General features: G+C 44.8%; 2 protein-coding genes across 4 annotated transcripts; one reads left to right on the top strand and one right to left on the bottom strand.

The window, feature by feature from the left end:
• Window positions 1–9,033: 9,033 nt before the first annotated feature.
• Window positions 9,034–78,023, bottom strand: LOC142589056 (uncharacterized). 3 transcript variants are annotated; one of them, XM_075700844.1, is made up of 6 exons: window positions 77,888–78,023; window positions 64,792–64,940; window positions 35,995–36,074; window positions 19,903–19,971; window positions 17,225–17,363; window positions 9,034–9,260 (listed from the first exon to the last, which is right to left on the bottom strand). In XM_075700844.1, exons 1-6 carry the CDS (start codon window positions 77,942–77,944, stop codon window positions 9,236–9,238), a joined length of 519 nt encoding a protein of 172 aa, XP_075556959.1. In that variant the 5' UTR covers window positions 77,945–78,023; the 3' UTR covers window positions 9,034–9,235. The 3 variants fall into 3 exon arrangements, with proteins under 3 accessions (XP_075556959.1, XP_075556961.1, XP_075556960.1); XM_075700846.1 differs by lacking the exon at window positions 17,225–17,363; XM_075700845.1 differs by lacking the exon at window positions 19,903–19,971.
• A 40,650-nt stretch (window positions 78,024–118,673) lies between these two features.
• On the top strand, window positions 118,674–127,241 carry LOC142588653 (epoxide hydrolase 4-like). Its single transcript, XM_075700479.1, has 6 exons — window positions 118,674–118,899; window positions 120,157–120,287; window positions 121,564–121,676; window positions 124,915–125,092; window positions 125,520–125,656; window positions 126,755–127,241. The coding sequence occupies exons 1-6, from the start codon at window positions 118,711–118,713 to the stop codon at window positions 127,171–127,173; spliced, it is 1,167 nt and encodes a 388-aa protein (XP_075556594.1). The 5' UTR covers window positions 118,674–118,710; the 3' UTR covers window positions 127,174–127,241.
• The last annotated feature ends 1,929 nt before the right edge of the window (window positions 127,242–129,170 follow it).

Raw genomic sequence — 129,170 nt, 5'->3', positions numbered from 1 at the left:
GACTAAAGACTACATGGCAATATAAATCAGTACCATTATTATGCTTCGTTATGTTACAGTATGATTAGCAGTTAGACAACCGTAATGGTCGCCAATGCCAGCAACAATACGTTTTGTTTCAAGACTGGTTCATGTGACACACAGTGTACTTATAACTGTAAAAGAAATGCGAGAATCCCAAACGATTCCTATAATACTAATTGCTGAAACAAAGATACCCGGCACGACTGTTCGCATTTTTCAGGCGTTAATGCAGTATACCCATGCCAAACGAACATGCTCAGCATAGTGAATGCAGTTTTGAACAATCACGTTAAAAATTGCAATTTATTTCCGCTTAGAACAGTCTGCAATGTTTCTTTTCTTATACTTCCACATGAATACATTTGCCACACTTTCAGTAGAATTTACATGAATGGGGGCGTATTGATAAGGTTACTTATCAACTAAATCATGTTACGATCTCTTTGGTGCCTTGATAAGGGTAAAAGAAGAGTAATGTCCACTAATCTGAATAATCTGACTTTAATAATCTGCGCGCTATCTGCTAAGAAAAGGCCACCAAATGGATAATCTGGCTTTTTTTTTGTACAGCGCATATAGTATATAGTCTGTCCAAGATGACGGCACTAAATGCGACAGTAATGAAAACCGGAACACTTGTTACGCACGACAAGGGCTTCATACCATGCACGATTGGCACAATGCGAATCTGTGCCAGAAGCTGCCTAGTGATTAACAGCACGTAAACTGCATAACGCCTAAGCATCGAAAGGTGCCTAACGCTTTTCAAATAGCCCGAAAGAAAACTTCTGCTTCTAAACTAAGAGACAAAAAAATCTTCCAACTACTGTCAAAGGCAATGCCTTCAGTTTCAAACGTGTAGAGATGCTTCCCCAAGGGACTAACTTATTGTTCTCTATTTTTTTCGCCTAAGTTGTGAAGCTAAGAGTGACTGAGCTTATCGCAGATTTCATGCTCCAAAAGCGTTTGTGGTGGCACATATTTAGATTGGGTTAACCTAGATATTTCTTCAAGTCTCGTGTTTTGCTTGCGGTAGCATCCAAAAATTATTTAGATTGGTTGTCAGAAACCTTAAAAATATTGCTACTTTTAAAGTGTACGAAAACGGCAGCGCACACATTGCTGATGCATGCCGCGCAAGCATTGCCTTCCATTCGAGTGCGCTAGCAGTTATTCAACTATACGTCTCTGTTTAAAAATTCCTCATGCTAACCCAATATCGAGAGACATACGTAAAGCATGTCACGAGAATTTCACTGCACATGCGACGCAGCATTCATCGCGGCCGGATCAAGCGCCACGCAATGAGATCTACCACACTGGTTGCTCAACACACATAATCCGCTTAGGGACAGCTCATTATCAAGTTAAAACACGGTGTACTTCCTTTGTTACGCACATCAACTATGACGCTACAATCAACAAGCGTGAGCAATCGCATGCCGTAAAACGTTCCGTATAGTAGAAGTGAGAACAAGAGCGCGTTATCAAATCATGAAAATGAGAAACCGATACTATGGCCGAGTGGCCTGCGCTACCTGCAGCCGGTTGACGCTATGAAATGCGCTTACCTAATCAGGAGCTTTCGACGCAAAACACCTTTGTAAACCTTACCGTTCAGTGTAGTTGACGTATGATGCCACAAAGAAGACACGCATACACAGACACCAACGTTCAGGCAGACACCGCACACCGCTAAAAGCGTTTACGTGCCTGGCGCAGTCATTGAGAATTCAAATTGACGCGGCCAGATGGCACTCATTGCGCAGGCGCAGGAGCTTCGCGCGCCGTGGCGCGTGTGCTCCAGGAAGTCTCAGCGCCTTTTTTTTTTGTCTCTTTCCATCTCTCTCTGCGCGCCAGGCGCGCTGGTATGGGTTGCTTTTCTTTTCCACTTTTCATCCTTTCTTCATGAACGAAGGAAATGTGCTGGCAGGTTGTATTGCGAATGCTGTGGGCTATCGTATGAGACTGGAACGCACACATGCATGAATGCGCTGTTTGTAAAAGCCGTAACAGGGCCCTTCAGGCGCTTGCATTATCGCCAGCGACGATGAGCAATACAGCGCATTTGTAGCATATCTGCTAGCGTACCGCCAAATGTGATGCCTGCACGTATGTTAGTGCAAATTTTCCGGTCAGATGATAGGTCAATGGAATCAGTACAGCAATGAGGTACTCATATGTGTGGCCGCGCAGGCATACCGCCTGTGAAATACTGGGTTGGCTCAGAGAATTTGGCACATATTTTAAGTGAATGAGACACTTTGATGAGTGTGTAGTGCAGGATATCAGTCAACGAAAAACCGCCTGATGTTAGTGACGCAGCCGAGATATGAAGACAATGTGAAAAGTATCTGAGAATCCGACGACACACAACGCGCACACCACATGCGCGACATCGGTTCATCGAAGACTCACAAAGTCCGCGTTGTCAGCTACAAAGAATACGAGTCTCGGCGCTGTTAGCTTGATGCCTGTTTGGAATCCATAATAATAATAATAATATTTGGGGTTTTACGTGCCAAAACCACTTTCTGATTATGAGGCACGCCGTAGTGGAGGACTCCGGAAATTTTGACCACCTGGGGTTCTTTAACGTGCACCTAAATCTAAGCACACGGGTGTTTTCGCATTTCGCCCCCATCGAAACGCGGCCGCCGTGGCCGGGATTCGACCCCGCGACCTCGTGCTCAGCAGCCCAACACTATAGCCACTGAGCAACCACGGCGGGTGGAATCCATCCGTAGCTGAAGTTGGCGTACATAACATCTATTATTATTACTGGATCGGCGTTTTGCTTTCTTTGTTCTACTGCCGCAAAAGCGTTGCTATGACAACTGTGAAAACTATCTTGGGATTGCCGAGAGCGACTACGTAGATCATATCACGTGGTCAACAAATGCGGATGTATACACTATGTGCATACTAAAGTCTACAAATAGGCTCTACAGCAATCTCAGCAGTATACAACTTCAGTGGCTTATATCAAACGCTGCTCCGTATTATCCACCGGTACCTGTGCTTGGTTACAGCGTAGAGACCAGATTAATGATTTTTGTCTATAGCCACTCTATAGACGGCATGGAAACATGAAGCAATAAGAATTTTACCGGGTCGGTTGTTTTCTACTTCATCTCACGCCTTACCAGAATCGGTATACGGGCTGTTCGCACAAGTTAACATGACCTTTGGTGACGTCCTACCCTATGGCCTTCACCAGCAGTGATATAGGAAACCGTGAAAATTAATTCGAATTGCAAAGTATACGGAGCGTTTCACTTAATTTGAGCCAGACTTTCACATATGCAAATGCTACGTAGCTGGAGAAACCAAGGTAATGTTGGTTGTCATCGCTTGAAGATGCTCAGATTATTTTTTGCATTCCCATGATTAGATAATTAGTGGTAATTTATTTCTCAATTGTTTTAATTAGACGAGAAGTCTCAATGATAAAATTATAGAGCAACAGTAGAAACTCCCGATACAGCTTTATACAGCCTTCTGTTGCTCAACACGTGCTCCATAGAAGTGTTTTTCCGAGCGTGAAGAAGCCCGCAATTACACGCAAGTTGACTGGAGCGTCTGGTACGCGCAGTAACCTATATATATATATATATATATATATATATATGTGTGTGTGTGTGCGTGTGTGTGTGTGTGTGTGTGTGTGTGTGTGTGTGTGTGTGTGTGTGTGTGTGTGTGTGTGTATACGTGAATGTGTGCGTGTGCGTGTTTGTGAAGAACAAAGTAGAGTGGAAATTGAGAAGAAATATATACCTTGTCGACTTTTTTTCTATAGACCATCTTTAGACAGCAAATAGACAAAAAGAAATAGAAATCTTATCGACTTTCGTCTATAAAAACATATAGGTAAACAGTAGACAAAAATAAATAGAGACGGTAGCGACATTCATCTGTAGGTTCCTGCTGTGAGGAAGTAGACAAAAAAGAAACTAACACCATATCGACTTTTTCCTATAGACCATCTATAGACTGCGAATAGACAAGAAGAAATAGAAACAATCGACTTTCGTCTATTGTCTTTCTATAGACTTTGTATCAACAAAGGTCCAAATCTATAGAAAGGCAAGATCGTCTATAAAATGTATATAGACTTTCTATAGACAGCTTAAAATGATTTTTGTAAAGGGTAGCCCTAATCTTAACCACAAGTTAGGAGATTCAAGGCTGCTACTTTCACAATATGACTAAATGCAACACTTAACAACGCATTTCGGTAGTTAACAACGGTTTGCTGTAAAAATATTTCTCATAATTGTTTGGCACTGGTCTGTACGAGAACCAGTTCCAGTGCTTCAAAAAGTCCCAGTGCTCTAAAAGGTGAATAGAAGCTTGCGAAATAAACTGGCAGAGAAAGCGTTTCATAAGCTCGGCACAGTTCAGCGAGTTCTGCTACGCAATTTGGCCAATGTCGCCGCGTGGTTAGCGGACTCGTAACAGAGCGCTGACACACCCCGCTTGCATGCGAAGTGGGAAACAGGGGATTCTGCGGTAACCCTCCTCCTCCCGGTTATGCACCCTCTCCCTTTACCTTCTGGTCACTTCAGTGACGTCATGAAGGCATTGTTTTACTTGTAATAATTTCGATTTGTATACCCGGCAGCCACCAGTGGGGGAAACGGCGCTGACACCACGTGTCGGCGTTGCACATAACGTCACAATAGAGGTCTGCACCATAATACAGCGAACACAAAATGCGCCGCCATACTGGAGAGAGCAGGCGTGCCAACTACCTCAAGCACCGCCAAATAATGAAACACCAAGACCTGATGCAAGTCCGCAGAAGTTAATACATCGGCTAAGTGCGCTACTACATTCGTAGAAAACGCCTGCTATATACTAAAACATTTGTGAGCTGTAATATCTCCGTATTTTTGGCCTGCAACCTGGGAAGGCATATACAGCATTGTGTCGAAACAATATGCCATTAAAGGTTGTTTGATAAAGCTTTGTGAAAAATTCTAATTTTCAACATGCAATCCCGCGGCAATATTCTGCTTGTGCATGTGTTTGGCTACGAGTTTCTCGGAATGTGGTTTTTCCTCTTAAGTGCACAGAAGCATGCAATTGCCGAGCATCACCTGTGATTTAGAGTTGAAATAAAAGTATATCGTTCATCAATCCCTTTCATAAGCTATATGTGCGATCCTAGTCCTGTGATAGTAATGCCCTAAAAGCAAATTAGCGCTACTATCTGGTGTTGTGAATGAGCAGAATGCCACCGTCCCACAGGATTACAGGTGTGCTGTGCTAGCACATGCTAATCAAGTGGCGGTTAGAGTTTGCGTGTTAAGGTGATATATATATATATATATATATATATATATATATATATATACATATATATAAGTCTGCGACGTAAAGGACATTGACGGGAGTACTGTTTCTTTATGGGTCAATCCAATGCATCCTGTGCAGATGCCTTGTGTCCGCCTGAATCACATGACATCAAGGGCTGGATTGAAGACATCGAGCTCTGGCCTCCTGTGCCGGAACGCCATTTCATTTACAACCTATGCAAGAAAAAAGCTTGCGGCCTTGAAGAATTGAATCTTATCAAGAACGCTGAAGCCTACAACTATGTTGAATGTGGCAAGGTTGGCTGCTTGCTTTAGCACAAGGACATGGCCAAGCACTGCCTTTATGTCAAAGGAGCTTAAGCTCAAACCTTGCAACAGTGTGCAACTTTTACTTTTTTTTACGTTCCAGCCTTGGTAGACATCTCTCTCGCTGAAAGCTCGGCTGCACCTAAACTATAAGCCGTGTTTTAGGTACTGCTTAATAAATAGTGACAGCATGACGAAAGTGTTAATTTGCAGCACACTGTTTATTTATTTTAAATAAGAGATCCTACATTGTTCTACAGCTCCGTAAACGAAGCAGCAAGACATAGTTTGCAAAAGCTCTTTTTTCTTTCAAGCTTGATGTTTGCCCTGACACAAAAAACAAGTGACACATCTTGCAGGTGCATACAAACCTTGTTCTCTTTACTAAATCTAGCATGAATATAGCCTAGCGACCATATATCCCGGCTACTGGTGTTGCAATTGCTGGCGTTACATTCAAAGCAGTCAATGTAACAGTATGTAGAAAATTTTTGAAGACAGAGAGAAATAAATTTGTCCACAGATGTCAACTTTGGAACCCAAATACCGGCTATTTATAATGATTCATCAATAAAACATGGTTTCAAGACCTCTAAGTGACGACTTCTGCTTTTATATACTGTGAATTTTTTTCGTGTAAAAGCAGAAAGTACTGTTTAGTGACATGCCCTGATTCCTCTTTTTTAAAATTTATGAGAACATCATGCAATATTCCTCCAAATCCCATGAGCGCTTGTTGGACGTGGCCTTGCATGTACACTAGAAGATTGCAGTGATTAAAACAAAGCTGTAATGTTATGTATAAAAAATTTCCATACAAATTAAGACAACTGGAAAATACAGCATCTTGCATGCTTTCCTCCTGGCATATCTTTGACTCAATCCACTAGAATACATCTTGGACTACAGAGTCAAATCTTCCGCAACGAGAAAAAAAAAAGGTTGCCAGGCTCTTTGTGAGAACATCATCATCATCATCATCATCATCAGCCTGGTTACGCCCACTGCAGGGCAAAGGCCTCTCCCATACTTCTCCAACAACCCCGGTCATGTACTAATTGTGGCCATGCCGTCCCTGCAAACTTCTTAATCTCATCCGCCCACCTGACTTTCTGCCGCCCCCTGCTACGCTTCCCTTCCCTTGGGATCCAGTCCGTAACCCTTAATGACCATCGGTTATCTTCCCTCCTCATTACATGTCCTGCCCATGCCCATTTCTTTTTCTTGATTTCAACTAAGATGTCATTAACTCGCGTTTGTTCCCTCACCCAATCTGCTGTTTTCTTATCCCTTAACGTTACACCTATCATTCTTCTTTCCATAGCTCGTTGTGTCGTCCTCAATTTGAGTAGAACCCTTTTCGTAAGCCTCCAGGTTTCTGCCCCGTAGGTGAGTACTGGTAAAACACAGCTATTATATACTTTTCTCTTGAGGGATAACGGCAACCTGCTGTTCATGATTTGGGAATGCCTGCCAAACGCACTCCAGCCCATTCTTATTCTTCTAAATATTTCCGTCTCATGATCCGGATCCGCCGTCACTACCTGCCCTAAGTAGATGTATTCCCTTACGACTTCCAGTGCCTCGCTGCCTATTGTAAATTGCTGTTCTCTCCCGAGACTGTTAAGCATTACTTTAGTTTTCTGCATATTAATCTTTAGACCCATTCTTCTGCTTTGCCTCTCCAGGTCAGTGAGCATGCATTGCAATTGGTCCCCTGAGTTACTAAGCAAGGCAATATCATCAGCGAATCGCAAGTTACTAAGGTATTCTCCATTAACTTTTATCCCCAATTCTTCCCAATCCAGGTCTCTGAATACCTCCTGTAAACACGCTGTGAATAGCATTGGAGATATCGTATCTCCCTGCCTGACGCCTTTCTTTGCACACATGCACACTTGCCAGAAAAGAAAACGTGCCCCTGGAAGCCATTAAGCCGTTATTTCTGATAATAATAATGCAACAAAGCTTTGTTTGTTTCTATACAGGAAGGAATGTTATGTAAATATGAATTCTTCGTACTCTCGCCACCGGATTACATAAGATTACATCAGATAACATAAGAAGCCAACAAACATTGACACCAAGGACAACATAGGGAAATTACTTCTGCCTAATAAATGAAATAAAGAAACGATGAGCAATGGAAATGAAAGTGGATGAAAAACGTATTCATGAAAAAACAACTTGACGCAGGTGGGGAACGATCCTACAACCTTCCCATTTCGCGTGCGATGCTCTACCAATTGAGCTACCGCTGCGCCGTTTCCCCGTCTAGTTTCTTTGGTATTTATGTTTCCTAATGGAACCCTGGGAGCCAGCGCCACTACTCACAGACCTTGGCGGCGGACGTGGAACGTCCTTTCTGCGGCAGGCATCCCGAGAACGTGATGTTTTTGGGGTGAAGGTGATTGGTCAATACACCCACACATGATGTGGGAAGGTTGTGGGATCGTTTCCCACCTGCGGCTAGTTGTTTTTTCATCAACTTTCATTTCCATTATTTATGATTTCTTTATTTCATTTATTAGGCACAAGTAATTTCGCCTATGTTGTCCTTGCTGTCAGTGTTCGCTGGCTTCTTATGACATGACAAATAAAATTCGGGTCCCTCAATTAATCCCCCTTCTTTTGTTTCAGATGGCATAATTCTTGCTATTGAGCTGGATTACACAGACAGGGGAATAGTATTTGCACGAGAAATCAAAATGCATATTATACGAATTCAGAAATCTAGCGCAAGTCGAACCTACTCGTTTCTTTCTATGTGTTTATTAGGACCATGCTGCAAACTTGAATGGGAATTCCAGCATGTACTTAGCCTGCCTCGTCGCAATGACAATTAAGGAAAGTTCGCTAAAACATTTCAGGCATCAACTTTACGGCATATATTGCAATTTACGCATGGTAGTCGTAGAATTCGCGAGGTGAACTCTCTGGAAAAAGGTTTCAGGATGACACCAGTTATGAGATAATCATTCTCAAATTATCTGACAAAATACACGCACATTTCATTACTTTAGCGCCTAAATGCATAAATGGTGGTTTAATAAAAAAAGATAGTCGAACAATATTGAACTTGGACAACAACATTCACGCATAATATCTGGAAAACCGTGATACTTTTAACTAGTGCGAAGTAGATATGCCTTGCAGTCTCACCGGCTACAATTGCAATTTCTGCCATAAAATAATTACCTAAAAAGGTAATACGGGAACTTTGTTGGATGAAGAATTTAGGATTTTGATTTCTACTGCAATTAATGAGTGTCGCTTCGAGTAATCTAGCTGAACGACTACGACTACGTAATCTGCCATAGTACATTTTTAACAATTCTATATGGTCGAAACGGAGCAGTCGGGAGAGCACTCATGAGCTTAGTGAAATTGTGTTTATTGAGGCGTAGAACAGGTTGGTTTGCTGGTTATAAGCAGCATACCTAAAATATAAGTTGACAACTATTGCACAGTTTTATTCAAGCAAAGCAATATATTTTCTTTGAACATGTCACTTTCATATGAATTATAATCCATTCATAAAAACCATTAAATAATTACAGCTTGTCCCTATTTAATTGAAGCTGTTAGGTTATGACGCCTTCTTCCGACCTGCAAAAAGCAAAAAATATTCATGTTGAACATAGCTTTATTCTGTATAATCAATGGTTTGGCAGTGGCTGTATTGTACTTTTGCTATTTATCTTGCAGCAGTACCATTACCGTCACTTCGTGGTAACATTTTTCTTACAACATAGTGGTGTTGTACGTATTGAGAGAACCATGCATGCTAGCTTTGATGACAATCTTGCGTTAATGTGTGAAATGAGAAATTCCTTTGATAGAAGACTCGTGAATATTTTATCGCGGAAAAATAATCATCACAGGATAAATTCTCGTGAATATTTTATCGCGGATAAATAATAATCACAGGATAAATTTACAAGGGAAGTCAACCGATGCTGTATAAATTGATTCCTTGCACATAAACACAAGTGATAACCACAGTGCCTTCGTCATGCTCGTCCAAGCTTCCACCTCAAATTTGTCCGCTTTCTCTTATAATAAATTAGGGCACAAAGACAATAACAGCTCCGAAAAGGCTTGAGAAGCCAGTCACTCCAAAAGCACTGTAAGCTTGTAAAGATAATATCGTGGACTTTCTTGAGCCCATGAATGCCGTATGCAATGTGAAGAATTTAGGAAACTGTATTCTACAACAGGCAAATAGGATCATCAGGATACATCTATTGGTTGTTGAACAAGTCAATTATGCGATTATGACCCTAATACTTGGGAGAAGACATTCGCTTTATCGTGCCTTAAAATTCGCATTAAAAAAGGAACACATATTTCTAAAACTTAGTCAACATACCTAAAACTACGTCCCAAATAAGGGCGGTAGTTTAGTACTGAGGTATGAACCGATTCATCCTTCGCGATTTCTTTCAAACGGCCAGGCTACGACGCGGTAATAGAGGAGAATTATGGTGGATCAATCTATTTCAATGGCGTTTTCTTCATTTTCATATAAATTACGTACCTTTATGTACAGGGCTACACCTACCTGTAATTTAAAGCGAAGCCTCCTTTGCGATTTTCCCTTCACATCTCTTGCTAAACCTGGCTGCTTCCTACTGCTGCTGTCTCGCCGGATAGCTTACACGTAGCTTCGGAACGGTGTCCCTATCAAGGAGCGGTGGCTCACACCACTTCACCTGCAGCTGTGGAAATTACCGGGGGGAAGCCGGCCTGCGAGGGGGCTACGACGCTGAGAGCCGCGATGAGACGGGAGTGATTCCGTTGCGCAGCCTGGCAACGGCGTGTACGTTCGTATGTGCGCCTCCAAGCGGAGATCGCGTACCCCTACAGGACGGCGCAGACAACCAGCTCGCCTTTTTCTGCCCCTCTAACGCGGCTTGTTTTCAAACGTGCATTGCATTGCAGAACACTTCATTCGGGTTATATATGAGCCGCATGAGAAGGTGCCCGTGAACACTGCTTCGTAAGATCCGCCCTATACATATTCCAGCGGGACACTTTGAAACTGCTGTATTTTATATCGGCTGACCTTCCTAATGATATATTGCTGTTAGGTTTTCTAATTCCCAGGAAGAAATGGAATTTAGGGGAAGAACTGGCTAAAAAACAAAACCAAATGAAACCGGGGAGCTGTGCTAACTCTGACAACCATCGCTTCTTGATCGTGATCAGTAGACGTACACTCACACATCTTTTCTTTTAATTTCAGTCCGCAACCATCTGAATGCCGCCACGGAGCAGAGAATATAACGCCGGAAGAAGTATTCAAAATAGGTTTGGAACTCATTAAGCAGGGCACTTTTTCCGCTCAGCCACCATTGCGGGCGCGGCTGAACTAGAGTAAATGATGAAGTCGAGAGTGTGACAGAAGCCCGTCTGATCGGAATGATGCATACTTAAAATAGAGAGGTCAGGACACCAACCAAAATGGTTTAAAATGAAATATATACGAAAAAGTTAATATATATTTTATTTTAAACCATTTTGGTCGGTGTCCTGACCTCTCCCTTTTTAGAGTAAATGATGTAAGAAACTACACAAAACTGCATACATAGGCTGCGGTCGAAGCAATATTATTTTACCTTACCAACCATAATTTCTTAAATAAGGCATAGAGCCGCTCGCTGATGCAAATAACAAAATTGGACGATATGTGTAAGGCAAGTGAATTAGAAAACAACCACCCCCTTTTAAGACTGACTATTTCAGATTGTTACACATAAGCAGCACCTAGCGCTGGACTGTATGGTTGAGCGTCATATACAAGGTCCGGACCAATGTTCTGAGATATACCTGGCAGGAACAAGTTATAATTTATCGCTGCATTTTTTATTCCATTCTAGATTACCAGAAAGAAAATGAACTTATGAATAGCGAACACGGCAGTTTTCAGGAAGTACACATGCACGAATGCGGTGCGAAGATTCAATAGTAATGCCAGCTGAAACTCTACTCAGCTGTATTTGATGTAGTTACGGAGCAACACCGTTTGTGCTGAGACATTTCTAAATATTGATACGCAACAAGCCGCACCACAGCGGGGCTACATTTAGAACGATGACAAGAACAAACTGGTGCCAATTCTAGTTGATCAATATCTTGGTCGCTTTCGCAGTACTGCGTAAATATGCCTTGTACATAATGTTGTATAAAACATACATAAAATTACTGGCGCAGGCGCCCGTTTCCTGTAGCCGCCATGGGGCTTCACAGCGGTCGCACGCCGACAATCGAGCTTGGCTCCTGGTAAACAGAGCTGAAGCTGATGCCTATGTCAGAATTTCACATAGTGCTTGTTCTGGTTTATTTTTCGGCATTCGCTACGGTGAGTGGGCCCTTCATAATAGTCTACGCAGTATTTTCACGCGCCTCTTCATTGGTGAATTCCGAGGGTCCCTGATGGGCACACAGTTTTCCTACTCACGGGATGGGGGAAGGGGGGGGGGGCAAGTGGGCGTCTCAGTGGTGTGCACAGTAACACTACAACGCATCATTGTTAACTGCTCCGCGGCCACTAAAGTGACGTCTACATAAGGCCCCCGTGCCCCTCTTCTTTGGCTATCCACGGGTCGCTTCGATACCGTTCATGGACGCAGACTTTATTGATAGTTTAGAGGATAACTATGTGTCCAAACCGTCCATTGCTTTACCTTCGAACGAATTACGATACTTTCGTCGTCACTGATTGTTTTGCTAGCGTCGCTTGCGTGATGTTCGGCCACAAAGCGCCTTCATATTCCGCTCTTTACGGGTCTCTGTAAATTGGTAGTGGGTTAGCGCTCGTGTGTCTCAGTTTTGGTTCACCCTCCTCGTCTGGTTGTGTCATGATTTTAAACCGTTCACACGCTTTCCAGAAATGAGGGTCATAGTGTGGTGCGCGCGAGAAAAGAACGTATGGCAAGTAGTTACTTGCCGTTATTAATTTTAGCAAGTGGCGACAAATACTAGGATATTTTCAGCCAGCCACAATGCAACCTTTAGGTGCCGAGAGCTTTGCCAGTGCTGCCATCAAGCGAACAGCACCTACTGGTACGCGTTCATTTATCTATAACTCAAGATATGCATGCTGCATATATTCACATCTACCTTGCAGTTAAACTCTTTGAAAAAAAGTTCCAGTAAAGCCTTTATTGCGACTACAACAGCTGCTCGTAAAAGTTCTCTGCATGTTTTCATACTGTCCTTAACGAACTTTATTTTTTATGGAGTGTATATGTTAGGAAATTATGGACATGTTGGAAGTTATGCCTTCAGATGAGTGAGATGGAAGTGAGACTACAAAAACTTGAGTTAGTTATTGAATAACAGAAAGTTACTAAAGCCTAGTTTCTTGAGTTATATGCGTTATATCAAACGCTTTCGATGTTCGCGTCGCTGCCTGATAGCACCAAAGGTGTTAGCAACTTTATATTTGTACATAATGAGCCGATGTTACCGGCGATATATTCTGACAGTTCAGTGAAGTTTGTCGGGGTAACCCTGCGCATTGGGGGGGGGGGGGGGGCAGGAGTCATTGAATATTATTTTTTATTGTGCGTTATATGTTGTCCATATTTGTTTTTTCCGGTCTCCTCTGGGAATTCACGAACGCATGTTATTTAGATTTCTGTGAAATATAAAACATTTTATCGCCAATGTATGACAAAACTTAAACCATTCTGGTGTTCCAGTGATTTATATGCGTAATTCAAAGGCCACGTAAGCAGCTTGCGTAATGTCATGGCAAAACTCAAATTTCAAGATAAAAGAGGATATCTCATAGCCATTCTGTGTGCAAAGTTTCGGAATAGTCACCTCCTAAGTAGGAGTTTCGACAAAAATTTCTTAATGAGGTGTTGCAGGGTCGTTATTAGCAGTCTATCATAGTCGTACTAGAACAGTTGAAGCTGCTGAGTTCACTCTTGCTGTAAACTGCTGCAATAAAAAGCAAAATGTGTTGAAAAAGTTTACTATTACGTGCCTAAATTTTTATATATTTAATGAAACCCTGACTTATTCCTATTTTTCAAGCGTTAAACGTTGTTTACACAAGGTTTCCCCACGGTGTTTGGCCGACTAAAGAAGCACATTGTTTAAATTGCTCCATAAATACCTCAATAACAATCTAGAGCGCAAATACGCTAGACAGAAATTTTTATATGCAGGTGAAGATCGAAGAATATGATTAAATTAAGGGCTGCCCAGTAAAATACGTATGCAAGAACTACGGAGCAATAGAAGAACGTTCCCATATCAGCGCAGTATTTGCCCCATTTTGCTAAAAAAATACATCTGTCATGGAGAACAAATTTAAATAATACCGGGAGAACAATATGGGAGCTCTGTATGGCAACTTAAAGAGCGAGAATAATTAAGAGCATTTGTAAAAATTTGCATCTTGAAGTACTCGAAAGTGTTGTATGGCCGCTATCTGCTGTGTATCCGATAGTACAGAATGAACTTTCGTCTCACCAAGTGCACATGTTTTGAGAATAGGCGGTATGTTAGGTCTATTGTTTGAGCAAAAATTAATGTTTCTAGCTTTTCTGTGCACTCTATAAATTTTGACTGTACTATCGTTTTCTTCATACATTTATGCATTGCACAACGTCCGTGGTAGCTTTCTCCATTGTTTTCTATGAACAACGCAGTGACCTTTATTTCTACTAGGTGAAAATCAGGCACAGGTTATGCGTGATTCGCGAGTAAAATTAGAAGTATGTGAAATATTCACCATATTGGCAGTAACAGTCCCGAGCATTTCAGCCTGTCTGGAGAATGGCGCAACATTTAGTCAGCTCCCCGAAAATAACTGCAATCGCCACCACTATGAAAACTAGTGACGATGACGGCAATAACATGGCCACAGTACCGGCGAAGTTATTGTATGTGAAAAAATGACATTGGTTGCAAAAGTTTTTTGCATCAAGTGGTTCAAAAGCTGATGTGCCAATATCCGTTCTATTTCCGATATACGTTGTCAATTGTGCGCCACAGCAAGTTGCCTTCGTTTCCCCGAAGTGGACGATTGCATGTGTTATGTGTGCCGAGATTTCTACATATCTCGCCTAAGTACTAGCAAGCGAAAAATTTATTGAATCCTCGCTTTCTCATCTTTAGACGTTTCAGGTGCAGTTGGTTTCTGAACTATTATCCTTCGGATTATCCTATTTACCCCATTACTTGTGATACAAAGGAAAACCTTAAACCATGTGGCCCAATTGCCTTACTTGCAGTAGATACCGTACTTAGGCGCTCCGAAACGTTTAAAAAGGCCGACAACCAATTTTCCGAACACCGATTTCTTTCTAATACAATGAAAAGCTTGTCGGTCAGAATGTCTAATCGTGAAGTTGTAACGCGCCAAGCGCTATGGATTCTTTTTTATCAGAGTTTTGGATTTGCATTGAGAATGTAACATCGAGAAGTAAGCGCGACAGCGATTATCCACCGGAATCAGTGGGAGGCAGACGACAAGTGTGGCCGTTACTGCCAGAAAGTATTACTTTATCAACTCGACGTTCCAGCGATTCATGTTTTACAAAGCGTTAAAGAATTTCTGCGATAATATCTCTGCGTTTTCGTGGTTTCCTACCGAACAGCTTTGGTGTTTAACCCGTCAAAACGAAAACAATCGAATATAAAACGGAACCAAGCTTATACATGGGATACGCAGTTCTGTTGCTGTAGCGACGCATGCACTTTTGATTTCCAAAGCCTAGAATAAAGCGCAAGGGCCTAATAATATAGCAACTGAAATATTCAGCAATAATTATGTTGCACTAAATAACAGCCAACTTATGTACAGTGATCTTATTGAGTACATTAAATACAGTTACTCGTTTTTGAGACTTTCTTCGCCAATTAGAAAATATAATTGTCACTTAGATCGTAAACAGCGTGCTGGGTTAAATCACTCTTAATCTCACAACACATTCTGACCAGTTGTCAGTCCCTCTAAGTGTGCTTTACGAATGACGCTAATGGTATCCTGCATTCCTGCTAACTGTGAACGGTGCCGAAGTGGAATTTACCGAAAATGGGAAAAGTATAATAGGCGATAAGCACGCGAAAGTAAGTCTGCGGGTCAAAAACAGCGTTTGAAAAAAATTCACTGGCCAAATTCTAGAAGGCGTTATACGAACGGTATTTCCAATAATTATCTTCGTAAGGAGAGAAGGGACAAAAGTCAATGGAGGAAGAGGGGAGCATTATCCATGCAGCACATGAGAAAGTTTGACGTCTCTTCTCGAATTATGAAAGTTGGAAATCAATGTGTTCTGCTCTCCTTCCCTCTTTATATGCGTTAAGCGGGGTGGCAGTGCTATCCTCGACCAACTGAATAGCTCTCACCTCGTACAAATCTCGTGGAAAAAGCGGTAGATTATAAGTGAATTAACGCCAAAATTGTAAAGTATTTGGGTTCTTTACGGCGTTTGAAGTACATCGCTATGGAAGAGTTTCAGAGCGCTAATATGCCTAAATAGTTGCGGCCGATTTATGAAGGTGCACAGGAAAAATTATAGCAGAAAGCGAAATCAGACTTGTTGAAAGCATAAGAACTTCGGGGCTGATATGTTATGGAAGTAATTGTTTATGGGCGACGTATGGCTTTTGACGAAAATTCTTAAACGAGTGATTAAAGTGGTTATATGCCTGCAACGCCATTAATACGTGCATTTTAACTATAGAGACTGGAAATGCTTTAAGGCTACTTGGATGGAAACAGCGTAGCTAGAAATTGCGCTTTGAATACGCCAGGCCGCACGAGTCTGCTGTTCTTTTTTTTTTGTTTGTTTCAGTACACCATCTCAACAAGATGCCCATCTTTGGATAGAAACGCGAAACAAAGCTTCGACGATAAATCTTGTCAGCTTGCGTTTGATGGAAACAGCGTTAGAGATCTGCTTCCACTAGGGCCTTCTGTTGATGGCTGAAGGTCGTAGAATGGATGCCATAATTCTGCCATCGCTTTTTGGTATTGTCCCGATTTACCTCCACAGAGCTGTCAGAATTTTTGAAGCATCCCGATAATGTAGCTCACGACAAAATTTTGTTGACTCAACAGTATATGTCCTCTCCAAAACATATTCCTTCATGTACCTGTCATAAATAGCCTGTTTCACATAATTATGGTTATACCGACAACGAGTTTGTGTTGCGTATCTACAGTGTTGCTATGCCTTTTGTGTCCATCAACAACTTCCTTCGTCGAATTCTATGGAACTATCTAAGTATTTCTTCGTCATATGATTGCTAGAACTGGCAAGCATCAAATAAATGTTTAGACGCAACCATGTAACCCAAATTGCAATGGGCAAATTCAACTTTCGTGCCTAGATGGCTTTCATAATTGGCATATTACTTGCAACTAGATGCCCAGCTGTACTTATAGACGATGCAATATTGTCAGATATATAGAGAAAATGTGAAAATAGATGGCCTGCTTTTTCAAGTCTGACATTTTAGTTTCGAAAAGTAGTGGGTCATCCCAACAACACCCCGCACCGTATGCGTACCCCAAATTCTAAGGTTAATCACCAAAAATAACTTACCTTTTCCATGCTGGGAGGCAGCTACGATTGTATATATCGTATTTTTTGTACCCACATAGCTTATCATAGGCCTTATCACAAGTGGGATTTTCTTTCTCAACACGATCGTCCCAAACAAACATATCACAAAAGGTCTGGTCTAGAAGAAATTGAAATTTGCTTTCGTAACAAACAACTGGCAAGCTTTCGCCATAAAGGCATTTTAGCTAGCTTTAGGGTATCGCATGTTCGCTGTTATCCGATGAGCAAACAGGTGATGTTTAGAGGAACATCAGTCTGAGTGTCACCACAATAGAAAAACACTTTGTCATTGAAGGAGGTATTTGGTTGTTGGCAAGTCTTGCATCGCTGCTGTCGGCTTCAACGCACAGTGCACACCCACCAACAGAGAACGAAGGAAAGCTCGTGTTCTTTATGCATATTGAATCAGCTTCTCAATGATGCGCGGTACGCCGGCACCACTCCGACGGCTCCCAATAAATGCAGCCACGACTGAAATTAGCGTGTATCTGCACATATAGGTGTCCTTGGACCTTAATCAACAAGGCTGTTGTAAATCGTTGCTACGGAGGCACCCCGTAAGTGACAATTCTGTCGTTACCAGCCCTCTAGAAGAAGAAACCCATCGTGGTTTGCTTCTTGCAGATGGAGCTGTATTTTGTCAATGTTCGCCTTACGCACCTGCTGGGTTTGACGGAGCCCAATGACGGGCCACATGGCCGGCTCGAGCTTTATTCTTAGTCAACAAATATGTAAGGGTGTGCCATTAGGCCACCAGCGCAAGAATCTCGCGCGCCGAAAGCATCGTCCCACGACGAAAGAAACTGTCATCGCCACTGTATTTTGTCGTCGCCTACACCGATGGGGTAAAAGAAAAAGAAGTTTTTCTTTAAAATCGTTGGTGTGCACTGGCTTAGGCTGGCCAAACATAACCACAGACCCACTGCCAACACAGACTCTATAAAGTCTTCTACTTTGTTACAGCACCTGTAGTATGACCGTGACACCGAAATACACATTAGAGAAACACTCAGCGCTAAGTTTCAACAAATGGTTCAGTTACAGTTTTCGCAGCAGCACTCACACGTCAAGCACCTAAAGGCATGCGCAGATACCTCTGTTGCCAGACTGATTGTTAGAAGGCTTACGTTACTGATATTACGGTACGTTACTGATGTTAGCTTAAGATGGCGTACTGACTCATCTATCACTAAGCAATTGAGTTTATCACCAATAATACAGCTGGAATATAGTTGTTCGTGTTGAAAAGATACCCTTCGAACAATTGCAGTGGTTACAAAGGTGTCTGCGTGTGGTTTCTCCAGTTTTGTATATGATTACAGAGCTATGCGCGTGTAAACATATGGCTGCATTTAGAGGAGTACAGTTGCCTGACGAGAACCATAAAGAAGCCTGTTGTTTTGTGCTATGTACTTGTGTAGTCTGCCTTTCTGTGTCCCTGTCCTTGTGCGAGCGCTACAGCAAAGTAGATAAGTAGACACATTGCAGTAATAATTCGCCTAATAATAAAATTGACAACCACGGTGTCATGCCCACAAAGGCAAGCGTGAACCATTCTCAGTCGTTGTCACAACTCTGTCGTGATGAAAAGCGCCTGCAGCGGCCAGCCAACGCATCGTGCAGCTTCGGGCTTCCCAGCATTTCCGAAACTTCAGAGTACGGGACCACCAGCACTGCGCTAGGCAGACGGCGCGCTATACGCCACCAGCCTTTTAGGCTCTGCTTTCTTTTTTAACCCGGTGCACATTAGGTCCAAAATACAAAGCCGGGGCTGCGCATGCGCCAGCTGCGCGGGTAGCCACGCCCAGCCGGTACCACGCTAGAGGAGTAGAAGGTTGTTTTCCTCCCCTAATGCGTGCTTAAAACAGTGAATTCCAACATGGAGCTCCCGGAAAACGACATGCATCAAGCTGCCATCTTCCCTGGCTCAACCGCACATAATTTACCCTGCATCTACACCATAACGCACGCGCAGCGCTATCCCATCGCATTTAGATAATAAGCAGAACATCACCGTGACAGCCCCGACGAGAGTGAAAATGTGCGTTGAGTGTTCATATGAACGGGTCTCACCAGAAAAGTTGGTTTCATTAAAATGTAACTGCCTATAAATTTCTCATACGATTACCTGCACTCAAGGCTGCTGCAAATTTTTGAAAATAAGCTTTATTTCTTAGTCTTACTTAATTGACATTATTAAAGGAAACGTATGAGCGCCTCACCTGGAAACTTCTATGCAAAAACGCCATTTTCGCTGAACTCAAAGCGTTTTATAGAAAGACACCCTGCACACTATGTCTACTGCAAACTGTTAATAAATCTCGCGGAACTCGAGTTCACAGATCTGTACAAAAGCAGTTCATTCTGGTGCCGTCTCAACTCCATCATTTTCTCGCGATAGCATAAGCACTGCCTCTATGTTCGAACAGACAAGTGTATTATGAGCTATAACACGGTGACCAAGGTGCTCCAACACGGTGCCCCAAGAATACGCTAAAAATTGTTTTATATATACCATTTCGCAAATAAAATTTTCCTACGGTAACACCGGTGTGTAGTATTCGGCGTTCTACAACCACGGCTACCGCGTTTCAACTCATTTAGGATGCGACTGCATATACAATCAATTAGAATCTTTATATCGCATAATATCTTACCGATAGTCATAATAGCGCAGTGCTCTGTAGGCTCCCAGAATATCAGTTCGTAGGCATAGTCTCGGAAAACTAGAAAAAAATTATTGTAAAGATTATTAGACTTTCTGCCTTCAGCTAGTGCAGCAAAGCTAGGAAGAAATGGCAATATTTCAGTAATGATCTCGTACGGGTGTATCTAACTGCTTCCAATGACTTTTACTTTTTTAGCGGTAGCAACTTACTGGCCTTAGGTACGCACGTATGCGATAAATAAATGAAGTATTTACAAAAAACGAAAGAAGGGAAACCAAGTGGCTGGAGTTTTGTTAATCGTGACCATGTAAGGCCAAAAAAAGCCAATAAAAGGATCGGTGAAATTATTTGAGACTGAAATTGAAAACTAAATAATACTAATACTAAGAACATAATATTATGAACAATAGGGAAAGGAAAGTGGACAAAAGGGTAATTTGTTACTAGGGCGAGTGGAAGAAACAACCTTCGCATTACATGTGTGTTGCACTGCAATTTCAGCTGCTGCAACGGCTATTGCTCCATCCCCCAACTTAGATGTTTATCTTTGCTAGGTCTTGAGAAGGTCTAGCGTTAGCCAGAACCATTCAGAGCAATGGTGGGCGGATGTCGAACATTCTTTTTTGCCCGATGGTGCCACGTAAGACATGAACTTAGTAGAGCACGCACGTGGATAAAAGCACCTTGCAGGCTACTTCAAAAGTGAGACGAAAACTTTGCATATGCCAAGGTATGATGTATGCTCTGAAGGACAAGCAGGGCAATGTAATCAGAAATTTTGATGATATAATAAAACCAGATGAACAATTTCATACTGACGTGTAAGGTACTCAGAGCAGCCACACTGTCTTCATTCGAAGTAGTGAGGAACATTGCATAGAGGCTCCTTCTTTAACTATCGATGGAGCTAGAAGGGCCTTGTAAGACGACACTCGGGTGAAAGTGCCAGAAGATGGAATAACACTCGATTTGGTCAACAATGGAGAAAATACACTGCTTGAAAAGCTTGCGGCCTTTTACAGGCAATGCCTCTACACATAAAGAGTCCCAGAGAGATGGAATAATGCCAACATTATACTAATACATAAGAAGACAGACCATAAAGAATTGAAGAATAATAAGCCTTTTTAGCTTGCTTGGAGTTTCGTATAAAATATTCACCAAGACATTTTCCAATAGAATGAAGACAACACTTGACTTCAATAAACCAAGGGTTTAGCTTCAGGAAGGAATATTCTACAACGGATCACATTCGTGTCACCGATCTTGTAATTGAGAAATTTGCGGAGCACAACCAAATACCTTATATGGCTTCTGTAGATTAGGAAAATGCATTTGATTCAGTAGAGATACCAGCAGTCATACCTTTGCAGATTGATAGAGAATCTTTGTACATATTTTCCAAGATATTTGCGTAAGCTGCGAATGTCTTGGGAAATATCTACAAAGATTACAAAGCAAGCCTACTTTTCCACAAAAGAAAAGGTAGGAAGTTACCTGTCACGATAAGCTCCAGAAAAGCAGACACAATTTCTACAATGCTATTCACTGCATGCTTAGAAGTATACGAGCTATTATATTGCGAAGGCTTGAGAGTGAGCATCAACGACGATTATCTAAGCAACATTTCGTTTGTAGATGATTGTGCTGTTCACCAATACTGGGAAAAATTACAGCAAACGGCTGAGGGTGCTAACGAAGAAATTATGAAAGTGCGGTCGAAGAATAATACGTACAAGGCAAAGGCAAGGTTAAACAGCCTTACAACACAACAACAATTCATGATCGCCAGTCAGCCTCTAGAGAGTGTGCAGGAGTACATTTATGCAAGTGAAATATTCACGTAGACTCAGATCATGAGGGAAATTTAGAAAGAATAAGGATGGTTCGGAGTGCATACGGCAGACATTACCAAATCTTCACTGCGAGAATAGCATTGTTGTTGAAGAGAAGAGTGCGCAATCATTGCATTCTACCGGTGCTCAGATATTGGGCAGAAACATCGACGTCAACACAGATTCTGGAAAGCAAGTTGAGAACAGCGCAAAGAGCCATGCAACGAGAAACGTTAAGGGTAACGCTAAAAGACGGGAAAAGAGCGATTTTAGATCAGGGAGCGAATGGGGATAGCTGATATTATATTTGACATTCAGATGAAAGAATGGAGCTCGGTGGGCCGAGTATGCTCAAAGTAGACAACCGCTGCACCATTTGAGTTACATGATTGGTGCCAGGGCAAGGAAAGCGCAGTCGAGGATAGTAAAAAATTTGGTTACATAAAGAAATTATAAAATTCCCAGGCACACGTTGGAATGAACTGGCGCAACAAAGGGGTAATTGCAGTTTGCAGGGAGAGGCTTTCGGCCTGCAGTGAACATAAAAATTGGTCGATGGTGGGGATTATACCCAATGATATCAAGGGTGCGAGGCTCGAGACCCTCGTGGTGAATGAAGGAGAAAAGAAGGAAAACTGATGGGATCAATTTTAGGTAATTGTTACCCTATAATGCCGATAGACAATGAAGAAAAGGAAGATATTGTACAAATTAGCTGGGAGTCTGAAATTTAACAGTGCAAAATCACAAAGAAAATGAAAATGAGAGTGCATTAAAGATTATGCGTCGTCGGTGGCAGCGCAATCCAAAACTTCCACATTACCCGGGCGTTGCTTTAACACTTGCGCTACGGCGACGCACATGAATCCGTCCACTAACTTGGCAATGTATTATTACTAGGTGTAACCCTGGGAGTGTTAACCAGCGCCACTCAGAGCCATGGTCGGAGGATGGGGAACATGCTTGTTCGCCTAATGGCATGATGTAACACGATCAGCAGGCACGTGGCTCAAAGACCTTCGTATGCTACCTAATGAAATAACAGCTACCAGATTAGAGACTATCACTATGAATGAACGAGAGAAGAAAGGAAACCGAGGGGCTCGGCTTTTGTAAATTACGACCAGATAAAGCCAACAGGAAATGAAGCCAAGGAAAGAGTAGGCTCAGCACTCTGTGGTTGAAGTTAAATTATGGAGGAAAAGTGAAAATGAAATTGGACGTAGATGTAATTCGTCAATGGTAGGACTCAAACTCTAAACGTTCCCATTGCGATTACGCGTGCCTTGCACTACCAAAAGTGCTACACAGGCTGCCATTGACTCCTTTACCAACTTTTGTATTTGTACTATGTCTAGGGCTGAGAGTGTACGCCAGCGCCAAGCAGAGCTTTGGCGGGCGGAAGTGGTACATGCTTTTTTTGCCATATGGTGTCGCTTATTGGGAAGCTTTAGATCCAGTGCTCCTATCTATATACATGTAAAATGAGAATTCGTTTTTCTCAGCAACCACTCCACCAAATTTGGCGAGATGTGTGGCATTTAAAAGAAAAATTTAAAATTCAGTGACTGCTGGTTTCTGATTTTTGATTTACGTTCTCAATTTGTATGCAAAAATTCTCAAAAATCTCAAATTCTCGGAAAACGAAACCATGAAGTCTGCAAATCTGTAACTCAGCAATGAAAAATTATGCCGCTGTTATATGAATTGCATGTTATAGTACAATATAACGGAATAAATAGATATGTTACACATGATCATAAAAAAGATGTAGTAATGTGGAACTGCATCTTTTGCAGAACCCTTGTACACAACGTTACAAACTCACGTAAAATATGGAATGACAAATAAAATTTGTGCGTTTCATTGATCTAGTGAATGCCGTTCACAAAACCACGATACCTGCTATTAACGCATAGATAATAATTTGTAACCTTCGTGCTTCCTTTTTTTTCAACCCTTAAATTTTTGAAAATCTTTTTAACAAAATCCAGGATTAAATAAAAATTGCGCTTTCGACAATCACTAGAATATAACTTGCTCTCTAAAATGCAAGACATTTTATTAAAACTGTTCAAGGGTTTATCTAATGAAAGCGTTTTTGCGCTTTAAATGTATGTGAATAAACCGCGTCAGAGTTGGCCCCGAGCTCAAGCTTCCTCTTAACATGTGAACTTGGTCAGCAGTCGCGTAGCTAATAAACCCTTATACGCTATGTATTTACATCAGATCTGCCAGATTCGAGACCCTATGTAAAAGATGAATGAGAACAAGGTTATAAGAGGGGCTCGATTTCTGTTAATCCCGAACAAGAGGACCGTGTCACCATAGGTGCGGAAACCATTCAGGAGTTAAAATGATTTTTTACATGTTATCGTTCGTCCTGTTAGAATAGCGAATATATATATATATATATATATATATATATATATATATATATATATATATATATATATATATATATATATATATATATATATATATATACATACACTGTGAACATAAATTATAATAATGTTGGCGATACATACGGCCACGCGTGTACCTTTTACATTTTGTCCTGTTTTGTGCGCTGCTTGTAGCAAACTATGCTGGCAACGTGTACATCACGTACACAGCGCGAGGAGAGGAACGACTGAGCGATATCTGCCGTCGTAAGAGCGTGAGTGCTCCCAAAAAAAGAAACAAATATGAGTACGCGGCCATAAGCTACGATTTCGGCGGCCGCTTTTGGTGGTGCTGTTCCGGATTGGACAGAGCCCATTGCGTCCTCTGAAGGCGTAGGCAGCCTACAGGCCTCGTTGTTTCCCTCGCACCAATTGTGGACTCCTAACCCTTGCCGCCCCGTTATCAAAGTTAACATGAATTTACTATCCCCATTTATTGCTATAAAGATATGGTTGTCGTCTAGCTACATTGACATCCGCTGTAAAGGAAAGCTTACTAGCAAGGCTGATGAGCGCAGAATCCATCAGTGTAGGTGCTAGCACGCTACTTTGGTGAACACAATGAGCAAGGTGATGATTGCTTGGGTCGCCATCACTCGCAGCCACGAAATATACATGGTCGTAGAGGTAGCTTACCCGCCATATAAAACACGGTGCCGATGCTCAAGAATTCAAGGGAGTTAAAGAGACACTAAAGAGAAAAATGATTTCTTCTACATCAGTAAATGACCTTTCTATGACACTAAAACACCACTCTTAGCACGATAAGGCGCTTAATTAATCAGAAAAAGCGCAAGAACGAAAGACGGGCGGCGACGCCTCCTTGAAGTTCCTACACCTCGTCGCTGTGACGTCATGGATTGCGATGGCATCGTCTAGGGCCTCCTTAACTATATAGTTGTACAGATCGACTACATTGTGTTCTAGAAAAACCAAATATTAAACATGGCAAGTTACGGGAACCTTTACTCAGCCAAGGCAGCCCTAGTGCGAAAACATACTTTGGAATTCCTAGCGTCACACTGACGTCCCGGCCTCGGGGTTTCATCGCGAATTCAAATACTGATACTTCGACCATCATTTACATATCTAATAAGCAAAGTATTATTTTGAAATCACTGCCTGCAGGGTTCTAAAGCAATGTTTTATTAGTCTCAACTGATTTATCGTTTCGCTTTAGTGTCCATTTAAATTTAGCTTCTTGGACAGGGTAATTACACTACACCACTCTTATAAGTAACAAGCACTTTATTTTCATGTCTAATGTTGGATGCCATATGATACAAATCTTGTTCGGATGCATATCTTCCTTCCTTAGAATCAACTAAAGTCACAATGCGGGGCATCCACTCCATCGACTTTCCCCTGCCTCTCGGTAAAGCAACTGCACCGTAGGAAAACAGCTGGTAGGTAGTCTTTTCAGACTTCAAGGTAACTATTAGGTCGTTCGTTTTCAAGAGTTGAACAGTGCCTGAGGTCCCCTCAGCATTAGAAAATGCCAATAATGTCTTCTGAGCTTTTGTGCAAATATGAGTGCATACGGCACAGGAGATTAACTCTGAGCCATGAGCGGATCATCGCTCTGAACTAGCGAGAACAGCTTCCAAGTCTCACATAGCGATAGGGAGATCTAGACGGTCATAGGTAAATTTATGTGCCTATCTTTCTTGTTTCAGAAATTCTGGAAGTTGACGTTGAGATCTCCTCATATGCGTTCAAATCTATCCGGCCGTGTAGAAGAGTTAGTGCTCGAAGAGCGTAGCTTTAGACTACACAAAGTGGTTTCTGTCAAACTGAAGTCGAACAACTCGTTGTACAGGATTCCCGCCCAAAGTTTTTTTGATGTCCTTTGACATGGCGTTTTTTATGGGCGGCAAACCGTAAAGTCTGTAAGCCTTGCTAAGGTAAGGTCTTGGACGAGAAAGTGATCCATGATAATAATAATAATTGGGGTTCTACGTGCCAAAAACACTTTCTGATTATGAGGCACGCTGTAGTGGAGGACTCCGGAAATTTTCACCACCTGGGGTTCTTTAACGTGCACCTAAATCTAAGCACACGGGTGTTTTCGCATTTCGCCCCCATCGAAATAAAGTGATCCATGATCTTCAATATGATAACGTACGGAAACACAAGGCGCAAAGAAAGAAGACCAGCCGTATACAGTGCTGATTCACAAAGCGTTGTCAGGCCTCGCTGCGCGTAGGATATCTGAATACCATTGATTTCTTACAGATTTCTTTCTAGGAGCTTCGGTGAATAGTTTGACACCTTTGATTGCGAGCGCCAGCGGGTGATTTCGAAATCGATATGTTTAGAAATGTCATGCGCCACAATGAAGAAGCCATAATGTCTTCCAGTTACTGATATTCCCGTAAATATGCTTGAAGGGTGCTTTTACAGTCGGAAAGTCAATATATTTTAGACTAGATGAAGCATAAAGGCGGTTAATTTCAGCTCTGGGTATGTAGAAAAATGGTCACCATCTTGAGTTTCAGCATCGGTGCACCAGCTCACGTAGACTAAAAGACTTTTGTGCATAAAATGAGATTCAAGCAGCTGCTATGAGATGTTTCCCAGGGCAAGGTTGCTGACAAATCGTTGATTAGGGGCCGTATTCTGAAACGATCGACTTCAGTGATAGTTTCGCCGTCAGGCGCGCGCTGATTGGATGGTTGAGCAAAATCGGATGACGTAGCTCCTCCAGTTGCCAATGAGTGCCCGCAGATGACTAAGGTGGGGCCGAGGCGATAGTATCGCCGAAGTTGGTCGTTTCAGCATACGGCACATGATGTGATTTTTGATTGCGCGTCAAAATTCCTGGCACATCGATTGTTTGCAGATGACCGGTGATATTATGGAGTTTGGCAATGTACTTAAATGTGAACGTGCAATTGTGATATTTTTTACGTTGTGATGACTGTCACGAATAGTAGCACGTATGCAAGGGCAATTATCTGGTGACCCAAATTGGCGTGAAAGGAGTTCATTGTAAAGAGGCACATACGCAGTTGCACCCATGTACCGCCATTCGTTTTCAGATGAAACCCAATAGTTCCCGATTGATGCTCCCCGAACAAAATTTAAGAAGTTTGGTGCACCACGAATGTCACCACGAAGTGTTCGTCTTTTTTAATTAGCCGTATTAAAGTAAATACTATACTGGCGCAATACATTGCATTTCCAGGACGTCGCTTAAGGTAAATCGTAGTTATTTGCTAGGAAACAAATTACCATAGCGGTAACGTTGCTGTGCATTATGAACGGTAAATGTGACGATCAGACGATGTTTCCCTAACTACTTGAATTTAAAAGAACTGTGACGGATTTGTGTAAATGACATTCCGTGAATTTTGTCCCAAGAGAGTGTACTGATACTCGGTATAATGACAACAAACAAGGGCGAAGGGACCGGCAGGTGCCCCTCCGCCTCCCTCTTTGCCAATACACGATCGTGCGCGTGAGTTTGCTTTTGTAATAGAACGTGTGTCAAAAAGAAAACTGTTATTTATAATTTTAACACCTAACCAGAAAAATCTCTACCTTTCCACTTCCGGGTAACAAACCTGCAATTTCGGTGGTTTTTTTGGCATACAGCAAGATACCCGATTTCTCCCTCTATTTCCCTCATTAACCCATTAGGGACAGGTTTCTTTTTTTTCTTGCTATCTTCAAATAAATATAATATATGAACTTGCCTTTGTACATATAACGCACATGCAAAAATTCTTACTCTTGCCTAATTAGTTTGTCAAAAAATAGCCCGTGACCATATGGTCACACTGAGACCTTACGCTACAACAAAATACGCGAAGTGACAAACATTTATTTCCAGCCATGAAACATCACAAAAAACATACATAGCGAATAGTCGAGCACTTATTTAGTGTGATATGGTTTAAATAATGGAATACACATGCCGTCGACTTGTACATTGTGTGTGTGCACTGCGCTGTTGCAATTCTCATGCGCATCTCCACCTCTTGCCATTAGGTATTGGTGCAACAAAGTGGGCCGCTCGGTCATACCGTGTACCAGTCAGGACATCACCAGTCTTTGGGATTCTGCGTTGCCCAGGTCCTCTATGTTTATTGTCCCATCGCATCAGGTAGTTTTGTGCAATTTGCCTGCGGAATTTCACCTGCTTGACGTTGAAACCTGGGCTACGAATTAGCGCCCAAGCGTTGCTGATAGATACATCACAAAGACAAGTGAAAATCCGCCACCACCACTATTTGCCACGGATTACAATCCTATGGGCGCCTGCATTTGCATCCATCTGGTCCGTACGTCCCATATAACTTCTACTGAGCAACAGTGTCTTTTGCGGGCCACCTTGATTTGCTCCTTCTGAACACTAGAGTACCTGTCTGCAGATGACATTGGCTCTACGCCGTGAATGGTGCTTACGATCATTACTACAGAATTGTTCATCCTGCGGACAACAATTATCCCAGTGTCGCTCAGCACGGGCTCATCGTGCCCGCGAGGTTGGCGCTTGATGAATTGTGGTCGAGCGATAGGGCACTCTTTGGGAACACGGTTCCGCTTCATTGTGCCCGTGCCTTCATAGCCCTATGCCTTGAGATGCCTGAGCAGCGGCATGCCTGTGAATAAATTATCAAAATAGAAAAAGAAAGGAAGGTCGTGCGTCTCTGCTGCGAGTTCATCCACCATTTGAAGAAGTGGCGCCGCTGCTTTTCCGAAGTCTTTTTCATATTTTTTAGATCTTCCGGGACCCCCTGCGTGCATTGATACACATTGAAGTTTACAAGGTATCCGTTCTTGGCATTTAGGCACCACACTTTATACCCGAAGCGGATAGGCTTTCCGTGAATAAACTGTTTACAGCCATGACGACCATAATACTCAATGATACTTTCATTATAGCTCAGGTGACGCACAGGTTGAAAGTGCTCCAGAAACCTTGCTTTCAATAGTGCCATCAATGGACGCAACTTTGCCAACTTGTCACTAAGCGTTAGGCTTGCATTTCGCACAGTGCAGGAATGGCATTATCCGTACGAAGCGATTTCTTCGCACAGCATTGTAGGACATCGTGTTGCGCATATCCAAGCCTCTGTCCCAATGGCACTTTTTCCCTGACAAGTGGTTTTAGCCGGACAAAACGAGCACTCCAAGAAAACCTAATTCTTCTTTGGTAACCTCCGGATCGGGCATATTGAAAAATAACGCATACTTTCTTGTTTGTTCGACTAGCAGATCCACGACGGCTTCGTCAAACAATATTTCGAACAACTCAACAGGTGAAAAGTCCCTGTAAGCTGCAAAGTTTCGGTAGGGAAATATGCCAAGGCTTTTCTGGAGATCACCGTTCGTCAACTTAGAAGCAGTGGATAATTTCGAAGGAATGGTCGCATCAACTACAGCAGAAGAAACCTCTCATGTTCCGTCACCTAGCCCACCGAGGTCTTCATCGTCCGAGTCGGATCCACCAATGCGGCGTCCGTCAGAGAAAACAGTTTCAGCGCCGGCTCTTAGCTGCCGCCCGATTAGATTGTCAGTGAGCCCGCCTGAGTCTTCATCCGCCGACTCTTCCTCCGACTAGGGGCTAGCCTCTCGCTGGTCGATATAGATCACTGACACGTCGTCATCGTATTCTTCGAGTATCTTCGCTATTTATTCCAACATCAACCTATTCAGACAATAAAATAAGAAATAACTACTGCGGAAACATGCCGGCAGCCGTGCAAGAGATGAGAATGCAGTTAAAAAAAAATAAAAAGTTAGGTAGCCTAAAGGCCCAGCGTGACCATATGGCAACGCGCAAGGTAACACGCTCGTTCATGGACAAATCAAACATTAATCTTTCACAAGTACTCATCGAAGGTCACATATTCAAAGAGCTATATTGAGGTAAGGATATCCGACTATTGTTAAAACAATTGGTGAAAAAAAAACATTACCCCTTGGAGTGATGCATGGCGATACTACTCGCACAGCAACACTTATTCCCGCCCTTGCGAGGGGCTCCCACAAAACGACTGACACCTGCTGCCACTTGATATCCATAAAGGAAACTCTCATCTGTCTAACGGCATGTGTAAAGGCTATTTTGGTGCCGTTTTGCTTAATTGGTGCCGTTTTGCTTAATTGAAATCCACTGTGCACACTAGCGTGACCATAAGGTCACGCTGGTTTTTAATGGGTTAATTAACTAAAGTAGCACCTTCTAATTAAAAAATGCCGGAAGATGCCACTCCTTGTGGAAACGGATATTATGCGAACCAGTGTGCGGGGTGCCTACCAAATTAACGAAACGACCACGAGAGCACCAATATGCAGACGCCTGTTTCATTACGTACATGGCACGCATGTCATGGCCTATTGTTTATGTTCTTTATAGACTCTTGTCGTATTATACCAATTTCGCTACACACGAAGTTAACGAAACGACCTTGAGAGCACCAGCACGTAGGCGGCTGTTTCATGACCTACATGACACACATATCACGACATTCACGTCAGGATCTATTACTTACGATGGTCATACACTTTCCTCATATTATGCAAACTGTGGTACATACCAAGTTGACGAAATGACCATGAGAGCACCAAGATCTAGGCGGATGGTTCATGACTTACATGACACACAATTGGTGATCACGTGAATGACCGATAACTTAGGGTCGGCATACACTCTTGTCATATTGTCCTAATTTTGGCACATACCGAGTTAACGAAAAGGCCCTGCGAGCACCAAGACGCAGGCCGCTAGGTAGACGCAGTCAAAGTGGGAAATGTTTGCCAAGAAATGTTTCGCCTTAAAAAAACATAAAACCCGAAAACAAAGGTACCTGCACATGTGCTTTATATAACCCAAGTAGCGTCCAAGTGATTTACTGAAGTGCGGTATAAAACTAAATGATCGAGGTTGGCATAAAAAATATTTAATGAAAAGGAGTTATACCAATGTGCGCAAAACCAGTGGCACATCACTAGTTGCACGTGAAAAGGAAAAAATTAAGTGCGGAAATAGTTTGGTAGGTACGGAAAAATATAAAAAAAATTTAACCGATTTAAAAGGAAGCTTTCGGTCTGGCCCAACTCCAATGTTCCCTATTCAGATACATGAAAAACGCAGAAGTGCTTTTACGAGAGAACCTAGGGACCGATTTCAATAAATATGTTGTACTTGAGATAAGAACTTAGATTATAGAGGCTACACCATGAGGAATTTCGATTTAGGGTATGATAATTGTATTCAATGTCGCCAAATAGTAGTAAGTTCAGAGAAATAGCAAGTAGAATTTTCCCAATCCGGGACTGCACCGATAAGAGATATCGCCATTCTCTAACGTGCATTGGCTAGGGCATCTAAGTAGACAAGTTTCATTCATCAAGTTACATTTTATGTCATTTTTTTACACTGTTTACGATGGAAATCAGATCTGGGAAAGCCCATAAGGCGGAAGAAAGTTGATAAGACAGAAAAATTCGTCCGGACAAATTTTCCTATTGCAAAAAAGTCAGTTGAACAAATTTGGTTGAACAATTTTTCAACTGCGAAGTTTTGTTTCAGAGGGATCCAAATGGGCTTAGTTTGTTGCTTCGTGCTACAGCCGGCTGGATTACATTTCCTTTTTCACATATGTACAAAGGTTCTCGAAAATCCCACTAACATAGAAATGGTAAATTTATGATCTGTGTATAATAAATTTATTAAATCTGATTCATATGCATTCATAGGTGCTGTTTACGAAATTGCGGTATAATTTCTGTTGCTGAGGTACATAGTTGTAAAGCAAATACTTTCGTTTTCTGAAGTTGCATTGTTTTGTACAAGATTTCAATACAATTCATGGCGTAAAAAAACAATCCGCTTCTTAAAGTCACTAGGTTTAACTTTTGGGGGCCTATGGGAATAAACCTTCCTGAATTTATTGCGGGGCTTCCCCACAAATACGATTTCTGTATTCCCGTGTATTTAGGTCGGAGCCCTCGAACTAGAGCTTCAACGCAAATCATGCCGCTTGTTTGCCACGACAGTCCAATGTAGCACTAGCACGCTGCGGTGGGGAGGCATTTAAGTCGCTAGCTATGATTCGAGATTCTCTGCCGGTGTTTTTGCTTGTTTCATTGATGTTTACTAGATTATAAATTCCGCGCTGAGACAAACCAACGCCCTCAACTACGATTTCTTGTATAGCTCCATGTAATTGCTCAGGCTGAATCCCGCCATTTTTCATTCACTATATGCCGTGTTTCCCAGCTAACGTTCGGAAGACTGCCCCAGTGACCATATTTACTTCTAAAAGCATGTGGCATCCTCGAATAGGGGTTTGCATTGATAAAGATTACGTATTCCATGTTCCTTTCATTACACGCACTGACTTGAAACAGCTAGCGTGCAAATAAAAATTGAAATCCCACTGGAAAAATGATAGAGATAACATTTTGTAGGCTACATCCTCCTAATAAATCGCCTAACAATGCCGGCCTTCCATCAGCTTGAGAGAAGGCAGAATGACTGCACACCAGTAAAATGCAAAAGTGGCGTGATAGAATATAACTCATGCATATTGTCTATTTCATTTGGGACGATTATTTTCACTCGTTCAAAGTGAGAGGCGAACATCCAGAGAAAAAATGACGAGGAGATAATGAATAATAACCTATGTCATAGAACCAACTTCTTTAAGCACACCAAGGGATCATTATGAGTGGACCAGCCTATTTAGATTTTAGAAAACATTAAACGGGGGCCTCACCCCGCAATAATAGTCTTAATTTACTTCGTGAAAAAAAATCTTTTTGACAGCAATAGAGGCGAGTGCTTCATCTGTGAAATTAACCAAATATGATCAAGTGACTCTACAGTGAAATACTAACCAAGAACTAGGTTATCCCAGTTGAAGCGCCTTGCTATAAGATCATATCAAGGCATACGAGTTCTCTTGTTGTGGTTCATTGCGCAGCGAAGAATCTGAGCAATAAGCGACCAAAGTTTCACTCACAGAAAGCTTCACTGAAAAAAAAAAACCATTGCTCTTGTTCGTGCATCGCGAAACTTCAAACAAATAGATGCTTTGAAACACTAAAGAACAAAATTTCACATAAACGCATCATGCACACAAGAAATGGAGGATAACTAAAATGCTTCATAATTGTAACTTGTCTCATTCTGACTCGTGTTCTTGTCTGTTTTTCTCTTTCTGCAGCGAGTCTTCTTTGCCAGTTTGTCTCGCAACCCTAAGTACCAAAATGCAACACCAGACCAAAAAGTGGCGGAGGAAGGCAGGAAAATAACTAGGATACGCCTAGCGACAAGGTGTACGCAGTAAAAGCTTACGTAGCAGCTGGAGAAGGAACGCTCAAAGGAGTTATACGCGGAGTGGAACCGAACACGGAGCCGGTTCTTAACAATAACAAACAACAAAAGAACTTAACAATAACAACACAAAGCGTAGAAATGATCTACAAAAGAATGCTGGCTGAATGGAAGACAGCCATTGTAACCTTTTGCTGTAAAATCCTTCCCAGGCAAGTATACAATAATGAGAATGACATGACCTGCTTTGCTTATAAAATACAATGGGAACGTGTCAAATTTGCTGCCGAATAAGACGTAGGACGGAGATCTGCCCGAACCCCAGCCTTCCCGTATGCCACAAATGCGGGATACATGATCGTGACCGCAACCAACAATGACCCGCAAAATCGCATCATGAGGATAAAATCTCACAGGTTCAAAATAATGCAATAAACAACTAAAGTCAATAAAGGTTGTCGGAATCAAACAAAAACAAGGGCAGTGAAATACCTGGTTCTCCAAAATGGCGCCGAGACCAGCACGGTTACCAATGGACGACTGCTACTGGTAGGACGAAATGCGGCCAAATTTGGCAAACAGAACACCAAGCCAGATCGAGTTCAAGATTGAGTTTGAGATCCATATCTAAGAGAAAGACCTCACAAAGGCTACAAGAATCAACCAACATCAAGACCCAAATTTAAATGAATACTGGGCACCACTGTGTCCCCACAAACATTTTCCTTTCATCAAACGAAGTTCCCAGGATCCCGAAGGCTATGGCCCCAGGGAGGCACACACCTGTGCAAGAAGAGAATGGCAATGGAAGTAGGCTAAGTTGGTTAGGGGTGGAAAAGCCGTATCCATTCATAACATGCAGCATAGCATACCAGAGAGTTATCACGTAAAACCGCACATTTAAAGAGAGCTTAGCTGAGTTCATGAAAGTGACGCCCTCTCCAAAACAACAGCCACTCGGTAAAACAGCAATCTCGAACTTTTCCACTGTGGCTAGCACGAAAAGTAAGATAACAGAGCAAAAATAAAATTTTACAAAGACAATCTTGCAATTACTAGTGCAATAGCGGCAGGGAGTGTAAAGCCCCAGACAACAGATGTCTAACGACTTCCAAAATCTTAAAACTTATGTAGACTAATCCATCAGCAATGTACAACAAGCGAATAGGTACAGAGCTGGGCATATCCAGGCCACTCCACAACTGCACAAAGCGAAAAACATAGTAGTGTCCTATCCAACCGATAGCGAATTGTCCACCCCACATTGTCAACAAAGCACGGACATCGGAGGAAAATATCAAATGTGGCACTGGAACTGCTGCGCCTTCAAAAATTGGGCAGCCACCCTACCAACAATTCACTGACACATAGTTAAGCCGGCAAGAGATAATCTACCACCAGCAGGTAGGAAGTAAACTTTCAAATATACGTGATTGCCATATATATCAGGTCCCCAAGAATTCCAATGTAGCGACGTTGGTGCGAGAGGCTATCGCATCAAATAGAGAGGAGCGCTTTGAAAGCTCAACTCATCAACATATCATGAAAGTTTACACGAATATGGGCACAAACCCTAAATGTTCATTTGAATATATACAGCCCCCACAAAAAACGAACTGAGGAGCCATTCCACTGCGTGACGGTGGATGACGGTGGTGAGTGATAATAGCTCTGTGATTACTGTGATATAAACTGATTGGTTCAGTTAAAATCTTAGACCGAATCTTGGTAAAAGTAAATCTCTACAGGACTGTTATTGAGCAGTGTAGAGACTTTGATTGGTTTGGCAGTTCAACGCAAGCTTTCCTAGCACGAACTCAGTGAACCAATTCTTCGCGGGATTTTAGATGGCAGCATTGAAGTCTCCAATCTATTTTCGGTCCCTGCTTATCCAAATTGAAACTACCGACAATAACTACAGGCGTAGTGTCATCGCAGTTAAGCCGCGCGAAGTGACTAGCCATGAACCTTACGGGCCTATGAGGTATTGCAGTGTTTGCTTCCTTACGGGGGTATAGGCCGTAGCTTCCGGGGATATAAGCCATTGATGATGAAAGATTTCGTCATGCTCTTCTGTTTCTTCAGTGTATTATTAGAGAGAACGTAAGCACCATTCCCTTCATTTGGATGAGAGCTTGTAGCGTCTGCCTTACGGGGCTATGAGCCATTGTTTTCTTGCTTGATTACGAAGGTATGAGTGCTTACGGAGGTATTCATTTATTCTTGGGCTTTCCTGCAGTATAACTATATTTTTGTACCATTCTACGCATTGTAACTACACTCAGCCTACATGCACTTTGTTGATAAGGTCTAACGTAGGGCAAATGCCAAATGTGCATATGTTTATTGGGAAGGCCCCGCCGGGTCGCGTGGTAGTTCTTGAAAACGAATGCATAGGCAACACTGATGATATTTTGTTACTTACGTTACTATGAGCTGGAAATGGCGTGATGAAGCAGAGTAATGGTCTCTTTGCCACCTACTTTAAGATAGAGTTTTGACTTACTGAATTTCTTCAAAACCCACGTAGGTCCTCTATATGGCTTTTCTGGAGCCGTCGCGTATGCTTCTCGAAATATCCTTCGCCTGAAATGAACAGGCCAAATAAGTATCTTAATAAAATATGTTTTATAAACAGTAGACCTTGTTCATATATAGTGCATTACATTGCTTACTGTTTACAGCACCCAAATGCGCAGTGCATACTGGCATGTGAACTTGTTTATCTTTTACGCGTGAGCGCTTTTCACCGTCTAACAAATCTTATCGCTAAGCGGAGGACGAGCCTGCATGTATCCGAAGTTTCTGGAATGTTATCGATGCTTATATCCGCTGTCTATTGTCGCCGAACCTTGTGTAGTCTGATTGCATGCATGCGCGATGGAACAACCACTGTTCCGGTAGAGCTGTAGAAATTCGTTGGGCCGTCCATGTTAATGTGTGTGCGGTCAAAAAAGACCCGTGTTGGAAAGGTAAGCAACTGCTTCAGGGCAAGCAATGCTAATCTATCTGCTTAGAAAGCCAAAGAACTGAGAGGTACAAGTGAATTAGCTGGGGACACCACAATACCGATATCGGGAGTTTTGCAAGCTTGGGGCCAGATAGTATTGAGTCATAGTGTCCGGTCATAGTACCACAGAATGTAGTCTGTGGTGTTCGCCCTGGCAACCCGGTTAAATTGTGGGATGGTAGCCGTGAGAGATTTCGAATGCGCGGTCTTAGCGTCTCATCAACGATATAAGTGGTGAGAGGATGCTCCTGTTCAATGACAGTTGTTGCAGCGGTCGAAGGTTCTCTAGGGAGGCCAAGACATGTCCACGTGCTTGGGTCTGTACGCTTGTAGTGGAAGAAAATTGGTCTTGCATGCATTGAACTAGATTGGAAGAATGATTCGATGAAATGTGAGAAAACATTCCCTGTATAGGTGTAACACATAGCGCATCGATGGTCGCACGGTTTTCTAAACATGAATTTAAACATATTCGCAATGCCAACAAGTTTTTCTTCATGTAGGGGACATCGGCAGTTTAGGTGAGCTCAATAGCCACAATAACATGTGATATTCTTTTAGTTTATTATACGTAATCGGCCGGCCCTCGATGCATAATGGATAGAAGGACGTCGCTTTTCGTGCGAATGCCACTAGTTCACATTGTCCAGTAGGTATTGTCAAACCCTCTCGATGGCGAAGGTATGCCGCAGTCAGAGTTGCCGCTTTCGGTATGGAGCGCACTATTGGCAGTGTAACGCCGGACGCCCAGATGCAAATATCATTGGCGTACAGCGAGACACTAGCTGGCTGTAGTAGCGTTTCGGTGAGCCTCACTAGAAAGAGATTGAAAACATAAGGAGTAAACAATCCGCCTTGTAGGACACCACGACTGGAAAGAAATTTAGCTGTGGGCCCACCTTCTCCAAAAACTAACACTGATATCCTCCAGAGAAAGCGGCTACTTCATCTAAAGACGTCGCCTCCAAGTTCTGCAGCCTCAAGAACTTGGAGAATGATTTCGTGGTTACGTTGTTGTAGGCACATTTTACGTATAAGAAGAATGCCACAGAGGGATGCTTCATAGCTTTTTGTTGCTACGGGGAAAACACAAGATGAATGACGCTGTGAATTGATAACAGTCCATGTCAAAAACCAGCCATAGAATCAGGGTAGATGTCGAGGTATTCAAGGTACCATTCCATACGTGTCAGCAACATCATCTCCATGACCTTACCAATGCAACTCGGATGCAGGATTTGTTGTTACGACGTAAGGTCCAGCGGACACTTTGTAGGCTTCAGTAGTGGTACCAGTCACCCACACTTCATCCTCGGGCACTGTTCCTCCATCTTAAGATTTATTGAAAACATCCAGAAAGCAGCATTGCGCCGTTGAACCTATGTGCCTTAGGGCAGCGTGGATCCCCCCATCGGGGCCAGGTGATGACCGCCGTCTGCACGCCTCCAAAGCCACTTTCATTTCTTCTACAGTGAAAGGCCCTTCCTTTGGTTTCTCGCGACGGCGACATCATCGAGAGGAGAATCAGTAGAACGACGTCGCCAGTAACCTTCACGCAAAATTCCCCAGCGACTTCAAGGTCTGGTGGATTTTTATGTAGATCAAGCGTTGTCAATGAACGACATTTTTGTGGAAGTGATCGAAGACCCTGAAGAGTTCTCCACACGGCGGATGACGGCTTGCGAGAATCCAGGGAATCGCAGAAGCCATTGCATTGATTGTCGTAACGCTTGTTTGTCATACGCTGAACTTTCTGGTGTATGTGTCGGGCTTCCCTAAGGTCATAGATGGACTTAATACACCTATATCATCTCTCGAGCGGTCGGCGCATCGCATGAAGCTTCTTGAATTCTTTGTCTAAACCTGTGTTGTAGATGTTGTATACGTGCGCGTAGTAGCCTTCAGCGCTTGTATGATCATGTCATCAAGGAGTTCGGGATGTTCATGTACGCACTTCTTCTCATCCAAATTCAGTAGGCTAGCCAGTCAATCTGTCTTGAGACCACAGCGGAAAGAGAACTGTCAAAGCCTATGATCAAAGCCAAAGTTCTACCGGCCAAAGGCGGGCAGCTACGCGATGAAATTCAGGCCGATTCGCAGAGCAAAAAGACGACGCTTTGTTTCCAGCTCGGAAATATATATAGAAAAGAAAAGAGAGAAAGAGGGAAAGAGGGATCATCGACGCATGCACGGAGAGGCGCACGTGGCTCCGAATAGGTTATCTGCAGCATTCCTTTCCCCTAGTAGCCGTAGCACACTACTGGCTTTCTGATTCTTGTGCAACGACGAAGGTCAAGAACAGGTCCTTCGGGAGGGTCTTGAGCCGCGTTTTTCGGTACCCCTAAGGTCGTCGGAGGCGATTCCTCAGGTCTTGATATGCTTCCGTCTGTGTCTGATGAACTTTTCCGGATCTGGTCGACATGGCATCGAACGACACCGTCCTCGGTAGCCACAGTGACTAAACGGGCACCACTCGTCGATTTTACTTTGCCTGGTGTCCACTTTTATCCTATGCCGTAGTTGCGCACATAGACGGCATATCCAGGGGCGAAGTACCAACTGGCGGAATCAGCCGCTGGATTCTTGGGCTTTTCACGGCTGCTGGGAGGAAGACACATATCTAGTCTTGTGCGCAAACGGTACCCAAGAAGAAGTTCAGACGGTGAAAACCCTGAAGCCTGTTGCGAATTTCGGTAGTTACAAAGAATTCTAGCCAAAGCAGTTTCCAACTCCACACCAGGCATTCTCTTCAAGCCCTCCTTGATAGTTCTCATGGCCCGTTCGGCGAGGCCATTGCTTTGAGCTTGATAAGGCGGGGTGCGAATATGCTCGATTCCATTTTTCTGCACAAATACAGCAAACTCTGAACCGGTAAAGGGCGCACCGTTATCCGTAACTATGGTGCGGGGCAACCCAAACCTGCCAAACAAGGTTCGCATGCAATCGGCAGTTGCATTAGCGGTTGCTCGAGATACTGGAATGGCTTCTATCCAATGGCTTTGTGCGTCGACGATTACCAAGAACATATTGTTTATAATGGGCCCTGCATAGTCGGCATGCAGCCGTGACCACCTCTCTCGCGAAATCGGCCAGCTAAGGGAGTTCCGTGCAGGTGGCATGGGGAGGGCCTGCACGCAGGTTAGACATTCTGAGACCATTCTACAAATGTCTCGATCCAGACCTGGCCACCAAAATGTAGCCCTCGCCCTTGTCTTCATGGCAGACGCCCCCTGATGAGACTCGTGCAGCATCTTCCACAGTTTCTTACGCGCCTCACTTGGTATCACCACAGGATGGCCCCAGTATACCAGTCCCTTCGCTACAGACAACTCATGTCGTCTTTTCCAGAATTCGGCCATTTCTCTGCGGTCATCTTCTACGACGGATGGCCACCCTTCAGTCACGTACATGCATATCGTTTGCAAAAAAACCGCCAGCTGCTGCGCGTGCTTGAATCTCCTGGTAGGAAACCGCTGACAGGTCCCATTCTTCTATGCTAAGCACCATTTCCGACAGATCTTCGGTTTCCGCTAGCGGCTCCTGCAGCGATTGAGGCGAACGGCTTAGAGCGTCAGAAATTAGCATCTGTTTGCCAGGTTTACAGATCAGCTTGTGCTGGTATGCGCCGAGCAAAAGCGCCCAGCGCTGAATTCGGGCGCCAGCCATGACAGAAGTTTGACGATCCTGTCTGAGAAGGCCCAACAAGGGGCGGTGGTCCATTACAAGCGTGAACTGCCGTCCCAACAGGTAATCGCGGAACCGTGTCACGCAAAATACCAGGGCTAAAGCCTCGCGCTCAATTTGGGAGTATTTTCTCTCTGATGAGGTGAGCGTTCGTGTTCGGAAACCATTTGGCCTGTCTTCACCGTTTATTCGATGGAAAAGGGCAGCACCGACACCGTAAAGTGACGCATCGTATTCCAACTTCAACTCCAGCAGCGGATTAAAGTACGTTAGCACTGGGGCTGAACACAAAGCATCCTTGGCCTTCTGAAATGCCGCGTCTTCTTTTTCGTGCCAAACCCATTTTGCACCTTTTTCAAAAAGGTTGTACAAGGGTGAAAGTATAGTGAAAAGATTTGGCAGAAACTTATTGTAAGATGTAACCATTCCCACAAAGGATCGCAACTCAGCAACATTTCGCGGTGACGGGGCTAGCCTGATTGCATCCACGTGCTTCTCGAGTGCGTGTAGCCCTTCAGCAAAGATACGATGGCCAAGATATGTTACTGATTTTTCACCAAACTTGCACTTGTAACACAGCTTGGTACCGTTCTCGCGGAAACGCAGTAGCACAGCTTGCATGTTTACGTTTTCAGCAACGCTGCTCTCGGCTGTCAGGACGTCGTCTAGATAAGTCTTGGGTCCCTTTTAGTCCTCGCAGCACAGATTCAATTTTCCGTTGGAATATCGCTGGAGCTGATGCGATGCCAAACGCTAACCTGTTGTAGCAAAAGAGCCTTTTTTGTGTGTTTAGCACTGCTAATTTCCGCGAGTCTTAATCAAGCTCGACCTGATTGTAAGCATCGCGAGTGCCTAAAATACTGAATTATTTTTCTCCACACAGGTTTGCAAAAATATTGTCTATGACAGACAAGGCTACTGCTCAGCATCGCACACAGGGTTTTGTGTAACCGCGAAGTGCCCGCAAATGCGCATTGTTCCGTCCTTCTTCAAAACTGGCACGATGGGCGTTGCCCATTCGGAATGAGGGACTGGAGATATTATACCACCTCAGACTAGTCTGTCAAGCTCCTTAGACACTTTATCACGAAGTACAAAAGGAATTTTCCTTGCCTTGAAGAACTTGGGGTTTTCTCCGGCCTTGATGGGCAGTCGGACTGGCGGGCCTATCATGAGAGCAGCGCCTTCAGTGAAAAGGTCAGAGTGTTGCTGGAGCAGCGTCGGCACGTCCTCCAAGGCTTGTTTTGCCACAGGAGCCGTCGAATACATGCTCATCACCTGAATGCGTTCATCTGTTAATTTTTTAAGCAGGTCCCGACCGCATAGACTGGGGCCATTGCAGTCTAAAACTGTCAGACTGCACTGCACTGTTGTACCTTCATAAGAAACTGGCATTTTCAGTGCACCCAGAAGCGGCAACTTTCCGAGATAGTATGAAAGCTGCACTTCCGCCTTTTGTAGCTGCGGCCATCGGTGAGAGTGCAATTTGTAAATGCTCTTGGGAATGACGCAAACAGGGGAGCCAGTATCGATGTCCATCATTATTTCGATGCCATTCCACGCAAACAATTTCCTGATGGGCGGTATGAGAGAGCGCGTGGTGGTCAAGGACCAGATTTGTGACGTGCTGCTATCACTCTCCTCGCTTTCCGTCGCCTGAGCAGTTGCTGCTCGCATTTTGCTTGTTCCATTTGCCGCCGACATTCTCGCTAAATGCCCTGGCAGTGCACACTTGTAACATTTGCGCTTGATTAGTCGACAAGCATTGGACTTGTGACCACGCTTACCGCAACATTTGCATTGTTGTACACCTTGTGACTTCGCACGCGATTCGTATTGACCAGAGAGCTTTAGCAATCTTGCTTGTTCTTGGTCTGTAAGAATACCTTGCGAATCGCGTTCAGCGCTCTCTGCGGCAAGGGCAAGAGCCTCGGTTTCTTCAAGATTCAGATCTTTCTTCGCTAGCAGCTGCTTCTGCACATTCTTGGATCTGAAGCCGCACACAATACGGTCCCTTATCATTCTGTCCAGCATAGTTCCAAAATTGCAGTTGTGTGCCGTCTGCTGTATTTCCACTATGAATGCATGTACAGATTCCCCTTCTTGCTGGCAGCGATGGAAGAACTTGAAGGTTTCAGAAATTTCATTCGGTATCGGGTTGTAGTAGCTGTTTAACGTCTGCACAACTTATTTGTAGGTCAGGGCGTTAGGCTTTCGCGGGGCTACCTTTCCGTTCAAAATTTCTATTGTCCTTGTTCGAAGCGCAGCTACCAGCAGGGCTCTTTGCTTAGCATCGTCCTTCACGTCATTCGCTTCGAAATAGGCTTCATCCTTGAATAGGTACTCCTGCCACTTGTCTTTTTCGTCTTCAAGTTCCCGTAGCCTGTGTGCCATGGTCTGTAGTGGGCTCCTTCTGCTGGCTTCCTTGCTGCAGCAGAGTCCTCGTCGCCCCTGTTACGTTGCGCCACTGTTACGCCACTGTACCGGCCAAAGGCCGGCAGCTACGCGATGAAATCCAGGCCGATTCGCCGAGCAAAAAGACGACGCTTTTTTCCAGCTCGGAAATACATATAGAAGAGAAAAGAGAGAAAGAAGGAAATAGGGACCATCGACGCATGCGCGGAGAGGCGCACGTGGCTCCGAATAGGTTATATGCAGCACGTACGTAGGCGTAAGGTAACTGCCGGGAATTTAAATATCTTTGAAGCATTGAACTTTGCATCTTAAACTATGCGACACTAATGTGAAGTCGAAACAGATGCTGTAAATCTCTCCTCGGACGTAAATCGGGCTGCAATCATTCAAACCTCTCAGTACATGCTCGGCAGCGTGGTAAGCTAGATTTTGCATCGTTTATTTTTCCTGAATCTTCCACAGAGTGGATGATGGGCGTCTAAATCACCCATGATTATGAATGAACCTGTAGTTGTCGTGAGTATGTCGTGTTGTCTATGTCGATCAATTGGGCGTGATGCTGATACCTAGGCGCCTATCAGTGTGAATGACACCTTCTTCTTTTTAAGACGGGGAGACACCAATTTCTTGACATCGGGAGGCTGCATTGCTTGATAAACATACATGAGCTGCTTGCGTTTGTGCACAACTTGACAAGGTTGAATACAACATGAAGAAATAAATGATTCGTAATTAGACAGTCGTACTGCCTTTGGAAAATGAGGCGCAAAAATGGCGATAATCGGTAACTTGTTCCCAAAAATGTGCCGAAATTGGGGCACCCGTGACTGCAGACCTGTGAAGTTTCACTGAAGTAAGGAATTGCACTTGACTTGCTTACGGAAAGGTAGCAGTGGTTCTGGATGTCAAGCCATTTACTTACTGTACACCAGCAAGTACAAGTTCAAAGGAGTTCATGATTTGCAGTGCGCATTTAGCGGATGCTCTTCATCATCATCATCATCAGCCTGGTTACGCCCACTGCAGGGCAAAGGCCTCTCCCATACTTCTCCAACAACCCCGGTCATGTACTAATTGTGGCCATGCCATCCCTGCAAACTTCTTAATCTCATCCGCCCACCTAACTTTCTGCCGCCCTCTGCTACGCTTCCCTTCCCTTGGTATCCAGTCCGTAACCCTTAATGACCATCGGTTATCTTCCCTCCTCATTACATGTCCTGCCCATGCCCATTTCTTTTTCTTGATTTCAACTAAGATGTCATTCACTCGCGTTTGTTCCCTCACCCAATCTGCAAACAGCGGATGCTGTTTGCCTATTATTCAGGAATGAGTCCATAGCATTCACCAACTACCTCAGAACACCCAATGAAATGGATGTCTTGGGTAGATTAATTATCTACTGTCGAACTTGCGCTGGGCGGTAGTCTATGCTGTCGCTGCTCGGAGAAGTGTACCTGTCTTAGTACAGCCCAAGCGGTCAGATTCTCTTTTCTGAGCCTACGTATTTTTCTGGTCATGTAGGTGTAGGGTACTTGGCGTTAGTGATGGTGGCAACGGCGTAAAGGAACGCTTCGGAGGCTAAACCACCTTTTTTTTCTTTCTTGGAAGATCACCGCCGACGGAAACGGCGTCTTTTACCAGTCGCTATCGCTCCCTTCCATGACGAGCCCTCTTTCATTTCTCTCAAGATTTTATTCTGCTTCTTGATTAAAGGGCAGCTTGATGAGACACTATGACTTCAACTGCCGTTTGACCATTTCAGTGTAGTCGTTTTTTAAGTCTTTACTATGTGACGTTCAGCGCAATACCGCAAGTTGGCTTGTTGTTACCCTCTACTCACGTGCCACATTCTCAGGCTTTTGTGGCAGTGAAGATGCTTCTGCATATCGGCTGGAAGGACATGAGGAAAATGACCAACCATCACATGTGAAGGAAGACAGCCGCTTTGGAGATCACCTTCACGCAACGGAAGTTGCCTATTTGCCTTACTTGCACTATAACCGTAGTGTGCGCAGCTGGCTTGACCAGGATAGGAAAGTCGGCTTTCTCAATGGAAACGTCGACATCACATATAAAACTCGTTGTCGTGCCTCTGGCCTTCGGCATGTAAGCACGTACTCTGATGTCGCCAACCTTCGTGACAGCTCGCAATGTATGTAAAGCGGGCGGGTACTTGACGTCTATGAACAGGACATTTTTTCGTGGATTTAGTCGAATGGCGTTTATTTGATTCGGCAAGAGAGCTTGAAAACATGCCCACATGACTTTCCAATTCATGCTCCGCAGGTAGCCTGAAGAATAAACGGGAATAAACAGCATAGTGTTGAAGGATGGCACACAGGAAGCCTTCACGGTTGGCGTACTTCCTGGCGCAGACACAACGAGGATGCTTCTCTTCGGCTTGCGCTTCGCCATAGAGATGAAGTCGGCGTCGCCGTCATCGCTACTCGCCAAAAACAGTTCAATGCTGCGACTGCTGGCGTCATCATCTGGGCTGGTACACTTCCTTGAGGCCGACGTCGGAGGCAATGCGATGTCGGGACTGCGTGCAATGGGGCATGACCCATGACCACCCGCAGGAGAGCGATGATTCCCGGAATGCACAAAAAAAATGCCAACAACTCAGGAGACAGAAATAGCAGCTTTTCGCAGAAAAAAGACCTCTCTTGCAACGGTACAAAGTGAAATAGATGCATGAGTAACCACAGTTGGTAGATATTGTTAATTTCTCTAAACATTAACAGGTCTACTTCCGCAAAAGATCAATCAAATAAGTGCTGCTGCCTTGAATAATTATATTTTCACATGTCACTATGAGCGACGTCATAGCACTGCCATGTACGTAGAAGAATGTATACATTACCCTCTACTATTAGCGCTGTCGAAGACGTGCATACGTTTTGAAGACTCCGGCATGTGCGCACTGAGAGTTGACCTGTATCGATGCAGATTTCGAAACGCAGCCTGCCTGATATCACTCGTAGTCATTTCCCGCCATTAGGTGCTCAGATGCGTCGACAGATAATTGTGTTGAGAGAATTGAGAACTTCACAAAATGGACAGCTTATTTTTGGAATGTGCTTCAAGTTGAAGGTGTCAGGGAGCGGAAAAGGAGGTCGAAGAGAGCAGAAATCCAGGGTTGGTGGTGCTGCTCAGTAGCAGTGATCTCAGTGTCAGAAGGCGATTCTGTTTACATAAGTGCAGATATGCTAGTAAACTCTGCAGTCACAGGCGAACGGTACATCTCCAGCGTTGACATGTTCCCGATAGGAACTGTTTTTCAAGTTGATCTCCAACTCCTTAAAGGGCCCCACATCAGGTGTGACCATTTTGAGCGGACTAGCGCGCTTCATATAATGCGCCCTAACGATCGTGTTTGCTAAGTACTACATAGCTACGCGCCGCGAAATGTTCAAACCAAACGATGCTTGCCCTTCTTTTCGCGGTCGCCGCTCTCCGAAGCGGAGAGTGGACGTACATCACGCAATTGCCCTTATATACACGATAGTGCCGTGACGTCGCTGATAGTGACAGGTGACATGAAAATTATTCAAGGATGTGAGAGTTATTTGTTCGACCTGTTGCTGAAAAATGAGTTAATGTTAAGAGCAATAATAAATCCTATAAAAGGAATGTATGCGCGCCTTTATTTTACTTCACACCGTAGCAACAAAGATGCACTATTGTTCTGTCTGCTTGTTTCCACGTTCTGAACTCGCGCGACCAGAAAACGAAACTGTCAATTTATACTGTGTCTCAGCCGCGATCATGCTGTGTGGTATGTTCGCGTCGGCCTCGGTGCCCGTGCACCAGCAACGCATACTTACTGTACCTAGCATTCGTATGCTTGTCTTACACATCCAACAAAATGGCGGAAACACGGAGATACTCAAGCAATTAGATAATCATGTACACCAAACCACTCGCCTCATAGCACGCATCGGAAATCGACATCACGGCATGCAAGAAAACCTTATACGCCTGGTAACCGCCTACGCCCTGAGCAGGATCAACTATGTCGCCCCGTGCCTTAGCCTCAATGCAACTGACAAGCTCAATCTCAATACCATGATCAAGAGAGCCTATAAACAAGCCCTACATCTTCCCATCACCACCTCTAACGCGAAACTGGACGCCCTAGGCATTCATAACACCATAGACGAGCTCATTGAAGCGCAACGTATTAGCCAATACGAACGACTCGCCAATTCCACCAGGGGCAGGCACGTTCTAGGCACCCTAGGCATAACCTACACTGCCCAATTCGGACCAAAAGTACCCATCCCCCCAAACATTCGTGCTCAGCTAGTTATCCCGCCCATACCTCGCAATATGCACCCTGAACACAATCCGGAGCGACGTGCAGAAAGAACTAAACCACAACAAAAACGCTATGACGCCATGGGTTTAGTCTCCCGACTCCCGCCACCCCTGAACCACATCAAGCACATACTACAGTTTTAGCTCTCTCTCGTGTAGCACTGGCATATACTACTAGTCATGTTTTCTCGTGCAAAGCGCACAAAATCGCGAGCTGCGCTAAACGAGACAAACGCAAAAGCTTACCCACGATACGGTGAGCGGAAGTGCACCACGCAGCAAGAGAGTGAGCGATAAAATAAAGGAAGGCGCGGCCCGTGATATATGCGTCCCACGATCCTCTAGCTCCGGCATTGGAGAGCGTCTTCAAGGAATTTAGCTAGCGAAGGCTAGTTTGGGCAGGTGGAGTGAGGGTCTATGTTCGCGGTGGCGCTCGCTTCCTGAAAACATGAGTCCGCGGCACTGAAATATTGCTGTCTCGGCTATTATTTAACGAATATAAAAAAACATTGTGGTAGAGCTCACCCTAGAACAACTTCTAACTTCAATACACAAACAACTTACAGGGTATAACCAAAATTTGTTATGTGGCCCGGTGAGGGGCTCTTTAGGACCATATGCCCATCGAGCACTGGGGCCCGATGGATATCTCAGCCGAGAGTTACGAAAGGATCTGTGACGACGTCGAGTGGGTAACTTTACAAATTCACAGAACTAGGTAGGGCGCCATGTGCTGGTTAGACATTCCTTTACAGTTGCCCTGTAGTTTGTCTGAGATTTAGTGAAAATACGGCTGGCATGCGCTACAAGATATTCCGGGTAGTTAGGTTTAGAGAGTTTGAACGGTTTTGAGGTCGATGCCACTGGCATTTGTGCCTAAAGACTACAGTTTCAAGGCGATCGAACATATGGAGACAAGGCTAAACGACGTCACAAAGTCCCGAAATATTCGTCGCATGCTGAAGTTCCCAAGGATAGGTCACTAGCAAAGTGTATAAGTACTGCCAGATGACATATAATAGACCCGAGCTTGTGAATAAAGGGTCGAAATATAAAAAAATAAGGCAGGCGAAACAATGACATTATTTATCAGTTGTCGGTTCTGGAATTAAAACAACGGCACAGTGTTCCACAGAGTTGGGCTCTGTTCCGTGCTTAGATAAGAGGTGGCCAACAATGGTTATTTCGAGAGCTTTTTCTTTAGATTCAATTGGAGGCCGCCGTTTGTTATACCATGCCAGTACAGGCTTGAAGCTGTTCAGATGGTAACAACATCTGCAGAAAAGATGACTGTATTGTCCAGCTAACACATACACGCACACACACGGCCCCCTTCAAATCACGCTGAACAGGTTACGGCATTCGCTAAAGTGTTTCGGGTGCATTGTAATGTCCAAACATGTTCAACTCGTAAGTCCATGAGGGGTAAGGAAAGCAGGTTTAGTCTGGATCCTTTTCAGGCATGGGCACCCGCCTTTATTCGAAGCTCAAGTCAAGTTACGAAAAGGATTCAGGGGCCCTATAACGTTAAACTATTCCAATGTGTTTTTATCCCAATCTCCGGACGTCAAATTTGCGTAACCACGGACGCAAGCATCGGGTGGTGACCCGCAGCGTTGTCTGAAGAGACCAATCAAACGCTCTCCTCACTTATAGGAGGTCACTATTGTTTGCCTTAAAAATGAATAGCATTGCCTACATTGAGCGGCTTGTCTTAGCTAATTGGCTGACAAGAGGCGATGAGCCCGCGCAAGTGGAGAGGGACTCGATGGGGCCGATCCAGTGCACTGAAAATCGATAACCGGATGAAGAGGGTTGTGCCGGTGTCTGTGATTGGTCCGCTTTCCCTCACTTAGCTTGCGGATGCTTGTCAGAGATAGCGGCAGCTTGCGACAGAAGGTAAGCAATGCTGCTAAAACGGATCCTCAGCAAAGAAGAGTTGGCAGAGCGAGGTTGTAAATGTGCCGAGGGTGCTTGAAAGCGTTACTCGGCCACGCAACAACTTTCGTTGTACGCAAATAAATCCATGCTCTTTAGCAGCTGCGAGTAACCAGTGCCTGAGTGATTGGCGGCAGCCATCTTTTATTGCTTTCGGAATGGGGAAGCGTGCGGCTATTCAGAAAAAAATTCTGTTTTGTGCGGCTTAATAAGGCATCTTTAACGCATACACGTCACTCGGACGCGGTGAGTTTTCGCGGTTTTGTGACGCTGCAAGGCAGGCAGGTGAAGTGGGTGCATCCTTAAAGCTTTTAACCGATAGCCGAGGTTATAGGCGAAAAGGCGTCGAATCAAAAGTGGCTGTTTTTCTTTTGTTCGGCCCCATCATGTATAATCAGTGTGTAACGTCATATGAGACGGGAAGCTATCGAAGTTTTTCGTGATGTCGTGTGACAGACAGGCGACGTTGAGGTGGTCTAAAAAAAAAAGTTTTTCACCAATGGCCGAGGGCTGATTGTAGAATTCGAACGGGAGAGTTTGGAACAGCCTTACGTTATAGCGCCCGAGATCTTTGTAAAATGTCGAAGGCTTCCTCAATTCGGGAGAGAGTACACGCCATTTCGCGTCATCATATAAGGTGGTGATAATCAACACAGCAGCAAATGAAACAATCAGTCTTTTGACCTAGAACCACTGAAGACGTCCACGGAATGTGCGAAGGCTTCATGATTTGGCGTGAAAGCATATCATCAACATGCTAAATAATTACACAATACTCAGTGGCGGAATCACGGTACGGTGCCTCTCGTAGTCTTTAATTGGATCCCGTGTCGATTGTCCAATTTCTGCGGTGAGGAGCCGAAGCATAAAAATTTGACCAAATGTGAGATTATGCTGCGCACGAGGCCTTGCAACGGCATCTGCGTATGTCAGATGTTTGACTACAAAATGAAGCTGACGGCGAAGCAATTCATGCTTAGCGATCTCTTCTTCAAGTACATGCGGAGGAGGAGAAGTCAGATACGAAGTACATCATTGCTGAAGCTGAGTAAATGGCTCAGGGTGGGCTTGCGAGCAATATCTTTCCGTACACATGCACTGACCTATGTTAGCAATGTTGATCAGTGAGAGAAGACAGTCAGGCTTACGAGAATATTACTCGAGGCAATGCAACAAGTATTTTTGCGGCGCTTGCAATGCTGTTTTCGAAGATCGTCATTATTCATACGTAGATCTATGACATCCGCTACAATGCGCAGGTTGCTTCCGGACAACATTTTATGAACTTAATGGTGAATGCCTTTCAAGATGCGCCTGAATTTTACGACTAAGGCGGAAAATTTTAACTGTTTTTTCAAGGTAGAGATTGTCCTCGATGTAAATAGTGAACGAGAAGCCTGGCTGCTGTGGACGCGCGCACAACTGTCATACTACAAGGCCTCCAAACACTTCTAGAAAGGCTGACTTGAATACCCGGATCAGGATTTAAAAAATCTCTATTTTGGGTTTCAAATCAAAGGTTAGCTGCGAAAAACAAGTAGAAAATGACACCGGTCAGTGAAGTGGCATTGTGCCAGTGTTGCGAGCGGTTACCCTTTTGTATCACGAAAACGAGTCGTCAGCGTCACTACAAACGTACCACAGAAGACCACTGGTCTGCACTGGCGCGGTAACCCTTAGTTGGCTACGGGTGGTGATGGACATGGGTGTGCGATTTCATCGTTGGGCATAGCGCACCGTAGTGTCTGGTTCTGGGGTGTCATGATGAGTTCTTGGAACAATACATTGCAGTTCGAAGAATGGTTGAGAGGCATATTTAAACGAATAGCAGAGCGGTAGTCTACGGCAGATTGCTGCCTTCTAGGTCCCATTCCAGTCTACCTTTTGTAGCGGTGGCAGTGCTACATGAAAGTTATCAATGCACCGTCGTGTGGCCAATCTACAAAGCAATTGAACGAAATAGAAAAAACGACGCTTATTTGACGCATGATGCGTGCATAAAATGTGTGATTTTAAACATAGGTATATATTGCAAGTGTCACGCTGTTCAAAAGCTGATCAATGTGGGCGAATGCAGAAGATAATGAGGTTCCATTGTTCAACCACAACTAGGGCGAATAGACAAACTAACGGACTACATTCGAAACAGGTGGTTCTATTTGTAACTACATAATTTGTCGAGACTCTTGTTCTTACATCTAAAATTTTCGGCAAATTCCAAAGTTATTGCCGCAGCGTTCTGTGTTAGAGTTAAAGAAAAAAAAAACTACCAGACATTATCGCACTCCGTAATGCAAAATTTAAACGCAGCTGTATACTTGTTTTCATTTCGCAGAACCTTGAGGTTTCGCACCGATCATCGCATTGAATGGCAGAGACACGACTCGTGACGCTACATGCAGGGTCTTTCAGCGAACACTTCCATATATCTTTAAAATTTGCCTGTGGAAGATGTCACAATTCTAGTTGATGAGCTGGTCTACTCAAAAAGGCGGACAATACTTGCACGATAAAGTGAGATGCAAAGTGGACTAATTAATAAAATTCATTAATTAAGTTTCTAACTAGTTACATTATGGCCAATGTCGCAAGTTACGAATTGTTCCCGTGGAGTTCGCAAGGTGTATCCACTTGGAACTAATCTTCAGGTTGACGCCAGTTTTAAGATATAAATTCCCGAACTTTACTGAGAAATGCATTGGTGTTCCAGTTAATTTGCTAGGGAAACATCGTTTCATGCACTGAAGCACACAAGTAACTTGAACCCCAATGCATTTCTCCGCAAAGTTCGGGAATTTATATTTCTAAACAGGTGCCGCGGATCCGCCTTGCGAACTCCACTGCTAGAATTTGTAAATTGCAATACGAGCCATAAGATAATTCCCTAAAAAGGTAATTATATATTTATTGTTAATTAGCGAATTTTGCATTTCAATTTTTTGTGCAAGTAGTGTGCGCCGCTTCGATAGACCGGCTCAAAAACAAGAATGGAGCTATCTGTCACAGGCAACCTCTACAAAAATTTTTAAAGTGTTTGCTCAAACAGCCCGCATAGACAGGCGATGCCATTGCCGCTTCCCAGCAACTGCAGCTTATGCTACTGTAATTTTTACCGGGACGCGCCTGTGTCGAACGCTATGCGCGAAGGCGAGCTTTCTGGTTAATCTTCTTTCTTCCGCACGGCCGCTGTCGCGGATGCGCGAATCTGAGTGCGATCCGGTGGTGCTTCAAGGTGGCTCCCTCCGCTTTCCTCCTCATGCTTCCCCTGCACCCTCCTCCACTTTGCTCGTCGCGCTCTCTTCGTGCTCACTGTATTTCATCCCCCGGCCCGCACCGCGTTCGCTGTTTCATGTTTCACAGTGCTCATTCACTCAAATACGCCGCCGTGGCACGCCGACGCTCAACGGAGGAACGGGGGCCTAAGAGCCGTGCTCTAGAGAGAGATGTGCAAACCCAACAAACGAGTTAGACATATTGTGAAGCAAACCTTTAGTCAAGTGCTTTGTAGAAATCTTATAAGACTAGCGGCGATGCACACGATTGTGTTCACCCGGATTCTATGTTGCGCGAAACCTACACAAGGAAAATGACCAAGTAAAGATCCATTTAAATATATGCCACCAGAATAACATCCTGTGGATTTTCCAGGCGCTGGTAAATAAATGTCCGCGGCATCCTCATTGATGTCCACCAATACAGCTTATGCTGTTGTATGTAAATACGCAGTTTAATTTGTCGAGCTCATTCTCTTCAAATAAATAGTTGCGTTCATTGCTGAAACAATACAAGTTTATATATTCTACAACTATAGTTTAATATGGTTGGATGAACGTTTACTCTCATAGAAAGGAACCTTTACAAATTGTTCGAAAACGCGTTAATGAACATTTTGCACTTAACAGGGAAACAGTGTATAGTAACCACTTGCTGCATTGTCACTCTGCACACTCAGCTATGCTGTGCGGCCTCTTTGCGAATATGTCTGTTCCGCTGCTGTAGTGAGTGGACCCAATAGCTAACAAGTTCTATATATTTCTTTGTCTTTTACTCTGCTATTTGTGGACAATGTGAATTTGACAAGTTGGGGAGAACGCAAAAGAGCTGAGCTGAGGTTAAGGACACACATATGATGCGGCTGCTAGTATCGTAAGAGAGAACTGATATTGCGAGTGTGTCCTCACACATAAAATAGTGCATACACCTCTCTCTTTGTGTCTTCAGTGTTGTGTTTTAGGTTTGGCGTTACGTCTACATGATCTATAGGAAAAGAACCACCACTTTCGTACTTAAAAAGAAAAAATATTTGCGACTTGTGTTAGTACCAAGACGTGTGTTTACGTGACACCAAAGTTATAAGATGACCAGGCACATTCATAGGGAGGCACATTTCGTAGAAGCCAATTTGCCACTTTCGCGTTGTGTTCAGTTGTTTCGCCACGCTTCTTTTCCGTTGTCGGAACACACAACGCAAGAAGTTGCTATAGCTTCTCGCAGATATTTTTCGCTCATTTTAACTCTAAGCATTGAACATTTACATCTAGCGCCGAGTTTTATAAAAGACGCACTATGACAGTTACAGCCTGGGCATTCGGTTCATTGCCTCAACTCTCGTTAGTGGTCTCCGCGGTTCAAAAAGCTACATTTGTTGTAATGTATTGCAATGCCACCTTCCCAGTTAATAGGTCACACATCACACATTACTTTTCGGCTACTTGGATTACATTGTCGCAAGTAGTACGATTGTACTCCACTCTTTCTGATGGTCCTGTTACGCAGAAATTTCACAAGAGCGACGCGTACGCCGCAAAGCACTGACGATGTATGGAGAGATTGAGCGTAAACTTTTGTACGAACTGGCGTGTCTCTTACTGCGGCTCAGTGTGTAGACAACAACGACTCTTGGTGCATGTATAATTCTCGAACTCCTTCTTTGTGTGACATTGTATATAGCAACTCCTGCGATTTTAGCGACAATGTTCTCGTGATGGTTATCTGCGAATCTAAAGTACCAATCGAAAGCGCGCAGACCAGTTAGCACTTAGCCATACCTGTGCAGCTTCGTGCCGTTCCATCTCTTTCGGCATAGTTGATTTCGCACATTGAATATATTGCTGCATTATATTGATCATGCGAAATCCTACAGTGACGCTCCCAACGAAGAAGAGCTTACTTGATGTTCACGTAGATGGCGACGGAGTTGATATTCGAGCCCACCTGTCCCTAAGAAGTACTAGCCTCCATCCCCAGCTCAACACGTTTCTCACGCCTGTTATTACACATGCCGTACGCGTAGCCGATAGCAGCACTGTTGCCGTCAATGGGATGTGTACGTTTATAATGCTGACCAATTCTCCGCATGACCTTATCTTTAGATTAGACTCTCTTACGGCGCATTCGGCACTGATCGACTGTCCTGCCTGTACCCTTTGCCTCGAACTTCCCCATCTACTGCACATTTGTGCCGAACGAGCATATACACAGGTTGCAATTTGCTTTGACGACCCACTTAGTCGAATGGTTGCTGCGCACCCATTGTATCAACGAACAGCAGCTCTATGCAACCTTTTGGTTTCCTTCCATGGTATCTTCCACCTCAACAATCGATATTTGCGTCAGATTTGACTTGTTAAGCATCACATAAATACTGGCGATGCTAGTCCCACTCTTCGCCGGTCATAATTGAGTTTCTGCGTTAGAGCGTAACGTCATTAAAGATGAAGTGAACATGATGCTTTTCCAAGGCATTGTTGAACTCTCGTGGAGACATTAGGTGTCGCCCGCTATGCTTGAGAAAAACAAAGACGACGCTAACGGTTTTTTTGTCGGCAAACTGTTGTCATCTGAGCAGAAGTAAAAGACGGACGTGTGGCCGTTGCGTCGCATTGAAGACGCCCTTGAATGTCTGCAGGGTGTCAGTTACTTTTCGTCAATAGACGTTCGGTCTGGTTATTGAGAGATTGCTATGGATAAAAAAGACTAAGAGAAAGTCGCGTTCGTCACCCCTCAGGGACTATATGAATTAAAAGTGAGGCCATTCGGTCTACGCAACGCCCCAGCCACGTTCGAACTTATGGCGGACTCTGCTTGAATGGTTGAAATGATCAACATGCCTTTGCTACCTAGACGAAATTCTCGGATTTTCCCCTACATTTTTGACAGACCTTGAGCGTTTCTCAGCTATTCTTCAAGTCCTGCGCAAGGCTGGGCTACAACTGCATTCATACAAGTGACACTTCGGTTGGTGGCAGAGAACAGTCCCTCAAGTAGCGACCCAGAGAAAATTCCTGCTGACAAGTCTTTTTGTATACTTCAGTCTGTAAAAGATGTTCGGAATTTTCTAGGACTATGCTCCTACTTATGAAGGCTTGCGAAAAATTTCCCAGCGACTGCCCGACCACTTACGGTTTACCAGAGGGCGGGAGCTACAGATGCGGCTTTTGCCCGCCTAAGCAACATTCTCACCACGCCATCTATAATGGACCACTTTGACCCATCCGCTTCTACAGAGGTCACGGGGTCAGCGTTCAACGCCAATGGCGACAAGATCGTGTTATCGCCTACGCTGCTTGCCTCTTCTAATCACAGGAGCGCAAATGTTCTATTACATAGCGCGAATGACTGGCTCTGGTCTGGGTGGATTATAAGTTCCTCCCGTCTTTGTATGGTACACACTGCTAGGCAGTCAATGACCATCACGCGCTCTGCTACCTTTTGTCGCTCAAGTATCCTACCACTCGGCTTGGTCGCTGGCCTCTGCGGCTACACGAATATTTCTACACAGTAGTGTACAAGTCAGGACGCCTACGTCAAGACGCAGCCTATATATCGCGTTATCCACTCGACGAACCACCCGCCATTATGGACAACGATACCGATGCCTCACCTTTTCTCCGTATTTCAACTTCTTCACGACGCCGACGAGCAACGCCGTCACTCCACCTTCCGCGCCATCATTCATGGCTTGGCATATTCGCCTTCCAATTCCTACCTTAACTTGTTTACCCTCCGGAATGGCGTATTGTGAGTATATCGCCACAAGGTTCGTCCCGATGGTCCTGCCCTAATCCTGGTCATTCCTAAGCATCTCCTCTCAAATGTTCTCAATGAATTTAATGACCTATTCACCACCGGTCACCTCGGCGTCTCCCGCACTTACGGCTGCGTTGGCCGACGCTTCTTTTGGCCAGGCCTTGCTCGCTCCAACTGGAAACACTGCATCGTGTGAGAAATTTCAGCACCGAAAAACCCCATCAACGCTCACTGCTGGGTGCCTTCAATCATTCGACATTCCGCCGGAGCCGTTCTTTCGCTTTGGCTTGAACTTAGTAGGTCATTTCCCGCTATCAGCATCTGGCAACAAGCGGGTCACTGTGACAACAGATTACACCACGCGCTGCACGCTCACCAGAGCGCTTGCAAGAATATGTGCCACAGATGTCGCTTATTTTTCTCTAGCATGAAGTATTTTGCATCGACGACAAGTCATCGACGACATCCTGCACTCCTGCTCAACCCAGCGCAAGCTGACACCGCGTTGCCGTTCGCAAACTAATGGCTTCGCGGAGAGCCTGAATTGAAGCCTGGCAGGCATGCTTGCAAAGTATGTCTCGTCCGACTATACTGACAGGGACCATGCTCCACCCTACGTAACATTTGCACATAATTCCTCGCGCCAGGACACTTACCGGTGCTTCCCCGTTTTTATGCCATGGGGCCTTTAACCAACATCGCCACTGCACACATTCATTCCATCCGCCACACAAGCCAGCGAATATTCACGTGATGTTATCGCCAGAGCAGCGCAAGCATGCGAAGTTTCCCACGCTCGCCTCCTTATTGTCCAAGTGATCCAACGGCGCTCATACCATCGACAACACAGATACGCGCACCTTTCGCCGGTATATCTGGTGCCGCTGTGGTCCCGTCAAGTTCGACTGTCAAATATTTGTTGTGGGTCCCCAGACGCTCTAAGGATGGGATCCAATTTTCGACGTCGTATTCATCTCACCCCCTGAATATTGCTGGATCCCGTTGGCGCAATGAGCCGCGGCATAGAACGGTGGGCATTGCCGGCCAAGGTGTTTGCCTTACATCGTCAGGCATGACAGGCGGCAACATATCACTGCGTAGTTTCAGTTGGGGGAAGCCTAGCAACCTCTACCTAATATGAAACGCGGTTTAATTACAATAACAGAAGGAAATTTGGAGGGCGCCTAAGCTTCGCCTTTAAGGGTGGAACGCGATAGCATTTAAAGACCCCTGACTGCTTTTAATTCTTCCCGTAAACTGCAGCTAATGTAACCGTAACGTTTACTAGGAAACGCTGCCGGCGAACTATATGTACGGAGGAATGGTTTTTGGTAGAAACGCGGCCTCTTCCGTTGTGTCGATGTCCTGTTAATATTTAACACTTTTACCTTTTAATATTTCACTCTAATAAGAGCTAATATAGAAGATATGCGGTGTCTGTGTTTTATTACATTGTTTTGTCGGCTGCTGTTCACAATATTCCGACGAATAACTTTTTGAACAGTGAAAGACAAGGTACGAGCAACATTGGTGGTAGAAGAGTGGTTGAGTATGTGGGTTGGAACGACAAAGCTGAGCTAGTTGGTAAGGACACTCTTGTGTCCTGTCTGCACGCCTCACCTCTTTTTGCATTATGAGTATGAGGGGTTCGGAATTTCGTTCGAAATTATTTTTGGCAATGCGACACCTGACTCTTGCGCCGGACGTGGTCACCTCATTTTCTGCGACATGGGGCCCCTCACGATAACTGCACCTGTCTCTGTGAGCAGGCCCACGCCATGTGCTTCGTTGCGTGGCTCAAGTTACGCAAGAAATTGCCCCAGTCTCTGCCAGTGCCTCATCTGCCCCGTGCTGTGCATTCTGCGGACGTTGTGTACGTCGCACGACTCAAGCCTCATTACTCCCCTGTTGACACCCATATTTAGACACGAGATGGTGTTTCTGCCACCGGAAATAATGCACATATATTGCACTGTTGATTTTCGACGATACTCGACGTTACCCCGACGGAGAGGACGAACTGCTCCTGAGTCGCGCGCTGACAGCTGAACTGGCCAGCGCTGCAGTTGTTTTTGTAAATATACGAGGGCGAATCATAATTTCCTTGCCCCTATTTTAGCCATATCAGGGCTGTAAAGGCGAAGTCAACATATCCATTGTCAGCGGTGGAATTTTCTTGGACCGACACGGCCTAATCTGCAGGTAGCCTCGCGGCACGGCGTTGCTGTCAGTTGTTAAAGATGACGGTTGTGCTTCACACGTCCATGGCGTGAGAGCAGCTAATTGTGATACGTTTTTACAGATCACGAGACTAACGGCCATCAAAATCCACAGTGAAATGCAGCCCGCATGTGGGGAAAAGTGTTTTGTTTTGAGGAGCATGAGTCACTTGCAACAATGAAGCCAAGACGGCTGTCGGGCGGTGTTCTACCGTCAGCCAGACGAATTCTACCAAAGGGCCATCTCCAATTTAGTGCTGAACCATTCAGGGTAATATGTTGGAAATTAGTGTAAGGATCTTCGCATAGTATGTAAACTTGTAAAACCTGTATGTACTTTATTTTGGCAAAAACTTTCTGATTCGCCATCGTACAATGTAGAGAGCTTCCATTGTTTCATTCCTCGTTCGCATAACATAATAAGCATCTATTAGACGTGATTATCATACTGCAAGTAAAACGCAGCATCAGTTGTGTCAATTTCGAATGTTTGTTGATGCTCTTAACCTTTCAAACTTGAATTTCTAAAATGGATATAAACAGATGCAGAACCTAATCAGCATGGTCGCGAATCTGTCAATAACAATAGCATGACGTAGGTCAAAACGCAGCTATAGGTAACGCACACGTGCATTTGGATAGTAAGATTCGCAACCGTTGAATGTTTATTTGTTCGTGGGAAATTTATGAACCTTGAGCATGGTCATGCACATGTAGAGAGCCGCTGAATTATCGAAACCCGTGAAGTGCCACTGTATTACCAATGGTGGAACATGAGTTGGAGTACAACTGTTGAAAAATATCCATCATGTCAATTTATATGTTACATTTGACTTATACCGGTATAGACAGTGTCCCTTCGTGGGCGCAATAACTCTATCCTACACATTAAGACAAAATGTAATGTGATGTAATTGTGACAAACTTAAAGACATTTATATGAATGAAACTATCGATATCCCTTACTTTACCCTGCCGCATTAACTTTTTGCATATATATACATATACATATATATATATATATATATATATATATATATATATATATATATATATATATATATATATATATATATATATTGTTACGCGCGAAGGAGACCGTTTTTAACGCTTACGGATGAAGGGGACCGTTTACTTTAGGTCGCGAAGGTGAGTGCAAGAGCGGCCAGCTGGTTAATCAACTCAGCGTCGTTCTCTTCTTCCTTCCTCCACTCGGGACCGCAAGCACGTTCACCGGTCTTCGTTTTCTTCATGCGTAACATTCCCCTCGTCACAGACGAAGCCCGCCGGGCGAGTTAATCCATCTGCCCTGGCGTGAACAATTTCAAGCGGGCGACATGGACCACTTGTGTCTTGGCATCTGTTCTACCACTCGCCGTGAGGCGAGCTTTGTTATACGTGACTTCCGTGAGTCTGTTAACAATAACAAACTCTCCATCGTAGGTGGCCAAAAGCTTTTGGCATAACCCGCGTTTCCGTACTGGAGTCCACAGCCATACTAAATCACCAGGGCGATAGGTTACCGGACGGTGGCGAATGTCGTAGCGTTCGTTTGATCTGTCCTGCGATGCCACAGTGCGCAAACCAGCAATACGACGAGCTTCTTCGACAAGGCACAGAGCCTCGGCGACAGTGGGATTTTTATGACTACAGAAAGGGAAAACAGTGTCGATTGTGTACCGGGGTGGCCGTGCGTACAGCAGGAAGAAAGGGCTATAGCCGGTAGTCTCGTGCTTGGCGGTGTTGAACGCTTACGTGATAAAAGACAGTACGTCATCCCAGTTCATGTGGTCGGATGAAACATACATGGATAGCATGTTTACAATTGTTCGGTTGGTGCGCTCCGTAAGCCCATTCGTTTGTGGATGGTATGGTGTCGAGTGACGCAAGTGGGATCCACGCAAACGAAGCAGCTCCTCTACGACGTCCGCTGTGAATTGTCGTCCACGGTCGCTGATGATCACGCGTGGCGGACCATGTCGCAGGATCACATATTGCAGCAGGAATGTTGAAACGTCAGTGGCAGTTGCGGACGGCACGGCCGCCGTCTCGCAGTAGCGCGTGAGGTAGTCGACGAAAACAACTATCCAACGATTTGCCTTGGCTGATTTTGGAAATGGACCTATGAAGTCAATGCCCACTTGCTGGAAAGGCGTGCTTGGAGGCGGGATCGGCTGCAGGAGACCAGCTGGAGCAGTAGATGGCCGTTTGTGGCGCTGACACTGCAAGCAGCTGGCCACATACGTCTCAGCAGACTGTCGCATTCCAGGCCAATAAAAGCGCTCCTGAATGCGGTAGAGCGTCCTCGCCGAACCTAAATGGCCAGACGTAGGGTCATCGTGCATAGCACTCAGAATCGCTGTGCAAAGGCTCTCCGGTACCACTAGGAGGAAACGTGCGCCAGTGCTGGAAAAGTTCTTCTTATACAGGAGTCCATCACGCACACAAAAATGGTTTGCTGCCGTCGAGGCGGTCGCAGCCGTGAAGAGCGGTGTTAATTTATCGTCTTTTCGCTGTTTGGCTTTGAAGCAGTCGAAGTCTGGAAAACGCGGCGACACAGAAGCCACGAGGTGATTGAAGTCGTCGGCGTCACAGTCCGTGATGCTAAGTGGCATCACGGACATCAGTGGCATCACGGCAGTCCGCGTCAGCGTGTCGTCGACCGCTCTTACAAGATACGGTGAAGCTGTATTCTTGCAGTCGGAGCGCCCAGCGCGCAAGGCGGCCACAAGGTCACGAAGATTCTCAAGCCAACACAATCAGTGGTGGTCGGTGACCACTGTAAAGGGGCGTCCATGCAGGTAAGAAGGAAACCGCTGAACCGCAAATATTACCGCGAGGCATTCTTGTTCCGTGACAGTCTAATTCTGCTCAGGCCTACTTAATGAGCGGCTTGCATATGCGATCACGTGTTCTCGGTCACCGTAGCGTTGAACTAGAACGGCACCAATACCTATGCCACTGGCATCCCGTACGGAGTTCCGTCGGAGCTGAAGGACTGAAGTGTTGAAGAACCGGTCGTGACGTCAGCAGAAACTTCAACTGACGAAAAGAAGAGTCGCATTCCGGAGTCCACTCAAAGGGGGTGTCCTTTCGTAGCAGGCATGTCAGCGGATACGCGACGTCGGCGAATTTAGGAATAAATCGGCGGAAATAGGAACAAAGCCCCAGAAAACTACGGAGCTCCTTGACAGAGCGCGGTGCACTGAACGCTTCAACGGCTGCTGTTTTCTGATGATCAGGGCGGATGCCATCCTTGTCGACAAGGTGCCCAAGCACAAGGGTTTGGCAATCACCGAAGTGGCATTTCTTAGAGTTTAAAACTAGACCAGCGTTTCTGATGCAGTTCAGGACAATATCCAGGCGCGAGTTGTGTTCGCTGGAGGTGCGGCCAAAGGTGACGACGTCGTCGAGGTAACACATGCAGATTTTCCACTTCAAGCCGCGCGGAACAGTGTCCATAAATCTCTCGAAAGTTGCCGGAGCGTTGCACAATCCAAATGGCATCACATCAAATTCGAAGAGCCCGTCAGGGGTTACAAAGGTAGTCTTCTCCTTGTCGTCAGGATGCATCGGAATTTGCCAATAGCAGGACCGTAAATCTACTGAGGAAAAGTAAGAGGCGGAATGAAGGCAGTCTATTGCGTCATCAATACGTGGGAGTGGGTACACGTCCTTCTTTGTTACAGCATTCAAACGGCGATAGTCGACGTAAAATCTCCAAGATCCATCTTTTTTTTTTAACAAGAATCACTAAAGCTGCCCACGGACATGCTGACTCTTGTACGACTCCCTTTTTCATCATTTCGTGCACTTGTTCGTTGATAATCTGGCGCTCTGATGGGGAAACAAGATATGGCTTTTGTCTAATCGGATTTGCCGAACCCGTGTTGATGGTATGGCGCGTTCGAGACGCAGGGATCGCAGGTATTTTGTCCTTCGGCGCAAAGTCGAATACTGAAACGTGCTTCGAAAGCACACGCACTAACGTTCGGCGTTCATTCGCGGTGAGCGATTTACTTACCATCGACATAAGGGCTGTTTCCGAACAGTGGCCATCAGGTTCTTCCGGCACATCTGTAAGTTCAGCCACTGATAAGGACGCGTGTTCCCTGGCGAAGGCTAATTTCATGCCATCTGGAAGTATAACAGGCTCCTTAGAACAGTTTACTGTCCATAAGCCAGTGCGTCCGCCTTTGATTGACACCACACAATGTGGCACCAACACATTCTTCTTCACACAGTTAAAGTGCATCGGTTCTACGGTAGCTTCGAAGCTGTCGGAATCTGCGCCGCAAGAGACAACGGGCACGCAAACTGTAGATGAAGCAGGTATGACCGTATCACCACAAACACACCACAAACACCACAAACACCACGTGTAGTTTCGCGATCTACGGGGTTCTCCAGGAGTCCTGATGGAATCGCACCACTTATGAATACTTTCTCTGTGCGGCAGTCGACAGTAGCACCACACTCGCGCAAGAAGTCCATGCCGAGAATAACATCATGGGTCGACCGAGGAATAATTACAAACTCTGTCGTAATAACATGGCCTCCCAAAAACACGTCAGCACTACACACCCCTATAGGTCGCAACGGCTCGCCACTCACTCCACAGAACTTTGAATCTTCGTCCCATTTAAACAAAACCTTTCGCCCTAACACGTGTTTAAAAGAGACACTCATAACAGAAATTGTTGCGCCTGTGTCCACCAGAGCCATCACAGGGACATTATCTACAAGAACGCGCACTTTGTTTTTAAGCATCAACACAGGAGGTATTTCTGTCAGTAGCATGTCTCCAGCGACCTCACCTCCATCGGCCGCGCTAGCTTGTTTTCCGGGGACGAAGGGGACGTGGTGCGATGCCGCGGTGAGGGAGAACGGGGAGCACGACGTTGCGGTGGGGGTGTCAAACTCCTGTCAGATGCCGGGGAGCGATTCCGGGAGCTGCTGAGCCAATACTGGTCGCCAGATGATACGTGTGCTGGCCACGGGGCACCGTGTGACCGTTCGGAGGGCCGAGAAAACTCTGAGGGATTGCCATACCAAGTGGTCATACGCTGGTTGCAAAACCGCGATATCTGACCCGGGACACCGCAGGAATAACACACCGGGAGAGGTCGAAACCTTGGTTGTTCGTCGATGAAGCGGATATTATCATTTCCCCGCGTGTAGTGGGTTGGTTCGTGGCGTGTGTCACGACGATACATCGGGCGTCCAGTAGGCGTGCGTTGCGCGCGTTGGTCATAACGCGGAGTCGGAGGGCGTGTTGTTATCCTCGACTGTGGGGCTGCGCTGTACTCTACGGACGCTGCGGTAACCATCGGTTGCCAAAGGGCCGAATGTGGCGTCGTCATAGCCTCACGTGACGTGTACACGCCATGGTGGTCAGCAGTTCAATGCAACTACTCGCGGCGGGAAAGTTCCTCGCGGACAATCTGTCGGATGGTGGAAGGAAGGTCGAGGCAAGGACTCGTGTCCACACTGGCAACCGTCGTAACGTTTGCCAATCGACCAAACTTTGGCGTGATCCGACGCATCTTGAGCGTTTCAAAAGTTCTGCAGTGCTGAATGATGTCAGACACAGAACTGAGGCTCTCCTTTCCAATTAGAAAATTGTACACATCCTCAGCCACTCCTTTCAGCAAATGTCCAACTTTATATTCTACCGACTTGCGACCACTGGCCACTTTGCACAGTTTTAATACCTCTTCGATATATGTTGTGCATGTCTCACCTGGTAGCTGCGCCCGTTGAGACAGTGTCTGCTCCGCACGCTTCTTTTTGGCGACTGAGTCCCCAAAACACGCCTTTAGCTCGTCAACAAAATGTTCCCACGTCGTAAGCGCGTCCTCGTGGTTCTCGCACCACACGAGGGCGGTATCGGCCAGGGAGAACACCACATTGGTGAGCTGAGCGGTTGCATCCCACCCGTTGGACTTGCTCACTCGTTTGTAGTGGACGAGCCACTCGTCGGCATCTTCCCCGCTTTGCCTCCGAAGGTGGGTGGAACTCGGTAGTATGGCAGTGGACTGCTTGGCGCTGCCCTCGGAGCGGCTCCTTCTGGCATCTCGAAGATGGTCACGGCTTATGGCGGGAGGCCGGCAAGTCGACGGCTTCTACGAAGCTGTGGCAGTGGCGGTTCCGTTGTTGTCAGCGGTACCCCGCACCTCCACCACTTTGTTACGTGCGAAGGAGGCCGTTTTTAACCCTTACGGATGAAGGGGACCGTTTACTTTAGGTCGCGAAGGTGAGCGCAAGAGCGGCCAGCTGGTTAATCAACTCAGCGTCGTTCTCTTCTTCCTTCCTCCTCTCGGGACCGCAAGCACATTCACCGGTCTTCGTTTTCTTCATGCGTAGCAATATATTAGGGAAGTGCACACCCTAAATACTCTGGGTCAATATTTAGGAATATTTTGTTAAATGAAAAAGTTGAAAACACCTGCGAAGTAATTTTTAAACCTAGTCTTTCATGTATGAATCTGTACGTTTTCGCAATATATATACAGCAGGATAAATATTGCACTATTTTTAGAAAATTTAACATGATGGCCATTTTATATATTGAGAGGTCAAGTACACTCCTTTCATTGAATAAGGACAAAAACTATTGGTGACTCATTAGACTAACAAAAGTGATCTCTTGAATAATGGCAAGTGCTAGAAGAGCCTCAATACTCACCATGTCCTGCCCACCTTGTAATGTTGAACAGTCACATATTTAGGAGGTTTTGGTCCTGCTATTTCAAAATATTCGCAGTAGTGCTGGCGTCCGATATGCTGGTCGTAATTTCTATGACGAATCCATATTACCTGATTTGCCTTCAGTACCTGCATAAACGTCCACAAATCTATATTTTCCACTTTGCGAAAATTCATATGCGCTAATAATCTTTGTAAGACATTGCAGTAGAGATTAGTAGACACGTAAGACGACAGTTATCAGCGTAGCTGCTTTTCAAGAGCCCGGCCAGTCTTTGAGAAATTTTAGTCACTACAGTTTGCCCTCTACACCATCGATATAAGCAGTGCACTCCTGACGGCCTAGGATCCGCAGCAGGCAAGTGATCCCCTTCAAGCGCCCAAGCAAACACGGTACACGAAACCAGCTTCGAGAGGGCCATCATCTGCTGCACTCCATGCAGCTCTCATCAAGGCTATAATAAGCAAGGACAGACTGGAGCTGTCCACAACTCCGCCATGTAAAGAAGAAAATTTGAAGAAATCACGACGCGATCAGGGGGACACAAACCTGTCGACAGAGATGCTGCCAATGACATAGACCAGGCAAGTTCTACAGCCGTCGCGTACGAGAAACAACGACCAGCTGGAATTTCGTCTATTTTCCAGCCAACGCAACCTATGTATAGGTTGTGGAAAGTAAACACGAACATTTTAGCATCATCGGTCATGTCGACAGCACCAATGAAAAGTCATCAATCATCGCTTCAATAACCACGGCAACCTCATGGTTAGAGTGACGACGCTCACCGCCACTAACCGCCTGCACACTGTCACTACATAAAGAGGGTCGCGCCATGCAAGCTCATGTCCCACCTTCGTACTTGGCCACTTATGGGCCTATTCAAGGAGTCCCTGTTGAGTACTCTGACAAAGTTACAGGAATACATCTCCTAACTAGGCGTCCTGTCAACTCGTAGGCAAGAATCCTACATACCTAGGGAGCAAGGAATCGTCACATAGGCACGTCGAAGATCTGTGATTCTAGAATTAAGCCAAGGATACGCCCATGCCAAACGTATGTTGCTTAGATTCAGCAGCTGCCCTGTGACTGAGTACATGGGATTTCCGACGCAATCTTACAACCGCCAAAGGCATGGTCATATTGCAAAATACTGCAAAGGTACTGAAACGGGAAACAGATTTATTTCAGACAACCAATATATGTAGTTGCCTAGGGAGTGGCGTAAATGCACAGAAAGCCTGACAGAGCGCCGATCACCCGCTTTCACACATATGAATAACCAGTCATGCATAAACACGAACATCTGTTGGAAAAGAAAACATATCGCGATTCTTAAACAAGTCATGCGATTAGACACAAAATATGCATATTGAGATGATGTGTACACGAAAACAAAAGAAACATACACAGCTATAGCTAAAAAAACGGACAAGTGTAGCATATGGAAGTTACATATGCTAAAAGAAGGAACTGAAAATGGGGCCCTATAACGTAAAACTATTCCAATATGTCTCTATTCCAAGCCAGTTCACTATTCCAATAAAGCGGGGAACACCCATTATTGTGGGGTATTCGCTAATAAACTCGGGCATTTTGTATGTTAATTTTTGCAAGCCACAGTTAATACGAAGCGTATCTTTCTTGAAAATGTGTCGGAAATTGTGGCTGTGATTTTTCTCAAGAAATTACTTCAACAGGTCAGATGGGTCAGATTTTACTTGGTGATGTTCAACCATATCTATTTTTATATCGGATATTATTAATTATTAGCACTCTATGCTTTTTAGGAAAGTGCCACTGTATGTGATACAAAGGGCAGCAATTCAATTAAATGCACAGCACTTCTTTGTAGCTAGTGTAAATAGCCGAGGCTAGTTTTTGTCGTTGTTCCACATTTAAGTTTTGTTAATCCACTGCAGGGCATATGCTGGGCCCCATTCACACAAAGGTTGCGCTTCTCGGGCTCAGCCACGATGTATTAACTGCGGTGGACTTCTTCCGGCGTCGTACGGACGATGCCCGAAGAAAGAGCAGCTACACTTGCACATGCAGTCGAACAAATACAAGAAAAACTCCCAATAACTCCCATCTCTGGGAGAGCCTCCACCGAATTCACAGCTGGTATTTACGAGCCTTACGTTTGTTGACCACAATGCGTCCCACCGCGGAGCGACATCGGAAGACTGCCTTGCTGATTTTGACACACCACAACGTGGACAAACTCCAAAAAAACCTCCGCTTCATCTGTTCGAGGAATCCCGAGAACTTACCAAGTCACTGCACAAGACCTCAAAAGACATAACATCTAATCAATCTACCACCACACTCCGGAATACCAGGCAAGTTCTTATACAAGCTACGCCTTCGACAAGTAGAATTAACATCTAAAACTGGATTGTACCTCCACTATACGGTGCAGGCAAAACTTCTCTTCGCGCTAGTGCGGCAGTTAGGAATCTCTCTAACATTGAGGCAGTCATGACTCTTGAGCCACAAGTGACAGCCTCTTACACGTCAAATCGCATTTCTTCATTAAACTTGCAATGGTTTCCTCCGGTTCCTCAAGGATAGCGTTTACCACAAACCATCATCTAAAATCGTGTACTATTTTAATGGAATCCCTGAAGTCTGCGTTCGAAACTTTCTGAATTTCAGCACCTTATGCGCACCTACAAATTTTCTTTTGTGGTAATATCCGTGTTCCGTGCAGACCAGACGTTCCGGATAAGCGGTTGTCATTTCCTCCGTTCGCAGCGGACGAATGGTGTCAGGCAGCTACTGGTTCGTTTGCGCAACGACGTTCCTGTAGCCGAGATGGTTGTCTCCCCACATAATTCGAATGAGTACATCTGCGCTAAGACAATCATTAGCAAGCCGACGATTACACTAATAGCTGGCTACTTCGAGCCAAGGGCAGTATTTGATGTGCCAAGATTGGGAAATTTTTTCTCAACAACAGCTCATCCACACATTATCTTCGACAATTTTAACGACCATAACATAATTTGCGGTCATATGCGCACCTGTGGACGAGAATATAGGCTGGCTCATTTACTCGCAAATCATCGAATTGAAACAGTGAATGGTGGTAGCTTTAGTTACCTGGAGGGGCCAGGAGCCACCAGCAGCATTAATCTATCCTTTGTGCCAAGATATTTCGCTCTAGCTTCTGCACTGACTTAGAGACAAGGGGCAGTGGCCACTACTCGCTTCTGATATCGCCTTCTGGTTTGTAAAAGCCTTCATTAAAAGTAAAAATGAAAAGCACAGACTGGAATGCTTTTAGAGATGCCTCTATCCGAGTTATTGCAGCTGCAACCCGAGAATACGAACTTGTGTCGACAAGAGCCCATTGTCTGAAGAAAACATCGCGCACTACATACATACATTTCGGCTCCCTGATATTGCTGCAAATGATGAAAAGTATGAGCACCTTCGCGCTATCGGAAGCCGTGCGCACCAAAAAATCACTGCGTATTAAGGATGTTGAATGTCTGCATGCTTCTCGACGAGCACAGCATCTAATACGACGCTATCTCACGAAATTGTGTCGACATGGGTGGAGAGATTTCTGGCCGATGCTGAATGTACGTAAGCCTGTAGCTACTATCTGGCTTCTCATCAGACGATTGGGCTTGCCCGCGCAGAAGTTATAACATTTCATTGCGCCCTGATTACACGAATGACTAACTGTGAAACAAACCGCAGAAAAGCACTATAAGCTTATTTCTGTAGCTAAGCATCGCGGTACATGCAGTGTGTCTTCGCCTGACAGAAAGCCTCCATGAAAGTCTACGGATGCAGTGGACTTCGTCCTTACCATGGAAGAACTTTCAGTGGCTATAGTTGATACCAAAAAAAGTCTTCTCCCGCCTTGATGAAGTCAGCTCTCACGCTATAGCTCACCTTTCCCACCACTGCCGTGTTCGACTCCGTCTCCTACAATACTTCGTGGACAAGTTGTACAGTGTCTGCTGAGTAGAAGCTCGCTAAAATTGTACCGATCACCAAGCCTGAAAAACAGCCAAACAGATAGGCATAATTCCGACCTATTGCGCAGCTGTGCGGAAAAACTAATTGCAAACGATTATTCATAAGCGAATGACAGGCTTCCTCGAAACGCGAGACATCTATCCCAAAGGAATGAATCGTTTTCAGCAGAATAGATCAGCACTGGACAACATAATATCCCTGTTTTGCTCTGTAGAAGAGCATCTGCAATACTGAACATATTCCACTCATCTTCCTTGATATTGTCACGGGTATCAAACTATTCACAACATCTATTTACAAGGCATATATAAACAGCAGCCGAGAATCCCGAGAGGCTGCTGCCACTTCGTCGTCTTCACCATCGACGACCTTGCCCACTTTTCCCACCGTAACGGGACTCCCGGCAGAAAAAGCACTCTCCCAGTGCTTCAGACGGGGCCGTTAGTATAGGCATAGTAAGGCTTAAGCCGAGGGACGTGTGCGATGTCAGGTGATGTGAAACCTGGTGCCATGGCGGAGGTCGTCGGGATTATCTGCTAGGTGACATTGGTCACTTGACGTAGAACACGGCAAGGGCCTTTGTAGCACGGAAAGAGTTCCTCGGAGAGTCTCACTCGGCGGCACAGGGACCAATGTAGCACAAGAGAGCCTGGTGAAAAATATGTGCCACGATGGTGGCTACTCTAAGCATGTCGTTGAGATTCCTGCGATGCCAACATACCAGTACCAACAAGCTGGCGTACATGGTCAGCGTGGGCGATGGCGTCGCGGGCATACTCGGTCCTGGAATCCTGTATGAACTGGACTGAAGCGTCCAATGGTAATACGGGGTCATGACCGAAGAGTAAGTACAAGGGGGAATACCCAGCAATATTGTGACATGATGTATTATAGGCGAACGTGACGTAGGGCAGCGCCACATCCCAATCCTTGTGGTCGGTTGAAACGTATTTCGATAACATGTCAGTAATGGTCCGATTAAGTCGCTCAGTAAGGCCCTCGGTCTGGGTTTGATAGGAGGTGTGCAGTTTGTTCTTGGTAGAACATGAGCGTAGGATATCGGTGATGACTTGGGAGAGGAAAGTGCGGGCTCGGTCAGTAAGGAGCTCTCGTGGGGCACCATGTACTGAACAGATATCCCGGTGTAGGAAATCCAGGACGTCAGTTGCGCAGCTCGTGGAAAGTGGCCGAGTGATATCATAGAGCGGCACGTAATCAGTAGCGACAGCGATCCACCTGTTGCCGGAGCTGGACTTGGGGAAAGGGCCAAGGAGATCCAAAGCCAACCGAACGAACGGCGCAGGTGGAATGTCGACCGACTGTAAGTTCCCGGCAGGAAGCGGTGCTGGTCTCTGTCATAAAATCGACACGTCCATGCCAGAAGCGGACAAGATTGGACACATTATCAACGGCATCGCGGACGACGGATTCAACTTTCTAGTCTTTAGAAACTCGTTGACGGTCGGCGCCATCATGAAGGAATGCCGCGCTTCGAGCAGGCGTAGAGTCGCCGTATATACAATCAGTTTGCACGGCTTCCCAATACTGCAGCGACCTCTTTCTGTACATACCCCACCGACCAATCTAGCTCTCCACCACCAAGCGAAAACGTGACCCGAATCGTACGCCGCGAACTCAAGGCAGCGTTTCCTGCCTCGCCTCAACAGACCACTCGACAACAGACCGAACAACACCGCTAAGACGATATCGCTCATCCAGTCCGTCGTTCGCCAGGAAATCGCTAATATGGGTCTTCCCAGCGCCTGCTCGTTGAGTCGCCCTGACACTCGCCCTCCTCCTATGCCTCGGTTCTATCGCAGTCCACCTTATGTGTCCGTTATTCCTACACTACCAGGAATCCACCGGACTGGCATACACCTGACGACAGGCCGATCTGTTTCTGCTGCGGCCGAACCGGTCACGTTTTCCATCACTGCAGGAGCCGTTTGCCGTCCCCTCCTCAAAATACCTTCCGGAATTCAAGTTCGCCCCGAAGTTCCTCACCCCGTCGCTTCTACGACGCTTCCGACGCCACTACCTCGACTCGTCGCTATGCTTGCTCGCCCTCGCCTCAACGTCGCCAGCCATGTCCACCCTAGCTTCTCCGCTCATCATCGCCGACTTACCCAGGACCGTCCCAGCAGCAAAACTAGCCAATGCGGCACGTCAATGTGGTGCTGCAATGTAGGATTCACTGCAAAATCCTCCTTTGACGCTGTTTACCAGAAATAACCTTCTTGACGTCCAAGTTGATGGCGTACCCTTTACAGCCCTCATAGATACCGGAGTACATATATCGATTATGACCAGCCGCCTACGCCGCCACTTAAAGAAAATTGTTACGCCTGCCGTTACACGGTTGGTACGGATCGCCGACGGTAGCGCGGCGACCGTGGTCGGAATGTGTACTGCACGTGAGAACATTTCCTGCCGCCATATTGTCGTACTTTTCGCTGTGCTTGACCAATGCCCCCATGACTTCATCCTAGGCCTAGACTTCCTCTCCGCCCATTCAGCGCTCATCGATAGTTCTTCAAGTACTGTGCGTCTTAACCTGCCCCTACTGCACGTTCCTCCAACTCCACACAAAGTTCGCCTAAGACCGACTGATTTTGTTCACGTCCCACCACAGGTCTTGACATACATCGAAATGTCGCCTTCTGCGCCAGTTCCCGTTGGTGATTACATCTTATCTCCCATCAATTCCATCGTTCTCACCCACAGCACTACTGTCCCGCATACAATACTGAGGGTCACAGACGATCGCACGTACCTCCCTCTGGTGAATTTCGGGCTCGCTAAGCAGTCTACTTAAAGATATCACCATGGCTACAATCACTGCTTTAGAAGTTAGTTGCGTTGAGACCTTTGCCGTGGACGCTTCCTGTGAACCTTTCCGGTCTGCCAAATGTACTGAAAACGACGGTCGGAAAATGATCGCCCCGAATCTCACTCCTGCGAAGACTGAACAGCTGTGCAGTCTACGAGGATATATTCCACCTGAACAACCGACCCTTAGGTCAGACATCGTATACATACCGGCGATAATCCACCCTTCCATCAGAGACGCAACTGAGTTTCAGCTTCAGAGCGTCACGCCATCAAAACGGAAGTAGGGAACATACTAGCGAAAGACATCATAGAGGCATCTTCAAGTCCATCGGCGTATCCTGTAGTGCTCGTCAAAAAGAAGGACGGCTCATGGGGATTCTGCGTCGACAACCCCGCACCTACAGCAAAATGTTACGGGTATAAAACTATTTAGAAGATCTATTTCAAGGCATATATAAACCGCAGCCGAGAACCCCGAGAGGCTTTTGCCACTTCGTTGTCTTCACCATCGACGACCTTGTCCTGTTTTCCCACCGCAACAATATCAAATTCGGATACGATTCTCTTTTACATAACTCAAGGCTTGAGGCCCTTGAAGCTGTAGGCCACGGAGGGCGCCTTTATACATGGCTATCCAACTATCTCGAAGAATGGCAGGTGTGTATGGTAACTCCAGAAAGTCTGACGTCTTGCTATGCCGTTGAAAAATGGTTTCCAGAAGGGGCAGTCCTTAACCATTTACTACTCAACAACGCTCACGTTCACTTGAAAATGAGTGTACCAACACACTGTATGCTGATGATATCTGGACAAGGATATCGCGTCACGATTTCGTCGAGTAACTCAGCAGCGACTACAGCGAGCGCTTTTCAACATGGCATCGTATTTTATATCGCGCGGGGCTGCCTCCATCACCAGAGAAGAGCGCGGCTATGGCCTTTACTCGCAAGCACATGGATGGCTACCAACTGATACTTCGTAGTCGAGCCCTTCCCTAGTTACGGACACATAACTTTCTCGCTGTCTTGATTAATGGTAACCTCTCCTCGACACCGGAAGTGAAAATGTTACGGGGGATAATCTCAAGTGCATCCCAAATTATTACTTTTCTTGCTATACCCCGGTAGCATAGAGACTGCCGGTCGATGGTGATGCGTCATAACACTTATGTTGATGGCCTCCTGCGCTATGGCCTTCCTATCCTGCAGCGACTGTCCTCAACTAATAAACAAAGCTTGGAAAACGCACGTAACAATAGCCTGCATGTTTGTCTCGGTTTTCCGAAGGCGCCTTCATGTATAGGGACAGTAGCCGAGGCCAACTGTTGATTTCCTGACCTCTTGCGAATTCAGGAAACAAACCGCATACATAGAAGGCACGTGGTACAAAACAAGGATGATTTCTTGAGTAATATAAAAATGCAAGACAATTACGGATTCGGGCAAGCTGTTGGCGAAATGTGACTCACTATCCACAAACAAGCATCACTGATCATGCCACTACAGTTCCCTCTCTGGACTCTGTCTCCTCTACACATTCGAAATTGCATCCCTGTAAGAGAGTCCAAGAAGAACATGCCTGAAGCCGCTATTTTACAGACAGCACTGGCATACATGAGCGAGAAATACTCCACTACGAAGCACATAGCACCTGAAGGCTCGTCTAGGCTACGTAGTTCTTCCTGTAGTATTTTCACTGCTCGCACAGACCAGATATTTTCATGGCATTTAACGCGAGCAACTTCATCAACATTCTCTGAGCTGTACGCGATGAAACAGGCGCTAAGATACGTATTATGGCAATTTCAACAACAATAGCCAATCTTCAGACTCTAAAGAAGCGTTGCAATTCCTTTGCACGAACGTCACCAACTCAAGTAATTAATTTTGGTCCAGGACATAGCACACCTAGACCACTTGGCATCTTAGGCAGGACATGCGATAGCATTTAAGTGGCTTCCAGGACATTGCAGAAAAACAGGTAATGAAAAGGCGTATGTGTCCGCAGCAAAAAACATGATCGCATAAAATTTATAAAAGTGTTCGTCTCTAAAATGGAAGCTGCTGTTCGGCGAAGCGCTATGTACTAAGTGAACGACGTAGAAGGTGATCTGCACCTGCAGGAAATTACAAGTTTTTACTCAAGATCAACCCAGAACTCCAGTAACGACTACCATAACGTCTACGACGGCATCTGGAGACCCTCTATCACCGGCTTCGACCGCATGGTGCATGCACGAACAATCTTCATTCCCGCAATCGCCCGACCACATATGCATGTTGTCACAACTGTGACGAGGTAGCATCTCTAGAGCACACCTAGCTTGAGTACCCAGCATGCAGAGACGAGCGACATCAATATGAGATGAACACGGAAAAGCTTGACCAAGGCCCCTTGGCATTGACACGGATGCTGGGTCCCTGATCTCTCCAGCCTCTTCCCTGCCCAGCTCAGCCAATTGACCGTGCCGGCATTGATTTATACGGGCCTCCTCCATCTACTGGCGCCGGCGACCGATTAATTGTGGTCGTGTAGATTTCACGTGATATGCTGAAACCATTGTCATGGCGGCCGCATCAGCAAAAGCCGTCGCCTCGTTCATTCTACACAACATTGCTCTCCGCCATGCTAGAACACACGAACTGCTTAGGAATCGGGGTCGCGTATTCGTTCCGGAGGTCCTGCAGCACCTCCTGAATGTCAAATTATTGTCCGCACTACTACTGCTTATCATCCACAGACCAGTGGCTTAACAGTACGATTCAACATAACTCTTGATAACACGCTATCCATGCACATTGCATCTGACCCCTCCAACTGGGATCTTGTACTTCTATTCGTCACACACGCATCTAACATCATTATCACCTTATATAACATTAAGTAACACCCCCAGAAGCATTTCCACGCTCTTGCGTCTTACAAATTCCATACAGATGCCCTCAAATTCTCGTTTTTTCTCCTGACGATAAGGGAATGGAATAACCTGACCCCCACCATTAACAGTAGCCCCCATCTTTAGCTCCTTCCTCTAAACTAATTGCAAGCGATTTGCTAGCCTCGCAGTTTTGCAAAAGTGATGTCTCTGCCTTTCTCCTCATATAAGCCAAGTGCCAATGGCATTTGTCTGTGCAATTTACTTTTGTAGATTTTATTGTACGCCTTACAGGTGTCAATTGCGTGACATTTCGTTGCATAACATTTTATATTTTTCTTTATCTTTTTTGCCTTGTATTTGTGCTCCTGTTATAATCCCTATCGGGATTGACAGTATGCATAAATAAATAAATAACTAAACACCGCAACCCAGAACAAAATTCACAAAATTTTCTCTTCTACGGCATTAACATACCTTATTTAATGCGACGTCAATCTCACCCTTCATTGATGTCCTTTTACTATTTACGCCGTAGGCCACTGTTGGTACCATCGATTGATTGCGCCAGACATTGGGCCTCATAGGACATATAAGGTTTTCGATTTAAAACAGTCGCATGCTAATTTTGTGGTTTTTTGGCCTAAGATTTCAAATGAGAGCGTGGTAGCATGTGTGCGAAGGCACTCAATTACTAACGCCATGGTTTTTTTTCGACACAGCCTAATTACAACCCTAGAAGCAAGGATATTTACAAATCTAAAAACAATGGTATAATTATTTATAAATGTAGTTCTGATAACCCAAGTCGGGAATGGACCGCTGCGACTTCACCAATACGACAGCGTTCAGGGTTTACGTTGGCTGCCGAGTGGGCCATCTTGCGACTCGTGTATGGCAGCAGGTATGGCGTAGGGGACTAATCACTTTCCGTACACCCCGACGAAAACGAGAGGCTGTGAGGCTCCTCTTGGCAGATCTCGTTGGTTCTACATAATCCGAGATCGACCCCGGATATCTCGCGTTCACTCCTCTTGCCGCACCACACTACTCCATGCACTCTACCTTCCACTGTGTCTGTCGCTTCTCACTCGCTTTGCCATTACGAAAATTATTTAAATTCACAAAATATAATTAAGGGATTAAGGCGCCAAAATTCTAGATTTTCGCTATTTGATGATTCACTGGATGAGGAATCAAGGGGCTCGAACTTTATCAGAAGCATTCTTTCTCTGCTCCCTGGCACGTTTCGCTAGGTTCTTGTGCGGCTGGTTTCCAAACCTCTTCGATGTCAAAAACAGAAGTTTCCGAGGATGGGACTGAACCAACACCAGCTAGCTCTTCAAGACAACTGGCACTTCCATCATATCATAAAGCGCTAACGAGAATGCCAGTTTCCAAGCTTACCAATGTATCTCGTTGCGTCAGCTTGCATACAACAAGCTGCGTGTAATAGGGTAGCACAATAATTTTCCATAATCTGCCCTTATGGCAGATAGTGCTTTGGTATGGTTCCACGTATTTAGCATATGCCAACAATGTCAAGTTATTTCAACGTAACAGGTAACGCTTTGTAAATGTGTGCCGTTCAACCACGTTCCGTATCAAGCAAGCTCGTAATAGAACAAGTTCCAACGTTACCTCTACGCACTGGAAAAAAGTTGTCGTCCTTTCATATATGCCGTCGCACACATACTAGAGTCACATATAACGTTGCTCTCTTTACATATACACGTTGGTCTGGCAGCAGTGCGCAGAAGTTTACTTCAACAGGTGCTGTTAATGCAGAGGCTTGCAAAATGCTTTGCACAACACCAATTTCCCCACTGCATGAGATCTGCACAATATTTTGTTTGTCACAATCGTACGAACCTAATCGACCTACTCGACAATGCATTCAAGTAACTCATTTAGGAAGAAAGCCAAAATTGCGCTAAAAGCTCTACACTCGAAGCGATAGCGGTTTATTCGACAACGAAACGACGTAGGTTTCGTAGCATTGCCATCTTTATAGATAGCAGTAAATATTCACTTAAAAGTAATTTAACCAGCAGGTTGGCACGCGCCAGCAACAAAACATGTGACAGATCTCGCTCTTTGGCGGCCAACGTTCTCTGTCACAACGCTGGCGAGCTATAGAACACCGGCAGCTGGGAGGAAACACTTCGTGCTACCTCTGGCATAAACGTCTCTTCGAAATTTGAGATTACACCAAACTAGGCGGGCGCCAAGATGGAGCACACGAAGCCTCCAGCCAACTCGGCGCCCCGAACTTTGCACCCACAGTAGAAGAGCGGGCCGCGTATGCACTCAGCCGCACAGTGCGCAGCGACAGCCGGACTAGAGGAGCAGACGCTGTGATTTTGAGCTTGAGTATGTCCTCCTTCCGACACCGAAATTAAAAAAGCGCAGCCAACCTCAACGTCTACTTATCGCATATTATGGCTCAGAGATTGAGAAATCAGGAATATGCACAATTACAGCAATGTCTATCGCATCCGTGTCCCAACTTTATAATTCATCGGCGTTAGGAGTTCAATCCCTAGTTCCCGAAGAGAATGAATTGTTTTTCAGCGCAACTTGGCAAGATTTATGCTGAGGGTGGAAGGTGGTCGCCATATGACCTACGATGACAAGGATGGTGCAATGGTATGGCTGGATGGACGCATACTCAGACAGAAAATCCCTCTTACGATTGTTATGTGCTACTACAGCAAATAGTTACTCATAGCGCTGTCCATCCCAATATATAAAGAAACTGTCAATGCAAACAAGTATGACAGTACGTAGCCAACCACTAACACTTATCCAATGTGCTGTTTCTTTTTCTATTTTAACGTTAGGCTATTCAGTTAGCTTCACAACGCCTTTTTTCAATATTGCAGTAAAATTATATCGATTAAGAGTAGTTTAGCGTCATCGAAGAGGAACTTTTAATGTCCACTTTAATTTTCCTATTAGCTGGGTATAGATAACGTGCTTAAGTTCATTTCCTACTAAAGGAAGGAAATGGTGGACCAATACCATTTCCTACGCTCAGAAAATGTTAGCGCTCAGATTCCCTTGAAGAATTGATCCCGCTGCTTAATGCACAACTTGAAATCTATTGGTCCGTTTCCTATAATTTGTGTATGTGCAAAATACGACATTCGCTCTTATAACATATGCAAATTACAAGCTCATGATTGGCTACATAATAAGCAAGGTACTTCTTGCACTAGAAATTGAGAATGTCATGCATGTTTCATTGGCAAACACCGTTGTATATTCTTCATATGGAAGACAACCTCAGTGTATCCCAAAGAAGCTGAGTATCATGCTTTGAAAATGTTCACGGCGCTAAGCTGTAAAATTTTGAGTAATAAAACTTACATTCTGAAGGTCTGTTAGATTAAGAAATTTGTACGCAAGAACCAAAGTTATCAGCATAGTTCTTCCACAGCTTCGACCATAATGGCAAGGTTGCTGAAGCTATTTGAGGAATACTGTGGATGTTATTGCTTAAGCAGGAGCGCTTCGACAACGAACATATCTTTAAATGATGATCTTTTGTATTCTTTGAGCCACGTGAACAACAATGAACAATGTTTCTGTGCAGAGCAGCTGCTTCAAAAGTGCAGTTGCTTTGCCTATGGTGGCTAAAATGGCATGGACTAAATATTTGCAACCTGCATTCGGCAAACCACATTCAATAAAGATTTGTTATTTATTAAGTTGTTTTAAATTAGGGGGTTTTACGTGCCAAAACCACTTTCTCATTATGAGGCACGCCGTAGTGGGGGACTCCGGAAATTTAGACCACCTGGGGTTCTTTAACGTGCCCCTAAATCGAAGTACACGGGTGGTTTCGCATTTTGCCCCCATCGAAATGCGGCCGCCTTGGCGGGGATTCGATCCCGTGTTCAAGTTGTTTTGAAGTAATATTTTGTGAAGGGTATTAGTCCTTATTGATTTTGCACGTGCGAATGTTGCTTCCTACAACTTCTGTTTTTGAGTATAGTGTGAGAGACACAAATGGTGCTTGTAGTTTTTTAATATTAGCTTTTGCATTGTTCCAGCAATTGGCACTTTGTTTTCAAAAAACAAAGTGTAACAGGTTTTAGGGCTGTGAAATAGTATAATTAATATTTTTCTAACGGCTTATACACTACCGTCGCTGCTATTGTTCATTTTTACAGAAAGAGCTATGCTATGCAATTTCCACGGCATAAATGCCACCCTCCAGCGCACATGGCGTTATGTTGACGAAGTACGAGGCGTTTTGACTTTTTCCTAGTCATAAGTAAAGAAACACCGCCTGCGGCAGATAGCGCAGTAGTAACCATTGAACTAGCTTACTGGGAAAACCAAAATTCAACATATCAACCTTTTGTATAGTCACTTTTCAAGTATTCAATTCCATTAGTGATCACGGAAATGTCCATGGTAGGCACTGGTTGGGAGCTTGGCTTAGCAGAGTCAAAGAATACACATATTGACACCTTGACAACGAAGAGTCCTTTGCCTTTTTTCCAAAAAAATGTAGGTTTGCCGTTTGGTTGCGGTGACGCTTCAGTCGGGCAGCGCTTCGGTTTGAGCAGGAGCAATGACCCCCACGGCCAGGCAAACTGGATTTCTAGAGAAAGAAGCAATCCCCATCATGGAGGCAGCGAAGTGACGCATGGTCGCTACGAACTCGTAGAGGCTGTCTGGCGTGATGAGGGTGGGCTTCGCGCAATCCCTCTCGGTGACTTCTATTTGCCAGTAGCCAGACTGAGATCCATCAAAGAGAAGTATATAGCGTTGCAGAGCCGATTCAATGCGTCGTCTATCCGTGAGAGGGGATGTACGTCGCTCTTAGTGATCTCGTTCAGTCGGCAATAGTCGACAACGAAACGTAGGGTCCCATACTTTTTCTTCACCAAGACTACAGGATGTACCCACGCTCTTTTGGACGTCTGGATAATGTCATTATGCAGCATTTCTTTGGCTTGTTGTCTTGTATGTTCACGTTCTCGCGTCAAAACTCGATAAGCACTCTGGCCGTCTGGTCGAGTGAACTCTTCGTTCATATGCGATGACTCGCAACTGGTGTTTGCACAATTCTCGATGACGTCGAAGAGCATTAATTTACATATAACATGTAGGACAACTTTATTCGAGAAAGCGGCGACTGCTTTAGCCTTAAGAAGCGGTTCTTTAGCGAGGAACACAGCCGGAAGAAGAGGAACACAATAGGGGTATGCAAGAGAAAAATGTTTATTCCTCTCCCTTTTAGTTTCCCGACACCCCAGGAAGACGTGGAGAACGGTGAGCCTCTCGCCACATCTACCATAGGTTTGAGGCACTTTACCAGTACAGAGAAAGCTACGAGTGCCAAATGCGTGTCCTATTATCAGTCTAGCAAATAGGACACGTATTTCGCTGTTGGGGTCAGAAACCTAACTTTGGATTAATCAAGTGAAGCTTGTTGCTCGTTTCAGCATCCCACAAGCTTTGCCAGTGGTTTCGCAGTTCGTTTCGTAGCAAAGGCTTCATGTCTGTGGCAGGGACAGTAGCAGAATGAATACCCTGTGATGCTATTGCTTTGGCGATTTTGTCGGCAAGCATATTACCCTCGATTCCTCTGTGGCTAGGAACCAAGCATATTACTAAATGTCTATGAGATAAATTATTGTTGTGCAAGACTGAGTGAAGTTCAAGAAAAACAGCATTTGTATGATTTTGCAAAGATATTAATGTGTTTACAAGACCTAATGAGTCTTTGTTATTACTGCTCTCTCAAGTTTTATTATCTTTATATGTTTCACGGCAGAAAGTATAGCATAGGTTTCTGCAGGGAAAATACGTGTTAGGGGGTTCAATACTTCAGATTTAGAAAAACAGGGACCGACAGCAATGTGAGATACGCCAGCATGTGATTTTGAGGCGTCTGTGCAGTATACAGAGCCAGAGTACTTCGATGGAAGTTTACGCAAATGCATTGCCATTTCGATCTCAGGAGAGTGCTCTGTAACCTGTACAAAGGATACATCACATTGTATCACCTGCCACTCCCAGGCGGAAATAATTTAGATGGAGGCATAAGGCGGATGTTCGAGAATTGGGACATCCATTTGTTTTCTACGTTCTCTCAAACGCAATCACCTGCCACTCTCAGAGCGGAAATAACTTAGATGGAGGCATAACGGGATGTTGGAGAATTGCGACATCCATTTCTTCCCTAGGGTCTCAAACTCAAGGAGAAAGGTAGAATAGGTCTATTGCGGAAAATTACACGCCGTGGTTGCTCAGTGGCTATGGTGTTGGGCTGCTGAGCACGAGGTCGCGGGATCGAATCCCGGCCACAGCGGCCGCATTTCGATGGGGGCGAAATGCGAAAACACCCGTGTGCTTAGATTTGGGTGCACGTTAAAGAACCACAGCTGGTCAAAATTTCCGGAGTCCTCCACTACGGTGTGCCTCATAATCAGAAAGTGGTTTTGGCATGTAAAACCCCAAATATTATTGCGGAAAATTTTTGAACTCGTCAAGTGGTTAACGGTTGTGGAACACGGATGTTCCTTATTAGAGTAGACTTTCAGAAAATAGGTGACGTTTATGTATCTTCTCAGAAAATGAAGTGACCACTCACCTGACTGTACGTATAGACTTTCGATATGGCTTGCTCTAAATGTACCAGTGGCCAGGCGGATACGCAGATGGTGGACGCGATTTAGCATATTAAAAGCGCTCGAGGCGGCAGAGTGATATACCATGGCACCATATTCCAATTGTGAGCGAATTAGGCGCCTATAAAGATACAATGAACACTTCTTGCCACTTCCCTATGTCGTATCACACAGGATTTTAGGAAAGTTCACTGTTGTTAGACATTTGGTTTAAGATAACTTATGTGGGGAATGGGATGTAAGCCTGGAGTCAAGTACAACCCCTAGAAATCGGTGTTCTTTGTTGTGAGCTATTTGTTGTACACATAGTTCTACAAAATGATCTGCAATCATGCCTCTCTTTCTTGAAAAGAGGACACAGGAACTTTTGTAGGGTTGATTTTCAATCCATTTTTCTCTGCCCACTTGGACACCTTCTTTAAGCCCTCCTTTACCTGTCTCTCGGGCACTGTAAGGTTGGAGGATTTGAAACCTATTTGTGTGTCATGTACGTGGCCCAATAAAACATAGCTTGCGCTAAGGATGCAAAAAACGTTTTCATCTAAACGACAAAAGGCGTTCAACTGAGTGCGCCCCCCTGAGATACCAGTTCCTCTATGAATTTACGCGACAGTGCGTTACCTATTTTACACGGAATGCACGGTTGGGTAGGTAGCTTTGTATAATGTTTAACACGATGCCTCAGTTACCCACCACTGCCTCACTGTGCAGAATTTCACAACGCCAAATTTTAACGTACGGCTTTTCCATATCAAGAAACAGGTATAAGAATTCTTTATACCCGCCGTGGTTGCTCAGTGGCTATGGCGTTAGGCTGCTGAGCACGAGGTCGCGGGATCGAATCGCGGCCACGGCGGCCGCATTTCGATGGGGGCGAAATCCGAAAACACCCGTGTACTTAGATTTAGGTGCATGTTAAAGAACCCCAGGTGGTCGAAATTTCCGGTGTCCCCCACTACGGCGTGCCTCATAATCAGAAAGTGGTTTTGGCACGTAAAAGCCCATATATTATTATTATGATTAAGAATTCTTCATGTACGAAGGCATCACGAATGTTTGCGTCGATGCGCACGAGTGGTCAGATGTAGACCGTCCTTCTTTAAAACCACGCTGATATGGATCAAGAATTTTGTTTGACTCAAGGAAGTTCAAAAGCCGGTGGTTTATCATTTTGCGATTCAAATGGAACTTCTGAGGGCGATTGAGCGGTAACTTGTAACTGATCGTGGGTCTTTGCATTGTTTCATAATCTGGATGACAAGGACTTCTTTCCAGCCAGTAGAAATGTACCCGGCAGTTCATATAGCGTTGAAAAAGGCGAGTAGCGTTATTTGAGTGCCTTTCGGGAGGTGCTAATTCATGTCGTACATGATCCTGTCATATCGAGGTGCAGAGCTCTGATATGCCGTCAAGGAGGCTCTTAACTCGGCAATGTTAAAAGGCAGGTTATAGAATTCGTGATGTCTGCATTTGCGGGGAATGACGTCGCGTTCTGGTATTTGTTTGAGCTTTAGGAAGGCCTCGGAATAATAATTAGAACTGGAAACCTGCTCAAAGTGTTGTCCAAGAGCGCCAGCTTGGTCTTCCAAGCTGTTCCCTTCGTAGTTCACTAGGGCCAATGGATGACTTTTTTGTTTCTTCAGCCTTCTAAGCGCGTCCCATACTTTAGCTTCTTGAGTATACGAATTTCTACCTGAGAAAAGTCTCTGGCAGCTTGACTTCTTTGCTTGTCGTCGTGTCATTCTCCCCTGGTATTTAACTTGTTTACATTATAATAGATTTTCGGCCGTAGCACATTCACGTAGTTTGCCTCAAGCTTTATTTTGTCTCCTCCCTGCCTCTTTACAATCGTCATTCCACCAGGGTACCGGTCTTTTGAATGGAGTGCCACTTGTTTGAGGATTGAACTTATCAGTGGCGTCAATGACAAAAGCGGTAAAGTATGAAACAGCATGAGCTATTCTAAAATTATCCATGAAATCGTGTGATGAATAGGTGGATTCCTTAAAGCATTCCCAGTCAGCTGAGGCTACTTTCCAGCATGGGCCATGTGGAGGTAAGTCATGTTGGTTTACAAAGCTAAGCGTTACTGAGAACTGATCGCTTCCGAATGGATATTAAATTACAGCCATTCTAAATCAGGGAAGATAGAAGGGAAGCCGATCGCCAGGTCTATTGACGAGTGCGAAGTGTGATGTGGATTATAATACGTTGGTTCTTTGCTATTGAAGATGCATGCACCCGAGCTTAAAAGGACATTTTCAGTGAGCGAACCTCTCGCGATGCATCGTGAATCTGCTCACATCGTGCTATGGGCGTTAAAGTCTCCCACAAGCACGTAAGGTGCGGGAACTGATCAATGAGGTTATAGATGTATGTTGTTTCGATATTATGTTTGGCATAAAACTGGAACATACAGCTACCAATTTATTAAAAAGAGTGACCCGAACTTACACTGCCTCAAGGGGTGTCTGAAAGATGACGTGTCGGCAAGCCGTCGATTCGCCGGCTACTATGGTTACACCGTCGGACGCGCTAGCCTCGTCGCAACCATTTCAAAAGTTGCTGTATTGCTAAAGAAAATTGGTGTTTGTACGTTTCAGATGTGTCTCTTGAACACAGAGCAACTTTCTATTGTGTTTGTGTAGTAGTTCTATACTGTCGTTGAGGTAATGAAAAGTCCTCTGAAATTCCATTGTAGTATTTGTGTTTCCATTAAGATAAATAAGTATAGTGCTGTGTGTTTAAGAGCTAAGGATCAGCTCACCGGCCCTTTCATACCCCAGGAGCGTTAGGTTTGTCTTTTTTATTCAGCGATCAGTCTTGCCGCTCATTAGACGCTGGTTGTGTCCATTGCCTCATGCGAGGCGCTGGACATGCACTATTGTGAGCTCTGCGTTTGACGTGAAGGCCTCAACACTTCGAACAAGACCTTTGAGGCCACCGGCCCGAAGGTCGATGGTACCTTCGGCTGGGGTGGCGGAACAGCACTAGCTGCAGCTTCCAGGGGGCGGGTGGGGTCGCAACCGGCTCAGTGCGTGTGGGTCTGACAGCCGCCGGAGGCCGTTGTGTCCCTGACCCCCGACTCGCCACATCGGCAAATGTATTTTTCGGTAGGTATGAAGCCCGCCGGCGTGCCTCCTAGAAAGACATGATCTCTTTTACTTTGATTGCTAGTATTTATTTTTTCCACGAGCGGCAGGGCCGCAAGTACGCGGCGTGCTCCCCATCACAGTTCACTCAGTGAGGAAACTTTTGACATGATTTAGAGAGATGTTCGTTAGCACTGAATTTCGCGCAAGCCTGACGGCCTCGTCAGTTCTGTGAACTGGGGCCGAAGCGCTGGCACTCAAAGCATCGGAGTGGATTTGGGATGTACGGTCTGACTTGGATTTTCACATACCCTGTCCCCACAGTGTCGGGCAGGCTCATTGTGGCAAATGTAAATATTAGGTGCTTGGTATAGATTTCTTTTCCGTCATGCCTCATTTTTTACATTGACAACGTTCTGATCTACGTCTAGAAATTCGGCTTCAGACAATCCTATTAGATAAGCATCGGAGACAACGCCGCGGGTTCTGGGTGGGCCACTATTATTGGAACAGCCCCAGCAGATGCAAGACTGGGCAGTTTTCTGTTTCTGATCACAGAGCTCTAGAAGTAGCTCACTGCTCGCCATTTGCGATGCTTTGTAAACGGAACCGAAAACTTCTGTCAGAGATTTAGGGACGACGAAGTGTGAGACCATTGTCACTGTCTTTTCAGATTTATCAGAGTAGATTACGTGAAAGCCGGGAAAGTCCTGCGCTCGATCGCGAAAAAACTTACAGATCTCTTCTGTGCGCCCTCGTTTCTGAGGGCGATGAGGAAGTGAGGGAAGGAAGCTGCCATAAGTACGCATCGAAAATTCGGCAGGGGCGCCAGCCACCCACCACGTAGCCCGAAGTTGGGAGGCTGCAGGGCCTTCAAAGGGCAGGTCCTGCATCACCAGCTGTATTACACTACCATAACGAAATACGGCGTACCCAAGGTTGGCTAACCACACGAACTTAACCCTTCCTGCCTAGAAAAATGGAAGTAAAAAGAAATAACCAGAAGACAGGAAAGATTAAAAGTGACAGAGAAGGACGAAGAATGGAGAGAAGAGTTGGAAAAGGCAATTACCGATTGTCCCGGGGTTGGTCAGTCCGGGGATGCCATCTGTGCGCGACAGAGGCCGAAGAAATGGGCTGCCTCCGCCGGGGGCCTTAAGGCCAAGATATAGTCCGGCGTTCTCGGCGCGCCAGGCCGCGGCAGGCGAAGTCGGATACGCTGCGCTAGCGACGCCAGGGGTGCAAGAAATTTGCGTCCTCTAGAGTTCGGCGTGCGCGCGCAGCTCGAGGCTGGCGCCATCTGTGCGTCCGGGAGCGCAACTTCACGGCTTCGGCGAACAGCTGTTTCCATGGCGCATGCGCGTCTTGCATATACCCTCGCCGTTCGGGTAGCGCGCGCGCTTCTCGTTCCGCGCGCTGTTTGTGCGCCTAAAACGAAAACTTTTGCGGGATGGCGTTAACTTGTCCTGACAGCCAGAAAAAAAAATCATAGGGTTTTACGTGCGAAAACCACTTTCTGATTATGAGGCACACCGTAGTGGAGGACTCCGGAAATTTCGGCCACCTGGGGTTCTTTAACGCGTACCTAACGCGCACACGGGTGTTTTTCGCATTTCGCCCCCATCGAAATGCGGCCGCCGTGCCTGACAGCCAGAACATCGCACTCATATTGCTAGTACTTCGGCTACGCCAAAAACGGAAGCTGACCCTGTACATGCGAAAGCTATTCGACAAGCGCCCTCAACTTGGCGACTACCACCAGCTAGTACAGGAGCTGCGAAATGCAGCTTACCTGTGGCGAGACCACACTGCTTTCGTATAGCTTCCCACGCGTTGCTCTTCCGCTCTGTGTCGCGGTAGTCCATGCGTTTCACATCGTATACACATGGAAGGTTGCAAATCGCTTCAAGCAGGCGTCCTCACTCGCGCTGTAATCACACACGGATGTTGAAAAAACCACAGCCGCACTGTCAGTACGCGCACCGCAGGCCGCCATTCTGCCTTCTGCTCGCTGCCGCTACAGCGCGCAGTGCATTCTGGTCTAGCGGCAGCCGCGTGAAATAGAACACGCTCTATGTCCGCGCCGGCGGCGTTGAGTTCGCCAAGCGCACCTGGGCACGCCGGCTACGCCGTGACGCCGGACTGTAGATTGCGCGCTTTTCACCGACGTCGCTTAACCGCGCCGCGCGTGGCCGCGCGCGCGCGTTACGCCGGACTATATCTTGCGCTTTAATGTTCGAAACACCCAGCATCGGCTCCACCTCCAGGATCCGTATTTTCCCAGACATGGCTAAGCCGTTCACGGCTACACGCAGGATGGTCCGTCCCTCGTGTGCTAGGGCACGTGGTGCCGCAACACACCAAGCGCCTGCTGACGCAGACATCCCTGCGGGGGACTAGAAGGCATGTACGTCTGTATCGCTTGGTCTGTGGACAGCGTTATCGACTTCGACCTCAGGTTGATGTTCGCGCCGTGTCGGTTAAGGAAGTCCATGCCAAGAATTACGTCTCGCTACCACCACTGGAGGACAACTACAGTCGCATGGTAGGTCGCACGACGAAATGTAATTCTTGCCATGCAGATTCCAGTCGGCGTTAGTAGGTGCCCTCCAGCTCTCCGAATTCAAGGGCCGTCCCATGCAGTCTTTTCTTTTTCAACTTGACGGCGAATAATCCACTGATGGCGGAGTAGCCGGCTCCAGTGTCCACAAGCGCGGCGGCTTTGTGGCCGTAGAAAACTACGTCAAGGTCGGTCGTTCTTTGTTTCCTTTCAGTTATGTCTTGACGTCACGTCAGGTCACAGCTCCAGCACGTTGGCGTGTGGCTGGTGAATGGCATCGTCAGGTCATTTTTCTTCGGCATATTCTTGACTTCCAGGCATCGCCGGGTAAGCGGCGTGTCGTTGGTGCGTCATCAAAGTATATCGGGAAGCACCATCATGGGCGGGAGGATATTCGTCATTTCGACGTAAAGCAACCGCACACCACGAATGTATAGGGGTACTTTCTTCTCGAATATTCCCGGATCGGCGTGGAGCAATAGAGGGGCCATTCCTTGCTTAAAGATGATGATGATGTGTGGAGTTTTATGGCGCAAGGGCCAGGTTTGGCCAAAGAGCGCCAAGCCAATGGTAATTATATCAAAGTGAAGCAATATATTACGAAAAACGAATGGTATAGGGCTGTAAAGGGGCCTAAAAGATGGTCACTATAAAGTGTGTAAGAGCTACATGTAATAAAACTATTATAGTGACTATGAAGTCTACCAAGGACGCGAAAGGTGCATTGTAGAAGAGTTACGATGTGCGATTGGGTCATTTGGATAAAAATTCGAAATGCACTACTGCCCTAACAGATTCCTTGAAGCGCAAGGAGCTGAAGGTGCGTGCTGTACAAAGACTACTATCACAGCAGTATCCTCTAGAGAGAGGATGCGCTGCGATACTATTGGGCTATTAACATGTAAAACCACATCATTCAAGAAACCTCGGTCAGCTTTGGTGGTAAAAAGGGGTTCCTTCCCAAGAAACATACCGGGATGGAGAGGAAGACAATATCGATATGCTAGAGGAAAATGTTTCCTTCTTTCTCTTTTGGCTTCCCGACACTCCACGGGGACGTGGAGGACGGTGAGCCTTTCAGCACATCGACCACAGGTAAGAGGTTCGTTGCCGGTAAGCAGAAAATTGTGAGTATCTTATGTGTGTCCTAGTCTGAGGCTAGAGAATAGGACATCATACCGTCTTGTTTTTGTAACGGAGGGCCAGAAACCTATCCTTGGCTTAATCAAGTGCAGCTTATTATTTGTTTCTTTCTCCCACATGCGTTGCCAGTAGCTTCGCAGTTTCGTTCGCAAGAAAGGGTTGAGGGCTGTGGCAGGAATAGCAGTGGTGGAATTACCAGCTTGGGGTGGGGAGGTGTAATTGATGTGGCCATTTGGTCGGCCAGCACATTGCCTTCGATGCATCTATGACCAGGGACCGAGCATATTGTCACAAGTCTACGAGACGAAGAAATATTGCACACGAGAGAGTAAAGCTCAATGAAAATTATATTTTTGTGTTTTCTTATGAAAATTAGTGCTTTTACAACACTTAACAAGTCCGTGAATATTATCGCTTTCTCTAGTTTTACTTTCTTTATGTGTTTTACCGCAGACAGTACTGCGTAGGCCTCTGCAGTAAAGCTGCTTGTATGGGGGTTCAGTACACCTGCTTCAGAGAAAGAGGGTCCAACAGCTGCGTAAAACACACCAACATGCGGTTTTGACGAATGGGTGTAATATTATGGACAACAGTACTTCAATTGGAGTTCATGGAAATGCATTCGTATTGCGAGCTCTGGGGCGTATTTTGTAACTATTACAAAAGATATATCACATTCCATCACCTGCCTATCCCAACGCGGTAGCTGTTTCGCTGGAGGCATTATGCGGTGTTCGAAGACTGGAACATCCATTTCCACGCTAAGCTCCCTCACACGGAGTGAGAAAGGTTGTCTCACAGAGGCTCGATTGCTGAAAAGTGCAGTACATGTCGAATTGTTAATAGTTTCACAACATGGATGTTCAGGATTAGAGTGCACTTTAAGAAAATATGTGAAGCTGGTGTGAGATCTCTGCAGATTGAGTGACCACTCATTCGATTCTACATATAAGCTTTGAATGGGGCTAGTTCTGAATGCGCCTGTGATCAGACGGATACCCAGGTGGTGGATGAGATGCAGCATCTTTAGTGCACTCGGGGAGGCAGAGTTGTATACCATGGTGCCATAGTCTAACCGTGATTGATTGAGTCTCTTATAAATATTCATTATACACTTCCTGTCGCTACCCCATGTTGTGTGCGATAGTATATTGAGTAAGTTCATTCTTTTTAGACAGTTAGCTTTGAGAAATTTTGTGTGGGATAAAAGTAAGCTTAGAGTCAAGTATTACACCTAGAAATTTGTGTTCTTTGTTGACAGGTATTTCTTGTCCACAAAGTTACATGCACGGGTCTTGAGCCAGGCCTCTGTTTCTTGTAAAGAGAACACACGAACTTTTGGGGGGTTGATTTTAAACACATTTTCGTCTGCCCCTTAGATACCTTGTTCAATAACTGCTGTGCTTGTCTTTCGCACACTCTGCAAGGTTACAGGATTTAAAACCTATTTGTTTGTCATCTGCGTAGACGGAATAAAATATAGCTGGTGGTAATGAAGCGCGGAGTGTATTCATCTTAACTATAAAGAGCGTCCAGCTGAGCACACCTCCCTGGGGTACACCTTCTTGCTGTATAAATGGACGTGATAATACCTTCCCGACTTTCACACAGAAGGTACGATTCGACAGATAACTTTCTATCAGGTTTAGCATATTGCCACGGATGCCCATTCCTGACAAATCTGGCAAGATTCCGTGTCGCCACGTTGTGTCGTACACCTTTTCCATATCGAGGAATATCGATAAGCAAAACTGTTTGTGTAAAAACGCGTCACGAATATTCCCCTCAATGCGCACGAGATGGTCGTTTGTGGACCGACCCTCTCTGAAACTACACTGGTAGGGGTCAAGTATTCTGTTCATTTCAAGGATATGTATGAGTCGCCAGTTAATCATTTTTCAAACAGCTTGCAAAGGCAACTAGTGACAGCTACGGGCGGTAGCTTGCCGCTGACGAAGCATCTTTGCCTTGCTTCAAAACGGAGACCACGATCGCTTCTTTTCATGCAGGTGGAAGATATCCAGCAGTCCAAATAGTGTTAAGAAGCGCAAGTAGTAACAGTTGTATGTCAGTGTGCACGTTCTTAATCATGTCATACATTATTCTATGAGGTCCTGGTGCAGAGCTGTTGCATTTGATCAAGGCAGCTCTCAGCCCGGCAATGCAGAAAGGATGGTTGTATGGCGCGTTTTATGGGGATTTCCACTCAAATGCCCCACGTTCTTCTATTTGTCTGTACTTGTTGAAGGATTTTGAGTAGTGTATTGAGCTTCACACATGCTCAAAGTGCTCCACTAGGGTGTCTGCCTGTTCTTCTAAGGTATTCCCTTGATCGTTCACCATAGGTAACGGATTTATTTGATGCCCTTTTACCTTCCTTACGCCATTCCAAACTTTTGCCTCCTGTGTGCACGAAGTTATACCTGAAAGGAACCTTGCCCAGCTTTCTCTCCTGGCCTGACGTCGTATCCGCCTTCCCCGCGATTTTATGTGTTTGAATTCATTTAGATTTTCTGTATTCAGCGATCTGCGCAATATTCCCCATGCCTTATTCTGCTTTTTTCATGCATTTCTACAGTCATCATTCCACCAGGGAACACGTCTTTTATATGAACCACCATTCGTTTCAGACATGAACATTTCAACAGCATCACAAATAAAAGTGGTAAAATGTGCGACAGCATTGTCTATACTAAAATTGTTTTTAAAATCGGGTGATAAATGAGTTGATTCCTTAAAATGCTCCCAGTCAGCCGATGCAATTTTCCAAATGGGAAGACGGGGAGGGTTGTCATGCTGCGTTATTAAGTTAAAGGTATAGGGAAGTGGTCACTTCCAAATAGATTCTTTATCACATACCATTCCAGATGAGGGAGAAGGGAGCGGAGCGTATTGCTAGGTCAACGGATGAATGTGAATTGTGTTGAATGCTGTAATATGTTGGTTCCTTCTTAGCAAACAGGCAGACACTAGAGGTCAGAATAAAGTTTTCAATGAGTCGTCCACTTGCGTCGCAACGCGCATCTCCCCACAAAGTTTTGTGTGCGTTAAAATCTCCCACAAGTATGTAGGGTTCAGGGAGCTGTTTTATGAGGTTATATAAATCGGCTTTTGGAGGTGATAGCTTGGGGAATTTATATATGGTGCAGACAGTTACCAACCAATTGAAAAGAATCCCCCTAATTGGCACTGCCTCGAGGGGCGTCTGTAAGGCTACCTGGCGACAGTCTACGGACTTGTCTGCAAGGATTGCTACACCACCGGACGAGGTGTTAGCCTCATCACGGTCCTTGCGGAAAATGGTGTACTGTCGGTTTGTGTGTGTGTGTGTGTGTTTGTGTGTAAAGTTTGTGTGTTTTGATTTTCAGTGTGTTTCCTGTAAACACAGCACTTTTGGATCGTGTTTGTGGATGAGTGTTTGCACATCATCAAGGTTTCTAAGGAGACCTCTTACGTTCCATTGAATGATTTGTGTATCCATATTTAGAGTAAATTGGTGATGTGTATACAGAAAGAGAAGGTATGCCTTAGTTTACAGAGCTCTTTACAGGCCCTGTAACGGGGATATAGCCCTTTTTGGAGCGTTCGAGAGAACCTCGCCGCCCCTTAGGCGCTTGGTGCGCCGTGAGGATAGGTGTAGTGTTCATTGCCTCTTGTTAGGTGCCGGACGCACGCTCTTGCGAGCGAGAAGTTTCCTGAGAGAGCCTCGCATCGGAGGGCAAGGCCTCTGCGCCCACCAGCCCGGATGTCGATGGGGCTGCCTGTGGCATTGGTCTACGCCAGCTGTTTCCAGCGCTGGAAGGGACCTGGGAGGTTGAGGCGGCCTCGGCTGCGCCCACGTTCGGGATCGATGGTCTCTTATTCTGGGTTGAAGGAGCAGCGCTCGCTGCAACTGCCGCGGGAGCAGCTGGCGTAACTGCCGACTCACTGCCTGTGAGTCGGACAGCCGCCGGAAGCCGTTGTGACGCTGCCCCCTGACGCGCCGCATCGGCAAAGCTGCTCTTAGACAGGTATGACACCCGCCTACGTGCCTCCTTGAAAGATATGTTTTCTTTGACTTCGATTGTCACTATTTCTTTTTCTCTTTTCCAAGACGGGTAGGACTGCGAGTATGCGGCATGCTCGCCATCACAGTTAACACAATGTGGAGTGTTCTTGCACGTTTCAGAGGAATCTTCATTGTTACTGCACTTGGCACATGTCAGCCGGCCTCGACCATTCTGTGAACTGTGGCCGAACCGTTGGCATTTGAAGCAACGGAGAGGGTTAGGGATGTACTGCCTTACTCGGATCTTAATGTAACCTGCTTCTATCGTTTCTGGAAGTACACTGGAGCCAAATGGAGAATAAGGTGTTTGGTATCGATTTCTTTCCCGTCGCGCCTGATTTTAATTCTTTTTAAATTCACAATATTTTGATCCTTCCACTCTTCCAAAAGTTCAGCTCGGTCAGGTTCACCAAGTCGTCCTCAGAGCTCACACCGCCGATGGTGTTCATGGTGCGGTGTGGGGTCACTGAAACAGGGGTGTCCCCAATAGACACTAGGTTACTTAATTTTTGGTACTGGTTTTTGTCATCCAGTTCTAAGAGGAGGTCGCCACTTGCTAGTCTAGATGCGTTATGGCCTGGGCCAATAGTTTGAGCTAGACACTTAGATACGAGGAAAGGCGAGATCATTCTCATTGTCTTTCCTGGTTTCTCAGAATGAATCACTTGATAGAGGGGAAAGGTTTCAGTATGTCGGCCAAAAAAAATTGAATAATTCTTTGGTGAGCCCTCGCTTCTGAGGGCGATCAGGGAGCTTTGAAATGGAATAATCCATAAGGGAATGTTCAGTTTTCGGCGGTAACGGCAGCCGCCCACCATGGAGCCCAACAAGGGGACGCCACAGGTCTTATAAAGAAACAAGTCCTGAGGACGCCAACTGTACGTTTCCGCTATAGCCAAATATGTACAACCAAGATTGATTGCAGCAGACATGCTTAAATTTTGCTGCCAGGAAGCTCGCGAGTAATAAAGAAGTGAGAAGAAGACAGGAAACGCGGAAAGTAAGGAAAAAACGAAGGTTGTAGGGAGTGAGAGACAGGAAAATGCAACTGCCGGTTTCCCCCGTGTGGGTCAGTCCGGGCTGCCGTCTACATGAAGTAGAGGAAAAAGAGGTGTGTTACCTCTGCCGGGGGGCCTTAAAGGTCCGAACACCCGGCATCGGCTCAACCTCCAGGATCCCCCTTTCCCCGGACACGGCTAAGCCGCGCATGGTTGAACGCGGGAAGTTCCAATCCTCGTGTGTTCGGGTACGTGGTGTTGCAACACCCGAGACGCCTGCTGACGCAGACACCCCTGCGGGGTTGCTTAAAGATGACAACCTTCTTGTTAGGCCGCTGCACTGTGCCTTCCAATTGAACTTCGGCCGTTTATTTTTGGGCGATGCTCGTGAAGGTCCTCACGAAGTTACTCCGGAACAGGTTCTACATTGTAACGGTGGACTCCCGGCTCGCGAACGATGTCCTCGCCGAACCTCTCAAGGTGAAGTATTCGTGGCGTAGCGTATCATCAGCGGTCCAATTGTTGAAGGCTGACATTCTTTCGAATGGCTCGAGCCAGGTTTCCGGATCGTCCGACGAAGTTTGACGAAAGGTGAGTGGCTCCCTGGATTGTTTAAGCACTATGGCCAACGCTTAGACTGCCATTGGGGTTGTCGACTTGACTACGATCTTCCTGGTCATCTCAAGCAAATGTCCGTCCTATGTTGGCAGTTCTTGTAGTCGGCGGCTACCTCGATGGCATTTGGCGACGTAGCTGTCGGCCTGGGAGTTTGTGTGTGAATCTCGGCTTCTTGCGGTCATCCGGTGCATGAAAGCAAAGTACATCCACAAGGAGTAATGTAGTAGTGACGCTGAAGAAAGCAGCACAATTGTGGCTCACGAAATGCGTTTTATTGAGCGAACTTTGCCCTCCAAATAGGCTGCACTCAAAGAATAACACCAGCGGCGAACACAGTTGGCGATCAGTGAAAACCTGATCAGTGGCTCAAGTGCGTCGTCTTTTACACATTCGTCGTCGAAGGTTCCAGAGTATCTTCTGATGTCCGCGTGTTATCCAGAAGGCACTACGCAATTCGCGTTGCGCACACATGCATTCAGATAACACAAGGTACAGTGACAACAGGCAGCGGATAGAACCATCGATAACACTCGCGAAAACCGCGATACATGCCCGAGCATCCTGCGCTGAGGGATAACATTTGTTAGACGGTGAAACATGGTCACCCGATAAAGATAAACAGGAACACGTGTCAATATTTAGGTTATGAACGAGCCAAAGGCTATGTTCAAAATAAGTTCGTCATAAGGTAAAGCATTGGCTTTACTTATTTTTCCCTACACATAATTGCAGCAACTTCTAACAGTTATTGCGTAGCAGAGCGCTTGTTGTGGTTAAATTAAGGCCTTACAAAAAGCAAGTAGTGTTGTGTTAAAATTCCTTCGCGCAGAAACTCGATCTATGTTTAATAGTGACTGTTACAGAAAGCATCGGAGAGAAGCTGCCTGAGAAAAGAGCTAGGGGAAGACAACGTGTTTTTTTTCTGCAGTGAATATGCTACCGTGAAATACGAATGTGAGGCGTCACACAGCATTTCAAAAGAAATCCAATGAAGGCGTAACATCGTCGCAGCTGCTCGTCGACATCTGACAGCGCGCACTTTACTGGTAGCAAGAGTACGGAGAAGGGAAAGAAAGATTGTGAAGGCAGATCATTGCCATCATCAACATCAGTCTATATTTATGTTCACTGTAGGAGGAAGGGTTGTACCAGAAATCTCCAATTACCCCTATCTTATGCTATTCGATTAGGAGTAATGCGTGAAAATTTCCCAATTTCAGAACACCAGCAAATATTGTGGTTCCCTCGACCACGCGCATTTTTTCACGACGCTATGCGTTTTGTATTTACATGCTTACGGTGTAAGCTGTTATGGCCTCATTCTATTAGCCATTTTGGTTGGCGATGGCGTCCGCCACCGCCGCTGTCCACCACAGCTACCAGCGGAGATAAAAAATCCCATTCCCATCTGGACGGTACGCGAGGCCGCTGTGCAGGAGTGAGCAAGCCAGCGCTTGCTAGCTTATAGAGTAAAAGTGCCCTGTACACGCGTCCTAGTGCGCGAGGGGACTCGCGACGGGAGCAGTGCCCCACGTAGTATCAATACGTGCATATTTGGCATTGCAACTGCATATTATTTCACCAGCTGGCATGCCATGTAGCTCTTGCACAGGTAATGGTCCAACGTAGACCGCGAAATCTTGAGAAAGAAAGAAGAAAGAATATGGAGTTGTTTATAAAACCGTACATTCAAAAACATATATGACAAACCTCATATAATCAAGGATGTTAGGTAACTGTCACCGCGGCGCTTCAAAGCAGATGCCAATAAATCATCACCATTATCATTATCAACATATGCGTCGCATCGTGTCACTTATAGCGCGATCTAGGATGGTGCCCCGCGTAGCGTTGATACGTGCACAATTCCCATCGTAGTTGCATATTATTGCACCAGGTGGCGTGCCATGTAGCAGCATACAGTTAGCAATGCCAATAATTTAGCGGTACAAGGCAGTTAGAGGAGGCTTGAGTACAAAAACAATATTAAGGAGATCCAAACAAAAATGGTAGAACAAAAACATGTACAGTATACCTGAATAAATCAAGCTGGCAGGGCAACTAATTGTCACTTCCCTTTCTTAAGGGGTGGCAATAAATCGTCCTCATCACATTTAGCATCATATCGCGCCACTTGTCACTCGACGTGAGATGCGTGCCACGTAGCCTCTATGCGTGCATGCTTTAAATTGCAGTTGCATAATATTACACCATATAGGCGCGCCGTGCAGCAGTTGCTATGTATTGCGACAATGAGATCGCGAAGAATTGAGGAAGAAAAAAAATTAAGGAGATGTATAACACATCGTATAATAAAAAAGAAACATGCATGGCATACCTGAATAAATACAGCCGGCCAGGCAACCGTTTTTCACTGCCCTGTTTTTAAGGTGTTGTTATCATCACAATTATCATGGTTGGCATCATATCCTGCCACTTGTCAAGTGATGGGATATACGTGCCGAGAAGCGTCAATATGTACACACTTTTCATTACAGTTGCGTATTATTACATCAGGTGGCACGCCACGTTGCCGCTTAAAGGTAGCGGTACAAGGTACATAGAGAAAGTTTCAGTAGGGAAAAGATGATTAAGGAGATGTATACAAAGAATGCTGGAATGAAAAATTATGCGAATCTGACGCAATATGCGAAGAATCCGTGTACGAGAAGCTTCCTGAGCTGCTTGCGCTCATTGAAGTTAATTAACTGCTACGTTAACCACGAATGTTTAATACCATTAACATATAGTCCAAGGCGAGAGCAGTGAGTTGATGTTCAATGCTACATCGCGCGCAGCACTGCTGTTTTTTTTTTGCGTAGTACGCAGAACACAGAGGAGGAGATGTTTGCTCGAGGCGTTGTTGAGCGCCATACTTCAACATCTCTGACAGGGTTGAGCATACGCATTGCCTCAATGGAACATCCCATTTTGGCAGAAGTAATAAAGTCAAATTGTATTCTGGGGTTGTACTTACCAAAAGCACAACATGATTATGATAACCGTAGGGGCGGACTTCGGATTAGTTTTGATAGCGTGGTGTTCCTTGATGTGCCCCTAAATCTAACTGCACGTGATTTCTTTTTACCTTGTCTCCTTTATGTTGAACTCGGACACCTTTGCAGTGGAAAATTCTAGGCGCTTCCTGTGAGCCTATATAGGCGACCACCGCGGAGCGGCTCTGGTGTAGCTACCACCAGGTGTTACAGTAGGGAAATAGGTATAGCTCTGGACATCTCCGCAAGCTTTTTTTTTCTTTTTTGTTGTGGTGCATCGCACGTGAAAAACATTCAGCTACCTGGCGATCGCTTTAGAACTACTTTATAGGATTTGTTTTCTTGTCATTTTCGGAAAAATTAATCACACGAGTAATAAATTTACTGGACAGTTCTGTTTCGCATTTTTCGGGAGATAGGAGTATCTCAACTTGCTAGCCTTCACACATTGAATAAACAAACATGGTCCACCTGCAAACTTATCCATACCAGAATGGGGTCAGAGTTGTCTATGTACGCCGGCTGAGCTGCAGGTATTTCGTCGTTTCACGCATCTGCATTCTGTTTCGATACAGCAATTTTAAAAAAGTGCAGCCGAGTGATAACGAAAAAAGCCAGCATCATAGCCGTAAGTACTTCAGCGTCATCCGCACATCCAACATTGCCTCGTGGATGAGATTTCTCAGCGAAATGACATCGATGCTGTTTTTGTGATGAAGCTCCTGTGCAGAGAATTGACGGGCGAAAAGATTCTACAGGTTTACTAGAAATCTAAATAAGATACTTGCTGAGAACAAAAGGTGACCATTATCCTTCAAGTAGGCTAGTTGAGCAGTGTGAAGGTTTTCGATGGCTTTGTTGTCCGCGAGTAGCAACTTTTTACACGCGTCACAGCTAGTTTTGGCCAGGAATTTCCATGCTACACTTCAAGCTGTCTAAAAAATTAGGCGCTGGTCGCTTTTTGCATACACGCAGACAATTTGATCTCCTGCGGCTTTCTCTAATTTGTTCAATGCAAGCTAATCATTGCAAATATCGCCATCAGCAATCAGCTGGTCTAGAAGAAATTGTTTGGTGTGCTCATCCCCGTCTGTGACATCAGCCCCACGCAGTGCAGCCAAAATACCTCCCTCTGGATTTCCATTTGAGAAAGATTTGGCAAGGATATAAAAGCTCATGCAAGAAACTGTTATCAAAAGTTGCTTGGACGTGGGGTGTTGGTTAAAGCCTGGCGACTGCCTCGCAATGCAAGAAAAGTTTTGACATCGGTCCTGGCTCAGCCTTCAGGCCACGATAAACTTGTGCCCAAGTTGCTGACTCAGTCCAGCAGTGAAAGGGCACTCGCAGTGGTAACTTCGATCCACCTGTTGTAGAGGTCAACATAAAGCCGACACGCCCTGTTGCATCAACTTCCCCCTCAGCGAGTTAAGCTTGAAATGGCAGCCGTGTATCCATGACAAAGCCTAGGTGGGAAATCGAGACGACATTACTTCAATGAGATCTCTCATCATGCTGAAACGTATAAATCATGAAATTAGATTTCAAAACAATGAGCCGACGGGCTGATTGGTTCATCTTAAAATCAACGTGAATTAAAAAAAAATATTAAGAAAGTATGCTGCTAATAGCTTGTATATGTATCAAGCCGCAGTTAATGTACTCCTCTTACCAGAAAAAAAGTCAAAACGGGCTGGGTGCTCCCACAGGTAGTTTCGATGCCATTTTTGAAGAGCCGAAGGTCATTTACGACGGCGTCACTGACGAGTTTAAAGGATTAGGGCAACCTCATCTTCTCGAGGTTGTTGGCCTGAATACGGCACGTCATTTTACCAGGCGTGGCCTGAAGGGTCGCGTTCGAGCCATCAACTTTTAAAGCCTGTCTTAAAAGACTAAATGATACGTGCATGGAAAGCAAAATATTTCCTTAGGCGTGGCAGTACTATTCTTTTTCTTAAAATGTTTCCTCGTGACAAGAGCGAAAATTGTTTGCACTTACAGGTCCTGTTGGTGTGTTGAAGCCAGATTCTGATGCGTTTAATAAGATGTGGCAAATCGGAAATGAAATGGAGTGACCGCTTGTTGTCTACTGGATGCTGGAGTTTACATTTCGTGCTCGATACAGTCGCCCAGGTATCCATGGTGACCCACATGTTTCGATTCCAAGTCACACCGTTAGATGTACCGAAGTCCCCAAGTATCCCAGCATTTTCTGCCAAGATCACTCACTGCCTCCAGCATTACTTTGGGCAGGAGATTTTCTTTAATATTGCCCTGTATGGCAGAAGAAGCAACTATTGGTGTTTATGTGCCAGCGAATGGAACAAACGTTATAACTGTCCCATGGTATGCCTCTTTAAATACAAACTTGCCAATGTCAATAAGCCTTGTATGTGCCGAGAAAATGAGACAGACAGATTCTCAGACAGCTTCAGCTTATCAAAGATAAAGCCACCGTTACTTTTGAAGGCATGCTTGATAGGCGTTTCCTCTTTCAGCATGCTCATGACTTGTGCATTAATGTGAAATCCCGTCTTGTACGACTTGAGATATTTCTGCAGATATTTCACTTTGGCTGACAAGACAAGCATTTTATGCCTCCGCATATCTTCGTACTGCTTCGGCCCTTTCCTATGCATGATAAGGCATTCTAAAATCCACTCTTTTGAGTGTCTCATCCCTCGAACTCTTTTCATCTTCGCAGCCTTGAACATGGGAAGAGCTGATTCATACTGCTTTTAGGTCAGTACTTTTATTCGACCAAGAAAGGTTGCATTGCTCAGCAGACAGTTTTTCTTTATCGTAGCTGTTCTTTATCGTAGGGTACACAAGCTCGAAGTAGTTCCCTTTGTTCTCTGATTGGCTACTCGAAATCTGTGGGACCACTTATGCGCGACATCTTTTTTCTTCAACAGGGATTTCCGGGCCATCGGTGATTTTTACAAGCAGTGACAATGAACGCAGATACTTTCTGCCTATTGTAAAACACAAATTTAGCTATTTATTGAATTTTAACTAGGTGCAAGGCGCTTTCTAGGTGGAAGACAAAGTTGAGCAAACATTATGACACTGTAGCAAACAAGTCATTGAAGAGAAAATAAATAGATAAATATAGCACTTGGCCTATGCTTTTTTTTCTTGACTTGTTCTTACTTGAATATGAAGCACATCTATCAACCAGTGAAGCATTATGTTAGGGAAAGAATTAACAGCCTATGTTATCCGCAACAGAAAATACTCCTGTTAATACTCCTTTACTACCACGACTCCCAGAGAGATAGTATGGAGACGCTATCCGCATGGCGGCACAGCGGTGCCGTCATCATCATCATAATTATTATTATCATCATCATCGGAGCAGGGCTCATGCGCCCGAGCGCCGCGGAGAGAGCCTGGAGCGGGGAGCGGCGATCAGGAAACAGGGGCTCAGTAGGTCCCGGCTGCGGACCGTGAAGGCTGTCCTTTGCATGTGCCCTGAACTCTGGGTCGTCACTGAGAGCCTCAGCTGGCGACTGGCTCTTAAGCAACAGCCCTGAGCGTGTGTTAAATAGATAGATAGATTGATAGATAGATAGACAGATAGATAGATAGATAGATAGATAGATAGATAGATAGATAGATAGATAGATAGATAGATAGATAGATAGATAGATAGATAGATAGATAGATAGATAGATAGATAGATAGATAGATAGATAGATAGATAGATAGATAGATAGATAGATAGATAGATAGATAGATAGATAGATAGATAGATAGATAGATTCAAACCGCTTGACGAAGCGAAATAATGTTAATGGTATTATAAAGTCACATAGAAGCCATCGGAGATGGCTATGTCAGCTAACGGCATGCTTGCGCCGATCAGGATCCCTAGATCACTGATGTGAAATTGGGTCTTTACAAGAAGCTGAAGGCTTTGAAGGGTTCCAAATTGTATGATGATGTACGCATGAATTCATTGTGTAATATTTCGCACGACTAAAGACTATGGTTCTCGGGAATCATGCAATGATGGCTGTAAATTTTTCCCCAGGTAGTAGGTACTTATTTTCAACTACAACGACAGTGGACTGCGCACACCGCCCCAAAAGTGGCAATAAATGAGCGATGCTTGAAGAAACTGCTGCCGCTGTAGTCAAAGATGGTTGCTGATGTCCGGAGCACAGAGCTTTTGCTCGGGTCAAATCATTGCTGTCAATCCGCAACCGTGTTTAAAGTATAAGCCTGTAGATATCTTGCGACACGCAGACGACATGGTTTTCCAAATCATCACAGGAAATAGCTGCCATTTTGTTACGCCCCTACATGCCGCCGCAGTCATCGAGGGGCACCGCAAGCTAAGCAAGGGTTATCTGTCTAATGAAGAGAGGCGCACCAATGTCGTCTTTTCTCCGTATTTTGGGAAACGCGCAACCCTCCTTTTTCGGCGACTTGTTTTTGCTCCACTTGCTCTGCTATACAAAGTACCCTCCACCTGGCCGCACTCCTCGCCTCTTCTTAGCCAGTGATGCAAGCATACTAGGGCAGGATCCATCCTACAGAGTTTCGACGGTAATTGCTATTAAATATCAAGCAATGCAGCGGAACGCCGTATCACTGAAGTCATGCTATCATCGACGTGTTTTCCGCCGCAGCTTCACGCGGGAGAATTGTTACCACAACAGAGAGGTTTCGAATGCCCTGTATTTGGGTAAATGCACGCGCAAAGGACTGGGACTGGGCGTTTTACCGGGTGAGCGTAGGCGCAAATACGAATGGCGTGCATGGTGCATTTGGCCAGCCATGTAGCCGCACAGAGCTGAACTAGACAAAGAAAGAGCTAATATAAAACTAACCAAGCGCTTTGTACTTGGCTACTGGTGTAAATTTTCGACAGGAACGTAACCGTGGACACATCGACCTTTTAAACTTTTAAAAGGCTAAGACTTGCTTCCAGCAGTAGCAGGTCTGCGTTTGGCTGGTAAAACATTAAATCTCTAGACCACCACTCTGCTGCACTGTGCAAGCCACTCACCCCGCTCAAGTTCTCGCGAAGTCCCTTCGCTACAGCGGCAGTAGTATGGAGACACTGTAGGTTACGCCTCTGCCCGTACATCAAAACGCCCAGTTCGCTTGCGGTTACCGGAAGGCCATGCCCACTCTGTGCTGCGACACAAAGCTCGCATTGCACACTGCTTGCATATGTTTTGCGGGGTATTCACGTTAAGGTGGCTAGCTGGGAAGTTGTGGAGGCTTCGCGTGCTGGCTCCAAGAAAACCAGAAGTAGACGAGAAGACGTAAAATCAAGATCCAGAGTGAGCGCAGGCGCAGTTGAGACCGATCACTCGGCGGGCGAGTTGAAGACAAAAAAACTCGCTAGGAAGAACGGTAGCTAGTAATCTTCTGTGGCTGTCTCTCAATAAAGGAGGTTTGGCCTAAATCGTAGCGCTAATGTTTTACTGTACCTGTAACCTACGGGTCTACAAATTTTGTCGAAGCCGTTGGAAGGACCCTTAAATCTGCATTTCTGTCGCACTCATACATAAGCTACGCCTGCATCAAAATAATTGGGTCATTATATAACACTTACATGACCGCGTTACGTGTGCTCCAACATTGCTGTGTACTTGTGTCGTTAGCATTTTATTTGCGAAAAATAATATTTCGTTTCCGTCTATTCCTGCATACATTCTGGTCATTAGCCTTGCATTCCTATAACATCTGCCGTTATCTGCATTGACAATGCCGCAAACAATAATAAAACCTACGCTTACGGCCAATACCCATAAAAGTAATCATCCCAAGATTTCCAAGTTTAAATTTTTCCATGGCATTCACCTTAATTAAACCATACTTGAGATTTCCACAATGTGCGAAATTGCTAGCATGTGGGCAGGACTGTCGGGAAACTGGGTGATACCGTGTGTCACATAAATTAATTTTCAAGAACATTCAGTAAAACATTTCCAACGTTTTTGTACGTACTTCGTGGGCACTACAAAGAAGATATTTCGGAGCGTGAGCAAACGGCACCGCTTAGTTTAGCGTGTCTCTCATTAGTTCAAATCCCTATCACTTTGGACAACTACCCCATGAGAGCGCACTTTGGCATCCATTTGCTACGTAAGCCAACATACAGATTCCATGTATGAGATAACGACCTCCCCTCATTACCACTCATCTCCAATTGTATCTGCGACCATATATGCTCGCGCACACGTCTGCTAATCCGGATCCGTGTGCGTATCTGTGTGCGTATGAGTGAAGATTTGCTGCACCTGGGAGTGTTGTACTTTATCATGGCGGCTGTAGTCGATAAACTTTCCGCCTAGTACAATGCCACACGTATTTCAAAACAGTGAGGGTGACAATAGATTCTGAGAGGGGCTGCTGCAACAGAGCAACCTTTTGTGGCCAGAATGTGCCCGGGGTCAGACCACTTGACCTTCTTTGATATAATGAACTTGCGAGGCGAGTACAAAAAGATGTTACCCTAATTTTCCGCAATTAACATATATTAGGCGTTGTACAAGCCCTGGACATTATGAAACACTTGCCACGTTTAAATGACAACGCCCACAGCACTACGTAATAAAAGGTCGTTTCGCCTATGCTTTCAGTACAACACTGACCTGAACTCACAGGGGTTTTATCCTGTCTTCTCGACTCGCCTTTGACGCCAGTAAGGCAAACATTTCACGGTAAGTGTCACGGCCATTTCAAATGAACGTGTGCTACCAGATCAATTGAGAGTGCGTAAATTGTGTTTGACCAGCTCAAAACTACCTAAGCGGCTACGAAAAAGCCATATGGTTAAGCTGCAGAATAACATTTACCAGTTGGTGTTTTTTATGGTACGCCAAAATCCAAGTCCGCAATCGTTATAGCCCCTCACTCTGATCTAAATACAGACGCCCTAGCGAGCAGTCGAACACGTGACCTCGTACTGAACAGCGAAGCGCCGTAGCAGCTGAGCCAAAAGCGGGTAAGAGAAAGGAGTGGTAGGGATGCACTATTATTACGTGTATTGCAGCACGTATTCGGTGAGGTCCTTTGCGTGTAGTTGTCGCTACATATTATTTTGATGAACTCATGTTTCCTATTAGAAAACATTGCAAAAGCGTGAGCGACATACAACGCTTGTTACGCACTGACGGTCGCTCACAATTGAGCGATGAGAAGTGAATTCAAAGGTGCTTCCGATAGAATTCGTAGGATTTTGTATCAACGACGATCAATGTAATCGCCAAAAGTGCCAAGACCTGCCCACACCTAGTAACCACTTATTTAATTACCGCGCGAAAGAGTGTCACGCATCAATTCGATGCGTTATAGCGAAAAAAAAAATTTGGACTCTTTTATTGCGGTACTAAAATAGGCCCCAAATTTGGGTCGTTTGAGCACTGCAGGAAGAATAGAACTAACAAATAGGTATACAACTAGCATGTTGTTGGCAATCATGTAAGTCTGCAAAGTGGCCATTGCATATTTCCAAGAACCTGTGTGCATGATACCATATCTCTTTTTCACGATGATACTGCGACGTATTATTTAAAATGTCTTATAAACTGTGAACCCCAAAACTGCTCCTCAATCATGAATCATGAATCATATATATGAGGGCCCCTAAACAAACATTTACAAGGTGTTGATTGCGGCTATAATTATCTCATCGTTTTAGATAACACTGTATTAGCAGAAGAAAAACCTGCATAGTGCCTCTTTTCCCGTATGTTCAACTCCCCTCTGTAATGCCTCTGGTCCTGAGGGTAATACTACTAAATAAATAAATAAATAAATAAATATGTTTAAGGACAGGGTCCCTCTAGATCCTCTGTGGTCATGGTAGATTTCGAAGGACCAGGTAGCTATCAGATGTGTCCTTGTATATTGAAAAAAAAATCCATAGAACTATGATGACGCATTCGTGCCTTAGTGAACGCAAATTAGCGTTTCCATTGACTCTAGCCACGAGCTCGCTATGGGTGAAACAAAGTCGAAAGTCTTAAATTTGTTTTTGCATCGCAAGTCTCTAAGAGTTTTTCAAGCAGACTAGCCCTTCGGCTACTTAGGAGCCATGCCCGAAGCACGCAAAAGAGAGTAGTAGTGTCTCAATGGCCTCGCTTAAAGTGCATCGCAAAAAGAATAAAGATACGCGTTTTTACCGGTTCGCGTGTATTTGAGTGCTTTAATACTTTGAAGGTGCTAGAACTCATGAACGAATCAATGTGTAAGCTGCCCTAAGCCATGCAATGCGAGCCAGTCCAAAGGCGAGACAATTCCTGTGGTTTATAAGCTGGGCACACATGCTCGAAATGATGAACACGTAATTGACTTTGACAAGGGCTTAGCCACCAGCCGAGACGTCAGTGAAGCATAGTGTGCAAATCCAACGTACGTCGTGCTATATATATATATATATATATATATATATATATATTAGAAGAAAGACAACCTGCATATACACATACCACAATATATATGAGGGCTCCTGAACAAAAATTGACAATGTGTTGACCATGGTGTACAAAAATCATCCGGGACATCAAAGAGCTGCTACGTAAAGCTGACTGATTTTCCTCCCCTTGGCAGCTAAATAACCACTGTCTCTCTCTTTATTTTTTTACTATCCAACCGTTCACCAGGATTTAAACTTGGCCTTCCCTGTTTCCCGTTATTTCGGTCAAATTGCGCCTTCAACAATTTCAGCCTTCCATAGACTTGTATTTTCTCGATTTACACTGCTGCTCACGCTTTTCAGTTATCGTAAATCTTAACAGCCTTAGTTCGTCTCAATTCTGCAATTGTTGTTTGTTATGTCGCAGTGTTGAATTGGAGAAAAGCTTTCCTAGAAATGAAATCGCATCGCTGGAGTCACGCGCACGTCAATATTGCTTACACGGCGGTAAATCCGCAGCACTTGATCCAGGCTTGGTTGGCATGCAATGCATCATTTCGATATGTCCTTACTGTAAGCAAAACATGCACACATACATAAATACATAATATATTGAGCCAGAAATCACGATAGATGATCGTCAATATCAGTGCTAGCTTTCTAGCGGTACCCGCTGCCTATGGCCATGCCTTCCCGACGTGGATGCTTAGTGGTTATGTAGCTGGGCTGTTAAGCACGAGGTCGCGGTATCGTATGTTGGCCATGGCAGCCGCATTCTTATAGGGGATAAATGAGCACACCCTCGTGTACTTTGATTTAGGTTCACGTTAGAGAACCCCAGGCTGCCCAAATATCTAGAGGCCATCACTACGGCGTACATCATAAGCAAATTGTAGGTTTCGCACGTAAAATTCTAGAATGTATTATCCTCATGCCATCCGCGAATCACCAAGCCTGATGGACACGTCTGCAGACACAGGCAGTGGCAACGTCATCAGGAACCGCCTCGTAAATGATACCATGAATTAGTATATCTTGTAATCGCAGCACCGCAGTCGAAGCCCTGTAGAAACCTCGCCTATTACTAGTATACCCAGTACTATAAATCAAGCGGCCGCACTCGTTGCGGGGTAGTCAATTACAGATAGGGCGCTATCGATTTATTATATGTAAAGCAAGGTACCGTTTGTGTTACCTGAATATATTTGTTACGGGCGATCCGCCAAAAGGGGGCACATCCTAATATCACTTAGCAGTGGCGATGCTGTTAGTCCCAAATGGTACCCAAACTTACATACTTAGTTTTTCTAGTCTTATACTTAGCTAGACAGAAATCAGCTGGAAGTTGTATCTTCGCGCACATACCTAATTATCCTTGTTGCCTACTCCGCATCACAACATCCCCACACGCATGGTGTCTCACGTTGATTTGCCTATCATAAATAACCAGAAAACTACAAGAATAATTGAGACCAGGCTAGTTGGAGTGGTATATATGCTTCTGTGAGATACGACATAAGCAGCGACTAAGGAAGCGTGAACTTCAAGATCACCAGCTCTGCATTTTAACGCGGTAGCTGTTAAGGGGTAACCCTTCTGGTCATTGTGATGCACGCCGTAGTCTGCCAATGTCATCGCTGGAATTGCATAATACTCTGCCATAAAATGAAAAAAAATAGACTTTTATTCTGCTTCACGATACATGCTTACAACCAATAAATTCTCATACAAGGATTCAGATTCTAATCTGCACTGCAATGCTACAACTACAGAGAATCCGCACCAGCAGCTGCTCTGATTGTCTGACAGCCTCCCAATATTTGTGCACTCAATATAGCTGGCATCTGCACCTTCTTGGTCTTCTGGCAAGTCGCTTTTCAAAGATTTTCGTACGTGGTCTTACATTACGTTTTCTTCTCCCATATATACTGAATATTATTGAGCGCATCTGTTCATTAGCCTTCTTATAGTCCTTGGCTTCTTCTCACGTTTACTGAACAGCCCTGGCATTTTTGTTTTCTTCAAGGATGTCATATTTAATAGAGTAGCCCAAATATAAATTTGAAAAAAGCCAATAGAATCCTACACAAGGACAGTAAAGGATTGCGGCTAAGACCAAACTGCCAAAATAAAGAAGTAAAGAAGACTCGCTTTCGCCACTGTAATAAGCTAAATTCTTAAAACGAGCCCGACTCACACTTGTTTTGTTACTCCAATGAAGGTTGGTTGCTAGCAATTATGAATGTTCACTCCATCCTAGACCACATGAAGCGTGAGGAGGACTTCGTAAAAATGATCTAGCGCTGGAGCCCCTCTGAGGTGAGTGGCGTGTTGAGTCCAGGTTGCCGTGGGCCTGAGCCATTAACTTGGCCCTCTTCACTAAAAAAATGTTCGTCTTCAGGGGTCGGGCTTGTCAGCAGCGCCGCCCCCTTCTCCACGGTTAGTCCGGTTATGTTTGGTGTCGATGGGCAGTACTTAAACTCCCATAGCATGTGGTAGAGGGTATTGGGCGCAGAAAAGAAGGCGCACTTGTAAGTTTAGCTCGATGTATACATGGCGTGTCTTGCAGGGTGCCTTGCGGCGCTTTGCTGGTCTGTAGTTTGTAGAATATCACCGTCTCTTCTCTCGTAAGCTTAGGATGCGGGGCCGGGTAGGTCCCCCTACCCAGTCGGTATTGGCTCAGGATGTCGCTGTATGTTTTAGGGCGTAGGTCTATCGTGGTAGGTGAACCACGTGGTATATAGCCCGGAGAATGTGATCTCGGCGAGCAGTGTGAACCACTAGATTACGCGTCAGGGACCCTTGTACTCGGGCCCAGACATAACATATTTATCAAGAGAGAGAGAAAGGCAGAGGAAAGACAGGGAGGTTAGCCAGAGATTATGTCCTGTTTGCTACCCTGCACTAGGGGAGCGGCAAGGGGATGCGATAGGTGAGAGGCAGAAGGATAAAAAACCTACACACACACGCACGTACACACAAACTGTTTTTGTGGGCACTGTCACGCAGCCCGTAAATGCCTTCCTAGTGTTACGCAGCGTCAGCGTACAATCTCACGTCGCACAGAGCAGTCACAATTTGTCAGACAGTCCAGTGTCCTTGAAGTACCGGAGCAGCGCCTTCATAGCGGCTCGCACTGATGTTGGCGTAGGCCAATTTCCAAGGATCTTGTTTTTTGCCCTTGCGTGCTTGTCCACTTTGTCTATGGTGGCTGAGAAGACTGCTCTTTACGGGTTGAAACTAGAGCACTCATTGGACCCGCAGAAGTCACAAAGAGGGCTGTTGGCCATTCCGATTAGAAAAGAGTACCCATTTGAAAATGCTACTCCAAGCCATAGACGAACTAGAAGGGTGCAGTCACGTCGTCATAGTTATCCAGAATTTTCCTGTTTCTCTAGGGTGCTAGGGCTTGTTTAGAAATCCGGCCATCTTTGCAATTTCTGCATGCTGTTTGCGAGTTCCTGATGATTGTGAAGTGATCTTTCTCTGAATTGCCCGTCGTGGCCGCCAAGGCTATCGCCGTTTCTTCCGGGGAGTCGATTTCTGGAGTCCTCATGGAGTAGCCGCTACCTCTTCTCCCTGACCGTTGATCACGCTGACAGCGTGGGCAGCTCTTTTCTTATAATTCGCCGCGTCCTTGCATCTGGCTTCTCTACTTCTTAGCCCTTCGTAGGCCTCATGTAGAGAATGTACTCTACCTTGCCTCCTTTCTCTGTTGTGTTCCATGTGCATGCTTCCCCAGACGCTGGTTCACCGTGAGCTTCCCTCGCAGAGATACAGGGACCCATTGTTTTCTGGATTCATTTTCGACTGGGTAGCCCAGTCTACTTAGCATGTCCGTGCCCGTGCTGGTGAGCTTAAGCCGCTCAATCTGAATCGTCTTGCTGGAATCTGCTAGTTTCTCCCAAGTATTATGGATGCCTAGGCAGAGTAGCTTCCCCGCTGATGTTATCGGGTGAAGCCCCAGTGCCATTTTGTAGGTCTTTTGTATGAGAGTGTTAAGTTGGTCCTCTCGCTGTTCTTTAATCCCAAGTACGCCGTGCCGTGGGTGACTGCTGATTATCACAGGTTGTATTAATTTTATTGTGTCCCTGTTCCTTTATGCGGTGCTTTCTGTTAGTCACTCTTCGCACCAGGTGCGTAACTTTGGTGACTGTCACTTGCTGCTTTTTCACGGCAGTGAGATGCTCAGCTTCGTTCTGGAAAGTCAGGCCCAGGATACGTAGTACGTCCGCCTTGGGTATGTTGACTCCGTGCAGGGTCACTATTGGGTCCTGGGACTCCTGGGGAGGCCGCCCTCTCGTCCTCTTTTCGAAACTTGGGACCTCCGACTTTTCTGGGGCGCATGAGAGACTGTAGCGCTGTAGTTAGGAGGAAGCGGTAAAGATGCATGAAGAAAGGGACAAGCAGGTCTATTTCTGCTTGCACTGGCTCCTTTCGATGGCTTCCTGCAGGGCGTGTTGTTGTGCACCCGCCGATCCCGTGCACGTCCAAGCGGTCACATCGTCCACGTAGATTGCGTGACGGAGGACCCCAACGCTGCTCAAAGTTTTCACCATCCCTCACATCGCTATATTGAAGAGCAACAGTGAGATCACGGACCCCTGGTGGTTCCTTTCTGCGGTATTTGGATCGTGTCGAACCTGAAGTTCCTCATACCTATGGTCGCTGTTCGAGCGGCCTCGAAGTCACCGACGTAGTTGCACGTCGGCCATACGCAGTTGGTATGTTCTAGGCTGTTTAGCACTGTTTCGTGGGACTCGTTGTCAAATTCCCCCTTCACGATTATGCCAGGATGCCACTCTTGTGGCGTGTGCTGAGGCTGAGGCGTGTGATTTATTATTTTATGCTAATAAAACAGCCCTCGCTGTACAGATTAGGGCGGAAACTGAACACAGTGTTCGACAGGTGCGCCCTCCCTTTTTCCATATAGAGTGAGAGTCCATTCTGAACCATGTGCTGGAAGAACTTCCCCACATACGCCGTGAGGGAGACCAGGGGCAAGTTCTGTAGCTTGATGGGCTTGCCGTGTTTCGGGATGAGTGGTAGGTCTGGGTGCTTCCAGGACCCCATTATACAGCCAATCTCCCAGTTTTCATTTAAATATTTTAGTAAACTCTCCATTGTCTCGTCGTCAAGGTTATGGAGGGTCGTGTTGTTAATTTTGTCCCGTCCGGCTGTCGTGTTTATTGTGACGTTTCTTAAGGCTGTCACGATCTTCAACTTGCTGAAAGGTTGGCCTAGATCTGGGAAGGGCAACCGATTGTATTCCAGGGGGATGACGGGTTGCGCCTTCCGTTGTTTCTCGCCTCCGAGGTGACGGATTCGAGCAATTCTTCCACAGTGCCCTGAAAATTCTGTATATGTGTTTGTATCTGTTGCTCAGTTTCAGTTTTTGATTCCGTGTTGACCAGCAGTGTCTTTAGAATGGCCGATTTTTTTCGGTTGCTTAGAGCTCCCTGTAATTGGTCACACGATTGATTCCAGTTCTGACGTCTGATATATCAGCCTATGCCTCCGCCCGTTGGGAGCTTCCGGCAGTGTGCATATTTAGATTGTGCTTTTTCTTCTGGTTCTTCAATCACTTCAAAACTCCTCGTCTGGCCTCCCAAAGGTCCACAATGAGTTGGACGGCCTGTGCGTACTGGGTAACCAAGTCCATCTCGTTCTCGGTTCACTCCTCGATGTCCTGGAGGATTCCGGGGCGTTCATCTTTGCGGAAGGCGGGCCAGTCCGGAATTTTTTCCTGACTTGCTCTGAAAGGGCTTTGTGCTGCGTTATGTGTGCCTGAATGTTGTGATGGTCACTTCCCAAAAGTATCGGCCAGTCTCTACCACTCGACATGCCCTAGGTCATTGGAGAAGGTCTGGTCTGGGCTGATGTCTCTGCATACGCTGTTGCAGATTTTAGTCGACAATTGAGGATCGGTCCACAACGACAGCAGGTACTGTTGTGGCGTGTTGTGCACGTTTATTCCCTTCTTGTTGGTTGCTCGGTAATCCCAAGCTACGTGTACAGCGTCAAAGTCGCCCACCACGAGAGGTTATTTTACCGTTTGTGACTTTATTCACTGCTTTCAGGGACTTGTCCAAGTCCTTGAGGGTGTTGCGCAACAGACTGTATACATTTAGAATCTAGAGGCTCTGCAGGGTGTTCTTGAGAGGAACCAGCTCTATCAGCGTGTGGTAAATTCTATGGTTGATTTGGTATTGCTGCGTCGTGTGACGTTTCTTGACTAGGACGTCCATCTGGATCCTTCCATGGGTAATCTTAATATAATCTGTTTCTGTTTCCCGTAACGCAACAACGACCGGTTCAATATATGGAACTTGGAAACAGTGAAATCTATTTCACCTATGCACATGAAGCAGTTAAAAATACAGTGCGCAAAACATTTCACCTGCGATGTCTTGACTACTACGCGTTACACGTAGTATTGTAGCTTCCTACAATCTGGCTGAATTTTCTGCACGACACATCAGGGACCCCAGAACTTTGATGCTTAATTTCACATCACTGCCAGTGCGGTCTGCACCGCCGTCTTCGGTTTTACTTCCGGCAAGGCAACTCAAGCACGAATTCACGGATCTCCTGCGCTCGTTACGTTGGTAACACAGGCATGGTCTAAGCTCTCGATATGTTGCGACAGTACTTGATTCGTGGTGTGCAGTTATAAATACAAGCCGTTTTGTTTACAATCATTGTTATAGCTTGTGTAATATAATGAAGTACTATTTTGATGCCTAAATTGCCTTTACGCTGCATTAGTATCATTTGTAACGTAGTACATTAGTTTTGATGTATTGGTATTTTGAAGAAACGCGTCGCCTGAAAAAAAAACAGCATGCTCGTCTGCTGTTGCTTTCCAGCAACCTAATACTGTCGCGAAAACAAAATCCCACCTTTGGGCTATGGGCTAATTTGTTGAAAAGCCTGACCAACTGCAGCTGACGACAAAGATCATTCGTTGCTGCACTTCTTTCCTCAATTTTGAAGGGCGATGAGTCATGAAAGTTCAACGCAGAAATTCCCAACGCGAACTCGGCGGTAGTGCGAACAGCTTCTTAGAAAGTGGCTTCAGAAAGTAAGGCTAGGCAGAAGAGACATTGTACTTTTATCGCCTCACTGCTGACATAGCCACGTGCATGCGGCATTCCTCACCGTACAGTGTGATAAATTGCATCTGCTGACAAAGCGGCTCAGTGCCCTGAGCGCCACTGGCTAGCAGCACTGATGTCGGGCATTTCTTTTGTCGGCAGCACAAACACCGGTGCTGCCGTTTGTTCAAAGCAATCTCTGCTTGGTGGCGGGACAGTGCTCCGCTGCCATGGCTACAAGTCTCCTGCGCCCGACGTCGGGAAACTATTTCGGTTCAATTCATTTATAAAGGGGGGTGCTTCGGTTGTCATCGAGTGTGACTGTATCTTATATTAAGTTCTACTGAACCATGTCATTCATTCATACATTTATATTACTCTTATCATCAGCCCAATAATGTACAACTATTCCAATATGCTTTTATCCCAATCTCCTGACGTCAAATTTGCGCAACCGTGCGTAACCTGCAAGGTTGTCCGAAAAATCGATAACGGGATCAACACGGTGCCGGCGTCTGTGACAGGCCCACTTTTCCTTACTTAGCTTGATGTGGCTGGTCAAAAATTCCGGCGGCATGAAACGGAAGCTTCAGAATGACGCTGAAACGGATGCTCAGCAAAAAAGAGTTGGCGCAAAGAGGTCGTAAACATGCCGAATGTGCTAGAAAACGTTACACGGCCAGGCAAAACTTTTATTATACGCAAATAAAGCTGTGCTCTCCGGAAGGCACGCGTCGCCAGTGCCTGAGGGATCGGCGGCCGCCATCTTTTATTCTTTTCGGAACGGGGCAACCTGCGGCTATTCAGAAGATAATTCTGTTTTATTTGCCAAATTAATCCATCTTCATTTGCCCATATCTTGCTGCTCGTCATTCGCCTCACCACGAAATGAGCACCCTTTCCATGTGACTTTGTTTTCCAAAGCTCAATTGATAGATTACACCTCTTCTTTTGAATAGTAGAAGAGAAAACTGTAACAAAACAGAGAACTAGGTTTTCTACCTTTGTAATCCCTAATACAGCACTGTGTCTATGATGCAACAGCTTTTCTTAGATGTAATAAGAAGTATCCAGCCTCACATAACCCATGGCTCACAGACAGTTTGCGAATGGGCATGTGCAGGAGAGGCAATATGTCGAAAAAAAAGCTAACGTGTCCCATTTAACTTCAAATTGCAGAATCGATATTATTGCTAGGAAGATACGCTAAACAGATTGTTGAAAGATGGCAAAAGGAGGTACTACGAAAAGAAAATGATGCAACTGGTGGTATTACTAAACTGTGGGGTCCCTTAAACTCATCTTGAACCGGACATCAAGAACACTCCCAAGTAGGTGAGATTGCAAACGCTAGGGCTACTTGGCGCAATCGATCAGACATCGCAAACGAATCTTATAATTTACTTTAGTGATTAGTAAGCCCTTTCCTAACATCCCTGTAAGAACACTCAATAGATTTCCACATTCATTTGTTTATTTTCATGCATTCAGATGAAATACCCCCACATTGTTATTTAACAAATAAACGCCACAAGTGCGCGTCTTGAACAAGTACACCCAAAATATTTTACCGATATCACTGCTGACCCATTTTCATTCGTAAAACTTTGTATTTACACATGGTATATTCCAACATAAAATTAAAAAAGCCCAAATCATCCCTGTACTTAAGAAGGCCGATTGGGGTGGATTTCTAATGATGGTCATATTGCTATGTTTTCCGTATTTTATTATTATTATTATTATGCTATTACTTAACAAAATTTGGCAATCCTTGTTCCAAACAGTTTGGCTACCATGCAGTTACTCTAAAAATCTTGCGCTTCCTTCATTCACTGATCGAATTATTTTCTACATTGGCGAAAGTAAATATACTGCAGCAGTGTGTACTGACCTCACAATAGCGTTTGATTCCATTCTTTATAATATATTATTGCTAAAATATTGCAATCGTTGTACTAGGACTTGCGCTGGCTTTTGGTAACGATTCTTTGACTTACAGACCTCACCAACAAAATACAGGCCTCATCAACAATACTACCAAGATTAAAACATGAAACAGGAACAACTGAAGAAATGAAAGGCCACAAAGGTACACTTAAGGAAATAACATGAGTAAAACGTAACGTAAGGCATTAATACTAGAAAGTAAAAATACACAAAAGATGAACATATCAGGGAGCACAATTCTTCAAGTGATATTCAGGGAAAAAGACGCAAAAAAGCAATAATATATACAAGGCATACAAGTGAACACACGACGCAGCATAAAATAGCAATTCACAAGAGCGAGATAGCAATGCATCAAAAAAAGATATCACAGGATGTTCGAAGCAGATTGCAAAGTGTACGAAAAAATATAAAGTGATTTGTAAGTGCTATTATGAAAAATGCTCGTGTAGGAGATGACGAAATTTTTCTTGATCTGACTCGGAAGCAATGTGCTCAGGCAGATTGTTCCACAAGCGAATGGCCGTAGGGAGCGCGGAAAAGTTAAAACCATGTGTCGTACCGTACATGCGCGCAAAACTTAAGTGGTTATTTAATCGACGAGACGTGTTCGAGGCGGTCTGGATATGTAGTGTGGATTGTGTGGCATTATAAACATATTTGTGAAACAAGGATAACAGAGCGATATTACGGCGAAGAACTAAAGGCTGTATGGAATGATCGAGTTGCATTTGCGTTACGCTGGAGTGATGGCTATAATTACGTGAAATGAAACGGGCAGCTCGTTTCTGGACTGATTCAAGCATGTCGATTAAGTATGTAGGATGTGGGGACCAAATGGATGAAGCATACTCGAGCTGTGGACGAACAAATGTCTGATAGGCTAATTTGCGGATGTTGGAAGGTGAATTATCCAGATTACGACGCAGGTAACCTAGTGTCCTTGAAGCTTTTGCGCAAACGGCTGCAATATGGTCTGTCCAGGAGAGGTTTTCGGTTAGGTGAACACCCAAATATTTATACGATACTGTATGTAACAATTCTTTATTATTGACGTTGCATAAAAAATGTGAGTTGTCACGCTTACGACTAAAAGAAATAACCTGACATTTTGATACATTTAAAGCCATTAACCAGGTGTTACACCAATTATGAATTAGGCTAAGGTCATTTTGAAGGGCTAGGTGGTCGTCAGTACTGCTAATTGATCTGTAAATAATGCAGTCGTCAGCGAAAATACGTAAGCGAGAAGAAACATTAGGTGGCAAATCATTTATGTAAATTAAAAAGAGTAAAGGGCCCAAAACGCTGCCCTGAGGCACACCAGATGTAACGTAAGTAGGAGACGAAGCAATATTATTAACAACCGTGAACTGTTGACGATTCGAAAGAAAATTACGAAGCCATGTTAGAGTGAAGGAGTCAATTCGAAGTGCAGTTAATTTAGCAATAAGGCGACAATGAGCTACACGATCAATTGCTTTAGAAAAGTCAAGGAAAATGCAATCGGTCTGCAGGTTATTGTTCATGTTAAGGTGCAGGTCAGTCGTGAATTCGAGTAACTGTGTCTCACATGATAATCCTTTCCTGAAACCATGTTGATGGCGAAAAAAGAAATTATTGGACTCTAGGTGATTATAAATATGAGAAGCAATTATATGTTCGAGCATCTTGCAGCAAATGCAGGTCAATGAAATTGGACGGTAATTTTCCGGGGAATGTTTATTCCCAGTTTTAAATATGGGTATGATTTTGGCCATTTTCCAGTCATTGGGCAGTTGTCCCGATGACAAAGACTGCTTGAATATATGGTACAGAATGTTACTGGATATAGAAATGGTATTTTTTAATATCTTGGAACTAATATTGTCAATACCAGATGAAGTAGAAAACTTCAAATTATTAATAATACATGCAATTCCCTCCACCGAGATTTCAATACTTTCCATGAATTGCCAGTCATAATCAGCAACATCAGGTATAATGGTATGATCCTCGCGGCCGAATATCGATGAAAAAAACGTATTAAACGTAGAGGGGCACTCACTGTCAGGGAGGGGAGTATTTGTATCGCTATGCAAGGCTATCCGGTTAGAGTAACGGTCAGGTGATATAACTCGCCAAAACTTAACTCGCCGTAACCCTTATCGCTATGCAGATGACACTACCTTCCAATCAGTTCAAGCATGTGTTATTACCTGAGCATCTAAGCTCAATACTGATCTGAAGAGATAATATTTGTTGGTGTCGTTGCCTCAAAAATTAAGCACGGTAAAATAGCCTTCCATGCTACTTCACTCCACTGAAATGAAGGTATTAAATGTTCCGTCTATAACCATCGATAACAATCGCATTAATACTTCTAAACATTGTTGATATTTGTGTCTTGTCCTCGCTTTTTAGCCTAGAGTATAGTAACCATATTTCACAAGTAAACTAAAGAAACTCTTATTGCATCCGGATTCTAATCAAAACACGTCCCTAATTTCAAACACAAGTATTGGATTCGCTTTATCATGCGTTCCTTCACAGTCATCACACCCACTCCATTGCGTCTCGGGCCATCACATATCGATCTAATCTTGCTCCTCTACAATATGTTCATAACCAGGCTATCCGCATTATTACTTCACAGCCACCGCGCTGTAGTGCATCTGCTCTTTCGCACGATCAACGCGTTCATGCAATTCATCAACTATTGAAATTAAACATGGGAATCGTCATTTACAGTTGCCTTCACTCAAATATTATACGAATAATTTTTAACAATAACCTACTTGCTAATCTCAATGAAACACGATTTGCACGAGTTAACAACCTGTTATCGCCTAAAAAGTTAAATAATTATAGTAAATTCACTTCTGCATTCACAGCGATCTTCTTCTGGAACTATATCCCTACTGACACAAAGCCGCTTCGCAGTGTAGGCAGCTTACAAAAGCATTTATTCTCCTATTTACTCAACTTGTGACTGCTGTAGCGTAATTTAGAATGCTTCGTTTGCATTGTTTAGGTGCCAAACAATATATCTCTATAACGTTTCTCCACATCCCCGTTCACTTGTTTTCTTATATGAGTACTTGGTTCAACTCTGACTCTTTGCTACATTGCACTTACCCTTCATTTTTTAATGTAGTAGAAAGTGTAATTCTGTAAAGCATTATACCATGTTTTTAATTCGTTGCTTTTCTTGCATTAGCACACGTAAATAATTCTACCGTAACGTAAAGAATAGCGCAAGGAAAATACCGTAAAGAATTCGTGTGTAATTTTTTTTTCACAACTTTACATCTTTCCTGCATTTGCTTTACCCAAAGGGGTTTTCTTCATTTTACTTAGAAGGGCAGGTCCCCTTAGCCTTGAGCTTTGTGACCGCCTTCTGTATATTTTGTTGCTGTGCTTTTATTGCGTTGAGTTTCGCGAATAAAACTTTTCTTCTTCTTCAACTTCTTCTCAACGACAACTTCTAGCATTTTCCAACAACTGTACCGAATGACACCAGAAACACTCCCACACTACGTATGTGTGTACATTTAAGGATTTTGTACATGTTTACGGAGAAATATTCAATTCCTTCTATTGTAAATAGCGCCAGCGGTAGATTTTAAAGAATAAATTTCTAAATCGCACACAAAGGTAATTTCTTTCCATCGGATGCTGCATTTCTTCCTGCCAGTTTGTCTATCGCGTGTCAGTATTTCGCGTTGTGCAAGTTCATAACGATGCATATTCAAGAGCCCCAATTACTACAAGGACAAAGAAGTAAACACAAGACATCTACCGTTTACTAACTCAGTTTCTCACTTCAGAACAGCAGCTGCGGAATATAACCGGCTGTTTGCACGTAATAAACTCAGTTGAAAATGAGCACAAGTCTTCTCATTAGAGATAGGTCAGTATAATTTTTCTCGATTACGAATAAAATGGTAATAGGAAGTATTGTATATTCACTATAATACTAAATAGTTCTACCCAGACGCGTAATTGCATACACAGCAGGAATAATAAGTTTTCTATAATGTCGTGCCATGGATCTACTATCATGTGCAAGAAAGCCAGCTAACTATCAAGGATGACATGTATGTTTTTAAAAACAAGACCACCAATTGTCATTAAAGACCTGCATCAATAGCCCCTGACTATCTTGAGAACTTGTTTGCATACAACCTTCGTAAGTATGAATGGTTGTTGTATTTAATGAAGCTTTAGAATAATCTATAAGCAAATGCTTGTCGAAAAACCACCAGAAGTTGTAATCAAAAGTTGTGGTGGGGCCCGTAAACACATAAAAGAGGGCCAGTGAAACATCGCAAAATATAGAATAGTTCTCTTTTGAATAGAAATACCCCACCCCTATTTGTGGTATTTTGTTCATCCCTGTCGTAAATACTGGTGTTGAATTTCTACTATGCGTATTTGTTGGCGTTGCTCTCGTTGCTGCTCGCGTGTGTTGCACATAGCAGAAGAACAACGGAAGTTCTACATAATAGTGTAGCATTTCGTAAGCAGCAACGGAGATGTATTTTCGACACACACGTCTAAACTGCGATCAGATCATAGATTAAGGCCAATCTTTGGTACCGTTTGAAATCCAGCGAATTTGCGTGCTATTTTCTCGTTACAGAGTGTGCCTCTAACCAGGGCCTCCTGCAGAAGTGCCATCGAGATGGCGCTCACCATTTTCGGCCAAGCGCTGTTCTTCGCCATAGCAACAGCTATGGGCCTCTGGATGCAGGGATACGTTAAGCTGCAGGTCGCTGTACACGGTCCCTCTGTTCTCGTTCCCGCAAACCGAACGGAACCGGCAGAATTTTACAGCGAGGAGTTTGGAGCGCACGCATATTTGACGGCAAACGTACGTACACTGCCGTTTACAACGTTGCCTGAGTCTATGAGCCTATTGAATGCACTGCGTGTCGAAAATGCCCGAAAATTGAGATTTTAGTATTGTTTGCTGCGGGTAAATCTGCGACAGAGTCTTCTTAGTTTTGTTACTGCTGAAAAAAAAGAGGCACATGATAGAGTACTCGTCATCAGTAAGCGAAGGTCAAACGTCTCCCAAGAGTGATCCTATATTAGGAGGAAACAGTTTTACTCTGGTAAAAAATGCTACCCTTCTGGACATACTTTTCCCTGGAAATCATTGGAATAAAATGGTGTGAGTAGGAAAACATTTTCGTTGAACAGCCCACAGAACTAAATATGAACTTTCATATTTTTAGCTGGTGGGCAAGTTGGTGATACATTCTTCGTAGCTGTGGTACAACACATCACACCCTTACTCTGTAATTCTATTGGTTATATTTTACTTTGTGAAAATTTCTTCTTCCCTGACCTCTCGCGTTCAAAAGCATTCTGTTTGTCTTTTGTACAATCTTAACGCCACAATATTGCATCTTAGTGCATCTCTTACACTGCATTCTTTGTATATATATTCACAAATGTATTCCAATTACTGTATAATCTTTGGGTGTAGTCACCCCCTTTACACAATGCCTGTATGTGCCTATAAGGTATATTTAAATAGAGTAAACAAAGAAAGGCGACCGATTATTCAATGGGGGAGAGTGAAGAATTGGCACACAGCGAGCGCTTCTGACTTGCGATGCATCTTATGGTACAAAATAAATATCACAACAAAATATGAGCACGACAAGAAAGTGGTACAATATATTCTTAGACATAAATTGAGTGACGATATTGCAATAGGTGGTATTTTCTTCATTTACTTGTTACAGATATGTCTGCAGAGAGGGTGATTTGGAAGGAATATCGTTTAGTTACGTAGAAATTTTAGAGAATCAAACATGGCTTCTCTTGTAATGTCGAGATTATTTAGGTTCTTTCGCTTAACACAGAGCTGTACGGTGGTGTGAGGTAAGGTGCTTCAGAACAACAACCTGCAAATAACTTTGCCACGGAAATTCGCAATTATGTAATATTGTTGAATCTTAACATGTCAATTCCTCAAGAAATATATATATTTTAGACTAGATAATAGCACCTGAATGATTATTACAAGACACTGCAGTCGAAGAACATATTCTAGATGTTGTCTCTATGCCCATAAAATATTTTAGGTAGACTTTGCGTTCTCTCTTCTCTTTTTTAGGACATTACATTCCATTATGTGACCAAGGGTTGCGACGTTGAAAACCGTAGAATGCTGCTGCTCTTGCACGGGTTCCTTGACTTCTGGTTCATCTGGAACAGACAGATACCAGAGCTCAGCAAAGAATTCTGGTATTTCCGACGTCTCTGCTGTTCCTTCCTTTCCTGAAAAAACAGACAGTACAAATAAAAAAAACTCAAAATTAAAAGTGCGTAGGCCCGTCCGATGTTTGAGACAATACAGGAGTATCAGGATATGCAGCGCTTCAGCCAAAGTTTTACGAACCATTAAAAGAATCTCATTTTGATTTCTTCAAGGTTAAGGTGGCTTTGTCCCTCCCATGCGCTATTTTTTACGTCTCGGTTACGCGACCTCTCACTATATGTGCAATAGTTGTGCAAGTATGGTAATAGAAGAATGCTTGTAAGTTTTCAGTATCGCCGCATGGAAAATGGATGGCTTTTGCCTGAAATTACTCATTGCAGCTCTAGCAGCCTAGATTATTTAACCAATTTCGCGTGTTTCAAAAAACACATTAAATTTTAAAAATTGCCTTTGGCAGATAACACAATTTTGGATCGCGAGCTGGTCGAGTCGAAGAGCTGCACACTACTTGAGCAAAAACCATAATTAAAAGATTAATAATAACAAAATATAACTAATTAGGTATTAGCTAATTGCGTTATGCGTTATGAGGCATGTTGCAAGGTGTCAATTCTAGCAGCAGACTGCAAACCATATCGTATTCGAAGGAATCGCTTGCATAGCACCAATTACGAGATATAACCAGATATTAAGAGATATTAGAAGATACCAATACGAGACTTGCAGTTAAAATCGCTGTAATACCACTTACTTTCTGAGAAAGAAACATCGTTTTATGCATTGAAGTTAAAAACTAATTGAAATGCCAATGTATTTCTCTACAAAGGTCGGGAATTATTATCCCTAAACTGGTGTCCTCCTGAGAAATTATTGCATGCGGATTCGTCTTGCGAAATCCCATGGCTTATATCTGTAGTTTGCAATTCGTGCCATAAGCTAGTTGTTTATTTAGATACTTACTTTGTAATTTTCTTAAATAAACCATGATGCGTATGTTTTTCGTTCAAGTATTGCCCGCCTCTAGGAGTAGACAAGGTCAAGAACTAGAACGCTGCTATGTACAACAGGGTATTTAAAAAGATTATTGAAAGCTCGCTGAAACATGCGATATACAAGAAGACATCAAGCTTTCTCGAACATCCCTGTCGCAACGTAAAGCAAACATTGAAAAGAGAAGCGTTCTTTTAACTTTCATACATAGCTGATTTTGTCGACGCTAATCGACTGTTACTATTACTGGTGGTAATCTGAACCAACGTTTTCTTATAAAAATTGATTATATGAGTTGCACCTTTCCTGCAGTGTTGTGGCTCCGGACATGCGCGGTTACGGTAAGACCACACGACCAAACGACACTGCCGAATATCTCATGCCGAAACTAATCGGAGACGTCAAAGGACTTCTTGACAAACTGAGCAAGTATCCGTGTTTTTCTCGTTGTTTTTTTGCCACAAGTATTCAGCGACACATAGGGCATGTCCCAAGAAGGGGGCTGTAAGTGCTTGACAAAGAGTCAAAAATAAATTTGTGCTGGCATGCACCATTTGTCTTCATCCATTGGCACAAAAACATCAATTTCTCATCATTTTTATGCAACGGTGCCAGTGTGTCTGCTTGTAGATATTGCGCACAGGTGAATGGGTAAAACTAGGTGCTGCGTGAAATTTGTTGCACTTTGGATGCGGGTGACGCTCATTACCAAACATTTCTACCCTTACCTTTATAACCGTTGCTTTGCGCTACTGCGAGGGTAAATTCTTCATGCACTTCAACCAGTATATTGCCCAGTGACCCCGGACATTAGAATGCGACGCGTCTAGGAAATATGTGGGCCTGGAATGGTAGAGGGCCGAGAGAAAACGCATCGTAATTATTGTTCAATGTACAGTTAGCGGAACCTTAGTCGCTGAATCCTTTCTGCTACCTTGCAGCCTTTAATGCTACATTACCTTTATTCAGCTCACACTTATTCACATCTCAGTCGGAAGTAAACGCCCACATTTTGGCAATAGTTTGTTTGAGTGGCACTTGATATAAACATCTATAGAGAAGCTTGTCATTCTAAAAATTTATGTTTTTGCTGTAAAGTATTGAAAAACACCAGAGATATGAGACTATTGCGGGTGTTTTCTCGGATACAAGTCGCAAGTTACCCTGAAATCATAGCGCTATCGTTGTGAGGCTAGATCCGACTCTTGGTGCAACTAGCCAGGGAGCAGAGAATATAAAGCCTGGCTAAGCATTCAAATAGGGCTTGAAACTCATAAAGCAGGACGCTTTCTCCACTTAGATGCCATGGTGGGCGCGGCTGAACTAGAGTAAATGGTGAAGTTGGGAGTATGATGGAAGCCAGTCTGATCACGATGATTCATACTGAAAAGGGAGAGGTCGGGACAACGACCAAAATTGTTCAACGTGAAATATACAAGAAAGCGTATATATATATATATATATATATATATATATATATATATATATATATATATATATATATATATAAAGACAGAGAAAGAGAGAGAGTCGAAGGCAGTTGGTATTACACTTAAATTAGAGCTGAATTAATTGAAACACACTTTGTGTAGGCAAACGGCATATGAATTACGCCAACGTCCAGCGAAAAATTACACCATCGTATTCATGAGTATACTGGAATCAATGTTTCGTTAGAGCTGCTCGTTATAGCCATTATTTTGCAAAACGTTCACAAACGACGCATTCTTAATTTGGTCCCGCGGCGAGGAAGAGTTTTGAAGTTCATTTCTTAGGTCAATGCAATCCATCTAACCATCGGACTTTCCTACATATATTAGGCTTCCGCCATCTCGTTTCAGATGTTAGAGAAAGTACTCACAACAAAAGCGTCACGTCAGTTTGCAGATATTCATGCGATAATAGCCAACGCTTACATTCTTAGTAGAAATGTAAAACATGGTAAAACAGCAATCCCGTACAGCGAAACTCTCCGTTTAAAGCGGACGGGTAAAAAACGTAGGCCTTTGCATCGAACTATGAAGAATTCCGCAAGGACTTACTAGGCCAATGTTATCCTCCCTCTGATACACTGACGCGATTGAAAAAATAACAGACAGCCTTCATTGCCATGCCCTCATCAAAAGCGAACCTGCTCCCACAGATTTACAGACTTACTTTATCCTGATTTATTTAGCATCAAATGCTAACATGAATCGCTTCCTCCAGTAACATCATACCAGACTGTTGCAGACTTAGCATTGCCCTTGAACTTCCGCGGGGTGCTATACAGACGTGCCACGAACATCAGAGATGGCGTCACATGTTCCAAAATTAACTCAGCTAACTTCAAAGGGTCCGCGCAATCTGTAAAACTTCGATGCATGTTCTGCCCCAAGATAAGTACTGCTAACATTGTGAACATCAGCGTGTTTTCACGGTCATTGAAAATCCAACGGCATTGCAACTGCGACACTTGTAACCTAGTACATCTGTTGGAATACACTATGCGCCGCGCACAATACATCGGGCAAACAAAAATTGCTCTTAGTCTAACATTTAGTATTCACATATCGCATGTAAAATCAATACCGCAGTTCTTCTAACCTAGCGTCTGAACGAGGAAGGCGACCTTTTCGAAAAATATAAACGCCGCCACTTAAAGATCAGGATTCACCCCATACCACGACAAAGAAGCGTGAATTTCATATATAATAAACAAGATCAGCACACATTCTTGGGGAATATTGATAGCATAGGTAGACTGTCACGTGCTGTACCTCGTCTCATGTGCAAGAGACGTGTTTCCAACAATGCCTATATGTTTGCTGCAACAATGAATATTTTGCCGTCTGCTTTATGCATTCACTGATGGGTATATTGTTTTATGTAGGATGCCTTGGAAGCTATATTATATTTCTACAGCACTTGCTAGACATTTTTCTCACCGTGCTTCTATATTGATGTTCATTATTTCGCATTGTCATGTAATATTGTATTTATTGTTGGCAGTCGTAGGCTTCATGTACTTTTGCATTTAGTGTTTATGTATTCTCGGGATACTACGCTTCTGTTTACTTGAGTTAATGTGCGCGTCCTCCTATTCGTGACGCCAATGAATGTTGGCGCGTTCTTATTCATGCAGCCGTACGGTTGTTCATCTTTTCTTTTAATGAATATGTCTGCAACAGCACATTTGATAGAGGCCCCATGCGGACCGAAAATTATGTTTTTCCCTGCGTTTCTGCACGCGTATGCAGTTTATTTAACTTAAAAACACCACATCCGAAGAAAAATTGCGGCGAAGGTACCCCACAACATCACTTAGCCTCGGTTTCGGACGAATATATATATATATATAGATATGCATCCGGAGCCATGGGTAACTGATGTTGTGAAGTACCTTCACCAACTTTTGGGATCCTTGACTCAATGAAGGACCAATGGTGCGACGGCTATGTATGGAGAGCCGGCGAGATGAAACATCAAAGTGTTTATCACACCGTTCGCATTTGTTCTGCATTTTACAATATGTCTTACTTAAACCTAGCGAGTGGTTTCGCGATACAGTGTTCAGCAACTACAACGACGAATTGTTTCTTATTCAAAGCACTCCTCACTATGAATGACTACTGTATTTGTGGCAATGCTAAGCAAATGCTACCTTTCCTTGCTCACGTTCAGACCCCGGCCACAAGCGAGAAGTTGTGCTCGTGGGCCACGACTGGGGCGGCATGATCAGCATGTGCTTCGCTACCTTGTACGAGCAAATGATCGACAAGATGGTGCTCATCAATAGCATGCATCCTAAGGCCTTCATGAAGCAGCTTTTCAGCAGCCCTACGCAAATGAGGATGTCATGGTGAGGCTTCTTGCCGCTCTGAAGCAGCGTGCTGTCTATACTCCTTTTTCTTGAAAGGGTCCTTGAAAACTTTAGTCTTCACTGAAACATTTTATTTGTCAATATTCATACTTCAACTCATAAAAAAAGATAAACGAAATGCCCACAGAAACATATCGCTCGCAAAAATTATTAGAGGCGGCCAAACCGGCAGATCACATTAGATGAAAGTAGCATTGTATTGGAAAGGCACAACCTCCTCTCACAAAGATAACAATAAAAAATATGGAGCTGATTGGCGCAAAAAGCTTTTTATTGTCTCGTTTGCTCTGAACCCTTACTTGAACTAGGGAATCCATTTGCAGAAGTATTAGTGACACAGTTTCTTGACAATACGTGCACCAATGGCACGTAATTCACCTCGCATAAATATGTTATATGTCCACAGGTACCAGCTTCCGTTCCGACACCCTGTCGTGCCCGAGCAGTATCTGATCATGAAAGACTTTGCCTTCTTTGATATGGTACACAAGGGATTCACGAAGGAGGAGGAATACGCCCACAAGTACACCTACTCCAAACCTGGTATGCCTCCTCTTAGTTATCGAGATTTCACGTCTCATATCGGTATAATGACCGGTAACCCAATAGTGAAAACTGGATGAAAGTGCGCGGTAAAGTTAAGGCGCTAGATGAGGTAGTACTGGCTCATTTAAGTGTCCGGCTCTACTTTAACTAAAAGAATATTTAGAAGGCACAAAGAAGTTTAACGAACCATCAAGTTACGTAACCTCCCGCCTTATATAAAGCAACACCATGCGTTAATCCAAGCCAGATGTGTGATCTGATTATGAGGCACGCCGTAGTGAGGGAGGCTAAAAATTTTGACCACCTGGGGTTCTATAACGAGCACCTAAATCCAAGTGCACGGTTGTTTTTGCACTTCTCCCCCATTGAAATGCGGCCACCGCGGCTGGGATTTATAGAAAACAAGCGAGCGAGAACTGGATAGGAATAAGCAACCTAGTACTCTACAACCTGAACAGCATACATATTGCGTTATTCAACCTCACTAGCGTGTGAGTTGCTGCAAAAGTTAAGATAACAGATAGGCTGTCACTCAATGTCAAAATTTACAATTCACTGCGCAAGCTGACGTGCCGCTAAAGGGCCAAGTAAATTTTTACGTTAGTTCAATAATAAAAAAAATTGCTATTCAATTAAGAAAATTCGGTCCTGTAAGCGATGAGGTCTCAAAAGGGCGAAAGCAAACTGTAGAATCAGGCTAGAAATAGGTGGTGCCGCGCACCCAAACCTGAGACGCCAAGATATAGTAAGAGAAAAATGTCCGCACAAGAAATTGTACGATTGCTTCCCTAAGCCTAATCAGCGCCCTTTTAACAACTTAATGCACTGATTAAGGACTCTGATTTCGGCACAGCACAAAGGCGCTGATTTATGGGCCTAGCATTCACGTTTGTCCCCTGCACATTCCTTCTAAGCTTCATTGATACTCATTTCCGCACATCTAAAAAACCTGGTGCTGCAACCGTTATTATCAACTTCCCTGCTGCATTGAGGAGCGACTGTACGTTCGTAGATGTGCATGTGTCTGCATATTTCAACACACCTAAAAGTTGCTTCCTCGGGGGCTCTAAATTCCAACGTTGCTTCTTCCTGCAGGAGCACTGACCGGTACCATCAACTACTACCGCGCCTTCAACAATGACAGTGACCAGTTGAACAAAATACCCTACCGCAAAATCAACGTTACTACACTCATCCTTTGGGGCAAGAAAGACGAGTTCATTACCACGCGCGTCGCCCAATACAACCAGGAGTGGTTGTCGAAGTCGCTGGTTGTCTACTACGAGGGAGCGGGTCACTTTGCCCAGCGGGAATGCCCAAATCATGTGACCGAGCGCATCCGCGAATTTTCTACCACTGGCAACGTGAATGTGGCCGAGGACCCACGTTTGTCATGGTCGAAGTGGGCAAAACCTCCATGCAGCGAGTCCATGGTAGCAGGCCCTGGATGGACATCTCACAGTCTTCCTTTCATTCCTGATGGCGCGGAGCTTCCCCAGTCCATGAGAGCATAGACCACTTAAGCCTCCGGAACTGTGATGTTTTTAGCCGTCAGAAACTATAGCTTTAAATAAAGGCACTATGGCAGAAAAGCTTCTGATATAAAATGTGACTATGACCCTTGGCACATGTTTGTGTGTGTTACGCTGTTACTGCTCTCTGCGGCAAAAAGAATTCAGTTACACAAAGCTTTTCCCTACTTTAAGAACGGATATTTTGTCATGGTTGCTCTCGATGCTATGCGTGAAGCAAAGACAACATTTCAATTTTGAGGTACAGCGCCACAAGTATTTATGCAGCAGCATCGCTTTTCATTAGTACCTAATTTTTATGCGTACGAGAAAATTCACTACCAATATTTAAACACTGTACCTCTACAGCTTCTCGCTAAGCGCTAACAAATATAAAAGTTCACTCCAATAAAATCACAGTTCACAAAAATATGTCGAGAGGGATCATATTCTTGATGGGGACCAGTGCTTAGACAAAACACACAGAAGTGAGCAACAGACCCACTGTAGTTCTTATTAGTGCGCTTGATCTCATAGGATGTATTTCAGGATCTGAACATTGCTACACAGCTCGGAACAAATTTTTAAGGAGTTGAAGGGCAAGAGTCGTAACCAGAAAACCTCCGGCCTTATATGCGTAAGATGGAAACATAAGACGTTAAAAGACGCACTGAAGCAAACTAGCATTTCCACTGCCCATCGCAGTGATGCTGTAGATGGATTAGGGGAACAAGAAAGAGGGCAGAAAGGTTGTCTTCAAGGACACAATTCGTTAAGCTACGCTGTTCGAACCCAATTTCCAAAAATTGGAGGCGTATCAAGGTTAAGCCCAGTGGATGCGAAGCATCCACTGGGCTTAACCTTAGCGTATCCTTAGCGTTTGGAGGCATCTTGACCGCACACACGCCCGGCGCAAAGACGCTGGCGCTGTTGCGGGCACAGAGACTGACGCGACGGCGGGCGCGCGCCGCTTCATCCCTGGCGTGACGTCACATATCACGTGATGCAGCGATGGTGGCGCCGCCGCCGCGTCGCGCGCGACGGCGCGAACCGAAGCGTGGAGGCCTCCGCCGGGCGACGTCCAACGGCGCGATATGAGGCCCCATCTGCAGCCCGTGTGACGTCATCACGTGACGTCACATCGTGTGATCTCACTTCAGGGTCAATGGTGGCCACCGCCGGGAGGCGACCGACGGCGCGATATGAGGCCCCATCTGCAGCCTGTGTGACGTCATCACGTGACGTCATGTCACGTGACCTACTTGAAGGTTACTTGAAGGTCAATGGTGGCCACCGCCGGGAGGCGACCGACGGCGCGATATGAGGCCCCATCTGCAGCCTGTGTGACGTCATCACGTGACGTCATCACGTGACGTCATGTCACGTGACCCCACTTCAGGGTCAATGGTGGCCACCGCCCGGCGTCGCGCGAAGGCCCGAAACCTACGTTAATATGCTTCGCATAAAAATGTTTACGCTGAGACAACGGTGCACCCGAAGGGAAGCGCATTTAATTTACGTAGCCGTATCAGAGGGGGTAAGAAGCATAGCTCGGATTACACGGCAACAAATGGAAAAATTGCGGTATACTGACACCATTATCACAAATCCTGCATATGTAGTTGAGGCTATTTTCTTACGGCCTATCAATGCACACACCTAGTCGACCGCGCGGTTGCACTTGTAGTCGCAACCGCGCTCATCCGTTCACTGCACCGCAATGAAAAGAATGGAAATAGAAGTGTTACTCATTCGTCTGACATTTCTGCGAGAGACTGGACTGATGAACACGTGGTGACATATTTGGCACAGAGAGGGACGCTCAATAGGAGCGATTGTCGGCCAAGTCAGCCAGGCTATCCCAGCGTGTATACGTTATCACTACCACCACCTTATTACAGAGCGACTGTATGTCTTTATTGCGGTACCAATTACGGGAATGAAAAAAAAAACAACTTCCGTATATATAGTTCGTACGGAATCGAGGTGAGGCGACCAGA

Source organism: Dermacentor variabilis, chromosome 7 (assembly GCF_050947875.1).
Source record: "Dermacentor variabilis isolate Ectoservices chromosome 7, ASM5094787v1, whole genome shotgun sequence".
Classification (NCBI taxonomy): domain Eukaryota; kingdom Metazoa; phylum Arthropoda; class Arachnida; order Ixodida; family Ixodidae; genus Dermacentor; species Dermacentor variabilis.
This window is presented reverse-complemented; position numbering and strand designations above follow the sequence as displayed.

Coding starts and splice junctions, on each gene's coding strand:
- LOC142589056 (XM_075700844.1), bottom strand. CDS start 77,944: ATGCTGATAACTTTGGTTCTTGCGTACAAATTTCTTAATCTAACAGAC. Junction 64,941..77,887: donor ATCTAACAGACCTTCAGAAT/GTAAGTTTTATT, acceptor ACGTTTATGCAG/GTACTGAAGGCAAATCAGGT. Junction 19,972..35,994: donor GTGGGTTTTGAAGAAATTCA/GTAAGTCAAAAC, acceptor ATTTTTTTCTAG/TTTTCCGAGACTATGCCTAC.
- LOC142588653 (XM_075700479.1), top strand. CDS start 118,711: ATGGCGCTCACCATTTTCGGCCAAGCGCTGTTCTTCGCCATAGCAACA. Junction 118,900..120,156: donor ACGCATATTTGACGGCAAAC/GTACGTACACTG, acceptor TCTCTTTTTTAG/GACATTACATTCCATTATGT. Junction 125,093..125,519: donor ACGCAAATGAGGATGTCATG/GTGAGGCTTCTT, acceptor ATATGTCCACAG/GTACCAGCTTCCGTTCCGAC.